Genomic DNA, 128,843 nt, shown 5'->3' with positions numbered 1-128,843 from the left:
TCAAAGCTCCACATATTCACTTAGCAGAAAAATAAATGAGGTTCAGGTTTATTTATCCTCTCAAGGTGCTTTATTCTGTAAAATAACAAACAAAGCACAGGCTAAAACATGCACAGTGGGAAGTGGAAGAGAAGTCCCCAGTGCATGATGGGAAGTCCCCTAGCAACCTGAATCCACAGGAAAGAAACCTCTTTTGGGATAATATGGCACTTGCAGGTCTTTAATTGGGGCCTAATCATTCAGGACTTCGTATGCGAGGAGGAGAAGTACGATTTTTGGGGTGTTAACAAGGAGCCAATGAAGAGAAGTTAATCAGAGAGAAATGTGATGTTTTTTTCTACCACTGAAAGCTTTTCAGCCATTAGAACAATGTCAGTGTTCAGCCAGAGGTAACGAGTGCATGGACTCGTTTCTTCAGCATCACTCTGAGAAAGGAAGTTTTCTATTTTGAGACTGTTATGCAGATAAACGATACATCCTGGTCAAAGTGACTTCAAGCTGTACCCGAGGCCAAGGTGTTACCTGCACCATGTTTCTCAAGAATTTAATCTGAATTTAGAAACAGGCCTATGAGTCATACCTGTAACTCTTTGTCTCAATTTTATTGATAGATATTATGAATAATATAATAGAGAATCATCTGCTGTTTGGCAGTGTACATGTCTGAAGTGTTGTTTTATTGTGTGGAAGTGTGTGTGCTGTTGGCTGAATTGTTAATCGAGGCAGGTTTTTTACTTGATTTATGGGCCGGCTGAGGTCAGTTTCCAAACTGAATTATTGCTTTTTTATTATTTATAGGTAGATAATACCTAAAGCAACACTTGCCTTTTCCTGCCCGAGATTCTGTTGACTCACAATCTACCTGTTATGTAACATCAAACACAGGTTTGCCCTCACTAACCGACAACTGTAATAACAGCAGGAGAGAAATGAATAATAACATGCAGCACCAGGGATTTCTTTTAAGAGTATTTTGCATTTACATAACTTTATGCATTCAGTATTTTTCAGATTCTAAGGTGGCTTTGAAATGTTTTCACATCATGGCTCTGTGAGTCTGTTCAGAGCTTTAAGTGACCACCACGGGAAGTTAGTGATGGGATTTCCGGCTCTTTTTAGAGAACCGGTTCTTTCGGCTAGTGAGCCGGCTCTTTCGTATCCAAACCAGCTCTTCAGGTTGTTTTGTTGCTTTAATTAATTTATTATTAACAATTATATGAAATTATGCACAAAAGGAATTACTAATGTAAAAAAAAGTGGTTTTATTTATATATGTTTATATATAAATATATACGGTGGCCCCTAGAGACAAAACACATACAAACTCCAAAGCACATTTCTAGCGTTAACTGAACTTCCAAAACAGAGCTACCTAGATCATTTAAATTACACATTTGAAAGCATGTGTGTATTGTTTGTGTATTTATACACAAGCACTCATATATATTCAAATAATTTTTAAAAAAAAGTTCATTTACCTGTTACTACCACACACCAAATCCGGTTGTTGGTACTTGCTGGCTTGTGTAGCCACTAGGTAACAAAAGCTCAACACTGCGCCTAGCATCCTGGAGCACTTCTGTTGTCTTTTGTACGTGTTTTGGAGTTTGCACGTGCTTTGTCTGTAGGGGCCACCGTAAATATACTTTTATTTATTTACTCCACATAAAATGTAATATATAAATCATATAATACAAAAACCAACTAGTTACAGTTCAGCTTTTAACTATTTAAATTTTCAGCTTTTTCCTTTTAAACACATTTAAAGTGAAACAACACAAAACACTGCAAACCACAACACAATTAAATATAAATTAAAATATGAAAACAAAAAGAAGATGCACATTCTCTGTCATATGGACCTGCATGAATAAACTTTCTGAATCCTTTATCATCTGCAACTGAAAATAGTTGTGGATGGTTACTATACCTTTCTAATGTGACGTTGTTGTCCCTGGCTCTCTTTCTCTCGCTCTCCCTCCTGCTCTGTTCCTGTGCTACTGCCAGTGTAACTACCGCCCCAACCCCCTCTTCCCAGCGCAAAGCACAAGGCTCGCATGCGGAGTGAAGTGGGGAAAAAGTGCGAGAGAGGGTGAGAGAAGGGGGAAAAAAAAACCCACGGCTCGCAATAAGGAGCCGGCTCGCATCGTTCACGTCAAAGACCCGGCTCTAAGAGCCATTTTGTTCGTGACTGACACATCACTAACAGGAAGACAGTTCAGAGCAAAGATGTCTGACTCATTTATATGAACATTTGGGCACAGAGTCAACAGCAGGAGGGGAAACTTTGAACATGAACCTACTCGAGCCAGAAAAATGATCCTATAAAGGTGTGGCATATACTGTGTGATCCCTATAGGATAATGTGAAGTATCACACTGCATGTAGACTACATGGAGGGCTGCGTGCTTAAAGCCAAAGCTCTTGAGATTTGATCACATGAACTATATCACAGCTCAAAAACATACATAATGTATTTTTTTTTTTTAATTTTTAATAATCAGCTCTGTTAAAAAGCAATTTCTAAGCAATCTACAATTTACCTCTGCTTGAACAAATATTTACAACATGTTGTTGGTGTCTTTTCCCTTTCCACGGCAGAGAAAGAACAACACTCATACATCCTTTTACCTGGCTATGAAATATATTTTTAAGATATTAAAAATACACTAAATCACCCATGTTTTTATGTTACAGTGTAAGTAATGTAGCCATCTTTGTGAATAGAGTTAAAAGTTGTAAATGCTGATACCTTTAATAGTCCTATACTTTGGAATGTTGGGAGTGTTGTTTATTGTATGAAAATGTAAAACCACACAGAAATTGAAATGTTTAGGTTGAATAGATTCATTTGATAATTTTCAATTAAAATATTGTAAATGTCAATTTTTTGTTGTGTTTAGACTTTGATTGTTGTGGACATGTCACGTGGTTTCCAGCGTTGGTGAGAACAGTGATAAACCTTTGATGTCAGAACCATGAAATCATTGAAAATTCAAAAAAAAAAATTGAAAATAAAGTGGGTTCTTTTTTCCTTTAACATTTTTTAAATGAAATAAATAGTAATTTCCATATATGAGTTTTAATTTTCATCATAAATGTAATTGTGCATTTTAGTTACATTTTCAGTGGGGATCACACTGTTGATGCAGAAGTCCCAAAACCTTACAAAAACTCACATATCAAATATGATCTATTAATCATTACGCGATTAATTCAATTAAATTGTATTTATATAATGCCAAATCACAACAAGAGTCATCTCAGGGCACCTAATATCATAAAGACTTGCAATGATGAGAAACTGCAACAATTTTCTTTTTTAAATCAAACTGAAATTAATTAGTGAATATGAAGAAAAAAAAATCTGAAATACACAGAAAAGTTACGTAGTTTAAGGTTTTGCTAGTTTGGTAAAAAATGTATTGTAGCTTGTGTGATGAGGCATTGATGGACGTATCTATTGAGACTCTGGAGGTGTAAAAGACTGAGCCAACTGCTTTCAGTGTTTTTATTGTAATACCTATATGCCTCTGACACGTCCTACCTAAAATAATAATAATTAAAAAAAAAAAAAGACTAAAACTGAACACTGAAACTAATAAAAATTAAACATTTTGAGAAGATTAAAAACTAAACAGAAACAAGAAAATCCGCACTGTATGCCAACTGAAACTAAACTAAAAAAAATTAAAGTCAAGACAAAATAAAAATTAAAAAACTAATTAGAAAATGCAAAACTGCAATAACTCTGGAATACACCAGCACACCTATAAAGGTCGGTTACAAGTAGACAAATGAAAATTGTGGAAAAGGTGACGTCTTGTCACAGTTGATGAAGAGAGCAAATTGAATTTAGGCTACAAATACAGAAAAATGTAAATATTTTGTACAGCTTTTTTTTTTTTTTTTTTTTTTTTTAAATTCTAGGTATTCCCATAAATTTTGATGTAAAGATGTATCATCCTTTAAAACTTCACATCAAGGAAGTTTTAGAGTTTGAAAAATGATAACTCTTTGATGGGCAATGAGCATACCCTACCCTTCACATTTAGACCACATTAAACCAATGGCCTCTTTACACTGACAGTTCTGCTCTGGGAGTGTAAGGAAGTTTCTGTGTGTCTGCAAGTTGCTCTCATCTACATTTCTTTTATCATAGCTTATGCACCGCTCATAAAATGAATCCTCACAGTATAAAACACCAAGTCAGGTCAACTTCATGGATATCAGTGCATCCAGATAGGAAGCATAAACCAATCTGAATGCAGTTCACCTGCTTCGGTGCAAAACAAAAGTGATGACAGTAGTGTGACATGGTGCAGTGTGTAGCAGGTTTCTTGTTTGAACCCTAGGTGGAGATTTATGGAGTTTGCATGTCCTTGCTGAGAGTGCGTGGTTCCTCCAGGTGCTCCTGCTTTCGACCCCCCAAAAACGCATGTTAGGTCGTGGTGGTGATCGAAATGAGCCTGGCAGTGTATAGAATAAAACACTGTATGAACATGTGGCTAAAATGTTGCTGTGAGTGTTCATTGAGACTACAGATATATATAAATGCAGGTGTGTTACTGATGCACTAGTTAGGCAACAGCAAGACAACAGAATGACTTTACAGGTGGCGCCGGGAGATCTTTGCTCTCCATGGTCTGATTGAGACTTCTGCACATAACATGACGATAGTTCAGCTCTCATGATGCATTGAGTGTTTCTTCCTGTTAAAGGGGAGTCTTTTTCTTCCCATTGTCACCATTTGGTCAAATGGGCTTACTGATGTTGTCAGTTGGCGCTATATAATTGAAACGGACTTGAACTTGTATCACTTGGTACACAAGTGATACACGTTGCTCAAATTATGTGGCAAGTAAAACAAATGTCTTCAGATTATTTATTGTAAATAAAAAGAACTAATCTCCTACGGGCTTTAAGATTTCAGAAAAAGCTCAAACAGCACATTATTCCACAGTGAAGTTACCATATTTTATTTCTTTAAGTGCCATTCATGCATATTGGGGAAGGGGGTGGGGGTGGGCGGTGGTATCGACAATTCTAATAACACTTGAGTTATTTTACAGCACTAAACGAATACAAAGAGTAGCTGTGTCACCTCATCGGACAACAAAAGTAATAAACCGTGCAATAAACAAAAACGAAGACAAATATAGGAGGGAAAAAAATTACAAGAAATGACAGAGACAAAATCAAAAAAACGGAAAAATAAAAACACAAACCAAATATATATTATCAACACTGAAACACTGAATGTAGAACCATAGTACAAGTAAAAGGTAGTGTCACACAAAAAGCCAACGCATTTTTTTTTATCACATATATACAATATAGATATATACATACTGTCACCCTCTGATTGGACAATAACAAAATACTCTATTCTTCTCCCTTCCTCATTCATGGATAAGACCCACCCTCTGCCTTGATACCCCACCCCCAAGAGGGGGGGAAAAAAATAAAAATAAAAAAAAAAATAAAAAAGGGAAGGGAGGGATGATTGAAGACATATATGTACAAGCACAACAACACCAGCACTGAATAAAACAGGCCCCAATCAGCAGTAGATGTTGACAGTTCTCTCCCATTTTGTAACAAGACTTTTTTTCCCCATTATCTTTCCCCCCCCCCAATAATAATAATAATAATAATCTCTCTGGCAGGTACATGTCCAGCGGTATTTAAAAACTTAAATCATCATCTTGGGAAAAAAAAAAAAAAATAGAACTTAAACTCCCACAAGCGAACACACTCACTCAGACATAATGTAAAACTGATTGTGATCCAGTCATTGTCAACACCGTTTTCTTTTCCCTTTCATCCGCTCGATCAAATCTTCTGCTTTTCCTGTCGGATGATGTGCTTTTATAGTACTATACGTGTTCACCGTCTTCACCCGGAAGAAACGAAACACTCCATTTTCACTCCAACCAACGGCTCGCTGGATGTTCTCCATTTCAGGTCCTTAAGATCATCGAAGAACAAACACGATTCTCCTTTTTTGTTTTCATTTTGTTGCTGCTGTCTTCGGTTGCAGTCCTTTGGCCCACACTCACCCAAAAGAGTCATGAACTGGTTAACTCAGGTGGCTTAAGCGTCCTGTCTGAGTCCTAATTTTGAAAATTCCCGGCAGTTGAATAAAGCGATCCTCCACAATCAGCAGACATTTGATAAACAAAGGGAGAAAAGGAACATGGCAAGAATGATGCAAAAGTATACAGGTGTGTGACTGGCAGGGGGAAAAAACAAAACAAAACAAAATAAAAGCTGAAATTAAAAAACAACAACAACAACAATTTAAAAATAAAAATAAAAATGAATGGCAGTATTATTAGTTCAAAGAAAAGAACTCAAGTTCTTCTGCACAGTGCAGCTCTGGTCAGTTTAATAGAAGGTCTACAGTATAAAACCAGGCTGGTAATAGATCCAAAAAACAAAACAAAAACACACCTATGTATTCAGAAGCATGGCTTTCCACCATCCAATTTGGGGGGGGAAAAAAAAAAAAAAAAAAAAAAAAAAAGAGACTTGAAAGTGCCTTTTTACACAATAAAAAAAAACATTTTGCAATATCATAAAATCATAAAAAAGAATCCATGATTGTCTTCCAAGTATAAAATCAAAACTATGCCTACTGCTGCAGTCTTTCTTGCTTAACTGTCTTGAAGAAATCGTTTGAAATTCTGGGATAGTTTGACATCTCTTCCACTTTCTAGCTGGGTTTGATGAGAATATTACGCGTCCATATGGTAAATATGATGCCAGAGTGCAGGATTTATACGGTGGCCCTGAGAGGTCAAACACACTTGCAACTTAAGAAAACCAGCACAAAGAAAAATCTTGAAATCTCAAAACACAGCGCAAACGCTTTTAGGGAGAAAATAATGTGAAGGATCAGCTGCAGAAGTGACAGAAACCAAAACAGGCCGAATGCACCGAGACGTGTTTAAAAGCGGAGGATTCATCGGTGTTGTGAGGGAGAAAAGGATGCAACTAATGTGTCATGTGACTCATTATAGGATTCTCTTCCACAGGCCTTTTGTGTCAGAAGGCCTTCCTCCTTGAGCCTGGTTCAGCTGGAGGTTACTTCCTGTTAAAAGGGAGTTTTGCCTTCCCAATGTTCCCAAGTCATTGGTCATTGAGGGGGTTGTATGATTGTTGGGGTCTTAATCTATATTATTGTAGGGTCTGTACCTTACAATATAAAGCACCTTAAGGCGACTGTTGTTGTGTGGCGCTATATATATATATATATATATATATATATATATATATATATATATATATATATATATATATATATATATATATATATAAAAAACTGATGTGAATTCAATTAATATCGTAGATACACGTTTACTCTTAGCAGTCTACTGTCAGCTTGTCACTGCTGCAGCTGTTCCGTCACATTACTATGTCCCAAAAACACTTCCACTGCGTTTTTTTGGTAATCTTTTGTGGCATTTTTCTATTATAGTTGTGTTTTGTGTGCTTTAGCAGCGTTTTTCTATTTGCTGGCATTTCTAAAATTGCAGTGCCTTTGACCACAGCAAGCTACGAAAAAAAAAGTAGTGCAACAAATCTTTCATTAGCAATGAATGAAGTCGCAAAACCCAGAAGGAGACAGAAAGTTGTGAAACGTTTCTAAAAAAGATGTTGGACAAGAAGTAACAAAATTTCTTTTGGTGCAAAACAACTGTAATAATTATCTGAACTCCATAAACTGGGAATATGTACAAAAATGCAAAAATATTGTGTTAACTACCAGCATTTCTGTGTCTCGGTAGCTTCATATTTACCATATTTAATTAAGGTTGGTATCAATTTCAACTTCCCAAAATATAGTGTCATAGATGTACAGAGGACAAAAATAATCCTGTTCATTGTTTCTAGATGTCAGGAAGACTAAAAGTGAAATGATGGATAGGTGAATGAATGACTGAACTAATAAGAATGATTACTCGATCCACACGGTTCTTTGCAGCTTCAATCAGATGAGTAAACAAAAAGTGTGCAAAGGACTTGAGAAAAAACAAAAACAAAAAAAACATAGTGTCTCTAAAGTTCAGCGCCTGTCTGATTAAGGAGCCACTTGTTACAGGACACAGTGGACAGGTTTCCAGAACCACCGATTTCCCTGTTCTGTGCTTCAGAAACCCTTTTCCAAGAAAAAGTCTAAGTCAAATCTAGTCTTTAAGCACTGTGTGCATCTGCTTTGTGCTCATAGATAGCATAGAGATGATTGCAGTAATCAATCATAGCCCTAAAATTACAATAAAACCAAACATACACACACACACACACACACACTGTACGTCCTGTATGAGTCACATTTCTCATTCGGTTAGGATTGTATAGTAGCAAAATCTCTATTAAAAAAAACCTGTGGGCAGTTTAAAGAAAAAAATTAATATCCTCCCAAAAAATTTAAACATCAGAAGTGACAATGAAGAAGGAAAAAAAGAAAACGCCATGTCTGCTCTGCTGATCAGATTTGTTTCTCTTTGAGAAGGCAGTGTTACGTTTCAATTGTTTGTTTTTCAAAATACAATTTACTTTAATAACCTGTTTCAAGTCAGCAAGAATTGAAACTGTTACTATTTGGATTCTCTACAGTTTACTTGTTACTACAGCAAAACATTTAATCTATGGTTTGGACTAATTCTTTAATTTAGGAAATATGCTTATTGCCAGAATTAGACTCTCATGTGTGTGCAGTAAATATGAGCACACTTCCAGCAGCTTAAGATTAAGGTGCCAGTTACACAAGCTTACAGACCAGTTAACAACCCCATAGAAACCACTGGTCACTATGGAAAAAATGTGCATTCCACAACCAGTTGGTGAGTAATTTCTCGAGGTTGTTGGCTGTCGCCTGGTGAAACCAGTTGCAAAGAGGGTGCTCCGCCAAAAACCACCAAAAAGCATTGCTGTGGTTGTTATCAGATTGCCGTGGTCACCCGTAGTTTGCATGGAAGACGCCAACAAACAAGTTGAGAGCCTTTGCGGTATCTGTGAACACTCAGAAATTGTGCCTTACAGGCCCAACAAACATATTTCAAAAGACTTTTACTATGAAAGCAAATGGTCTTCATTTCTGGTTTCCATCGCACACTTAGTGAGTACTTGGCGTCTTTCGTGCAAACAGCAGGCGATCACGGCTGATGATAAAAGCAATCACAAGCAGGTTTTCTGCACAGCACAGCACTCATATTTGTGGCTGATTTCCCCTAGCAAAAATGTATTTTTCCTTAGTGACTGGTGGTTACCAGGGAGTTTCCGACCGGTCTTTAGGCTTGTGCGACTGCAGCCCAGCTCTCTCCAAAAGAAAAAAAAGACTGATCTGCCAGTCGCTCATTATCAGGTCATAACCCTCGATCACAACCTGCTAAGAGAAAAAAAACTCACACTCAATCTGAGCAAATAGCAAAAATTTCAAGGTAATAAAGTGATGATGATAGCGCGACCGATTTAGTACCTTTGAAACTGGACTAATATTTTCATTGTATTCCCTTACATTAAGGTAACAATGCACTCAATTAACTCTCAGGAAGAAAATTAACAATTAAATCCTCCACAGTAGAAGTGTTTCGTTTAAAGACTTCAGCTTATGTCTTGTTTACAAAATATAAGCAATGGACATTTCATTCCCCCCCCCTCTATGTTTTTTTTTAACTGAACAGGACACTTTAGAGTTCACACATCTTAAACATTACTGTATGCAGCTCCTTGTTTGACCAACATGCAAATATTGTTACCGTTAATGTTCAGTAATAAGTTGGCCTGAAAGCTGCTGTTCAAACTTTAAGCCTAAAACTTGTTTAATGAGAATGGAAGAGCCAAATATGAACAAACATGATGCAAACGGAGAACTTAAATCAACTCTGGGCTGAATGAATTTTAAAATGACTAATATCTGACTTCTCTCTGCTATCATCTTCCACTCATTCATTCATCTTGAAGTGCTTGGGACAGAAATAAAGAAAGACAGTTGCTGTACTCCCATAACTCGTCTAATGCAGTGAGACTGATCACATTGGCTGGCTTTAAAAAACAAAACAAACAAACAAAAACATTAAAAAAAGAAAATAAAATCACGACACTTTCCGTGATCTCCCTCTTGTTTTCTATTCTGGTTTGTTTAACATCAAGCCTGGTTACACATTTTAAACCCTGTGTTTGTTTTTTGTAAACCTATCTTTAACCACTGATTCAGCCACAGCGGGACAACTTTCTTCGAAAAGTGACCAACAAACACCATGACATCACTCACAGCGACGGCTTGTGTTTCATTTTAAAAAAACAGGAGAAGAAGAAAATAACAATTTAAAAAGAAAAAATAAAGAGAGAAACTCATCCAAGAGGCAGCTGAGGCCAAGGTCAACACGAGAAGAATTACAAGCTGAACACGCCGCTCAAATCACATAACGGTTACGGAGCAGGAGGCTGGAGGAGGGGAGGAGGGAGGGGGGAGGGGGCTCGGACTTTGGAAGGCCGCTCGCTAGGGACGGGGAGAGGGCTGGCTGAGGAGCACGTGGTTCAGACGTGAATGTGTTCAACTTGCTTCTACACAAGTTTGTAAGCAATCACTTTAAAATGTCAGACTAAATATGATTGTCTTCAAAGTAACATTTTCTAGTTATGTTTTGCTTTTATTTTTTTGTTTTTGTTTTTGTTTTAAACTGTCAGGACTCTGAAGTCTGAATTCTGCGTCTCTCCACCAAAGCTTCTCAAATGTTCTTCTGCAGTCCACCCACATTGGCCTCCTCCACCTGCGGCCTTTTCAGCTCAGCCTGGCTTCCATCTCCTCCCTTCGCTCCTGTGTATTTGCGAGAAGCAGTTTTAGCAGCTAGACAATGGAGTCCCAATCAAAATCATCCTGGATATCGTCAGCTTGCATGCGATGCATCTGGAAGTTTCTGGCAGGTATCATGTGCTGCTGGTTCATCTGTGCATGGTGTCCTGGAGAGCAAGAGCAAAGGAAGTGTTCGTTTGTGCTTAAAAAACAAAAAAGAAACAAACAAAACCCAAAACATTCAAACTGAGGTAAGAAAACTGTTATGAAGAATAATTTCATCCATGCTTCTGCTGTGGCTATATGTCACCTGTCATAGTGGGTCCTGCACTGCTCATGGGGGGCATGTGGGGATATGCTGGAGGAACCATCATGGACATACTTTGTCTGGAGTCCATGTACAGGTTTCCTGCTGAGAAAAATGAAAACTTTATTTAAAAGATCTTTTAAACCAGATGGAAAACACCTTTGCTGACAAATAACCTTTGTTTTATCTTCTTATCTGTTCAGGCCACTAAAATTAGTCATATAAAATAAGGAGAGAATGAACACTGAGTGGACACAGGCACCAAAATGTGCATGTTTGCCACTCTGGACCTATTATTTTGAAAATCCTCAGTAGCCACTTTCAAAATGTTCCAGTTTGGCCACCATTTCCGTTTTAGGAAACAGTCGTTTTACCACAAAATTTAAATTGTGGGTAAATTTCAGGAACTTTGACAATAAATAATTAAAATTTACAACTTAAAACTTTATCAGAGCTTCTTTGTTTCAAGTAAAACTACATTTTAAACTACACAGCATTGTGCAGGTAGGTTGAGGAATTACTGTTTTACTCCTCTGATAGCACAATGAGGAACACAAATCAAGCTTACACACATGTTCAATAAAGAAGATCTGTATTCACTCATCTGCCTGATTTTCCTGAGTGTTTCCTACTCTATTCTTTAGGTAATTTCCTCCTTCCCAATACTCCAATCATTTTCTTTTCTGCGCTCTGAACCAATCAGTTGGTTCAAAATTCATTCAGTTTTTTTTTTTAATAGAGTGCCTAAAGGCACTTTATATTGTAAGGTAAAGTCCATACAATAAAAGACCAAAAGCCCAAACAATTGAAGGACCCCCTTTGAGCAAGCACTTGACGATAGTGGGAAGAAAGAACTCCCATTTAACAGGAAGAAACAGGGAAAGACAGCCATCTGCTGCCATCGACCAGTTAAATCTCAGTGTTCATCTGTCATTCTTCCTTTCAGACTCTCTTTCATGATACCCGCCTCAGCCTGGTCATTCAAAGCCCCATCCAAGCCTCCCATCCCAGTTTCTATCCATGCTGGGACTCAGTTCTGCTCATCGGAGTCTAATCGCCAAATAGCTTATTAATCAAAATGTATATATCTCAATAAATCATCTTCAATTCTTCCAGACAATCTGTCCTTATTGAACTAGGTCTAGACATTTAGGATTGATCCAGTGCCAATTTATTCCATGCATGAAGACTTCTTCACCCCTGGCTAACCTCGCTCATCCTGGCACAGTGTCTTTTTTTAACAGGCTAACACGGGGAAACATAACCATTTATCATTAGCCACTTTAAAATCACCAATTAAACTGACAAGCGTGTCCTCTGACAGGTTCAAACACAGAACCTTCTTACTGTGAGACATCTGATGCACCACTGTGCAGCCAAGCTGCTTGCTATTATTATTATTATTGCTATTATTATCATCGTTATTATTATAACTCATGCAACTAAATGTAACCACACTATAAAGTTCATAAGGTTGGGTAGTGTTCGCACTCTCCTAGTTTAGTGCCAGTGTTGGTACTTTTATCCATTTGTGAATTATTTCCTCTCTAAGGTCAAGTTATATTTATTATTGGTGTAGAAACCAGTGCTTCATAGCTAACAAATCTATATTTGTCCTTAAAGACAGGCAAACTGTTTGTGAGATTGACTTGGAAGGAGGAAAAATCTTCCAGATAAACAATTGTTAATGTGCAACGGCAAAAAGACTTCCTCATGAAAGCTGATGTTTAAGCAATTAAGCATTCATATACTGTATAATGAAATACAAACTAAACTAATCAAGGAAAAGGGTCAAAATATAATTGGATGAATCTTTCATTACACAGATTACTGGATTTCCAAACAAAGGAAACATACAGATTACTCTTTTTGAGTCGATAGTCATTTCAGACCCACAAACATGCACATCTACACGGCAACAATGATCTCTGATTAGGGCTGAAAGGTTAAGAATCAGCTGTTTAACCTGCGTTGAGGTGCTGGCTGGGTTTGTTGGTGTGCATGGAGCCATGGCAAACGGGAGGCTGCACTTCCCCCTGTGGCTGGATCACACCAGTGCGGGCAAAAAACTGGTTGATGGATGAGCAGAGGTCTGCGATTTGGGTGGGTTCCAGAGACCAGTTGTTCAACTCTGCTTGTCTCATGCTCTCTCTCAGTCCTTGGGAAGATAAAACATACATTTTAGCACACGAGAAGCAGGTGGTGCTGGACTTAACTGACTTAAAATAAAATTTTGTGACAATGAAATGTGTGAAACCGCTCCAGTTGACTTTCCACAGAATATAAATTTTAGTAAATGACAAACTAATTTACAAACAAGTAGCAAAAACTTTGCTGCAATATATATTCATTATGTCAGTAACCTTCAGTGGGTGATATTTAAAAACATCCTACCTTGCAATCCTAGACTGTAATTGGATAAACTGACCTGCTGAGCTTGGTGTTTTGGTAATTAAACTTGAAGGCAGTGTTATTTAATTGAAGAGCTCAGTTTAATTAAACTGGTAATCAACTCCACAGAGTCAACATTTGAGCACTCAATCAAAAGCTGGGGCATTACTGTACTGTCAGCTTCTAGCTTTAAATCTTCTGACTGCATACATGTTAGACAGGAGGTAAATCTGACAGCAAAAGGTTTTTATAAATTCTTCACTTATCAAATTTAATAACTGCAAATGGATTGAGATCTACTTGTAGTGACCAAACCGCACCTTGGTAAGGTGAAAGGTCGACATCAGCCCAGTTATAGCTGCTAGCAATACGACAGCTTTCTTTCAGTGCATCCAGATTTGGGTACCAGTCAGACAGTAAACCTGCAACACACACAGCATACTATGTGTAACATTACAAGGTAAGAGATCAAAGTCATGTGATTTTGGTTCCAATGCCAAGTTCACGCCAGGGACAAATACAGTTTCAGTCATAATTGTAGAAGCACTTGCTCTGGCAGAACGTGTCTGCCTCCCCTTCTGGTTCAAATGGAGTTTCCCCCTCACCGAGTAGGGCCAGTTGCAACCCATTTAATATGGACCCATGTGGTATGAGGACTGAAATCTCTGTCTGTACATGACACATTTTAGTGCTCATCTGTTGTAGTTTTATCCAGTTAAGAGGAATTTAAACCTCAAATGTGAGGTAACAGTTACAACTGTACATTTTGGGGACTGAGCCGTTTTCACACATGAACTCTGGACAGTATCGGAAGAACGAGATTTGAGCAGCTGTCCGAGTACACATAAGGAGAGTCTCATTGTTTGGTTTAGGACAGGGTGTGGCCTGGGTAAAGGCTACAGTGAGGGAGCACACATGATGACCCTCTTGCTCAGGATTTTCAGGATAACTACTCCCTCCGGGCTCACAGCGATATTGTAATAAAGAGATAGCAGGTTAAAGACTATTTAATGTCTGGGGTGTAGGTTAAGCTCACAGAGTTGAGCATGTGACCAGTTTGCTAAAAGGTTAATGCAGAAGCCCAGGTTTGAATCTGCCCCGTAGCCATTTGTTGCCTTTCTCCCAGTTTTCCTGTTTTCTCTCCACTACACTCCAAAAATACATACAAAAAAGATCATTTAATGTCTGATCAGACTGCATTGGACATTTGCAGTCTTAAAAGGAGCTCTGTTGGGTAATGTCGAAAAAAGGTTGAAGGGTGCATTGTGTGAAAACAGCTTTTGTCTGGCGATGGCAAGCCATTATTTCCTGACAACAACAATAATGTCTACACATAAAGGTCAGGTCATTTTAGTCACATTTTTGGTTTTGCTGGCAGTCTTTTTCTGAAAAATGAATAAGAAGTCAATGCCAAATATAAAACCCCTTTTTTTGGGCTGTTAAACAGTTCAGTGCTGTGGTGTGGCCACTAGGAGGTGCCAGGTGACTGGACAGGCTGCAGAAATCAGCGGCTTCAGCACTGCTTTGTTCTCAACAGCACAGATAATAAATCAGGAGATGATTTTAGTCTTCAGCATCTAAAACAATTTCTCAGTGCTTTATTACAAAAAAAAGAACTGATATGAAATCCAATTCAGCTGTGAGCACGGCGTCTTTGCTTTACATGTGGTTTGCGTGATGGACAGGATGAAGAGTGAACAACACGAGGCGACGCTGGGTCCACAGACAAGTGACAGACAGAGGGCCTTACCTGTGTTGCAGGCCATTTGTTGCTGGGTAGGATGGGGCTGGTGGGAGAGGCTCTGGTGCTGCTGTCCATGTTGAGAAGGGTGCTGGCTGTGCTGTGTGTGTTGAGAGGGGTGTGGCGTGTGTTGCTGTGGGTGCTGGCTGTGGGACTGGTGCTGCGATGGATGCTGCCCGTGCTGGGAGTGCGCAGCATGCTGAGGATGCTGGGAGTGCTGTTGGTGCTGTGGGTGCTGACTGTGTTGGCTGTGCTGGGCGTGTTGGCTGTGTTGGTTGTGAGGGCCCCCGTGCTGCGAGAGGTGCTGCGCATGGGGCGAGCCGTGGCCAGGGTGGGCTTGGGCAGGATGGGACAGGGGAACCTGACCACTGTTGGTGGAGTGGCTGTTAGGGTGGCTGTTAGACTGGTTGTTTGAGAGGCTGTTCTGAGAGCTAATGGTGCCACTGGGGGAGTGCTGATAGGAGCAGGAGGTGTGGGTCTGCTGGGAGGAATCTGCCGGTATGCCCATCAGACCTGAAAAATAAAACATCAATAAAGTAAAGAATTATTAACACAATTAATTTTTAATTGTATTTACAATAAAACAAAGACAATCAGTGCAGGAACAAGGAAAATTATGAAAAATTATTCAACAATTAACTCAATATAATTTGACTTTTTACTTAGGTACTTGTTTCAGCTTCTCACTTTTGAGGATGTGTTGCTTTTATATGTTTCTCATCACCACGTTTAGATTTTGCACCATTTTCTATTACAGCAAAAAGCAATTTGTAGACATTACCCTGGCCCCTGGGAATCACTAAATCTAAAAATAATGGAAAATTAATTTATAATGAAACTATATTTAGCCGTAGCTCCAGCTGCTACAAATTTTCCAAACAAATGCACTCGCATGGTTGCAGGATCGAATGCATTTAAGGCACTTAAGCAGAAACACAAATAAGAGTCGGGAGCCAACACATGTTTAAACATCTACTTCAGGTCATCAGTCTTAGCATCTGACAGTAATGGGACAGGGGCCTCCTGTATTTAAGTAGTGAGACAGGCCAGCTGCCATTTTATCGTGTCAGGGAATGACTCAGCACCAGTTTTGATTCTAAGGTTCGCTGTCTCGAGTTGCCGTCGACACTCTTCTCCAGCTATGCCGTCTTTGACAGATTCATCGTGCCGCTGCGCAGACATGACTGGAGCATGAACATCTGCACACCCAACTGCAATCATCTGAGTGCCGGGGAGTGGTCGTAAGAGGCACTGTCCTTCACAGCTTTGGCACAGTAAACCTATTTCACTGGAGTGCTTTTAGAGCTGACTCCAGCCCTGCACCTCCACAATCGGCACGTAACACTCACTGCAGGGGTGACAAAGGTGCATCTCTTATCGGCACAGAAAGCCCATTGTCCAACGAGGGAAATACAGAAAGCAATTAACGCGGCACCAGAATAATAATGCGAGCTCATTACCTATTATCAAAGCCAGTGAATTAGCTCACTGTCTACAGCGGCAGAGTGTGAAATCCTCTAGCTCGATTATTTACGCTTTTTAATTGCTAGAGCTTGTCTGACTAAGAGATTTCACTTTTATGCACATAAAAAAAGGTTACAACTTTCAACTAATGAAACATAGATGATAGATTAAAGGAGAGGAACTCTTTGAAAACATTAGCATGAAATGCATTTGATTTGTGAAAGTAGGTTATACACAGAAAGCTCAGTCGACTTTGCTCATAACTCGCTTGTCAAGTGCTCCATGTTTATCAGTCAATCAGATTACAAGCAAAACTGCTTTTTGTTCTGCAGGGACTCACAGCCCTTTGGAAAGCTGTGCTTTATCCAACACCGTGTATTATGTGATACAAATTCCCCATCATTATGACAAATGAACCTCAAATCCAACAGATTTACTGAGGCCTTAAGCTGCCTGCAACCTCTTCCACTCATCTGATGAAACATACCCTACGTGAAAAACTTGACATGTGACAAGATGCAGACAGCATTTGTCTAACGTGAAGAAACGTGTGGAGAATTAAGCCTGCGTCGGTTAATGAAATACACAGACTCTCAGACTCTGCTTTTGTATATTAAATGAGGTGGTTTTTACATTTTCTCTGGCAGAAGATCGTGAAAATACTCAGTATAGATTTCCACTATAGGCTCGTCAGCCTGTTTGAAAACCTGCTCAATTCTTTGTAAACCTCATTAGTGCCTAAAGACTCTCTATAGCCCCAGCTGTTAAGAACAAACCCGCATTAGGAAAATCGTTCTGAGAATCATCCTGTTCCTTGATGATTGAAGCTTAGGCCCTCTATTAGGTTTCCACTTGATGCTCCCGTGAGCCCACTTACCTTGTTGGCTGAAGGACTGCTCAAAAACAGACTTGTAAAGGCTGCGGAAGGAGGCACTGAGATCTTCAAATTCTGAGAACAAGAGCTGCTTGTCCCTGTCTGGCATGTTATACTGGGACTGGGGAGGCTGCTGGAGGCTCATAGACTGGGACACAGGCTCTGGGTGACTGGTCACCTGGACAAATGAAGAGAGTAACGACAGCAAAGAGTTACAAAAGTGCCCAACACTTTGTTTGATGTTTCACTGGTTAAGGTATAAGCTACAGGGATTACTGTAGAGGAGCACCTGTACTTTTCAAAGATACCCACACCATGATCACCTTATCAAGGAAGCGCATCAAATATAAAGCAGTTCTCAAACACATGCATGGTTTAATTGTTCTGAGGAGTGACGGCTACAATGTCTATTTCCGCCTGAAAGGGTCATGTTACATATAAAGAACAATTACGCGAAGCACAACAATCTAGGTCAGTGCTTACCGCCTTGGCTCACACAACATTAAGAGAGCAACTCGAATGGACACAAAGCCAATACTCAGGTGGCTAAGCAAAATGTATTTAAAACAAAATCAATAGCAATACCTTGTACAAATAAGCAGCCATTTTATCCATGTATTTGTGTGGGCAGTCAATGTTATGCACTGCCCCTGGGTGTGAGACGGCAAGCAGCGTCCCCTCCAGCTAAGAATTTATCTATGAGATTCACCACAGCAAGTGCAGCAACACAAAACCATGGTTATTTCACAAAGTAGGACCTGACCTGTTACCACTGTGGGCTAGCACTACAAGAGAGTTCACGTCCAATTTTTGATCATAACATCTTCCTCTTCCAATATGTGGGCACGCTGCTGAAGCGCATGGCTCACAGACTGGCAAGGCTAAGAGTGAAGAGGTGATAATAAAGCCGGAGTGTTTACTGCGAGCTGCTGCTTTGGCTGTGTGTGAGAGTGAGAGAGAGACAGAGAAGAGAGAGCGAGCACATCCATCAGGCTGAGCCGATCGATGCCCAGCGCCTGGAGCACGGAGCGCTCTAGGATGCAGGAGGACCACACCAAAGAGGGGGCATCTCTGGTGGGAGGACATCAGAGGAAGCACTTCTCTTTGTCTGGGTTCCAGGAGTGTGCACATTTTTCTCTGTTTCCCTTAACCCCCTTCCTGATGTTGTACTCCAGCTCATGTCCACCCTGAACCTCGGTCTATTACCGTCTACGGCTGGCTCCTCTGAAGAAAGACTCCAGGGACTTTCTGAGCAGATAAAATATGGGATACAGTACACTTTCTAAGCCTGGCAGTGTTTCATTTTCATTCATTTAGCGACTGTGGCTCTCCTACGGCTTGGAAAAATATGAACACAATGACAATTTATCATTTGGCTGTAAGTGCTTAGTGCTCAAAAAACAACAATTACACCAAATTTATATAAATATCCTGTTACAAATATTCAGTAAGAGCCAGAAACAAACAAAAAAAAAATCCCACTGTTCTACACTATTGACTCTTTGCAGAACAGCAGGAACAACCTGCCCTGGCACCTTTATTGTTTTTTCTTTGTTCCCATGAACGATGCAGATTAATTGCTGCAAATAAACCTGAGGTCTTTATGGCACCGCTTAGGTCAACCTCAATAAGACGCGGCCCACGTCAAATCTGTATCAAGCCTGACTGGCTCAGGGAGCAACCCATTCTTTTGTTGCAGGTGTTTGGTGATCAGAAGAAAAATGCATTTCCTGAGACTGTACAGTGCAGGGAATAAAACTGCTGCTGTATTTTTCCAAAGCTCTTTTTTTTTTTTTTTTTTTTTTTTTTTTTTTTAAAATACACTGCTGCAGGTGAGGGTGTTTCCTCTTGTTTTATGGCTGTTTGAATCAACCAACCCAGGTCTCATTAACTTTTGATGTTTCAAGTTTTTTGTTGGGGGTTTTTAGGAGGGGAGGTAGAGCTTGTCTATCTTTAGTGCCTTTCTAAATTAGTCAATGTGAAAGTTAAACTTTGCAATCAAGAGAACATTTAAGATTATGTTTAGAGTGCTGAATCCATAAAAATGACTACAATTCTCTCAACAACATTCATCCTAGTTCTTACCGGTGTATAGCTGTGCACACTGCCCACGCTGTTGAGATTGACGGAGGCCAGACTCTGATCAGACAGGCTGTTGTTAAGGCTGCTTCTTGGACTATCACTCCCTTCCTGGTCTGTGTTGTACAACGCCACCTGAAACGCATACACATGTGCATTAGCCTTGATGTCTTAAAAAAAAAAAAAAAAAAAGGGAAAAAAACCCAACCACACAAATAAATGCACTCTTACATCAGCATTCCTGGAAGAAAATTGGTGTTACAGGTAATGTTGGTGTGCAGTTTAATGATATTAGAAGTGGGAATGTGAAGCCAGGAGATGTGTGTGTGCTGCATGCAACAGCATGTCATAATTGCAGAATAGTTTTTCGCTTTACTGCGTGCACGTGTGTGTGTGAGTGAGAGTGAGTGAGAGTGAGAGAGAGTGAGAGACCCCTCCGCACCCTCCGCAGTCACTAAGGGGTTCCATCTGAATGTGTTAAGGGGTCTGGAGACAGCTGAGACATTCCCATCACTAAAGGTCATGCTACTGGCGATGTCAGCCACATCTGCTCACCAAGCGCAAATCCGTTTGGGACAGCTAACAAAGGATTTCAGTGCAGCCGAGACACTGACCTTTCAATGTAGGAGCGAAACTAGCCGAGGCACTTCAGGACGACAATCTTAATTATTGTCTAACAAGGTTTAGTCCTCCCGCCATTCCCCAAATAAAGTGTGCCGTCAGACAATTAAGACAGTAGTAAGAAGAATAATCCAGATAATGAATATAATGACACCCACAGAGACCATCCCATGTGCTGAGTTTTGTTTGGTGAGAAAAGAATGGCAGTAATGCGCTGGTGGTGTTGCAGTGGAAGAAGGCATGGCATTCTCAGATTTGTGTGTGCCTGTCCATGTGTGAGTGCAGCATGGTGGCTTCTGCTCATCACTGCTGCTCAACAGAGTGGGCTCTGTGCTGAGCACAATGAAACAGCAGTTGTAGTAGCCTTCAGGCAGGCAGATTGGCCCGGCTTGTCCAGCACCCTGCCTCTCAGTAGCAGCAGCAATGGACTGAAGCCTCTTGTCTTTCTGTTGAGCCACAGCGTGGCACCACAGCGGCCCCAAGGAGGTGAGGAAATTCAGGCAGCCCTGACCAGTCTTCTCTTCTCTGACTGATTGGCCCGCTGACTAATATGTTGGTGCGAATCCAGAGCACAGAGCAAGAGCTTCAGATCATATTAAGCCTTTAATATGGAGCTTGGCTTCTGCACTGATAGAATGAGATAGAAATAGTGCAATTTAAAAAAAAAAAAAAACAACACAACTGAACAGCGCAAATGCTGAATCCAGAGAACACTGTTTGAGGAAGAGGGGTGATGCAGAGGAAGAGGACAACAGGGGGGTGGTAAAAGAAGCTCATTAGGCAACTCTAGCCTTCTTCCACTCAGTGTGGGCCTGGCTCCAGCGTTCATTAGCGCAAAAGGGAACTCAATGAGCAGCTAAGACTGAAGGCTTAAGCACGTCTACAAACTCAGCCCTACAATGCTAATCAAAAACAGCGTGCCACAGATATATAAATGTTATGTGTAATGAAGTCATAAAACAAGCTTTTAGCCTTAAGTCTCTCACCACAATCTATTTTTACACCATTCAACCATAAAGTGTGATGATTTCAAAAACCTCAGTGCTCTGTGGTTTACCCAGAACCCCCATCCCCACCCAACACCAAGTCCTCTGAGTGAAGACGCCTACTCAAACACGCACCGTCGCAGGCTAACACCCAGTCGCGTCTCACCCACATACATAGAAGCATGTAACATATAATAGACATACATTGCTACAGCAACGGACGTGCACAAAGGTAGAACAACACACATAAACACACAGAGGTCGAGACAAGCGTGTTCATACAGGCAGGAGCAGCTCCACAGTAAAAACTGTGTACGGCTAGCAGGCAAGCGAGTCAGAGTTCTATTCTTAGCAGTGAATTAAGTAAAAAGCCAGAGGTGTCTTTTACATGGGGGCCTAATCTGGTGCATGAGACATGGATTATGAAATCAAAGCCCAGGTGTCTCCAACAATGCCAGCCAATGTTCGGCACAATCCCCACATGCATGATCGCACAGACACAAGGTGACAGCGGAAGAGACACAAAAAGGGTATGAGATGCATGAAGGAGATGAGAGGAGAAGAACAACTATTCATTAGCAAGCATATTTCCAACAATCTGTCCCTGCCCCCTCTCGATCATCCACACATTAGCGCCAAAGTTTTGTCACTTTAATGCCAGTGTTTAGGATAATCTCAGAACATAATTTTTGGTGGGGGGCAAAGAAAAGTCTGAGTCTGCGTGAGAAAGACACCAAAGTGAGAGGAGAGGGAGTACAATCGTGTGAGGAATGCTAGACAGAAGATTCTTGCTGGTTCAGTAGTCGTCCTGCCAGCTTCTCCCATTGGTCTATGCGAGAAGGCGGGAATATGAGGGAGAGAGACTAGAATAGAAAGAGAGAGAGGAGAAAAAAAAAAAACAGAGAGGGAATTCCTGTGGCTTGGCATGCAGCACCGAAAGAGGCGTGGCCTGTTGTGTGTTTACAGTGTAAGACAGTGAGAAACAAGCTCTCTCTGAGGACATCAGACCTCAGATCTGTTGCTATTCCACTTTGTCTTCTGCTCGCTTTACTGCCATAACACTTTTTGTCACAATCAAATGAACAAAAGAAGACAAAACTGGCTTGAAATTGCTCAGCTGATGGGGTTTTTTGGGTGTCATTTTTATGCATGTCGGTTATTACTCGTCTAAGTTATTTGGCTGGAGGTATTCAATGGCAGGGATCCAGACTTAACTGTCAGCTCTTAACATTAAGGCCTTATTATGCAGCGGCTGGTGGTGGAGATCGGTGGAAAGTGCTTGTCTGTAGTACTCAAACAGGAAAAGGGTCATCTGTCTCCACACTTTGGCCAATGAATCTGTCTGCTACAGAAACAGCCCCTAGGTAGTTGTCACCGACATGCTCCTCAAAACAAACAGAAACGCTTTGTAACATAAATGTGCATGCATAAAAATTACAACACACGCAGAAATATGCTCAGACTTTTGCTTTTAACTTGAAACGCAAGAGCCTCTGTCATACAAGCACTAACTCATCTTTTCTGTGAACACCCCTGTTCATGTTAAACCATACTTTTTTGTAATGCTTGCAGGAAATGAATAAGCGACTCTTGTAGGCTTTTTAAAAGTACTCCTGAGAGCTGCCCCCACTGGGCTCAGAGGATGAGAGCTTAAGGTTAAAAAGCCTATTTAAATTTCAGAGTGAGCAGCACACTCAGAGCTAACAGCTAGCAGTCCCTGTAGCTTTGCGCTATGATGTACAAGTGTTTCCATGTTTTCACGGATGCTTAAAAAAAAAAAAAAAAAAAAAAAAAGAAAGAAAGAAAGAAAGAAAGAAAGAAAGAAAAGAAAAGAAAAAGAAAAGCCACGGAGAGCAGACAGAGCCAGCAGCCGGGGTGGTCACCTGTAGAGTGGTCACTCGGTGAGAAAACAACTTTTCAGGCGTCAACCTGCACTACAGGTGTGAATACAGAAACCCCAAATAGCATGTGGAGTATTCTGTTTCCAAATGTGCACAAGACTGTGTGCAGTCTATCAGGTTGCAAAGGCAAGCACCAGTGTGAGCATCATATTTCCGCACTAAAGATAACAAGAGCCTGCTGCCTGTTGTTGTAGAGGAAAAAGGTACAGCAGGGCACATAGTTGTGTATTTTGGTGTGGGTTGTGATGAAGAGAAGCTTTAGGCACATGAGCATATGCTCGTGTGAAAGTGTGTGTGTGCGCGCCTGCATCTCCCCTTCACAAAAGTGCTCCTGTCTCTGTGGGGAATAGTGCTGTAGGTGGTTGGAGAAGTGGGTGGGGTCAGGGTGCAGCCGTGTAGCCAGGTGTGTGTTGGAGCTGGAGGCTGGATTGCTGGCTGTAGTACCTTGTTAGTCACAGTGTTGATTGCCAGCGTTGGAGAGGCACTTCCAGAGATCATACACTCCATCCCCAAAGACTCTGACTCTAGGCTGTACGGCGTGGAAGCCTGTGGGGGTTGGGGGCAGGGAGTGGAGGCAGAACAAAAAAGAAGTCAACGTAATCCAATTATTAAACACACGAGATCCCACTACTGCAGGAGCAACCTGTATTAAAGCTGGTAACAAATTTCATGCTGCTATCACATTCATATCCATCTGCAAGATCTGAAAACAAAAAAAAAAAAACAAACAGAGCTGCTTCTATGATACATCAGAGACGCAACTTGATTTAGGACTTTAAAAAAAAAAAAAAAAAACTAAAAAGAAAATAGGTCTGAAACCCCAAACCCCGCCGCCATCTCCCACCCAAACACATACCATATTGATGCACATGTGCAACCCCTTGTCTTGCAGTATAGGTACACTGTTGTGAGAGATAACTCTACTGTGGCTGTCTCCCAAAACTGCTTACTGTAAGAGGAATGGCTACAAATTCATGCTAAACATAAATGAGATTTCACAAACTCTCAATTTCACTGTGTGAGACCCTTCAAGGAAGCCTTTGTAGACAGGCAGGGTCGGGGGGGGGGGCAGTAAACGTGTCCTACAGAAAACAGAGTCCTCTTCGCCTTGTGCGTGCTTTTGTGTCACACTCAAAAAACAAAGGTACTAAAAACACTAAAAACAAGGCACGCTTTGTGTATCTAAGATCACACACCTGCAATACCACAGTTTGTTGAATGAATCTGATAGTATTTGGATGCCGTGAGGCAACTACATAAACAGCATTTTAAGATTAATGGAGTCTATGTGTTTGTGTCTGGTAGAGACAACAGTGTGTGTGTGTGTGTGTGTGTGTGTGTGTGTGTGTGTGTGTGTGTGTGTGTGTGTGTGTGGCGTGTGCATATGAGTCTCCCTCGCCAGCTTGGGGAATTTCTCTTCATCGTAGCCTCTGGTCAGCCACATTGTGGAGAAGGAAGAGACGAGGGCCCCCTGTGTTGGGATGCCCAAGGGCCAGGTCAATCTGAGCAGCTCAGTAAAAACCTGTACAGCCGTACGTTAACGGGCGGATGAAGCTCATGCATAATTAAAGACAAAAGCTCCCGCTCAGAATAGCCGCTGCACACAGTTCTGCATTAATTGATGTTTGTTAAAAAAAGTGAGTGCAAAATGTAATGTATGTAATGGTTGCCTGAGGCATAGTTTATTAATAAGGAGCCCACTTCATGACAGGCTAGCGAAGCAGCATGAAGAGGTAGTTACATAAAGTCTGGATATGAACTCCTACTGAGTCTAAGTGTGTGTGTGTGTGTGTGTGTGTGTGTGTGTGTGTGTGTGTGTGTGTGTGTGTGTGTGTGTGTGTGTGCGTCTGCAAGTGCTAGAGAAAGAGTGAAGGGAAAGTGGGAGAGAAAGAAGGGCAAAAGGAAAACAACACTGAGGCAGATGCAAGGTAAAGACACAAAAAAAATATACTGAACCACACAGATATTAACGCTTTAACAAGAATGAAGGAGGAGAAGGGTGTATATGTGTGTGTGTGTGTGTGTGTGTGTGTGTGTGTGTGTGTGTGTGTGTGTGTGTGTGTGTGTGTGTATCTATCTAAATAAATGCATATTCTAACAGAGAATGTTAAGTTTCTCCTATCAGACTCACCCGCTCTCCAGACCGCGGCCTCTTCTTTGGCCGTGTAGGCAAAGCATCCTCTTTTGGGTTGGTGTCGATGGCCCAGTAAGAGCCCTGCAGACAAAAGAAAAGCCTGTGAGATGATAAAACAGACTGCTTTCTCACATGATACCCCAGAAATTCCCCTGCATTCATTGCTGAATGGTTACAGAGCATACAACTTTGATGGTTTGAGTATGGCTTGGGACTCTTCATCACCCCAGAATTTCATGTCATTCCCATCTTTACAACCCGCCTCTTAAAATGTCAAATATCCATTAAAGTCAGGAAAAAAGTCAAATTAAAAACGGGAAAAAAGGAAAACAAACAAACGAAAGAAAAAACAAATCAGGATTAAGACATTTGCTCTGATATCACAAACATTTTTGGCACTGAAATATACCTGCATATTCAGAACTCTTGGGCCTCATACGCTCTGTTAAAATCTGTCCTATCAGCCCGAGCCTTTATTTGAGTTGATAGCTATGTGTTAAGAGTTTGAGTGGTGTGTGGGTGGGCTTTGTTAGCAAGAAAGCCTTGGCTTTTCCTCCTCTGAGGCTGCTCCTCAATGAGAGGCTGGTGAGGGCAGCTGGTGGTGGTGAAATGCTAAGCCTTTCCTGAAGCTGTACTTCCTCAGCCTCAGGTAGTGAAGTCAGAGCGCTGCTGCCAAGGATGAAGGATCCTGCCTCAGCCCGGGAATGGAGGCAGCGCTAGCCCTGCCGTGTTGCTTTCTTCTAAGGTCTACAAAAGGCTAATCGAGGAGAGAACAGTTGGGGCTGGCTCTGGGGCTGCAGCTCGTAATTCCACAACCAGGCTGCATTATTTATCTTTGCATTCGCCCCATTTAATTTATTTTTCAATGGTGTGCCTCCTCGAAGCCAACAGCAACGCTGCTTGCAGTTGTTAAAAATGAGATTTTTACCCTAAGGCCCCGCGAGTTCTGAATTTGTTTTTAATATTTCATATGACCCCCGATAAAATCTCAATTGTCAAGAGAAAGTGAGATCAGGACCTTTAAAATTACTTCCTTAGCAGAGAGAATAATTGATATTTCTATAAGAAATTCTCTAAACAACAGGAGAGGCCATGGAACAACTGTATTTCAAGTATCTATACAATAATGCAGCATACACAATAGCCTGCTCTTGTTAAATTTAGCAAATCTGCCATTTTTGCATAAATCACTGCTGCGACTGTTAAAATAAAAATCCAGGCTTGGTCTATATTCATCAGGGGTTAAAATTATAACTCTTCATATGAGTGTGAGGCTTTGGGGTCAATTAGTATTTTCCTGGGGGGGATTCACAGCACAATCAGCACAAGATACAGGCTGCTTTAAAAAACAAAAAACAAAAAAACAAAACCCTTGTTATATGCAAAGATGAGAGAGTCTCTAAACGTAACTGCTCTCTTTCTGAGAGCTGAAATGGGCAGGTACAGATGTTTCAAAATTAAGTGTCACACAAAGAAAGCAAAGCTCTGTGGCGTTTCTCTTAATTAGGGGGGGGAACAACACTTTAAGTTAACCCTCATGGGAGGGGAGTTTTTGCATTTTCCAACACCCACCCCCAGAGACTTGGCAGCAAAAAAGAAAAAAGCATATAAAGAGTCATTAAATTATTCACAAATATACAGCACAAAAAAAAAAAAAAAAAAAAAAGAAAGAAAGAAAGAAAGAAAAAGGAAAAATGTAGCAATGCCAAGTGAAGTGTATCCTTGGAGTCTGGGGCAACAACAGAGGAAAGCCACACTATTTCTGCAGCAATAAAACAAAGGCAGCTGTAAAGATTTTTTTCAAGATCCTGATAACACAGGTACACTACCTGTTCTCTTCCCCTCAATGACGCAGCTTATTTTCATACATCACCATAAATTATGTCACCTGCTTCCCCTTTCATACAGGAAAGACAAACAAAGAAAGTACAGCGGCGATCCTTGCAACTCCAGGCCGAGACATAAGACCAATTAAAAGGAAGACTACTAACAGCAGCCTTCACAGGCTACATTTCTACCTCTGAGGTAGACACAGTGTGTGTGTATGTGCGCGCGCATGTGTGTGCACATGTACAACAACAACAACTGTCATCTCTTACACCATCTCAGAGACAGACACAGAGCGACATGACTCTCCTATCTCATCCAACCAGCAGTTCTCATATTCCTGCCACATTACAATATTGATGCAACATATCAAGAGCGGCTAGCGCCCCTTTGAAGTTGTCTTCGGGGGGGAAGGGAGTGAGGAAAATTCCAAATTAAACATTAAGGATGCGAGCATGTTGGCCATGCATTTGGAATGGGATCCATACAGCAATAGATTATTTTGTATTTAGTGGAGCAGCTCCCAGGAGTGTCAATATCAGAGGATTACAGCAAAACATGAAATTAGCATTCAGTCCCCATCCTCTACACAGCTAGGCGTAGCTCTTCGTGTGTGTGTGTGTGTGTGTGTGTGTGTGTGTGTGTGTGTGTGTGTGTGATTGTGTGGTTCTTTAAGCATATGTACCGCACGCTCTGACATTTCCAGGATGATCTAGGTTATACCACATATGGCTACACCTATGCTCACCATCACATACATTTTGGCCTAAAGGCTCGCTATTCATGAACAACAAAGTTTATCAGCAATTGCTTCATATCAGGTTGATGTTGCGAGAGATAGATTGTGAAGAGAAGGAAGTTGAAAGTGCGGGTGGTCCTTTTATAAATAAAATGTCAGATTAACCTGGAATAAATCTTGCAGAAAACAAAAGTGAAAGGCAGAGGCCTGATTTAGTTCTTGTTTTTTCTCTCAGTAGGTTCAGCTTCACTTGGAGTAAATACTTGATGGATGGCAGATTCTGGGAATGACCTAACTTGTACCCTGTTATGGCCCCATCTCTACCAGTCTGGCTTCTTCTCCTCACCCACATCTGTTGTCTGTGCCAGCACACAAAAAAAGAAGAAGTAGGGAAAAAAAAAGAAAAGAAAAAACTAGCCTCCCCTTATATTTGAAATGCAGTTATGTGGGGGTGGGAGGTTCATAATAGATTACGAGCATTCCATGCATTTCCAGACTGTCAAGAGTCCTGGCAGGAATTCAAAGGTAATATTTTTCTGCCAGAGATAGCACGATACACAACAGAAAAATGCTGTAATAGTGAGTTCTGCGAACTTAGAGTACTTGCTTAAAATTTTAAATATTGCATTTATTTGGCTTGCAATTACATGCAACCATAGGTGTCTGCAATTACCAGTTGATGTTTTTAAGTCTCACCTTTCCTGGGTCATCTTTGGAGCGAGGCACTTTGAGAAAACACTTGTTCAATGACAGATTGTGCCGTATTGAGTTCTGTGGGGGGAAGCAGAGAGAGAGAAAAAAATGTGAGGCGAGTTAACATATCAAAAATAAAGAAATAAAAAATACAAATAGAAATCAGATCACATTAACAAGTCTGAAATATCTAAATGTGAGCAATATCACTTGTAGCGGCAAAAAGCAACTTGTTGTTATGAACCATTTAGGTTTAGTCACCGCTCCTGCTGCTGTTTCAAAGCCATCAGATCTGGCTCACAACCATGTCTGGATTCATGTGCAGGAGATCAAATTTATGTACAATACCACCAGGACATACTATCTTTCATCACTGTCCAACAAACTGCATTATGGTTGCACAACATATCAAATTCCACCGGCGCCAAAAATAGGAGCCAGAAGGAATCCCACACTGGGATGGTTGCTGATAGCGGTGCCTGATATTAATTAATGCTTCAGCGGGCTCCTGTGGGGGCAGGAAATAAATTATGTAGATCATTCTGAAAGTTAACTCATTACAGTGTTACAAGCTACTCCACAGTGGTGAAGAGGGAGGTTCATCCAGCTGCCTGATAGGGGAGGCGAGGTGGGCTGAAGTAGCCACAAGGGCTAGAGAGCGATGCTCCAGGCCTGGGTTAACCACCAGCAGTAAGGCCCTCACATCCAGCTGGAGCCAAACCAGCTGAGGGCTTATAAGAGCCAATGGATGCACACGTTTCTCCACTCCACTTTATGGAGTGGTATTGACAGATGGTCACACTAAAAAGCTGTAGGATTCTCTGATGAGTTTAGTGGATGCAGGAGATAAGCTGAGAGAGGGGCACAGGCAGAGAGAGAGTGAAAGACCCCTAAATGCAAAAGATAGGAGCTGCTTGTTCAACACCAAAGGCAATTATACCACAGGAGGGATGATAATGGCAGGCTGGTCGTAATGCTGCCAATCCTGCTCGTTAAATAATCCTGAAATGCCCGTAGAATTCAGGAGAAGATTAATGCTTTTTTTTTTTGTTTGTTTCCTCCAAAATAAAATATACATGGGAAACTGTCAGTGGAGTGAAAATAATTCTGCCCTTGTGTCATCCACAGGCGATGTCCGGACCTAGCCCTTAGGCCAAGAAAAGCTCCTTTACGACTCTGAGCCATGGTCAAACTGTAAACTCTGAGCTGAGCTCTGCTCCCTTTGCACCACTGGCTGGTCCAATATGCCAAGGACCCTGTGGTTAAACATCCCCTAGCCATAGTCAAGGCTCAACACTTTTCTGACCCTACACTGGAGGAATAAATTTCCCACTTAAGTCGGGACAGCAGAGTCAAAGCCCTTACTGTGCCACAGGCTAAATGAGAACTTTCCAGATTACATCTTGACACTTAAAGTTATGACTTCTTTCTTTTCTTTTCTTTTTTTTTTTTTAAGTGCTTGTGCTGTAGCACTACACACTGCACTTCAAATTTATGAGGACATACAAATCTTCTGTATTTACAATAAATCTCATTGGACAAATGTGCAGGGTACTCTCTTAACACAACAGTATTATGATCCTCTTCTCTGCTCCACCTCTGGTCATACAGCGTATTCCAAGCAGTCCTGGATTCACTAAAATATGCCCAAAAGACTGCTTCGTGTACCCATACTGCTTTTTCTAAAAACGGGGAAGAAAAAGTCTCACTGACAGTATTTGACTGTAACAAACGGAGCATGAGGATGGTCAGGAGAAAATACGATTGCACTGAAGCTATTCTGACACATATTGTCTTTCGGTTCAATACAGCTGAGACAAATTCAAGATGGTGTTCATCTTTGCGAAGAGAAGAGCAATCCTGTAGGACAGTGTGTGAAATATGAGTGAGGGTGGAGTATCACCCAAATACCTGAAGGAAAACTGAAACTCTCGAGACAAAAAGCAACAGTACAGAACATAATGGTAATAAGAGACACACATCATTCACAGGAAGGCTGTCCCACACTTGCACGCAACACTGTTGACTGAAAAATTCGAAACAAGAGACTATCAAGTGTAAAAACTGTGTTCTCCCTCCCAAAACAGGCACACAAAAAATAACCATCTAAATCATGAACCTCAGAACCCAAAAACACTCACTGCAGAAACATATAAAACAGAGAAATCATGAACTGTATACAATGGAATCAGAATATTTGACAAATTTATGGTTTATTAAAATCACTCCATGCCAAAAACTTAAATTTACAACATTTTTACTACAGGAAACAAAAGACAATCATTCTGTTCTGCTCTCACACACCAGAATAAATTAATGAAAACCTCTCAAACCGCAGCATCTTGTGGTCACGCCATTATCAGGTTTTCAAAACTACTTGCAGAAGCATTCAGGGTTTCACTGTGATCAGACCCATTATGTGGTCTGAGTGAAATCCAGTTGCATGCTACACAAACGTGCACTGATATGATGCTTGAAAAACTAATCTTAAGAATCAGATCTAAAAAGTCACATAGACTTGACCAACTTGCCACGTACGCTGAGCAGTAGTGAGAGCAGCCTGACGGCCAGCAGAGGTTTTACTGAATGACTGTTTTTCCTCTCAGGTGCTCATCGCAGCCCAGCTTGTCTGCACAGCCTCTAAGCAACAGCACCGTTATAGAAGGCCTTGCCCTTTTGGTTGCAATTTGTCACTTGCCTTTTCATATTTCGACTTTGGTCAGGATGAATAAAACAATGCGCATGCATAGTGGATGGTGACAAACACATAAGAAGTTCCCCACTTAGCCAGCCCATGCCACTTTAAAACCCCGAGACATGTCCAACAGGGGAGAGTGTGAGCCGGGACGTGTGTGATGCAAGCTCTACAACGCCATACACCCTTAAGTACCTAAAACCATTTTTCCTTCACAGCTTCTGTGTTTGCGTGTGTCACTTTGATGCCAAGGAGCCAGAAGCAGTCTGACTCGCACAGAAAGTTGGCTTTATCCATTAAGGACCTTCTACTGGGCCTAAATCATTGATACAGTCAAGTGTTCAAAGCCTGCTGTTACATCAGAAGTTTAATTTTTAATGAACTGCTTTAGACACATTTGTCTAAAGCAGAAACCACCAGACTGCGGGTCATACGCAGGTGAGGGGGTATTGGAACAAAAGGGGGGATGTTATAATATTACAACAGCACAAGAAGAAAAAGCTAAACAAAAAACACAGAAAAGACAAAAGTCACTGTATTTGATAGATCATAGCTTCTTTGCTAATGGGAAGAGAGAGTGGGAAGGAAGACAACAACAGGCTGATGAAAAATTACTGCCAATTACCACTAACTATATAACAGTATGTCACTGTTTGAGCTGCGGATACTGAGATCTACCATTCAGGTCTTTACTTTTAGACAGTGGGCTATAAGTTGGTATAAAGACATAAGTGGCTCAACAGCAGAGGGAAATAAAGTAGGTGGAAGAGGTCAGAGGGTGTTAACAGTTGTACACAAAGTGAGTCAGACAGAGCTCACTGCAGGGGTCCTGCCCAAGTGCTGCCCAGCATCTACCTGCAGCCCCCACAGAGCACTTCATATCCAACCTCAGTACAAACCTGTGTCTGTGTGTGTGTCCATGCATGTGGGATGCCTCCTACACACCTAAGAAAGAAAGAAAGAAAAAAAAAAAAACAACACACACACACACACACACACACACACACACACACACACACACACACACACACACACACACACACACACAGAGGAACGTGTCTCCTAACAAATGGCGGTGATTTAACACACCAGGACAGCAGTGGAGGCGTAAGCAGCGCCGCCCTCGCTGTCCCCCCTGCTGAGGAGCGCTGCAGCTCAGCAGAAAGGACCGCCAGGGGAAAGTAGGTCAGGCTGACCTCTGCGCTCGGCGTGTCAAACGTTCAAAGTGAGCTAAAGGGACAGGCCATGTCAGAGCCCTGCTCCTCACAGCTGGGGAGGAGGAGCCACCCCGCGCACATGGTCAGGGACCCAAGGGAGCGGACTCGGCATGCTGGGACAGACATGCGTATGCACACATACCAGTTATGACACAGGGACGAACACAGAGGGAGAGGGAGAGTCACACTGTGCTCCAGCATCAATAAATCAATGCCACTGTATGGGCCTTACTAGTTTCAAACCATCTTTCTATAACTTGAGCTTTTAGACAAAAAAACAAAAGTGGAGGGGGGAGGAAAAAAAGGGAAAAATGAATTGTATGTGGGCTCTAACCAACCAACACTCTGTCCATTCTTCTGTTTCCCACAACTAACAACAAAGACATATTAGCCCATTTCTAAGTTTATCCGAAGCATTCCAGAGACCAAGTGAGAGCTGAGATGACCTGGAGGTGCTCTTAAAGTGTTTCGATTAAACTCCATCGGAGAGAAACTTAAATGCTGCTGGATTTGCTGCCTTTGTGATCAAAGTGTTCTCTGTAGCATTGCAGTTTGTGGGAAAATAAGCGGGGGTAAACGTTGTCAGGAGCCAGTGGTTAAACATTACAGTGACCTTCATCACAGTGGCTGCTCATAAAGGCAAACATTCCCAATAAAAAATAAAAAAAATCATTCCAGAGTTCAATTTACATTTTTACAAAAGAGCAGGTCTTCAGAGAAAACGTAAAAGCAGGCAGTTTCAAGCTGAATGTAAGGAGAGGTTAGTTCAGGTGACACTGCCTACGCATTCCCAGCATCCTTCCAGTTTTAAGTTTATCCCATTTTGTATGAAATCAACATGTCTTTTCACATTAACAATGAAAAAGAAGACAGAATGTACCACAGGGCTTTTAGAGTAGGAAAAAAAACAGCCATGTAAAAATACTATTCAGGCCTATTGCCACATTTAATATCTTGTATGAAGCATCTGTACAGAAGAGGGAGAGGAGAACGACAAATCAGACAAACTAAAGCAAACACCCTTGCAAATACTATCACTAAAAAGATGGGACCTCAACCTCTGACTGACCTGTTGCCAAGTCTGAATGACGAACCAATACAAAAGACTTGAGCTATTGCTGAGATGGATGCTTCAGATCTGTTCAGAAATAGAGAAATACGATCTCTTGGGTGAATGAATTGTAAGAGGGAGGGAAATAGCTGGTTATTGAGTGGATGAGTGAGTAAAACAAATGGAAAGAAGTAGGGCTGCACGATTAATCGTTAGAAAATCGCGATCTCGATTCATACTTATGTGCGATCTCATTTCCAAATGACAACGATTAAAAAAAAAAAAAAAAAAAAAAAAAAAGACAACGACCACGATTGTACCGCATTTTGATCCGGGACGTAATCTGCATGAAAACAAGCGCTCACTCTTCCTGCTCAACAAATGACAAGGGCGGAGCCTTATACCACGTGATACAGAAGCTGTGCCGTGTGATGCTAAAATTAGCAGGGAAAAAAAAACAACGGAGAGCATGTCAGGGATGACGAGAAAGTGACAGGAGAAAATCCGTCCCGGTCAACCACCCAAACATCAATAACGGGAACCTTATACAGCGCCTCCCCATAACCGTCGAACTCCCGCAGGCACAAAGAAATTAAGGAGGCTATCACTTATCACCTGACCAAAGATATGGCTCCCATCAACACTGTGCAAAACGAGGGATTTAGGAAAACGATCAACAACCTAGACAAACGCTACACAGTGCTGTCCCGCAACTATTTTTCTATTGTTGCACTACCTGCTCTATACACGCAGTGTCGAGCAACGGTGGAGACGGAATTTCAAGCAGTACAACATTTTGCGGCAACAACAAAACGTGAGACATTTGTTGTTTTTATGTTTATTTATTGTTTTTATGTTCAGTCTCAACTGTTACGAAGTTGATGTGCAGTTAAAAAGTGCAATAAATATTTATACTGGAAAAGAAAATGGTGAGAGAATCGTGATCTCAATTCTAAGCCAAAAAAATCGTGATTCTCATTTTATGCAAAATCGTGCAGCCCTAGAAAGAAGAGACTTAAAGATAGACCATATAGCTGAGCACAGGTTGGTGTACAGCTGAATTAACCAGAGCTTTTGCTGAAAAGAAGGGCCAATGTCATATTAGACAGTAGCAAAACGGCACAATTTAATAACCATGTAGGCCTATATAATATTCAATGTGGATCTGAACAATAAAGCATTTCTTTCTTCAAGCATTTGCTACGTGACCACAATCTTGATGTCTGCACTCAATACCACGTCAGTAAAATGACTGGCAAAATAAAAAACTCCAATTCTGCTGAAAATGAAAAGGAATTAAAAAATACATGATATTTAAAAAAAAAAAAAATAAAATAATAGAAAATTCATCAACAATTGCAAAGCATATTAGAACCTGAGTTTCCAACAAAGAGGACAAAATGAGTACTGAAATTATTTGCCAACCAATAAAAAAACAAATATTGAAAAAAAAAAAAAAATGTTTTTAATGATAAAAAGGAAGATTTCTCAAATGGGGTTGGTAGCATTGCAAAATATATGGTAACCTGACTCTTTTTATTTTTAATATAAACTTTTTTAATATAATTTAATGAGCATTCTCATCATTTGCAAACACGTAGTGAAAGAAAACAAACAAAAATAATCGGCATGTTTATTGATAATTAACCTAAACCCAGTTTATCGCTGCAATAAATACCATTGTGTTACATAAAGGGTGTGTAACCTGCTGCTCTGGAGCCACATGTGTTTTTTTCTCCACCACCTCCACTGACTCCCTGTGACATCCATTTAAAAAAAACAAATAGTGATTATGTCAATGAACAATGGTTTACTTTTTTTTTAAGCACCCTCCATTTTTTCTATCATTACTTCAAATAATTATTTACATTCTCCAACTGTAAAAACATGTAGCCTATAGACTGACTTTTTTTTTGTAATGTTTCATCATATTTTCTGAACCTCAGTGGCAGTGTTTAGCAAGCATAGAAATGCTGCAACTTGCCTTAAGTATGGAGTTCATGTTCAAAAAAAGAAAAAATATGGAGTAAAACAGAGAAATAAAGAATAGTGCAATCACTGCCAATGCTTCCTGGTATTCTCGATGTGTAATCAGACTTTTGCCAAAATTAAATTAATACTGCCCACCCCTCACTTTTACTATTTTAAAGCTATTAGGATAATAACTGTTTCATTTATTATCAAGTACAGATTGCACTTGCTTGGCTACTTTTAATTTGATTCATTTTCACAAACGCAGGCAAGACTGATAGTGACCTGCATAGCTTTATATCTGTTTCAAAGTAGGCCTGTACGTGCCAATTTTAGTGACCCTATTGATTTTCTTCCTCCACGTTACAGTTGTTCTTTTTTGTAGTAAACATAACATAAAAAGGCAAACTATTTTCATTGTTTTATAATATTCTAAATGGAAAAAACAGAACATTGTAAACTAGCTGTAGTTAAACAGACCGTGTCACCTCCATCCTAAGGCTGAAATGTGAAATAATTTTTTTTTCTGGTCAAAAATTGCTCAAAACTGGCTCTACTGATGTTGCTTAAGCCTATATAAAACAAATATAAGAACACAATAATACTTCACATTGTAGTACTACTGGTGTTGAAGCAATTTCCACATTTGCCTAACAAGCAGAAGATCCCCGGTTCGATCCTAGGAGGAAACAAAACCATTTGCCGTCACAACAGGAAGCGCATCCACATGTAAAAATCTACCAAATCAACTACGCAGAGCTACCTGCTGCGATGCCCCTTGTGACAAGGTAAGACCCAAAAGTAGCTTTTATTATATAAACTTTTAATTCTATTTGAGTCACAAACCTAATATACATAGTATTTTTCAAAAAATACAATATGCATGCATTTAAGATATGCTGTGGCAGATTTTACTACTAGTACTACTACAGCATGAGGAGTGAATGGGAAGGAAGGAAGGAAGGAAAAAAGAAAGAAAATGGGTGACAATAAAGAGCAGTAAGAAGTGATAACACAGCTCAAAAAGAAGGAAATGGGAAGTGAATCTGTACAGAAACAGTAACACACACACACACACCATCATGTACGCACACAGGTAGATTACTGTATTTTTAGGCCTTTGTTATTTCATATGGACCCTGTGACATGCCCACCAACACAGAACATACTCCTCAGCCTCGGGGATCTGCACCGAGGCCACGAATGTAGCACCTTCGCTGTCTATTTGTAGTGGGTGTGGGAAGGCATGTGGGATGCCACAGCATTTGCTCAGCTAGGCACTGCTAAAAAAATGCTTAAAAAACATCCTCGGACACACATACACAGGTAGAAGAAGGTAGGTTCGTCCAGGTGCACCAGATGAATCAGCTAGCTACAGTAGGAGAGCTGTAGCCTTAAGGATGTTGAAACAAGGTTCTTGTGATTGATTTGATGAAAATCCGCTATGTGATGACAAAGGAGCTGTATTCTTCACTTTCAGCGTTCTGAACATTAAAACCGCCACCCCCCTCCCCCTCCTGTTTTACCCCAGACCCTCAAAGAAGTGAGACAAAGATTTGCTTTGCTAGTGGCTGTGAAGTTGAGTCTTTGGCTTCAGTGACACAAGTATTTTCATTAAGCACCTATTACAGACACATCTAATTCTATTTAGCTCTACCTAAAGCCTTGCTGAGTACAATGACCCCTCCCTTGCTGACACTATACTGTCAGACTCAAGAAGACTGCCAACACAAGCCGCCCAACACACTGCGAAGCTCTCTTACATCTACCACAGCTACCAAGAGACCTAAAGCCCACACTCAAATACCAATAAAGTCAACTATAACGATTTTCAACTCATTTTTTTAAAAACCATCTTCAAAGGAATTTGATCTGCCTCCCTTGGCATCTAGTAGTAATGTGTTGGCATGCTGGGCTTTAAATCCCTTAGTCTCTGATCTTTACTCACTTGTATGTACTTTTAATAAAACATGAAGAGTGTGCTTGCTTGCCACAGAAAAAAAATACATGCCAAGGTGAAATCTGTCATAAATATAATAACCTGTTATATAGTGGTAGGAGATCGTTGTAAGTCTATGTCCATAACGCAGAGGAAAGAAAAAAAAAAAAACAAAAGAAAAAGGCACACAAGAACAATCTAAATGATGACTAACTTTTGCTATCTATACTCAGGTCATCTAGTGTGGCACACTGAGGTATTATAGTAATTAAAACTCAACAGCCACTTCTGCAGAATGAGATGACACTATGGGGAAATTGTATTTTTCTCCCTCCCCTCCATAACAGTGAGCATTTGGCTAAATTAAACTCATTTTTCATTGGCAGACTCATAATGAGGGCAATACATGCAAGAAAGAAATTAGCTTGATAAGCAATTACACGTGTGGAATCAAAAAGGACATGCTATCGCGAGTGGTGAGAACAATGACAGCCAAGGGGAGAGAGTGTGGAGAAAAAAAGTCCTTCACAAGATTTTGTTACAAAAGATGCTTGGACTTTAGCTGGATTTGAAACACAATTAATGAAGGTAACAATAAAAACAAAGAAAGAGGGGTAGAAAAAAAAAAAGTGAAGGCTGTTAAAGTCCAGCACGCCTATCTACAACAACATTAGCCTGTGCCAGGCCACACTGGACCCAGCTGTCTGCATATTAACCACACATTAACCAACGAAATGAGCACACAGAAGAAGCTTTAGCTTACCTGCTTATTCTGATAGCTTGGCTTCATCTACAACACCAAGGAAGCAAAAGCAATCCAACTTTATCTGCCAAGTAATTTTGCTGAATGTAATCCAAGGATACTGCATCCTATAGAGCTCAGACAATAGGCTGAGCCAACACAAAACCCCCATAGTTCTCCAGTGGCATATAAGAAGTTTATGAATGCTGCACCAAGGATGTTCGCTTTTCAACAGACGCAGAGGGGTTAGAGACCAAAAGCTCCAATATAAATGTTCTGAACTCAATCTCACTCAGGCACTTGCACCCACATTCCCTTTTCTGACTCTGTATGTGTGTGTGTTTGTTCCCTTTAAGGCCAACCTTGGAATGGACCTACAGAAATTAAAGGAAAAAAAACAACAACTTCTGCATTATTTTCTAGGTGCACTCGAGGTTACAGGCCTGGCTTGAATGCTGCGTTTGAAATTCGAGCATTCCCCTTATAAATTGGGAGGCGGTCACTGCAGATTTGAAAAGCTGTGGGGGAAATTTTCACTTAATGCAACACTGAATGGCAGGTCACACTACAACAAAAGCCCTGAGCCACTCATATGAGGCCTATTTGATCACAGTCCCTCAGAGAGCTATCTGTCTTTGTCTCACTTTCTTTTTTCCTGCCGATATTTGTACCTCTCCTGCTCTGTGTCTCTCTCTCACCTCTTTATCTTTCCGTCTCTCTCTCTCTCTCTCTCTCTCTAGCATGCTCAAAACCAACCGCACACTGTCAAAACGCTTTGCACAACCTCTAGTGTTGCTGCACTTGCCACACTACTGCAGGGTGCAGAAATGTAGCATGATTCCATTAAGTGGATTATTTGAGAACATCTCTGACCTTCGACAGGGGTTGTCATTGGCAATGAACCAGGAAGAATTATGAAAAAATGATGATGGGTCTGACCTCTTTGGAAATTGGCAGGACTGAGTGATAGTAAACAGAGTTCAGCAGCAAACCAGTCGACACAACACAGAGGCTCGAAAAAGAAAGTTTGAGACATGACAAGAGTAAAAGCATGCCAAGAAAATAAAGGTTACGCAAAAATATCTACAGAATCAGGAATCTGGAACCTGGACTGTCTAAGGCTACGTTCACACTGCAGGCGAAAGCGCATCAAATCCGATTTTTTTTTACCCTATGCGACCCATATACGATCATGGTATGACAGTGTGAACGGCACAAATCCGATATTTTCAAATCTGATCTGGGTCACTTTCGTATGTGGTACTGAATCTAATACATATCCGATGTTTTAGAAAGCGACTGCTGTTTGAATGGTCATGTCGCATTAAATCCGTCTTTTACGTCACTGACACAAGACAGACGCCAATTATCAGCGCCGGAGAAGCGCCCGATAAGACATCGCGAACGCTTCCTGGCCATCCAGTGTACACGTTAGTGAAACTGTTGGGAAGACAACGTTGGAGAAACGTGAACATTTTATTTGTACTGTATAATCTGCAGATTCTGACAGAAATTTCCAACTATCCTTTGAAGCACCGCTCGTCTCTAAAACAGCAATAAGGATAATTATTAGGCCATATGTAAGTAACAGAATAACTTTATAACTTAAAGCAAAATTGGGAAACGTAAAGTCCGAAACAAGTCTTAATATTAAGGGCCATCAGTCAAACAATACTGTTTGGTCTGGGTCTAAACAGAGCGCGTTGTGTGTGACCTCTTCTTTTGCGCATGCGGGCCGCTTTGAGAGTTCACACTAGAGCGCGTTTGCTTTTACATTTTATTTGTAGTGTGAACAAGCAGACGACAAAAAAAAAAAAAAAAAAAAAAATCTGATTTAATCAAAAAATCAGAATTGAGCATTAAGACCTGCAGTGTGAACGTAGCCTAAGAGGCAATCAAATGGGTTCATTAGTTTTATGGCAGTGTCACTGTACCCTGGATAAAAATATTATTAAAGTGATAAAAAAATTTAATAAAAGAATGGTATTAGACATGCTCTAACATGGTGTACTTATTTTGTATTTTATTACAGTGATCAAAGAGAAATCGAATAAAAATGATGACCACTCTGGTTAACCGAGGCTTAAATCTGATAAATATTCTAATCATTTAATTTTAAATAAGTAATGCACATCTGAAAAAAAAAAAAATCAGACCAATTAAATGCAGCTTATACTTGAGTATTATAGGTATTTTACTTTAATTCTTACAATGACCCATTCAAATGTGAAATTATATTTAATGGTATTTCCTTTACAGCAGTCCAAGTATGCTTACTGCTTAAAGGTTACAACTGATAATTAAAGATAAAGATATTAGATAAATCTAATCCCAGTCTCTGCTCTAGCAGGTAACAGATGGACAGTTTGATTTCCTACCAAGGCAATTTCGTGAATTAAAATGATAAAAATTTAAAATAAGTGCGAGAAGACGTCGGGAAGTTTTAGTGAAGGGTCATTTTAAAAATCACTGTTACCATATGGCTCAAACCTCGTCTGTCTACTGACTCTCACACTTTATGTCTGAAGTCATCACAAATTATGCCCAGCCTTAAGGAAACAAAAATAATTGACAGATTCTCAAATGGAGAAAAAGATGTAACGCATAACTGTAAGCGTGGTCACTCGAGACAAAAATGGGAAACTGGTACAGTACAGCCTGACATATCAGCAAAGACAGCCGCCTTGCTCGCTGCTGTAAATTGAGTGTAGTTTTCTGAGCGACAATGGCTCGCGCTTTTCTCCTGTGCTACACAGGGCGCTCTCACCCCCCCTCTTCCTCCACCACTGCAGAGGCAGCACAAGGCCATGAAAGATTGGAGGCAAAGTGACGTCCTCTGGTTTATCCTCCCTGAAAGCCTTCGCATGCTCTCAGTTCCACATGAGGGATCTGATGAAAGCCGTTTGTCAGTACGCCACTTAATTATCAGCCAGAAGAGGAGCCTCTGATGCTATCCTCTGACAATGGCTCACAGCAGCCTGCTGACTACAGTGCCCACTAACAATGAAGAACTGACTGCAGCTACTAATGGTGACGGGGTAGTGCCAACTGTCCTCTTAAGAGTTAGACAAATTAAGTAACAGCACAGAAAGCCTTTTCTGCGCCGTTACTTCAGCGCATATTATTTTCTTCACAGGCCGATGTAGAAAGCAGCAGATTTTTCCCATCTGCAAATATAGGCTGCAAAATGTGATGCTTGGAAGATAAAATGAAAAACAGAAGTCCTACTTAAAAACACATTATATCATGCTGAGGAAAAAAACCAAGACATTTTGACCTTTTAGTGTTCCTGCATGTCTACACAAACATTATGCAGCTCATGCAGCTGTTCAATATGCAAGATTCCATCAGACTACAAAATAAAGTCTCTTAACTGTATCTCTTAACTCATATTCTTTGACTTGCCAACAAAAAGGGACTTTAAGCACTGCTAATTCAAATGCAGCCATCCAGTGACTTATGGTACGGTTAAAAAGGCATGCAAGGAAGAAAATGGGTGGTGCAGTGGTTAGCGCCATTGCTTCACAACCAGAAGGTTCCTGGTGTGGAGTGTGCATGTTCTTCCTGGGTTTTTATTACACACTGATACTGAAGTGTGTGACTGTGTGTCTGCTTTTGTTGGCCCTGTGATAGACTTGTGACCTGCTCAGGGTGTACCCTGCACCTCACCCTATGACATCTCTGACCTCAAGTTGGATAAGCAGTAAGGAAACTGCTTAAGAACTTATCAAACATGCTCACGTTGAATGACTCTATTAGTTTGATATTGCAGTGTTTACATGCCAAGTGGCTAGGCCGTTTATTTCATCCTCCAATGCTTACATTTTCTTATACGGTATGTCACACAACTTAATGTTACATTTGCTTAAATTGCCCTCAAGTATTTGAGTACACTTGTACTGTTGTGCAGTAGCCTTCTGGTCAAGTACCATTCACTGTCATCCATGTGATGAGATTCTTAGTTTTTTGTTGGTTGTTTTTTTTTTTTTTTTTTTGGGGGGGGGGGGGGGTTCTGCAGTGACGAAATCCACAAGGGAATGGCAAAAAGCAAGCCTCATTTTAAACGGCCATTCTCGCTAACAAACTCTGGGAGGGGAAAAAACAGAAGAAGAAAAAAGGCCTAAGAAAAGACTTTCCTCTGCAATATGTATCAGATTTGATTTCCTTCTGAAAGGGAATCACAGACCCACCCTACAGTCCATTAGCCAAGTTAATGCAGAGCTGCCAGACTTGCTGACCCATTAATAATACATTGCAGTGGTCAAAAGAGGCCAGACACCTCCGTGCACCCCTTCATCCCTCTACACGGCCACATTAATGGACTAATTCAGATGCAATTAACTGGTGGGGAGAGGCTGTGGCCTTGCAGCTGGTGGAGCACAAGCTGAAGGGCTTAGAGCCAGGGCTTGGATTATAATCACTGTGAGCACACACATGAACACACACATTTACAAAACAATTTTGAAAGAAGCCAACACAATTAGCAGTAAAAAGACAGTGTAGCTTTTCCTATTGAATATCCAAAGTGAAGCCACCCCTTTTATATAGGATGATCCGATCATAATACAGAAATATTTTGGCCACACCAGCAGGGCTTATATTCTGCGAGGTCCTTCCCTATAGCACATCTGCATGAGACGACAAAGCGTGAATTGCTTACGCCGCCCTGTGTTGTGTGTCGTTTCACTGCTTTCCTTTGTACGTTTGTCCATTACAGCAAGTTTCATTCAATAACGCGGCTGCGGAAACTTGCTCTTTCAGATGTGACGTTGACAAATGAGCAATTACAGGAGCGATATTCACGTGTCCCATTTGTGGCCGGCATGACCCGCGATTAGCCTTGCTGATACTGAATGGTAGATGCAAGAGCTGTGCCTGTCAATACAGGCGCCTGTGAAGGCGGCACGGCTCATTCTGGCATGTCATCCATCACCGGTTCCACTCGGCTGCCACAGCTGTGTCACCGTCCCCCTCTCGCAGACCGCTGACCCGACTGAGGACGCACCAGCAGGATGATCAAATATCGCTGCGGGATAAGAGACAGCCATCCAGCTTCACTGACAAGGCAGAGGACAAAAAACTCCACCTTTTCTATACATTCTATGCGCCACAGTGACATCTTTATCAATAAACAGCTGTTAATACCAGGCAGCAGAGACACGTAAAGACACGTGGCCACTTCCCTTTCATTCTACAAAACCAGGGACTGAAGAGCAGAGTGAAGCCATTAGCTGCAGGAGACTGGCACAGAAGGTGACAAGGGTTAAATAATTGCCAAAGAAGACAGAGGGTGGATGAAAGCAAATATGAAACGGAGCAACACTGGCCAGACGTATTCCCATGATAATTACTTGCCATGGCGATTTTATCAACATGCCAATCATCCTGGCCGGTCTACTCTTTTAAAATTCCTATCAGATGTGAATGACCTACAGTCTGGGTGTAAGACAGTGCAGCTGAGCTCCTAGTCGCTCTAAATGGATGTTCAGTGGAGGGCTTACCCCAGTCAGGCTACAGACCTTTGACCATATCAGCAGTCTCAGGTTGCTTTAGACATTTTAAAAAGGTTCCTTCTCCAGCCTGTGCTAATTACTCCTGCAGCCTCCTTCCCTTTCATTTCCAAAAAGGAAATGTGGTGTGGAGGCTACTGTACAGTGCAGGCAGACAAATTAGCTGCGAGCTTAACAGGAGGAAACCATTCTTTAGGGAGAGCAGGCTACCTTAATTATGAATTAATTACATTTTTAAAAGGCAAGTAAAAAAAAAAAAAAAAAACTTAAAAAAAAAAAAACCAAAGCAAAACTCAATCACCCTCACACACATAATTGGTAAAATATTGTTTGCTTGTAAGAATTGTGAAGATTGTGGGACTAAAACTATTTTAACCTAGTTACTTTATGCTATTTATTTATGATGAAAGGATAAAAAGAGCCTCCAAGCCAACCAGCGTGCAAGTGCACATTTTCACATGACAGACATTATCCTAAAACAGACTAGTTAGCCTACAGTCTTTAGATGATGTTTGCAAAGTTTACACTGAACACTTTTTTAGAGTAAATACTCAACAAAAGTAAACTTTTAATAAATTAGCAGTTTCCGCTATGCAGGAAGAGCTCAAAGATGTGAAAAATGGGGTATTTTCATAGGCCGTCTGCTGCTCCCGCTGCCAAGAATAATGGATTAATCCTGAAAGTCTACTGATGTATTGCAACTGTCTGACCAATGAGAATTTGGTTGGAGACAATATGAGCCAACCAATCGACCAGTTGAGCTGGAGACTAGAGCCACAGAAAACTGGATTATATAATATATCCTGTATCCAGATGGAGCCAGTGAAAGCAGTGGCCGCTCCAACCCAGCTTCGATTAATTTAACAGGGCATATACAGCGTTAAAGGCAGATTCCATGGGCCGCTTTCTATTTATAGCATGCAAAAATAGTCAGCTTACCGCTCTCCTTTCTCGATGTCAGGGGGGGGGGGGGGAAACGACCACAAAACAACAACAAAAAACAACAACAAAAAACTGTGTGCATACATGAGACTGTTAAAAGCCACCATCTGCAATCCAAATGTAAACAAAAGGTAGCCGGATATTCTGTGAGTAGCCTCTATGCTACGATGTCATTATTTAGTGAACGTCAATTAGCCGTTTTCTGGAGGGGAGGATTTGATTTCACCCTAATCAATCACTATACTAAGCATTCCAGCTAATACATACAGTTAGTAAACTATAAAGGTTGGGCACTGGATACTGAGAATACTAATTGAGCAGAGACGAAAAAGACTAATAACTAAATTATTGCAAATAATAGAACATAGCAGAGAGGTACTCTTGCTGCTATAATATGGACAATTATTACAGAAAGAAAGCTTTTAATATCTTAAGACACTGAGGAAATTTATCGAAGACTTGCATCTATTGCACCTTTTAGCAACCTGAGGAGTAGCAGTGATTGAACTGTTAAGCTGAATTATTTTCAAATTATTCCAGTTAGTTTGTCTTTGGAACAGCTTGGTAATGACAACACCACCAGACCCACTCATAAGTCGTATTAGTGACTTTGTTTCACAGTTGTAAGAGAAAAGAAAAAAAAGTAAGACTTTTTCACCTTTCCAGCATAATCAGATGAAGACGTTAAATTCAAAAGAATTTTTAAACTTTGTTTGTTCAAACTTGAACTCCACACCAAGTTGAATACATAAATAAAAATCAACAGCAAAAAAATAAATTAATTAATAAATTAATAAAAGAAAGGAAAAAGTGGATTTAAAAAAAAAAAAACAAAAACTGACTACCCTCTCATCTTCTGAAAAATACACGAAGCCACTGGAAATAATAACTGGCAATAACTTTTCACCAATATCATGCTTTTATTGTGCATACTCTGCATCACACAAACGCTACAGCCAGCCGAGTCAAAAAAATGATAGAGGTAAACTGAAGTCAAAATACCTAAGAAAACATTAGTGCCATTTTTGTTCAAATCTTTGTAGGGTGGCAAAAGATCCTCTAAGCACTGGCAACTCCCTTTTATCTCCTCCTCTGAAATCCCTAAGAACTAACTGCTGATTTTTTTTCCCCAGTTATGAGTAGTTGTGAAACGTGCTTCAAATTTCTCAAAATTCATAACTGAGGGTGATTTTCTAGTCAACCTGCTCAAGATCCTGTTCTCAATCACAACATAAATAGACACATGTGAAAAAGACACAGAAATACCAATCCTAACCCCTTTCACGGTTATTAAAAAGTCAAGCCTCATTGACGCCAGCCAGCCGAATTTATAATAAAAACTACCGTTCAGGAGCATTATAATCAAAAGACGACTGTTATCTCCACCTGCAGTAATTTATAATTGGGTGTGTGGCTCTGTACTTGGACCTCAGTCTTTCTATGCACATGCATGTAGAACAAAAGCAAAACACCCAATAAAAACAGAACAGACATCAATAACAACAGACAGGAGAGACAGCATTGAAAGGTGGAGCTGGGATGGAGGTAAGCTGCAAAGTGGCAAGTAGTGTGCAACTGTAGGCTGATTAAGGTTGCTAAACACCGCACCCTTTGAGATTTACTAAATGGCTGTGGTAATGGTAAAGGAACTGGCTCCCATATAGATCTTTTCTGCACGTTTTGTAATTCACACAGATACTTTTTCTAGAGATAACATTGAAAAACACACTCTTACTCCAATTGACAGTATATTGGCCAAGGATACTGTGGCATAGCAGGGATTGAACCACCAACCTTCTGATTAGTAGATGACATGTTCTACCTCCTGAGCTACAGCTACCACAAACAGCAATGACGCAAAAGCCATCAACCACTAAGATCTACAGAAACCGCAGCTGAACTGGACTTTGGGGCCTGCCTGAACTAATGCTACACTTGATTTCTCATATCACATACAACTACAAACCATCGCTCGGGAAGCGACAGTACCAAAGAAAGGTCACAGATCAGTAAAGTTGTGGAATTGGTTTGGATTACTTCATTCAGACCAATCAAAGAAAGTCAGTTCGCAAGATGTACAAAAAAAAATGAGTAGGTAAATCATTACTGCAGCTAGTAATGCAGACATGGCTTGCTTCCCCCCCAAATAACTGCACCCAGGTAAGGGTGCAATTGTTTGGAAAATTTGTTTGATTAGATAATTCTCTACCTTGTACTTTAAGATTTTTAAGAAAATAAGAAGAGATTGCAGCCAGTACTGTAGACTTGATTTGCACTGTTTATGCTTCTACTTAAACATATCTGCATAGTTAAAAAGTACAGCACATCGTTTTTGTACATTGTTATATTGCTAAAAAGAACAAAACTGTATTGACCTGCAGTGATCCTTCTCCCCAAGAGGTCAAGTGGACGCACAGTGCGCCAGCAAAATGTTAACAATACTCAATGACCAGGAATCCTTCAGCCCTTCAGATTCTTCAGGCTTTGGCCTTTCACATAGTCAGGTTCATATATATTTTGATGGTCATACAATTCTCCTAATTTTGCCTCCATACACTACCACAATAGATCTGAAATGAAGCAATCAAGACATGATTGAAGTACATACTTTCAGCGTATTAAGGATAAACAAAAATTTAGTAGAAACCAGTTATAGCCATGTATTACAAAGTGCCCTTATTTTCATGAGCCCAAGAGGAAGTGGACAAACTAAAATATCTTAATGCATGCTCAATCATCCAGGTAACTACATCCCAAAAAGTTGATTTTGTTCAAAGAGACTGGACAAGTAATTTGGATGAGAGACTAAATGTTTTTCCCCACTAAAAAGGCAACGTCTAGATAAACAGAATCAACTTTATGGGACTAACATAATGATAAGGATTCATTTTAATTCATTAGGTGGTGGTTGTGGGCCTTTCTGTCCTCATTTTTCTTCTTCCTAAGTAAAAGCAAGCTCAGAAGGGTCAAGGTTTAGGTTGATGACTCGGTCACTTTAAGAACACTAAGTTTTTTTGAGCTCTTGGGCAGCTTTTTCCTGTGACCCAGACTCATATTTTTTTTTCTTTTTAATTGTGTGATTTGGCGGATATAGATTATATTTCATGGTTGTGTGATATGGCTCTGTCAGTGCAAATCAAGTTGAAGGAGGATTATAAATGGCCTTGATTGTGTGGAAATTGCTCATAACATGCCAATAAAAATTTTATGTGAAGAAGGTGAGTTGCTACTCTACAGTGTCAGAGATGCTGTTCCTCTGCTCTACAGGAGGATCGGCCCAAGCCCAGCTATTCTACCACAGACTGCAATGGAGAAGAGGCCGCAGAGAGACCACGGACCACTGCTGTCGAGTATAATACCATGCAACACTGTCACTGAGAAGCAAAATGGAGGCGTTTACAGAGACTTTGCTTCATAGGAGTTGGAGGATTTCTTACTCATTCAACAGGGCAAAATCGAGGGGGCAGCATTTTGTTCGTCAGTGACAGCTGGTGCAGACAGTACACCGTGAGAGAGCCTGTATGCAGCACTGAACTGCTGCTCCGGTCCCTGGGACCTTTTTATCTGCCAAGGGGAGTTTGGGAACAATATAATCCGTATGTGGTGTTTTTTCTCTTAGTAGTAATGCAGTAAGAGCTGCTGATCAAATAGCAGAATGTTCAACAACTGCAGTGGATAGAAGGCATACTTACAAATAAATGTTATGGGTTACATATGAGAGCGTTTTAGTTAAATGTTTGGAAAATACACACAAAAAAGAAATCTGATAAGCCAAAGCTCCCCTGTCAAATTACAATTGTACTATAGGCCACTTAATTCCACTTTTCAATATGTTTTTGTTAACTGAAGTAATCCACAGACGAAAACACAGTGACTGTATGGCTGAGAAATAACATATAGACACTTCAGCATACTTTGAGAACTGACGATGATGCTTTCACAATAACAGACTATACGCAACTTTAGTGGAGTTACCAAAACACACATCACCATACATGTCAGGCAACAGTAGGCCTTTTATAAATAAGATGGTTCACTGCTAAACAGAAAAATGAAAAAGAAAAACAAAACAAACAAAAAACAGTGAGTTTATAGAGCTGACTTATTTTGTTTCAGTGGGCTTTTAAACACTTCGAGACTTACACAATAAGCACCAACCAATATGAAAATAAACACAAAGCACCATGTCACTAAGAATGATTTGCTAAAAGGCAATAAACCGAATAAGCTCCATACAACGATCCAACCAAACTGGAGACCATTTCAAATCCAGATCTGGACATTTTAGACATTTATAAGGAATATTCCAGCTCAGATGGCACCTCTGGTCCTCTCTTAAAGTTCTGTGCAGCATTGCTCACCCCATTATAGTGCCCTATTTTCCAGCACTGTGGACTCACACTGCCCTCTGGGAACACAAATTGTCATTATTCCAGTTCCAAAGAAACCTTGTCCAGCTGAATGACTATAGACATGTGGCTCTGACTTACATTGTGATGAAATACTTAAAAAAAAACTTAAAAAAAAAAATAAAAAAAAAAAACTGTGCCTGTACTCAAGGAAAAGGTCAATTCTGTACTGGCTCTATTCTAATTTGCCTACAGGGAAGGGTGGGGCACATGATGCAGCCAACAGTGCTATCTGTTTGACTATTAGGCACCTGGAAAAACCCAAGACTTTTTGCACGTCTCCTTTTCGTTGACTGCAGCTCTCACATTTGCTTATTTCAAAACTGAAACAGATAAATATCATTTTATGTTATAAAGAGGCATGTTTCCGTTTTGACCAACTGAATCTAGTATGTCTGGGTGATCAGTACCCCTTTCAGAATCAAGATCAATCAGCATCCTACCGCCTGAGGTTTGTGTCAGCTCTCCATCTCTTAAGCTTATATTCAGTATTCTTACATTTTTAAATCCTTACATGACTTCTGCTGCCATCCTGCTCAGTTTTTGACTGAACTGGAAAGTTCTGATCTGTGGTGTGATGACAACAGGCTCCTTTTAAATGTAAGAAAAAAAGAGATTAGATATGTGATGCAGACACAAGGTGCAAAGAGTGGACCAGAGGATTCTCTCACCCCCCCACCCCTTTTTCTTTCTTTCTTTTTTTTTTTTTTTTTTTTTTTTACTACATAGTGTACTCAAGTGTGGGAGTTCAGCATGGTATGCATCCTTAACGTACAGTTAAAATCTAAGCTTGTTTGTCTGGTACAAATGCCATGGGGGTTATTTGGAAGAGTGAACACGAGTCCTTCCAGTGAAATATGTGAACAGAGTTTGCAGACATGCACAAAAAAAACAACAACAACAAAAAAAAAAAAAAAAAAAGCTCTTGTATGAACTATCCCATAGTCTCCAGCTATGGTAGAAGACAAAGCACCACAATGAGCCTACCTCAAATGAAAAAGAACCATGCAGACATGGCTATATGGCATTTTCATATACTGTTGCTGGTTGTGTAATATGTGCAGTGTGTTTCATTTGTGGTTGTGATTTGCCACAAATGTGTTGTCTGTTTCTGTTTTTTTTCCCCTCCTAATACTATGGAGGTGGTAAGTGTGCAGTATTTGAGACCAAAATAAATTCTGCCAAAGGGATGATATAAAATCTTTTGTATCACATTATAACAAAAGTAGATTGAAATGCCGTTCTACCAGTCCAGCAGCATTAAGAGTGAATCAGAGCTACGAGCACAGCTCTAAATATTTCAGATTTCATTCTGCAACTTTGATCATCAACTAGGTAGTCACTTCAACAGGCTATTTTGCATGTTTTAACCGGTAACTATCATGAAATTCAGCTTGGTTGATCTGGCACAATCTTGGTGAAATTGCAGATGGTCAGCAGGGGATTTCCAGCAAGCAACCAAAAGTGGTTGAAGTGCTAAAAGTGCTGCAACATTTTTAAATTGAGGCAAATCTTATTCAATGGGATAGTGGCCAAATTTAAAACTAATTTTTGTTTTTGCTTATAGATCATACCTTAAGATGTCTCCTTATTTGTAGACTTTGACAAAAATATAAATCCGATGATTTTTAGCTAAATGTCGTGAAAAGGTTATCTGACTGTTCTTGGATCCCCTTCGGTGATGCTGAGCTCGCCAATGCAATCCTCAACAATGCACTACACAGTTGTTTGGCTTTGCCTAAAGTTTCTATTATCTCTGCATGACAGATCTGTTTTTTTGTTTGTTTCTTTTAAACATAGGAATGGCCTGCCTCATTTGCACAGACATATCTGTGACCACATACCGAGAAACCACTGACCTGACACGTCAGTTGGTTTGCAGGAAGCAAAGAGTGCCAAAGAAGACAGAACAAGTAAGAGTCTGAGGAGCTCTGAAGCTAGAATGCAGTCAGCTCTGCTACTTATGGAGCTATTGGAGATTATTTTTACTTTCTTGGTCTGGACACCAAGAACGTTCCCAGGGTTGCATCTTATTGGACGATATTTCATCACAGGTTGCTGATTTGTACAAACAGTTTGTTTCATCAACACTTTAAAACAACTCAAGAAATTGTATTGCAAAGCACTAATGAGGAAACAGGCAACATGAAACTGCAATCTGTCCAATAACATTCTAGTCTGCAAAAAAATAAAAGGAAAGTGGGGTAAAAAATGCAATGTGTAAATTGTTCATTATAGTTTATGCAATAACGTTAAACAAATCATTTCTTTGCTTTTACTTCATAAACAGTAACAGTAAATAACAGTAAATTAATAGTAAATAATATATAATATTAATAATACATACTTAACATTATTATTATTTTATTATATTCAAAGGGCAAAGTTGTGAACAATTCTTGTCTGAATCAACAGTACTCAGTGTTCTTCTTTTCTGCATCATAAATCAATCTTAGAGGGGGGAATAAGCTGCAAAACAAATGGTTTGTCCTCATCTGTGCGTCAGATATCGACTTCATTATCACAGAGGAGGAAGTTCACTGGATCAATTGATGACCACGGTCAACAGCTTTTGCAACTAGCTGTTGTATCACATCTTGAGCAGAAAAAGCAGATGGGAGGGAGCTACTAAGGGTTAATGACTGGGTAAAATGATAACAGAAGTCATGTATATCATGGATGAACTGTGAGACCATGGCAGAGACTGTCAAAAAGACAGCAACAGTTTCCAAAAAAAAAATAAATATTGAAGCCAACATAGCGGTACACAGGCCTGCAGGCCACAAGAGGAAGAGATAGAAGCCTCAGGCCTTTTATGTTCTGCACTGCAGTCAGCACTTCACTCAGTGGAGTGTGGGGACAGCAGCTCCTGCCAAAATGTATCCATGCCAAGGCCTGCCAGCTTGCTCTCCCCGCCCACTCTAAGGGCCAGAGCGTGAGCGGTGGGGCGCCGGTAGGCGGGTGCAAGGTGAGGCTGGTGGGCGGGTGGCCAGGCTGGAGCTTCCTGACACGGGAACCCGCCTCACAGCAGGATCAAACTGGCTGCCGAGTGAATCACTACCCCTCCCACAGCCTGAAAAAGTCAGCGCCGGGCCAGCATGCAGCCACTTTTCCTGTCTCTACAATTAACAAGAAATCCAGTATAAGGCAAAACGCTAAAAATACTGCTGCACAAACTCATCATGTATCACACTGCATGGAAGCCAAGGTGAACGTGAGACCGCAGTAGAAAAGATACATTTCTGAAGAAAGAAAAAGTAACTTTGGAATTGAGAGCGTGTATGTTACAAAAGAAACAGTATCACTTTAAATATGTATTCATACTGCTGAAAATTTAGTAAATAGCAGAGTCCTTAAAATGTAAATGCTTGCTTTACACTGTAATGATGAAAGTAGACGAAAGTATCAGAGACTCTAGCACCGAAGCAATTTTCCACTTTGAGATTTCAGGCCCTGTAAACCTAAGCTTGAGGTGAGAGATACGGGCAGGAGGCACGAATGCTCATACCTGACCGATCTTATTTAAATAAGCAACAGGAGCAAGGATTTTCTGAGCTGTGGCTAGTCACTAGTCAGAAGCAGGAATATTATCTCCAGAGTAAATAATGTCCTGGAGGACCAGTGGCTACCCAAATCGCTTCTTTAAAAAATAGTAAACTGCTCCAGGCTGCTATTATTAAGCCTCAGATCCAATGGGAAGTTGAACCTTTGATCTGTTTAGGGTACTGTGTATTTGCATTTTATAATGAGATCAAAGCAAGGTCCAGGGCCCCTGCAGAAGGCAGTTCCATGCCCCATCTCTGCACACTCAACGATTTACAGACCAAAGCTATATTTCCCTGTTAACAAGATCATGTAAGAGCTATGGACCTCAGTGAAAATGCAGTGGGAGATTCAATGTTTGTTAGGCAATCAAAGCAGCTTCCGTTCTCTTCCAACTAATTTTCTTTTCCTGTACACAGGTGTAGAAGAGAAAAATAAAATAAAAATCATGCCAGTAGCAACAATCTCTTCTTCAGTTAAAGTTCAAGAGCGAACATTTCAAGCGTTTTTTAAAACTGGTTGAGAATTGCTCCCGAATTTCTCTGGCATTTTTCACCTGGAAGAAATGCAGAGGGGAATTTACACACTTTGCCTGAAGTGAGCCTACAACGAGCCGGGAGAAGGTTTGAGATGAACATGGAGGTCAACATTTCAGCTTTTTTTTTTTTTTTTTTTTTTTTTTGTTAAAAGAAAAAATAGACCCAAAAAGGAAATCAAACATACTGTCACTCTGTCTATGGCTGAGCTGAGCTGAGATATTTTCAGACAATCAAAGTGGACATTAAAGTAAGAGTCAGATTAGCCAACAAGATCGACTGTTGTTACAAAACGTAATGAAATAATCCTGAATTTGTAAATAAAAACTACAACCATATTTTCATATACATATGCAATTCTAATTTTGTACTATTAGGGACTTTTAAAATCCTCTGAGTTTAATTCATATACAGTAATACAGTTACAAACATGCTTTATCATGAGTAATTTATTTTTAAACAATTTTTGTATAAAAACAAAAGAAATATCTTAATATCTACGATTAAATCTAGTCATTTTTTATTGTCAACTAGATAAAGAGTATAACTTCTCAAACTGCTTTTTTATGAAACAATATGACAAAGCAAACTCATTTAAATCAAACTCAGAAATGACTGTAAAGACAAACTACTCTAGTGGTCTTCTAAAATACTGTCCATCTACAAAGTTGATTAGGGGAATACCCTCCTCTGTCACGCAGCAGTCTCTTTCAGGTGTCTTGAAGCCACACGTCTGCAAATCATTTATGCAACATTTGCCCCACAAACAGTCGTAGTGAAAGTGAGAGAACCATGATTTGCCTTTCGTGACACGCAAGAGAGCATCTGTGCAGAGAAAGGGCTGATTCGGGCACTTGTGACACACTTGTTAATTTCATTCAAATGCTAACCTCAACCTTTGAAAAAAACAAAGACTTTAACTTGTGACTTGGTAGTGCATGTTCTAAAACACTGAATAAGACCACTAGGTAAATCCCAAGTCTCATCTTCGCTAAGCGGCACTGACGGAGAGACAAGCATCATCTTCTGACCTTGTGGCTGAGGAATATTCCCATTTATGTTTTAATCTCAGGAGTTATCGGACCAGCTGACGTCACAGAGATTAAGCAGCACATATTTGTTATGACAAAGAAGACAAAACATAAGAGAAAAGAACTTTTTAGATACATCTTTTGAATATAGCTTTCAGTAAACCTAAATGTCTTCAAGCAATATAATGGATCTTCTTTGCATGGAACAGAAGGCTGCAGAAGCTAAAGTATATGAGCTGAATCATGCACACGACTGCTTAGACAAACCTGCAAAACATGAATCAAAAATGCCTCAGAGAGCCAGAGAGGGTGTTAAGAAAATCACCAACTAATTGCTTGCTCATAGATGCCGAGCACATATTCGGCACTCTCAAGGCAGCGCTTACTTTTTTATTTTAGTTTTTATTTATTTTTTTATTTTTTTATTTTATTTTTTTATTGACCTTGATGAATTATCTGTTTTTATTGACAGCACTTATTGATATTTCTTAAAAGTGCAGGCTAATGGAGTTTTATTGAGATGATTAAATGAGCTGCTGGTGCCCAGATTAGCCAGGTCTCATCTCTCAGACACAGCTTGCATTATCATACAGAACAGACGCATGCGTGCGTTGAGTCCCAAATTCCTGCGACTGACATCTCCAGGGGAACAGAGGAGCGATGACTACATCCGACCTACATTCACCCCACCCCAGCATGCTTGCTTCCAACTAATTACACACACAAACATACTCAGTCACACTATAGGTGGATTCATATCATAACGGTCACAGTGCAGGGAGAATTGCAAGCATATTACAGAATTATACAATTTCAATTAGCCGTTTTGATACTTCCAAATCTTTTGAGTATCTGCTTGGATTTTAAAGGGAGAAAAAAAAAAAAAAAAACCTTTACAAGCGTAAAAGCTACAAGTGACCTCCTGGTGATTGGGAGAGGAACCTTTCCCAAGGCTTTTGCACAGGCTTGGATGAAAATATCATTTGTGTGATGGGATGTGAAAATTCTCCAAGCACAAAAACATTAGAAACAAACCTAAGGCTACTGGAGCTTGTTCAAATGCCCCGGGCACGGAAACAGTTATATTGGATTTCATTCAAATGTCTTATGCAATGAGAGATTTATACATATTCCATGTGCATTATTCTTGTTGTTTAGATTCTCAGAAAATCTATGACAGGGAAAACACCTTATTAACAAGAACTGAGGAAAAAAAAAAAAAAAAATTGTGACGCAGGCTCCAGCCTATGAGCACATCTTAAAACCGCTTTTTCAGTGTTTCCTGCGCTGTACAGCATCCTGGTTAGAGTGATGTGGTTTTTCACACTTTTAAATGTGAGGGGTATTTCTACAGTTGCAGCCCACATTTAGGCCAGAATCTGTCGATCTATGCAAACCTTTACTAAACTAGAAAGCGCCTGAAGAGCGTCAATCGTCACCAGCGCTGACTAATTCAGTAACTTGCTCTCATATCGAAGACATCATTGCAGTTACGTCAAATCTATTTTAAACCCGACTCTGAAAGAAGCACTTTTCATTCCAACAACTTCAAGATAGCACACTGTGGTTTTGAGTATATTAAAAAAAGAAGCTAAAATCCAACAAGTGCCCTCATATTTTTGAAAATCTAAACGTAGTAACTGAGACATAAAAATGCGAAATACTAGTCAAAAGTGAAGAGTCTTCTGAAATTTATGATTTATACACTTTTGTTTCAAATTCAAAATTCATTTTTTTAAATTACACAATACTCATGTAGCATATGAACATTTACAAATTCTACTTTTTTTGTGCACTAAAATTGCCTTTCCTAACATAAGCACAATCACTCCCACAAAGGACAATTTTGAATATAAGGTCGACTGTTTGAAGTTGCATGTTTGCTTCCCATTATCGAAATTGCATTTGGTCAGCTCATCTCATGGAGAACTGAATAAATTCACTCCCAAATTGGTAATAAACCGGCACTTGCAGCTAGGGATGGGTATCGTTTAGGTTTTATCCAATACCAGTACCAAACCGGTACTTTTGAAACTGTGCCAGTGCTTAAATGGTGCTCGAACCGGTGCTTAAAGAATGGAGAACACACACTTTGTCCAAAAACCTCTCATGTTTAGCTGTTTTTTTGTAAAAAGAAAACAATGTTAGCCTTTTCTGCAGCTATAGAGCATATATGGTATCACTCTTGGCTGGAAGCAGTGCTTAATCAATGGAAAAAACACTCTTGTCCAAAAACTTCTCATGTTTAGCTGTTTCCCACTTTTTCTTTGGTCATTTTAGCCTTTTTGGCCAGGGTGAAGGGAGTCTGCCATCAACAAGAAGACAGCCGCATGTAACTACGACGGTGTTTGCTAGTTCACCTTAAGTGCATTAATGTAATAACGTGGTTAGCCTACTCAACGTAAATTACACACGAACAACATTAAGCTACTCGCCCAGAGAAGAATGGCTGCTGCTGCCATCATCATCCGTCATCATTTCTGCTACACTGGCAGGGCTAGGGGCCAGGACTCTCCTCTTCGGGTTCTTGGGGGATGTTGCTAACTCCGGGTCCGATAACAGGCACCACTCCCGCAGTAGATGTGCACAGTGTGAGGTCTCACAGCAAGCTATGAAATACTGTGCATTTCTCGGCTTTTAAAAAAACGCTATGCGTCGCCAGGTGTTTCATCAGATTTGAGGTGTTACCTCCTTTGCACAGTATCACAGTATCAGCTTAAAGCACTTGTTGCAGGCTGCTGAGTTTGCATTTTTGCTGTGAAGTACAGCCAGACTTTTTATTCTGTAGCTCTGCTCTAAAAGAACGTACGTACCTGGGCCCGCCTACTATCCTCGGAAAGGTAAAATGATTGGCTAGAATCCAAAGTGTATGACGTCTCAGGAAAAAAAGCACCGAAATGTGCGCTGCTTTTCGGTCTGGTTACTACAGTTTATGTCAGAACCAAAACCGGTACCCATCCCTACTTGCAGCAAGAAAAAGCAAAAGTCCAGAAACACTGTTGCATGAGATCAGCTGCGTGTTATCGCTCAGTCACATTGGAGTAAAAATAAAATGTTAACCTTAGCGTACAGGGTTTGAATTGTTTTCACATTATGCGACTAACTGCAAGTAGTTGCGACAACCGACTAGCTGTCCTTAACTGAGCAACACACTCATCATCTAGGCAACCACTTTGGATCACATAGTGATTGCACTGGTTGCCTGCTGCCTGGCAACTGGTCTCCAAACAATTGTGGTCTTACTCATATCGACTGCAATTACTGTTTCTGAATTTCTCTATGAGGTACTGGCTCAACTCTGAATGCAAGCAACAGACTGTGTGTATACAACAGACTTGCAAGATGGTTAAACTGCATACGATTGCCATCTTTACTACATTCAATCGAAAACTGGCAATAGACCGATTACAGATGACTCGGTCTTATTACCATTTGTTTGCATCTTGAGGCATTGAAGTAGTTTTAAAGACTGCAACTGACTGCAAGTACGACCAGGTCCCCATCTTGAAAGCAACCATTTCAAAGGGAATGAGATCGCATTGCACACGGTTGCAGTATTTTTAGGTTTGCTGCAGTCTCCAACCACCGTTTGTCCTAGTGTGACTCTAGCGTTATGATTTAGATTTCTGTGGTGAATCTTTGTAGAGCTTACAACGTAACCCACTTAAGCATCCGGCACTGTTACCAGCATTCATACTTTTGCACAGTGTTTTATATTTTAATTGACTTGGGGTTGTCTCCTGGTGCTTTATATGCAGAGCTAGCCACGATAGAAACTAAATGCTGGGGCTTTTTTCCCCCCTCCTGGGTCCCCAACTCTTTGTTGCGGTCCATTTTTTCCCCTCCTTGGAGGTAAGCATAATTGTCCACTTCTTTGTACATTCTCTCACATCCATTCTGATGGTGTTGTCAATCTCCCTCCAGGAATTTGCTGAAATCTATGAGTCCTTATATTGGGGCTATGATTATTATTTCTTATACTGAGGTGATGATGGTTATTCTCTCACTGACAAATTCAAATTTTGCAACAGAAAAGTAGCCAGAAATGCACAGAAGGCATCAACAGTCTTGAAAAGGCCAATCTGAATAGTGAATTGTGGTTCCTTTTACAAGGAGGTGCTAGTTGGGTTAGAGCGTACGGTTTCAGAGGGATTTGAGGTTAAGATATACCCAAGATGTAGATTTAACACAGAAGAATAAATCTTCCGTTTGGCATGTTGAATTTGTACCCTTTAAAAAAAAAAAAAAAAAAAAATAGTTATCAATACACTGATGCCAATTCATTACATTTTAATAGAAAATGCATTAAACAGATCCTCAAATTATTTAAGCAGGGTCACTACTCTATGACTGTTTATGGCAGCGGTTATGAAATGAATGAGGGTAAAGTGAAGGCAAAAACACCCAACTTGAAGAGAAGAAGATGAAAATCAGAGGGGTGTAATTTTTGACCACTGGTGAAACCAAATCAGAGTTAATCATATTTGTTGCCAGATTAGTGTGATTAGATAATAACAATACACATGCTGACACCACGCTGCAACAAATAAACACCTAAAGACCACACGTAGGGATATTTTTTCTTTAAAAATTAAAGCAATGGTGGGTGCTTGCCTTGTACTGTATTGCAGAGTGTCTGCATCGTGATAAGCATCATCATAGCAGACAGCATATCACGACAGCGTCATTACAAGTTTCCACTATACCCTTCATCTAAACCATTAATATGATACACAGTTTGAAGTTTTGAAATAAATTAAACATTGGTATCAGCTACAAATGAAGCCACATACACATCCTTAATGCTACTTCTACTTATTTAGAGTGTAGGCTTTTTGCAACAAGTTTACATAACGTCCTGTTCTTACTGACTGTTGGAAAAAGCCACGCTTCACAACATAAGAACCAAAAGACACATTAGCAGCAAAACACTTGGGTAATTTAATATAATTTCTTCTTTTCTGCTGTAACTACAGTGGAACTGTAACTCAGTGGGAAGACCAAAGCGTCAACCCTGCCAGCAGCATCAGTTTGATTCCCACTGAGGCCACCCACTCTAAAATGTATAAAAAGTGTGTGTATTCACAGTGCTTGGGATAAGTGTCAACGACATGCTATGTCTTATCTACAGTTATTTTAGTTGGGCTAGTCTGTCACACCCTCACATTTCTGAGCAGTAAAGTCTGTGGATATGTAGGAGTTCACCAAGTCCACTACAACCCACCTAAATTATCATCTACTCATGGCTGCTCTGAATAAGAAAGCAGCATTTAAAGTATCTCAGTAGGTACAGTCTATCCAATGATTGCAACATGTTCTGCAACTGGATTTCCTCAGAATCCAAAAACAAAGGCGGTGAAAAATGCTCCTCTAGCCTTATACCAGCGTCTGGCAAAAAATCATTTGGCAATGAATTTAACATTTCATTGCACACGGAGGTAGGTGGTATACAAAATGCAGAGCTGGAAATGCCTGTAACTCAATGCAGGAACACATGCAGTCTGACGGCACATATGCTGCTGTGTTACTGACAACTAAATAAGGGATGATGAAGGTAAAAGAGGAAACAAAGGCTGCAAAATAAAACAATTCATTTCCTTACAAAAGGGGCCTTGCCACAAAAGCTAAAATCAATCCATTTATAATAACACATGCTTTCTCATCTCCCCCTCACACACACACCTCAGTGCAGCCTGTACACATGCCAGATCTTGTCGCCCCAGGAAATGGGCTTCATACATCTTGTCTGACTGCAATAAAGCAGTGCCTAAGATTCTATTTCCAATAAACGTCGACTGATTGGAAAACTCATTCTAATATCAATTTCCATCTGGGCCCTTTAAAAGGCAATCAGCATAGCTTCATCTCGGTATATCATGGGCTCCTTGAGATGATGACACAGCACTGGCTCTCTCCTTCTGCATAATGGCCTTCTCCTATCAAGGCATCTGCAATGAATAATACCACCCATGAATGGGCTATTTAGTCTGTGTTCGCACAGATAGGGGCCACTTCCCTGAATATTAATCCAGGGTTTTACACTTCATATGGTTCTCTCAGGGCTGCACCATTTTTCATTCGGAGGACTGAGGCACTTAGTGTGATTTGGCACACTCATAGTTTCTCTCCAAGCTTTCTCAGAAGTGACAATGGTGATTACCAACAGAATCTCACTTTGTTTAAGACATCCAGATCCCACCAAACTACAATTTAAGTCAAAGAATTTCTTCGACGAATGTTGTCAGCAGCTCATCTCAAAAACGTAAGGTCAAAGGAGAATCTAACCAAACGCACAGCCAAATGAATTTTAAAAGAGCAACAACGATAATATTCAATATTCTGGATATCAGATGTCTGTTAAAGGATAACCTTGGTGGTTTTTCTAAATGTAATAATGTACAGGTCTGAACAACTCGTTTTGCCTTAGCATTTGCTTTTCAAAAAAATAGAAAACAAATAAAACATGGCAGTCAAAGCATGAAAAGCCCAACTAAATGCAAAATTATTATTGCATTTCCTCATCTCCATAGAATTAATAGTCAAGATTTCTTTTTCCTCACCTTCCAGCCACTGCCCGCCTCCCTGTAGTAGGGAAAGTTATCACAGATCCACTGGTAGATCTCGCTCAGTGTCATCTTCTTCTTTGGCGAGCTGTTGATAGCAAACGTGATAAGGCTGGCGTAGCTGTAGGGCGGCTTGCCATCCTTGTGCTGCTGCACCTCCTCCTGGTCCAGCGTGGTGTTGGGATCGAGCAGGGCGCTCTTCTTTCCCATGCCGGGCCCGTGGGCATTCTGGGCATCAGCCTTGCGAATGGCCGCCTGCATGGTTAGCTGAGGGAGCCAATCCATGGAGGTCAGGCTGCTTTCCAGCTCCGACGTCATGGTGACGACCGGCTGGACAAAAGGGGGTGGGGAAAATGTGAAGGTGTTGGTGGTAGCTGTTGGTGTTGGTGACTGATGGAGAGCAGACCAGGTGTGGAATAACAAAGGCGAGTGGGGAATGAAGTTAAGGCTCCCTCAGCTCAGGACATCAGCATACCATCTTCTGGAGATCAGCTGTAGAGAAACAGCAAAGAGACATGCTTAAATAAGTCAACCAGCCTGTGTGATAAGGAGAAATTAAACGTTGGGAATGTAGAGAAGGAAACAGCTCCAATATCAAAAACCAGGCGTGTTTGTAAAGCATGCTTATATTTGCTGTGCAGTAGATCACAAGCCAACCACTTTCTCCACCACTTGCTGCTCTGAAAGCTGACTCATAGCTGGGACTCCATCTGCACAGAGAGAGTAAATGCCAGGCAATTGTTTTCACAACTGCCAGCCAAATGGGGGAACGGCTCAGGAGGAATTCCGACTCTCTTGAGGGTAGTAAACCCCCTCTCTGTTCTTCCCTGCCTGCTTCCTTCCCCACCACCCCTTCCTCCCCAAATCGAGCCTCTGCTGTAAACAAGCCAGCTAGTGTCATCTTGCAAACTGTCCTCGGCACCGCGCGTGTTTCGCCGCCCGTAACAGCCTGTCTCGCTGTCCCTCTCGGCACACTGCCCTCTGCGTCTTAAAATAGGGGGGCAGAGTTGAAAAGCCTAAAGTTACCAAGATAAGTTAAAGGACGTACGTGTGTGTGTGTGTGTGTGTGTGTGTGTGTGTGTGTGTGTGTGTGTGTGTGTGTGTGTGTGTGTGTGTGTGTGTGAGAGAGAGAATGAAAATGCAATCAGGCTGAGGGGAAAAGCAGTCTGGAGAATGAGGACTCCTCACCAAGTTGTGGGATTTTTCTCTTGACTAAGCACGCTCACACAAGTGTGTTTGTTAGTGTGAGAGAGCATGTGAGAGTTTGAGTGCATGTCAGGCTGGAAATAACAGTCTTGACAACACTTAACAGGTCAAATATCTTTCAAAAATAGTGTTTTGTGTACCCTTGTGATGCCACTGAACCAGATTTTTCAAACTTTTTAAGCACATTTGAGAATAATGAGTATTTTTGCTAAATACAACTAATAAATTTTACTTGTTATACTAATAATTATTTTTATTAAAACATGCTACAAAAAAAGGAACCTCGGTTTGTCTGAATGCAGTTTTACAAGTATTAAAAATATCTACTCCATTACTGACATCGAACTTTTAAAATCTCAGATTTGTTTTATATCCGTTTACTTAATGAGCAAGTCAAAAAACATGGCAAGACAGACACAAAAAACATAATTTATATGCTGCTCTGCTTACCATCTGAAATGCATCAGGAAGAGTACGAAATTCCCAAATTGGCCGGCAGTTTGTGAGAAGCAGTATATGGCTGTCCCTTTCAATTGATCTCTCACAGTAGGGGTTAGCTAGTGCCCAGCAGCCAATTCAATATCTGCTATCAGTGCAGACAGGCAGAGCAGATGATGAAGGCATTTCCACACATCCAAACAGAATTCGGAGAAAGGAAAAACCAAAACCGGCTGCGGGAGATCATTAATGGATTGGCGCAGTGGTCTTAAATCTTCCCTTAGTATAATCAGGGTCAGGTTTCATCAGCCGCTGTTAAGTTTCTAATCCAAGTTTTTCTGAACAAAATGCATTAAAATATTTTATTCATTCCATTTCTTGCCTGCTATTAAACTGATATAATTCCTATAAAGGATGCTCCAAGTATCAAAAACTCCCATTTTCAGGGCTAAGAAAGATGGATCTGACAGAGAAAAGTAGCTATGGTTACCTTGAATTTATGCCAGAATGTTTCAAAAACTACTTTTATGTTTGAGCCCCCCCCATACACACGGTATGTGTACCCAAACTCTGGACGTTTGTAACATATAGAGCATGAAGAAAAACATAGAAACACTTTCTGCTGGAAAATGAAAAGTTTAGAAAGATGTTTTGATACTTGATTCCCCCCTTGATATTGTTACCTCGAGAATCTGTGGTAATGGATCAAAATCAAGCTGTTCAGACAAGCCTTATGAAACTCAAACATATTTTGAATCTGTTGTTTTTATTCTTCATTAGCACTTACATCATGGCTGTTCACGGACAACACAGGAGAACTGAAACTTCTCCCCCATCCTCTGCAGTCATGAGCAGACTGATAAATGAAGAGGCTTGCTGACTGACTATACTGACAGGTGAGTCAGACTAATGGTGAATAACTCTTCCTCATCATACAAATAAATACAAGGCATCTCCACCCTGTAACTGAACTGAAGGTGACTCACAGGGCTGCTGACAGTAATTTTCCCTCTATGAGTAGAAGCCCACTGAAATACAAAACTAATTAGATTTTAAAATTAATCTACACATTATACACCGTACGGGCCTCCGGTACAGATTTTACATCAGTGTCGTGCAGTCTCTGAAAGTGCAGCCAGTACAGCGTCCATTTTGAGATACTATGTGGTACTCTTAAACTGATCTCAGTTCAGTCAATAGCCCATTTAATTGATGTTCACACTGTTAAGTAGGGTTGCAACTATTATTTTAATCAATCAATCTGCGGAGCATTTCCTCGACTGATTAACTGCTGGGCCAGCACACTTAGCTTTAATCTTGTGTCATGCTTTTGTCCTATCACAGATGTTCTGAAAAAGGCACAAAGCACACATGAATGACAAGGTATAACTATAATATCCGACAATTTGTCTTATAAAAATTTTTTTAAGTAATTAATTTCTCACTGTTTTATTGTTGATCCACTATTTGACTAACTGTTTAGAGCTTGTTCAACACAAATAATCAAGATTTAATATGAAATACTTTGCCTACATTAAAAGAAACTAACCCCAGGTTACAGTCTGTCACTTAGTTTAGACTGTCAGAACATGCCCAAGCGACAGTATTGTTTGGCCTTTGATTTGAGTCTGTTGCTATGCAACATGCTGACGTCACAATACGTCACTGAAAGTTTTGTTGGTTTCAACTTGTTGTTACTGATGTGAAATTACGATACAATGCTGTCATAAGGTCCTGTAGGTGCATAAATGCTACAAATAGGTCCTTTTAGCCCATTTCTAAGTAGTTGCAAGATAACATGACCATGTCTTAATATTCAATATAGATAAGAACCTTCAGGGGATCAAGACAGAGTAAAACACACACTGAAGTCAACTACAAAATAAAAGTTGACAAAATGTCAGGCAATAAGCCATGCTTATACATCAGTGTTTTTGTACAAGTATTTCTACAAGTCTGCCCCTCCTGCATTATTAAATACAGCATGTTGCCATCAGAAAAGCAGAAGAGAGTTAAAAGAAAAGAGAAAAAAAGAGAGAGACTTATGTGTAACTGATAAACTTGCAGCATGATGCATCATTGCAATGAAAATGTTTTCACAAAATACTGAGCATAAAGGGGGCATGCAAGGAGGAAGCAGGCTGAGCCTTCTGTTGGCCAGCAGAGGTGAGGTGACTGAGACAAGGGTTGATGAAAAGTGCTCCGCCCGATACATGGAGACACATGCCATTTGACCCTCCACGCTAATGATCCAGCTGCTACATAATCTGCAGGGCCAAGATGGTGACTTAATTAGAAAACCTTGTGCTGTGGCAGGAATGATGAAGCGCAACACAAGGAGGCAGTAAGACGGCCTCCCAGCTGCCTTCATTATCCAAGCAGTGGGACAGTCAATGCGGGGATGTGCCCGAGCCCACTGCTGCATCACAGAGGGCTGTCTGATTACATACACCAACAGATTTGGGGGTGGGCAGAGGAGGCGGGGAAGACGAGAAAAGCCAGAGGACATGGAACGGTGGGGGTGGGCTTGAAGGGCACAACCTAGATGACATCAGGCCTGGTACAGAGCAGAAAGTGGAAATGGTCTGCATCCAAGGGGTCTTTGAGTTCAGGCTGTATCATTAGGAGCCAAAGGGAAAAGGCTGCAATGCCACACACATGGAGACACTTTGATCTAGCTGTAGGAAAATGAGGTTCCGTCACTGTCATCGCCAACAAAAAAAAAGAAAAAAGAAAAAAAGAAAAACATCTTTCTCCCTCTCTCCACTTTAATTTGTTTTTAGAATGGAGTGCCAAGAGTATTTTTTGAGTGCTGAGAGGGAGAAATGGACAGTCAAATCTATTCTCTATTCAAGACTCAACATTTCTTTATCCTCCAGGGATTAATGGCAGATTTAGTTCTGAATGAAAAAACGAAGGCGTATTTGAAACATCTTAATTTACCAACTTCTTGACAGGACTTCTCAACAGTCCTGCTGCCAGCAGAGCACTGACAGCAATTCAGTGATTGTGTTTGGTGTCTCAGCTACTAAGTTTGAAGTGGCTCAATCAAAACTGACAGCATGGCTATAATACATATGCCAAGATATCTTTTATTCAAGAATCCCCAACGAGGCAACAAGCTGAGTAACGACCGGGGATTACTCAACGTAACACAGCAGATTACGTCAACTCGTGTTAGGCAAGCATGTACCGAGCCACCAGTCAGCAACTGCGTCATAAAATCAGTGCTGTACTCCCGTCACCACTATTGCAAAATTCATGCCTGCACTTAGCAAGCACTTAAAATTTTAGTACCCCCACAATGCATGGCCCAGAGAGAAATTAATATTTCAGCTGTGATATTAATACTGTGTATGACACTTAAATGACTTCAAACATTTTTTACAGTGACAGTAAGCATGTCTTTAATCGCAATTTAGAAAGCGAGGAGGGTTGATGAATGGGTGAACGTCTGCATGAAGTATACTAACATCATTACAAGCGTGTACGTACAGAGTGTTTCCTGGGACGGCTAAACAATGTCTGTAACCTTCTTCTGTGACATCGGATGTAGGGATACACTGTATCTTTCCAAAATAGACAGTTTCATACTTAACCACGTTATGCAGCAAATGGTCAGATGCGAGGACGTGAGGGTATGAAAATATGCAATCTTTGAACTCTGAACCACAATCACATCTCACTGCAGCCTTCTGAAAAACTTCCAAACAGCAGTGTTTAAGATGTGGTATGACCCAATCGGCGTAGATTATTACTGGATCGTGAAGAATAAAACCTCCAAATGTTCGGGTGTGTTTCCAGGTCACTCTTTACTTTGGCACTTACACAGCTGCTTTTAACTAGGTATTAATTACCATAGCTCCTTATGGATAATTAGCATAAGCTACACGAGCACATGGCTAATTTGCATCAGATAACATAAACATTACGAGAGCCATTTCAAAACAGCCATTCCTGAACCTATACTTACACAAAAGCATTTACAACCACCACAAAATGAGCGCTCCCTTTAAAAAAAAAAAAAAAAAAAAACTTAACTGTGCATTACAGCTCAGAGCTTGGCTAACTACACAATAAGCTTCAGTGAAACGACAAAACTAAATCTTGGTCATTTTATTGCATTTATATTTATGCTTTACACAGTGCCTCGTCTCTAATATGTTATTTATTAATAATGCAATGGGAGGTCATAGCAGTAGCAACAGGCTTGGGTTGTGGGGTATCAGCAGTGGAAATCTGCATGGCAGCTTTGGCTTGTCCAATTTCATCCAACAACTCTTAACCAGCCTATTAAATAGTCTTACTTACATAAAGCTAATAATTATATTCAAACAATATGTCAATACATACGACACAAGAGGGGACCTTGAGCAACCATCTCTATGTGACAATTCTGCTTAACATTTGTGACCTATACTCTAGTTTAACAGTTCTGAACCTGGGACTGCATGCACAATACAAAAGTTCAATCTGTGTCCAGTATCCAGCTTTAATAGCAATTACAGCCTCAGTTTCAAACAACTGGCAAACATATACTAATGATTCCTGAAAGACGAGCATGGAATTCAAACTGTTGCAATATACTGTAAAGTCTTTCCCTCATAAAATAAATTCTCGAGCTCACCACTGTTGTGATTTGGCACTATATAAATACGACTGAAGTAATGTTTTGAGAAAAACTACCCACAAAATAGCCTATAAAAAGGTCACTCTGCTCTTGTCACACATTGCCTCAGTGCCAATGAATGAAACTAACAGGCAGGACATTCACCAAAAAGGGAACTAGTAACTGAAGCAGAAGTGCTGCATGCACACGAAAGGGAAGTAGGCAGAACAAAACGTGAATTAAATAGGTTTTACTATTTGAATTACAGGGTTTTTTTTTCCTGTCCAGAGAGAAAAGCAAAAAACAAAAAACAAAAAACAAACAAACAAAAAAAAAAAAAAAACAGGCTATTGTGGATTTGCAGTAGGAAGCAGCACTTAAACTGACATGCACCCCATAGCCAATGCAAATCAAAAATAACTACACTAACTGAAACAGCAAGCAGGTTTGTCATCCGTCATTTCTCTCTTTTTTTTTCCTTCTTTTTTTTTTTTTTTTTTTTTTTTTTTAAATGCAAGGTCAATGAATCAGAAAAAATAAAACCGTTATTATGCTTGTCTAAAGAAATGCATTTGTGTTAACCTGCATCTCGAGTATCTGTGTATCAAAAAACAGCGCCTGTCACTGTGTCTGTGCTCACTACAGGAACTACTGAGGACAATGCAAAAGCTGTCATTTTAACTCGGCATGAGTAAAAACATGTTTATACGTGACTCTATACTAGGGCTGGGCGATATATCGTTTTTTTTAAAAAAAAAAATCGATATATTTTTATATGAGATATAAGATGTGACGATATCCTTTATATCGATATAGTCTATGTTACGTTATAATTATAGTTGTGGAGCCTCTCTTTCGTCCACTTTTGTCTTTACGCAACGTTACTCGGCCTCACCTCTCCTTCACTGAACACAACTCCCCCTCCTTCCCCATCGCTTCACCTGCAGGCAGCGACAAGATGGACACGGCAAATCTCTGTTAACGACTTACTGCGCATCGCCCCGTGCGTGGGGCTGGACGGCGTCAACGTGTTAACGACCTAACCACGCAAACAAGCTAACCACGCTAACGGCATGCACGGCCTGAAATCCTTTCATTTTCTCAAAAGTTGACAGCGCGCCTTATGTATGAATTCTGGTTGTGCTTGACCGCGAACCGATTTAATGTGGTACACAGCGCTCAGCAATCTGTCAAAAAATGTTTTAGTACGACTTTGGTATGCTACGGAGCTGCACCGCTTGATGGATTGTCGGAGCATTACAGCTACCGAGGAGCCTCGCGTAGTAATACGTACTGTGCTTCAACGTAATATTACCGTCTTGTGTGTGTATAAGGACCATAAATGGCACCTGTTAAGAGACATGGTTACGAAGCGGATTTCAAACTCCAGGCTGTCAGTCACGCAGTAGAACTTTTGGGAACAGAGCTGCTGTGAAATCTGTCTTTGTTATTATGCTCAGCGTCTTTTAGTTTACATTTTGACTGCACAATTGTGAGCTCTTTGTTATGCACAAAAACAACAGTTTTCTTTTATTTATGGAGCATTATTATTTAATAAATGCTGATAATTTATTTTTGAGTAGTTTTTTTCATGTACATCTATGCTGTATGTTAATAAAAGTGCCTGTGTGACATCTGGGACACAGCTTTGACTAAGAACTCTCTTTTTGTTCTTACTTTATGGCTTTAAAAAAAAAAAAAATATCGAGATATATATCTTATATCGCCATCCAGCTAAAAAATATCGAGATATGAATTTTGGGTCATATCGCCCAGCCCTACTCTATACTATAACACAAGGTGAACACGGTATACAAATTCTCTACAATTAAAGCTTACAAAAACGTTTGCTCAATATGACTCTAATTATTATGGGTGTTTATACCAATCAGCGATTAATCAGCGATTAATCAGCGATTAATCAGCGATTAATCAGCGATTAATCAGCGATTAAGTGGGGGGTGCAAAGTGACCACTCTAAAGCCCATTAATAAATATGTTGACTGGAGTGTGGGATGAACTGAAGGGGTTACATTTCAAAATCCTTAGTCAATTCCCTTCAGACCCTTTAGGTGCATCTAAAATACAACCCCTTTCAGATGCATAACTCTCTCATTGCCTTTATCTAAAGGCTCCTCCCAGTTTCATCCAAACATTTCAATGGCTCTGACAGACAGAAGAAGCCACAGTACTAGTGTTATATCATGTCCTATGTGTTAACAGTACATCAGAGATTTATAATGCATTATGTCAGAGTTCGCTATATTTTGATATTATTTTTGATAACTGAAGCCATGTAATCCAAGTAGCCACGCTTTAATAAACTTCAGTAAACAGATGAAACAAGTGTTAAACTGTAGCTTGCAAACCACACTTCGCTGGCCTGAAGTGCGGATCACAATGTAATTTGCTGTTAGATTCTGATCAATTCCATCTCTGTGTCAGGGATAATTTATCATACATAATTAATGAGGTTACTGCTGTTGTGCCACACGTCTAAATGGGCAGAACTCTTTGGATTTGGAGAGGCTTACGGATGACTTGTGATGCAGTTTGGCACTGCAAGTGTGTAATAAACTCAGAAGAAAGGCTTCCAGAAACAGCTGGAAGCAACAGACGAACTTCAGCTCCCGTTAGCATTTTGTCAGAACTCTGATTACAGTCATTAACGGGGAATCTCATTAGCCTGGCTCCTCAACGCGGTTAGGACTTAACCATAAATGACGTGAAATTGTAGATCAAAGTGAAGGAACACTCAAAATGCAACATACGTGAAAGGTGTTTGGCATTTCTGGAGAGTTCTGTATACACCTTCAATAACTGAAGGCATGCAAACGGAGCGTCCTGCACTCTGATGTTTATGGATCAGTGTAGAAATGTGTTGCTCTCTGTCCATTGTGCAACAAAAAGTCTGTTTGTTAACATTGTTATTTGCAAATATTGCTATCCCAGCTGTATAACAAGAATAAACGTATTTAGGATAATGCAGCATCACCTCATAATAGATCCTACTCAAAGTATAACATAGACGTCTATGGATTTTCAGGACACTGTGTGCAGCAGCGTGTTTGAGGAAGGGTTACTAAAATATCTTAAATGCGTTCATTTTTTAAACATTTAGAATTGAGAATTTTGTTCAACACAAGTCAACAAAAGTTAGAATGACTTAAATTACTTTCAATATGTTTTTTTAAAGATTACTGATAGTTGACCTCACTTCCTAAGTGAGTTACCAGCAAGAGTCTATGTGAAGACATCTCGGGCGGGCGACCGTGGCTCAGGGGGTCGGGAATCGCATCTGTAACCGGAAGGTCGCCGGTTCGATCCCTGGGCTCTCTGTCCTGGTCGTTGTGTCCTTGGGCAAGACACTTTACCCTACCGCCTACTGGTGTTGGCCAGAGGGGCCAATGGCGCGATATGGCCTCGCTTCTGTCAGTCTGCCCCAGGGCAGCTGTGGCTACAACTGTAGCTGCCTCCACCAGTGTATGAATGTGAGAGTGAATGAATAGTGGTATTGTACAGCGCTTTGGGTGCCTTGAAAAGCGCTATATAAATCCAATCCATCATCATCATCATCATTATCATTATTATTATTATTATTATTATTATTATTATTATTATTATTATCTCTTTTTGTAGCCTCCTAGGACCTGGCGTCCATATATGTGGGTGGACATCACATTTTCGGTTATTTAGACCAAAATACTCAATTTTGCTCTACAAAGGCCTGATGTCCACTTAGGAGGACATTATACTGTTACTGTTCTATTGAAATCTTAAACGAATATCCTCATATGTGGCTCTCATTTTTTCTTAGAAACAAAAATCAGGTAAAAAAAAAAAAAAAAAAATCTGGTAATTCTTTGTTTTTACATTCATCGGGCCCCAATATGCCCAAATATCAAAGAGAAATCAAAAATGCATGCCATGTAAGAGTTCAGGTCTTAGGTGGTTAAGGCTCTTTGATTAAGTTGTAAAGCAAGGCAGGACTAGTTTACTGTGCAACCTAAACTTTTTTTATTTATTTTTTATTTTCACCAATCTCAATTTATTCAGTCATTGGCTAGCATTAGAAATATGTAAATATATATACACACATTAGTTATACAAAATAGGTCATCAGCTGCATTAATCCATTAAAATATTTAACTTCTTTTGCAGGCTGTGCGTTGCCATTATGAGTTTTCAGTTTGCCATTTCCTCTCAAGTTTCTATAGAATGACAAATGCTTGCTGTAATAGGAAAAAATTATTTTTATTGTATAATAAGGCTATACCACAGTCAACCCATTTTATTTCGTACCTAGAACACAGAGTTGCCTACCGAGAACTACTTCCCCTCAAATACCTGTGCATCACTGTCATCATTTCCTCTCTGAGAAAAGAGTAGGCTATTCTGCTCACATTCTGACTCCCACTTGCAGACAGAAGACTGTTGATAGGCACCAGACCAGCGCTCTCCTGCACTTATCTGCAATTTCCGCGATTAATCCCCTTTTACTGCAGTCATGCATCCGTCACGGCTAACACTCCAGCAGCATGTGTCTGCTCAGCTACAGACACAACCATTAAGGCCCTTGATGACTGTGCTGCTGCATGTGCTACCTTAGAACTGCAGAGGTGATGAATGCAGCATTAAAAACAATGTCACTAGGATTCAAACAAACCACAATAAATATTTACACCAATGATTGTTAAATGCTGACCTGACTTTGGCGTGTTTGGAGAGAGAGACAGGGAGAGCACGAGATGGAGAGAGACACAACAAGGGAAAGTGAAAGAGCGAGAGAGAGAGAGCTCATTATGACAAGAATCTTCCCGTAGTGTGATGGTAACTTGGCAAAAGGGAGGGGAATCGCTAAGTGTGCTCCCTCTGTTATGCCTGAAGATTTGGCACTTGCACTCACAACAACAACAGTGATGTAACCTGGTAACAAGACTTTGGCATGTGTACTCTCGACCGAAACCCGGGTCATACCTTCCATATCAACGGCTTTATATACAGCGTGGGAGAAGCTCGTGTTTTCCTAGCGATTGCAGGGGGTGGGGGGGGGGGGGGGGGGGGATAAACAGGGAGGGGTGGGAACTCTGCTCACCTGCCCTTCAGTCAAAGGAGAGACTCCTCACTTTTTCCACCCCTGGAGTCAAAAGGACTTATGGGGTTATTTTAAGGATCTTTCAAACTAAAATAGCCGTGCGTCTGAGTATTGTGATTGCACGTGAGCTCTAATCATGTAGCGAACCACCCTAAGCCTCATCTTCATTAAAAAACTAAAAAGTAGGTACCAGCAATGCCAAGGCAACAGCTTTTAACGTCAGTCTTCCTTCTCAATTAAAGGCTTAATGGTTCCGCTGAAACCACCCCCAGGAAGAAAGCATTAATAACCCAGTCCTTACTTGCATTTTTAGGATGTGTCAATTATCGCTTCACTGCTCACACGGCTGAGCACATTGTTCAGCTTATTGCAGCCTACAGCAGAGCCAGTCGCCAACGGAGGTCTCTGAACGCTGTGCACAAGCGTGCGTGTTTTACAGTGTAATCTACGTGTCAGTTATATTAGTAGGTTACATTTTGTTCGAGTTGGTTTTTAAGATGCAGGCAAGCAGACCTCTCTGCTGCGCTCTTAAAAAAGAAAAATGGTATACATGCTCTTTCAGCTCCCCTACTCCCTCAATCCCACTTCGCCTGTGGTTGAACAAATCAAGTCCATAATTATTCTGCCAATCAATGGGGAGCGCAACTGTGGCTGTGGGGCAGTTTAACGCTGAGGAGAGAGGGAGAGAGAGTTGTCAACAAAGCAAAGCTAAACCTCAACATCCTTTAAACCCGCCAAACCTTAAAAAGGCAAGAGAGATACCTTTGTCTTATTAGCTGGTGCCAAATAAAGGGAGGAATTCTAAATATGTGATAAAGAGAAAGGGCGCCCAGCTGCTGCAAACAGACAGAGAGAAAGACATGCAAGTCGGGCAGAGGGACAGAGGATCACAGTAGTCAAAGATCTGGGAGTTGTCTGGGGGATCAAGAGAGCTGCTTCAGGCTGTCTGGATAGGCCACAAAGCAAGCAATAGGGATCATAATCCCCAAATCAAGACACAGCCAAAGCAAGAGAAAAATGTGAATGGATGTACCAGTGGAAGACTTTAGCGATTAGGGACATGTCCTCAGCTTCTCAGCAGTCAACCATGTTCCATGTTAATATTGGTTTGCAGGACTGGATTGATTTATATTCGAACCCAACATATATTTGCCATTTACAGAGCTAAAACATTCCAATATTGACCAAGGTTGTTTATATGTTTAAATGTACATATATCTATGATGTATTAGGAGCTACCCAGAAGGGAAAATGAAGGGAACATCATTTATAAGCTATACATTTCACAGAAGACTGGAGTTGGAGCTGCTCTGCTGGACAAACTGTTTGATGACACCATTTCCAAATTTCCCCAAGGTTATTTTTGTATGCGTGATGCGATATGTTCTGTTGAAAGGGAGAGAGACCGGAAAAGTTGTCATATCAGACAACATATGCACCCATTCCAATTTATCAGTTACGAGCTGATATCAGATAGCTGACACATGGTTGTGGTCATGCACAGATAGACATGTAGACAAAAAGACAGATAAAAGGATGGAGAGCTTTAGACAGATAAAGGGAAGACACACAAGCACAAGGCTCCCAGTTAATTTCTGTAACTGCAGGTCAATACAAAAAACATAAAATGTTCCAGTAATTGAATAAGACCATCCAGTGAATCAGAGCAGTGATCAGGAGGGGTTTGTCTCTCCATCCCTAACAGCTTGCCTGGGAGGTGGCCTTTATTTTGGAGGTGGCAGGGGTGCCTTGACACTGACCATGCGGGCCCAATTACCCCAGTCCCACGGCCTGGGGGCCCATATTAACACAGCCCCCCCGGGAGGTTGACTCTATGCCAGCCTGGCAGCCAGCAAGACTCTGCTACTGAATCACAAATAGACCACTTAAGGTGCTGGCAGCCCGAGTGTTTGGTGGCAATCTTGAGGGCCTATCATCCTCAGTATTGGCTACATCCAGGTCTATGCTGATGAACCAGTGTCTGAGGTGAGCAGCGAGCTCTGTCTGCATGGGATCAGAACACGATATGCTGTCCACAAAAAAAAAAAAAGAAAAGAAAAGAAAAAAAAAAATCTGCACCATCTGGGTAAAGTTATTCTCTTTAGGAGTTAAAACAGTAAAAGAAATGCAGTAATATCAAGGACGAGTCAGTTCAGTTTTATTTATATTGCCTAGGGCTGGGCGATATATCGAGTTTTTTAAAAATATCGATATATTTTTATATGAGATATAACATGTGACAATATCCTTTATATCGATATAGTCTATGTTACGTTATAATTATAGTTGTGGAGCCTCTCTTTCGTCCACTTTTGTCTTTACGCAACGTTACTCGGCCTCGCCTCTCCTTCACTGAACACAACTCCCCCTCCTTCCCCATCGCTTCACCTGCAGGCAGCGACAAGATGGACACGGCAAATCTCCGTTAACGAGTTACTGCGCATCGCCCCGTGCGTGGGGCTGGACGGCGTCAACGTGCTAACGAGCTAACCACGCTAACACCATGCACGGCCTGAAATCCTTTCATTTTCTCAAAAGTACCGAGGAGCCTCGCGTAGTAATACGTACTGTGCTTCAACGTAATATTACCGTCTTGTGTGTGTATAAGGACCATAAATGGCACCTGTTAAGAGACATGGTTACGAAGCGGATTTCAAACTCCAGGCTGTCAGTCACGCAGTAGAACTTTTGGGAACAGAGCTGCTGTGAAATCTGTCTTTGTTATTATGCTCAGCGTCTTTTAGTTTACATTTTGACTGCACAATTGTGAGCTCTTTGTTATGCACAAAAACAACAGTTTTCTTTTATTTATGGAGCATTATTATTTAATAAATGCTGATAATTTATTTTTGAGTAGTTCTTTTCATGTACATCTATGCTGTATGTTAATAAAAGTGCCTGTGTGACATCTGGGACACAGCTTTGACTAAGAACTCTCTTTTTGTTCTTACTTTATGGCTTTAAAAAAAATATCGAGATATATATCTTATATCGCCATCCAGCTAAAAAATATCGAGATATGAATTTTGGGTCATATCGCCCAGCCCTAATATTGCTCAAATGATAACAATGGCTGCCTAAGGATGCTTTATGCTCTAAGACCCTACTGAAATACAGAGAAAACCCCAGCAATCAGACAACTTGCTTTGAGCAAGCACTTTGTGACAGCGGGAATGAAAAACTCCCTTTTAACAGGAAGACACCTCTGGCAGAATCAGGTACCCACCAGCCATCTCCCGTGACTAGCTCGTGGGTGGGAGGAGGGAGACGGAACAAAAGATGTAGACCTATGTGGGGTACAAAAACATAGGTTGATGACTTTTATCGATTTAATAATCAATTCATCATTCTCTTTTCTAGCAATTTTTTTTTTTTTTTTAAATTACTGATTCCAGCTTCTTAATTCTTAACTGATTGTGAAGCACTGTGGTCAACTCTGTTTTGAAATGTGCTATACAAATAAATGTTAAATTGAATTGAATTAATGGTGAGGAAACACCACTTCTCTTTACCTTACATGACAGTGAATTGTGCAGACAGTTTTACAAGTCAGTCTATTAGATTATCTTAAATTGGGCTAAAACTGCTGGTTTAATTTATAATGACAAACTGCCACATTAATCAATAATAGAAATTAACACTGAGCAACATGCATGGTCAAGTAATTCCAATATGATGAGAATTACAAAAGATTATTAGGTCTAAATGACCAGCACATATTCAGTTGTCTGTCAAGTACACAGTGACAGCTCGAACATATATCATAGATAAATGTGAAAAATGTGGAGGAGACACAATGAAGAAATGTTAAAAAGAAAGGATGCCAGAATAACCCAAGCATGATTTAAAGGAATTACCTGTGTGGGCAATGCGTGTTCTGAGTACACAACAAAGAGCCGCAATCGGGTCATGAATTTCAAATTCAAAACACAGTGGATGAGCATTGGCAGCTCTAAAGCGGGAGCAGACTGAAGGAGCTGTAACATTAGTTAGACTGAGACAGAATTTTCTTTCAAACTCCAAGTACAAAGAAAAAAAAATTAAAGTTGAAATAGCTTGCGGTTTTGGTTGATCTGTTAGATGTTCCTCTCACGTAAAGCCAAAAATCGTCTTCATTTATAATGGCACTAGAACTGGGGTTATAATTAAAACCATTTTGCTTTTTAATCAATATTCAATCTCTCAGAAATAATTAACAGCATATTAAAGAGTTTACTGCCTGACAGAGCTGGATGCCTCTACATCATTAAGCTGTTGAAGCGCTGCTCTTTGACTCCTCATGTCCCATTTCAGTGGTTTACTGCGCCTCTGTACAGGCTCTTTAAAATGCTCCCGGAGTCGTACTATACCTGCAGATAATAATACGGTCCGCTGATAACATATAGCATATATACTTTCGTGCTCACACCGAGACATGGCTTTTTAGCATGTAAACACTTACATGAGTGAATGTGCGTGTTACAAATACAAGGCTTACGCAAGTGCAGCTTCACGGGAAATGAAAGCAAACTACGTTCAAGGTTTGCAGGGCATATTGCTGAGAGTCAGCCACCTGCCATAAATCTGTGCCCTTTCCCCTGAGTGATAATGCACACTGCATTGGAAGTTGCACAACAACACGGCACACAACATATTAGCAGGCTGGGAAGTCATGGGTCAATAGTTACACATTTTCTTCACTCTCCATTCTTCAGCATTACCAAGGCATTTAAGCCACCGAGATACTGGAGGTTTCTGTTCTGCAGACTCTCTGTCAAATACATAATACACAGGTCACACACACATTAGCCCCCCCCCCCCCACACACACACACACCCCCTACCCCACATGCAGTCCAGTTAAACCATGATCATAATTATCATATATGTCTACAAGAGAGACATTTAGCCACTGTAGCAGAATACAGTATGAAAGCACTGTAATCAGCTGTCGAATTAAACAACGCTGTCTTGCGTCACCAGGAATTGTTTGTGTTTATACAAGCCAATAAATTCCTTGGGCATTCTCCAGATGACTTCCATGATAATTTGGACGCAGCTCAGTTCTACTGCTGATTAAGGAGAGAGCGGCCGAGTAAAAACATGAAACCGAGACTGTCTGCAGCCAGGCCAGGAATGAGTGGACCAGGAATTTGTTTTCATGTGGAACAGACAGCTGTCGATGTCTATACCTGTTCTCTTCACGCTGCTACGTTCCAGACAATTTCAATTAATTTGGTTTCCTGGAGACCATGTTGCTATTTATATGGGTGTGGATAACGTGGGGAAGGTAACAGCAATCGTTGTTGGTTTAAGCTCTGCAGTCAAAACACCTAGTGGCAAAGAAATGGATGTGAGGTTACTGCCTTACGAGAGGCACAATAGGTCATCACAAAAGGAGTGGATTTACCATAATAAAAAGCAGACACGTGAGTTAGGCCTAAAGTCAAAACTTCTTGGCTTCCACTTCTAACCTGACAAGAGAGGATTTGATGGTAACTCAGATATATTGGCACTCAGCCTCTGGTGCTTTTGAATAAAAGCTTTTACGCAAATACTGGATTTGCTACTTGCATTGTTTGGGCATAACTAAGCTAACAGCACATCTTGGCAGTCTGATACAACACAGAAACCAAAATAAAGATGTGACTCATCCAAGGTACATTATGACAATTGATAGCCTTAAAATAGACCTCTATTATGTGGTTTGTTTAAATTTACTTAAACATTTCTTCTATATATAGATGAAAGGCAATCAAAACTAATCGCCATAATTTAATATAGTTAAGAGATTGCGGTTGCGGGAAAAGTGCTCGAGGAGCAACTGGAAAAGGAAAAATAAGACGACGACATAACCGAGTTGAACAGTTTAACAGAGGATAAATCTAAATGACAAATTTTAACACTTATCCCACTCTTGCAGGATTCAGCCAGGAAGCTGTATGAGCACTTAGACTGTTGTATGAGTAGAAGTTGTGTTTGCATTAAGGAAAGTGGTCCACTGTAAACTCTACTGACATTTACTCTTCAAAGGTATGTTATGATCCCCTGAGTAACAGTCCATAAGATGGCATGAAACTTAAATAGTTCTATTCATCCACTGATTAACATAGCCATCATAAAGTAACTACTCAGACCGGATGTTGTTAAGCAGCTGACTCAACACTGCAGTATGAACACAAGGACATTTCTCACAGGCAGATGAATGCCCCATATCATCAGACTTTTGAGATCCAGTGCGCCTGGTTGCAATATACAAGACACTATTGAAGCCCCTGAATATCATTACACAAGTTGCAACTCTGCGTCACACATCAGCTTGAGCCCAAATACCCATGTTGCTACATTTTTTTTCACTTAACCAGTTAAACTACAGGAGCAGCAACGGTGCTCCTGGTAAATCATCCAGCGACACAAACACAGGCCACAGCTGTCTCAAACACCCTTAAGAACTCCAATTGTGTCCCCACCCAACACTCCCGCAGACAGCCCAACCCCCTGCAACACAGGAACTCCCTCCAGTGTGAAGAAGCCGTCAGACGGCAATTTGAGAGTGTTGTCAGACAGGAGAGCCACGAGCAGAAGGAGTTGCTCTTCTACTATTGTGAAATTGACTGTGGTGTTTCCAATGAGAAACTCTTCATTTTAGAGGAAGGTGTAGTGGGGGGGGGGGACTTCTTTCCACACCAATATAATACATCAAATACCTCAAAAACAAGAGTTTATCAGCACTACTGATCAGCGAACTGTGCCCAGTCTGTCTATTGATTCTGTGTGTCATTTTTAACATACAATAAAAAAAAACACTTAATCCCACAGATGCAAGGCCTTCGAGCTGCAGCATTTCTTGAAGAATCGAGGTGCAAATTAACTGCAGTAAACAGTGATGTTCCCACAGAATCTGTTTTCCCAAAGTGCTGCTTTCCAGCGGGCAAACAACTTAACACCTGGAGTTCAGAAGCAGCACTGACAGATCAGCAAATGCTTGGTAGTAGTAAAACAAAAGCCTCAGAAAAATATAGTAATTCTGACTACAATCAGAATTTTCTGGCTGAATCTGTAAGATTATTAGATAGTCAATGTGTTCGTAATTTTTAAACAACAATTATCTGCATGGGACTGACTTTTGACCACAGTTTTTAAAAAGATGAGCCAAAGAGAATAAGTGAGAGAAATACAACTGAAACTTACACTTACTCATTGTTTCCACACACTGACTATACTTGGGTGGCCCATCAAGAGATACTGACTGCATTGTGATCAATTCCCTTGTTCTTGTTTTGAAAGGCCACTCGCTGTTAACCCGCTAACTTCAATCTTTCCTGGTCCACTGTTCCCCTACAGGCAGGCTGCTGCTTGGCCCACAAAACTCCACCATCTTGGACTGCATCTTGTGATAGATGCTTGTTTTGCTCCTGCTACCCACTCTGAGCTAGGGGTGGGCGGTATAACCGTATACAGTAGAAACAATATAAATTTGGCCAACGGTAGAGATTTTGACTATACCGCTCTACCGCGATAGCGCATGTTGATGGTATCATCAAGCTGCGCCTGTTTTGGTTGAAAGCATTGCAGCGGCTGCAAACAACATCTGCAAATTATGCCGGGTAACAGTAATAACAAAGGGACAAAGCCCTTTTGGAATATGGGAAAAGCCAAAAACTGTGCTTCCTCCACTTCCGTAACATTGATTCATTAATGCTGAATTCTCTCGCAGCTGCCCTATTCCCATGTTGGTGCAGTATATTAATGACTAACCTCGTATTGTGGATGGATTATCTCAGTTGTTCTCCTAACTGAAGTTTGGTCCGTTTATAGCATCCTTCCATGCGATTGCATTTGTCCCTGACCACCAGAAACCTGCACTTTAACTTTTATCGAGTGGAAAAAAGTTAGCGTTCATCCTTCAGCTTCACTGTGCTAATGTTATGCTAACATAGCTGTTTTGCTCGCGATCACGTAGGACAACATTATATACCAGGTAGTCCAACTTCAGTAACCCTACAAAAGTCACTGCTGTTTAGTTTTCTGTCTTCATTTATGTTGGGAGTGATAGCAGAGCTGTACGTTTTAATTTTTTCAGAAATATCTCAGTCAGAACATGGTATATGGTGTTTAGGTGAAAACTAGCGAGCTAACTTCCTGCTAACTTCTAACTCCATTAAATTTAATAACTCTATTTTCATGGATGCCTGGATGTTAAACTTAATTGTTACACCTGGTAAAGCAGCAACGCTGATCATTTTATTAAAGATGAAAGAATTTAGACAGTTTTTAACTCTCCATGATGCCGCAGTGTTTGTTTGACTTTGGGACCTGAAGCAGACGGAGTTTTGGACCCAGATTACTCCGCATGGCTCCTGACTACGGCAGCCGTAATGCTCCGGCAATCCATCAAGCGGTGTGCATTCATAGCTTACCAAAGTCACACTAAAACATTTGACAGATTTCTATGCACCATGTACTACATAACATCAGTTCGAGGTCAGTAAGCACAACCAGAATTCATACATAAGGCGCACTGTCGATTTTTGAGAAAATGAAAGGATTTTAAGTGCGCTTTCAAGTGTGTAAAATACATACAGAAGAAAAGAATATATCGCAATACATATCGTTACCGCACATGCTTCAAATTATACCGTGATATGGATTTTAGGCCATATCGCCCAGCCCTACTCTGAGCTTAACTTGAAGCAGGTGGAGACCTGGTTCAGCTACTCTAACCTCATGATGACTGCAGAGCAGAAGGAGGAGCTGCAGTCCAAGACAGTGGAGTTCAAGTTCACTGACAGGAGGAAGAAATTATTGGTAGGGGAGCTGATTATTGCGTTTTCGGTCACAAAGAGCACAAATGTATTTTCTGTCCGCGTTTGTGCAAGAGTGTGACACAAATATAATCCAGTTCTGTAGGAAACTATGCATACTGGCAACTTGTCTCAACACAATATAATAATCAAATTATACTTTCCAAAAAAAACAAAACAAAAAAACGAAAGGCAAAAAAAGCCTTGTTTTTCATGGCTCTCTCTTCCTGAGTGTGCACATCATCTTTCCAACATGTCATACAGTCATGCATTACAAGGAACACCACCGCCACACTGTCGTCTCAGACAAAGCCTTAATCTACTATCTGTCTAATTTGCCTAATCTTCATGTTTCTTCAAACATTGAGTCTTTTATTTCCTAGGTTAGTTTCTAACTTTAAGATCCTGGAATTTGTAGTTCCTAGGTCTATTTGGATACAAAAGCCAGAAGGAGTCATATAGATTTAAGGACTCTATGGCATACAGTAGGCCTCAGCTTATGTGAAGTGCCTGTTAACCTCTGATTGATCTGCAGAGCTCATCAAAGGTCTTGAGTGCTTTACATTACTGGGTGGAGACAAGCCAAAGCACCCCAACACTGACCAGAGATTTACTTCTTTATGATTGAATAAAATTACATTCAAGGAGCTATTGGACAGACTAATGAGGTTTATGATGCACTTTACAGACTGCAGTGAGGACGGCAGCTGAAATATTCCTAATGCACATCAGTCAACAGCATTGTATTTTACTTAATAAATCATTAGATGAAGCATCCAGTTTGTGGATGTTTAAAGAATCTACAGAGGGTAAAGTGCTTTGTCCAATCATGTGATTTTATCTTGAAGCTATTCTTCTAATCACAAGATACTCCTCACTCGAAATGGCTGTTGTGTTTCGTTAAAATGTTTATCTCTTTTTTAGTAAATTGTAAATCCCCGGAAATTTGGAAACCAGAAGATCGCATCTACAACAAGCACTGTAGGATGCTAAACTTTAAGCAGAGTCTATACAAAAGCCTCATTACATTTGCTAATGGTGGTGATGATGAAGCAGGGTTTTGTTTTTTTTTATTTCACACCATGTCTTGCTGGTGTAAAAGATAAGGCTAATTAACATGGCACCATTTGCATCTTTACCTCTGTGTTTCAACACCAAAGGGAAGAGTGCAGCCACAGCAGGCTAATGAATGTTTGATTTGAGCGGGAAGACTCTCTGTCACTTCCAACGCTCCAGACATTACTCTGTTCGAAACCCCCCCCCCCCCCCCCAAATTCTCATGTTCTCCTAGCTGGCAGAGCTGTCTGCGGTTCACCTTTTCCCTCCACCTTCCCTTTCTCCAGCTTAAATTCCTGAGTTCATCCCCCTTTTCCTCGCCCCCCACTTCTACCACCACCACACAGGCTGCGCTCATTACAGCGGATTTGCATGTCTGCTCCAGAGCAGTATGAGAAGAGATGAAACAGAACTCCCAGTGGCTGCCTCTGCAGTGCTTCACTCATCTGACAGAAAGAGCTCCAGTTTGGGCCCCAGACACAGTCAGCAAACAAATGCAGGCTTCTTAAAGGGGCCATACGCACGCATATATGCAAACAAACTCAGAGATACTCCCCCAGAAAGAATTTACATTGCACAGTATTCAGTTTAAATACATCTGCATGCAGGAAATATTGACAGAATTGGAAAAAAATTAAATAAATCTACCTCAAGGCTGCTAAAACTTGGAAGGAAGAGTTGCGTTGTTGTGCAGCCAGTCTCGATTCCCACATCTAAGAACGATGGAGTGTTTCCCCACACAGACTTTACTGGGGCAGGCCTAACTGCTATACATCTGGCAAGTCATTGTAGTATTTTGATTTTAATCCCCTCAGAGAAAACAACACCCTCTGTCCTTAAAAAAAAAAAAAAAAAAAAAAAAAAATTAAAAAACTATCCCTGCTCCTTCCAGTCTCATGCTTGGCACACTATCTTGGCTGCTAGAATAACATAACTGCCTCTCCGGTGAGCGTCTCGTCCCGCAGTCGGACGGCCTGTAGCATTTTGGGCTGCAGCTGGTGACAGGAGTCTTTGTCCTGCTCTGCTCTCCAAGCTGGAGGGCCACTCTAAGCAGAAATGGTTGTGCTCACTGAGGCTGCAGAGCACAACAGGGACTACCATCGCCAGCAGCAATCCAACACTCTGGAAATGAAGTCCATCCATGGGATGAGAATCTCACTGGAGAGACAGCCACTTCTAATAATCTGTTACTTGTAGTTAAAGTACCTGAAGAGAAGCATAATGTAATGTAATCTAATATTAGATTACCCTTACAAATGGGTAAGTTAAAAATATATATATTGTTTTATATACTGCAATTGGTGCAGGTTTGAATATTTTCCAATATCTGGAAAATAAAATAATTATTGGAATACTGATTGTGTCCATGTGCTCCTTGTTGAACTGTTAGGCCTTAAGAGGGCTACAACATTTTTCTTGCTAATACATTTCTAAGTTTTAGACTCTAAAACTGTAAAACTGGAACATTTCTGATTAGCCATTTGATGTTGGCAAAGAACGTTTCAATGGAGCAATGGCAGAAAACACACTGTGATACTACCGCACAGTGACTATTGCTACAAATTATGCAGTATCACATAAAGTATGCAAAGTGAGCAAATGTTACATACTTTGCTTTAAAACAAATAAAAAAAGAAAAGCCAAGTATGTAGCAAAGAAAGGTCCGTCTTTTGTTTCTGGTCCCCTTAAAATTAGGCGCTTTTGTTCAGGATGACTCACTGGCGAAAGTGGTGAATCATGTGCCATGCAACGTGAGTCAGTGTGAAAGAAGGGCAGACAGTCTTATACCATGCAGGCTCCAGATCTGACCTGCACGGTTCCCCACCAACCCAAGAAGTTAGTGTTCTAAAGAAAAAAGAAAAAAAATGTTTAGCCTTGGTGGAAATGCAAAATCTATGAAGAAGAAAAAAAATGGTTTTGGGTCGTCAAGCTCACTTTCATGTTTCACTTGAAACGTATTTAACTAAAGCTAACAAACTGTCTAATTTTGTAGTTTCCGAGTGACAGGGTGAAGGAAAATCCTACTCAGTCTGCTCTGACTCATAGGTATATGATGGCTTACTAAGCATATAAATAAAATAAGGAGAATTAAAAATGAGAACTTGGAAATTATTTTGTGTTTCAAGACTTTCATATCCATTTTCTTATTTGGGCAAAAATAGATGCCCTTTGAAAATACAACAATATAAACTGCCAGTAGTTAAATGTGTGAAATGTTGGCTAAACATGGATTAAAAGCACTGATTGGTGGCCCTACCATAACAAAGTATTACCATATCCCTCTATATTCAATTAATTTTTTATTAGTTTTAACAGAGTCTTACGACACACAGTTGTGCAAAAGAATAAAGAAGGGTGCACTTATTACAATATTTAATATATGAATTAACAGAAGTGACGCTTTTTAAACAGCAGGGTGATTTGACTGTGTAACCACAATCTGTCGAGCAGAAAATGAATGACAGATCACACAAGACAAATCAGTGTTTCACTTTGAGAGCGTTTACTGCAATGTTTGTACTGTCACAGGGCGACAATGGTGGCGTCATAAGCGCCCCGATGTAACCACGGCAACAACAAAAAATAAGCAACAAAATATCTCAACAACCTAAAATTGAATTAAAAAATAAATCAATTTTAAAAAGAGAAAAAAAAGAAGAAAAGAAAAGAACGTTAAAAATCCTTATTAGCTACACATATGTATCAACCTTTATAACAAGATAATCAGTATAATATACATAGTTAAGTAGACCTTTCATGCTAACATTATTATTATTCATATTTTCAATCTTTGGGCTATGCTAGACTAGTTCTGTATGACTCACAGTACAATAATCCTTATTTATCTTGTACTGGGCTTTTTAATAAGCCAGAACTGTATACATGAGGTTTGGAAAAAAGAAAAAAAAAAAGACTAAGGGGAAAAAAGTTGTCCAAAATGTGGCAGAACCAAAATAAGAAAATGCATGTTAGGTCCCTTCAAGTCTCTAAATTATTAAACCTGGATTGCTTGTGGCTGATTAGGCCAAACTGTTAACTGCTGTCATGCACATTGAGCAGGCAAGGTTGCACCAAAAATGTTCAATGGTCCCTTCTAGACATTTGATGACTTCTCTGCCACATGTGACATTCTCTGTATTACCACATCCGCTATGCTGCTCATTTACCACCATCATGTTATCTCAGTAGCCAGAGATAGATAAAAATAAAGTGTACAATAGAAACTAACTGATATTTAAGTTCTAAAACATCCTCTCTGAATACGTCTCTAAAGCCTGAAATAAACCTTTGTTTACTTAGAAACTAAATGACCAAAGTGAAGAAGTGATAAAATTAGCCAAAGCCAAAAATTTGTCATTTCAAGTAGTTTTATTTTATTTTTTCTTTGAGAGGAAACACTGGTCACCTAAGGTTGCTATTGGCCTTCATTCTGCAGAAATGATAGCCTGCTAAACACTCGTGAATTCATCCTGTCACCTGACAACCTGGCTGGTGACAATGCATTTAATGCACATAAGCACGATTGATCTACATATAGTTAAAGGCAACCAGGCTGCCTTACTTAGAAGTCTCGTGTTATTTTGTTATTTGTTATTGACGCCCGATTTTGAAAACTTTAAGATTAATATATTCCTTATTCTGATACTCTTTGAGGAATTTGTGTGTGGAGGAAAACCCCTGAACATCAACCCCCCAAAATATGGATAAAGAAATCTTCCTTAGTCTGTAGAAAGTTGTTTCATTTATCTTCTATGTTCATATCACTGTGACAGCAAAAATATGATTAATTAGTCAGCATTGTGTCATCTAGATTTTGTAGGTCATGATGAGATTTTATGTAGAAAATGGTAACAGAAGAAAAAACAAAACTAGCTGGCACCAGTGCAAGGGGTGAGACAAAATATTGATACTGCAATGCAATTATCAGGAGGCTGGTGCCAAATATTGAGCCAAAACGTGCAGCCGCTCTGATTCTCCCACTAATTTGACTTACCAGAGTTACTATTTAGCCATCTTTAAGGGAAGGAACTAACGGGGGGAAATGGCAGACACAGAGGTGAGCTAATTACAGAGCTAAAACTCTGCCATTATAACTTATTAACACACACACCACTTTGTTAGGTACATGTGTTCAACAGTTTGTTGGTGCAAACATCTAATCAGCCAATCGCATGGCACCAACTCAATGAATTTGGGCATGAAGACATAATGATGATGATGATCTGCTGAACTTCACACCAAACATCAGAACAGAGATAGGAACTGACAGAAAGGCAATAGTAGCTCAAATTACCACTTGTTACAAGGGAGGTCTGCAGAAGAGCATCTGTGAACACACAGCACATCGAAACTTGAAGCAGATGGGCTACAGGAGCAAACCACACCAGGTCACACTTCTGTTAGCTAAGAAGAGGAAAGCCAGCATACAACTTGCACATGCTCACCAATATTTGACAATGGAAGACAGCATTTAGCGTAAAAAACATAAAAGCTTGGGTCCATCCCGCTTTGTAACAATAGTTCAGGTTGCTACTGAACTTATTTTCACATTGTGGGTTACACCCACCCCTAACGAGTACCACTAGTGTAGATTCGAAGCCATGCTTTTTGGTTTGTTAGCAATATTCTAGCGAACCACACAACCAGCAAATTCAAGGTCACGCTTTTGTAGCAGGCTGATTATATACTGGAGTAAATGGGTAACAATGTAGGTGTGCCACTAAAAGGCGCCTGGAGGATTTCACTGAGAGCAAAATGTTTGATAAAGCAAAGAAGAGAATCAAAATGCTCGACTGATGGTCAAAGTGGTTCACCACTGGGACCTCAAAAAAAGAAGAAAACACGTGACAAAATTCATTGGAGAAAAGAAATGATAAAAATAAAAGAGGTTTCAAAAAGGCAGCCATTTCAGATGACTAAATAGGGATTATCAGGCATAAACTCAAGCAGCAATCTGCATTAACCAAAGACTTCATAATTTGTTCCCCTCCAATTATAGTCACTTTTGTCAGAGCATCATTTTGACTTTCTGTGAATGGACTCGCACAAAAAGGCATAAATCAGAGCAATGTGAGCTGCCTGCAAAACTTAGCACAAGTGTGGCCGGGGCCACACAGCACACATTAAGTCATTGAAGTCCCCATGCCTACAGTCCCTCCCTGACCCCCCACTGTACACACCAGTAACTCCCCAGCACTAAGCCTTTCAGACCAAACACTGCTCTGCCTTCTGCATCCTAATAAGAGGAGGGAAACTAGAAGGGAAGTGAAGGCATGGCAGTCTTTTAGAGGAAGCCGAATAAATGACTGAACACACACCCTGGGGCGGGCATGCTGGGGGGTTTCCAGGAGGTCGGAGCAAGCGGGGCCAATCGTGTCAAGACGAAGGCGGCAGACTAACACAAAACTGACATATCAAAGAAGCCAAGCCTTGTAGAAGGGAAAAAGAGCAGCCAAGACAGCACATTCAACTGCACAGCTTGTTTCTGCATCAATGAGAGACAACACGACCAAAAAACGGCAATTAGCGATTAAAGTGGAAATTCCATCTGGTGCAAAGCGGCATATTTTTCCAATCAAAAACCAGCTCAAGCCATCTCAGTGATCCTATGGCTTTTGATCCCATCCCTGTTTTCTTTTCAGAGGTGGGCAAACTATAAACCAGGCATTTGAAAGATTGCATGTATACCCAAACTTTTTATCTCCTGACTAATCAGTGGCATACATAAAAGCAACTGTTCAAACTTCACCTTAACAGTACAGCCAGAACTCCATCATTGGAGAAAGAAAAGCCGACTAGGCCTTGAGAATCAGCAAAAGCCGACTAGGCAGCTTTCACTGATTCTGTTTAAATGCTTTCAAACCATAATCTCTGACAACCTGGATAAACTGGGAATGAGCAATATAAACGTACAGAGATATAGCAGGATTATGAGATTGCTTAAATGAGTTATATTTTTAAATTGGCTTGATGAGAGCCAGTGTGGCCTTAAACTCAGTTTGCATCTAATGAGATATCAAAGCTCGCCTGTTTACTACGTTTCTTTTTTGCTTGTAATAATGAAAGGAATTCTCTGAGGTGGCTGCCATGCTGACACAGCCTTTAGGTGCTTAAATCCAAAAATGGGTGCATTAAGTGCATTTTAATTGACTTATATTTACCCAGTGTATCGTCTTGCAAATAAGAAAGATCTTCTGGCACTCCTAGAAGACAAAAAAAAAAAAAAGTAGGTCACTCAGTCTCCTGTGAGTCATAGGTTCTGGCAGGGGACCAAGCAGAGCAGGTATGGGGAAAGACAGAGCAAGAGCCAGGAGAGGCCTGATACTGTTTCATCAGCTTTATACAGATAATCAAAATTGTTTTCAGTTCTGTGCATTTTGTGACGCAAAGTGAAATTAAGCCAAATTGAAAGCATACGTTTAGGAAATTAAAACCAGTGTTAGACACTTAACTGCATGTGAAATTCACACCAAAAAATAAATAAATAAATAAAAAAACTTTAATCTATTTTTTAAACATTTATCCCAAAGTCAGGCCTCCTGAGAAACACTGAAGCATAGTAACTGCATGCAAACTCATCTACAGTCTTCTCATTCTGCCATATAAATTTCCTTCAGTAGACCAGAGACATTTCTCAAATTGCAGGTGCTGTCTTGTTTCTCCCTAGAGCTGAGGCTCTGGGCTCCTCTCCCAGGGCCACAGCACCTTGGCAGAGAGGCTGACTTACGGGGTCAGAGCCTGAGATTTCCAAACAGTTACTTTTTGAAGGCAGTGACTCACCCTGGTCAAAGCTGTCAGTCACGTAGCCACCTTGGAACAACCACATCTGTGAGGCAGCGCTGATCTAGGCAGCTCATGGCCTGTGACCAATGCACTGATAACTTCTTAATTACATTGGGCAACTGGCACAGACCATGTTGCTTCAGCCACCGAGCCCCTCCTCCAGCTAACCTCTCCGCCCTCTCATTCATCCACCCTGAGGGAGAGGCATGCAAACCAGAGGAAGTATGACTCATCTAGTAACAAGATGCATTCTTCTGAATTCTCTGCAGACGTGTTGTTTGCTAAGTGAAGAGCACAGGAGAGTATGGCGGAGAGAGAGAAAAAGAAGGGAAGAGACAATGTGAAACCATAATCAAGACACTGGCTACGTGTGAGAGCAAGGACGGAACGATGGGGCAAGAGCAAGTCACCACGTGTGGGTTTCCTGGTCCACACACAGATCAACATTTCCTCCAACTCCACAGAGAGAATCCTTGGCTTCTGTTAGGGGTTTTCTGAATCACAGATGGAGACTCCAAGTACTAAGGCTAATCCATCAGGTTTCACACACACAAAAAAAAAAAAAAGAGCAACAAATGACGATAGCAGAGAGGTTTTTGACGGGTGCTTCTTCTGAGCACTACAGATGATAATGAGGCACAAGCAAGGGGTATGAAAAAGAAGTGTTAAATCATCGAGTCTAAGAGATCCACTGCAGTTCCTTCCCAACTAACACCACATCTGCAGAACTTGGCACTGGTCCTTACAGATCATGAGCCTCACACATCACATCATACAGACTCTAACTGCTGCATTAAGCTATTTCTGGACAGGCTCACTTTAACATTGTCAGAAATCACAACATAGAGAAAAGAAGCAGCTAAACGCAACCTTCAGTTGTGATCAAAAAAAAAAAATTTAAAAAAAAATGCTCAAACAGGTTCTATCTTGTGATATCATGATGAATGGTCTATCAGCCACCAGCTTACTGTTGGCAGAGTATTCAGTAGGGCTGCCACAATTAGTCGACTAGTCACGATTACATCGACTATCAAAATCGTCGACGCATCGTTTGAAGCTTTGTAAGATCACAAAAGACGCAGGAATAAGTAGTAGGATTTAAGAGTGTAATAATGGACAAACAGAAGATGGCAGCACCGCATGTACAAGGATGCCAGCTGCCGTTAAACCCCGAAGAAAAAAGTAGCTCTGTCCCAGAATTCATAGCGCAGCCCAGCTCAGTTTCCAATAATGGCGGCAGCTAGTTAGTTTTAATATTACTCTTATTATTCTTTCTGGGTCACAAAATAAACGTTTAACATATTTTCAGGCGAGAATGTAGCTGTATAAACCTCAAATATCTGCTCAGTTTATCAAGACACCACATATTTTCAAAAGCGCTCCGACGTTTTCGGAGACGTCTGAGACATTTCGGCAAGGCTCACTAGAGCCCGTGAGAACACCAGACTCCCGGCAAATCGTTTTCAAACCCACCGCCGTCTTTCGCTACTCAGGTTAAACATATATAAGTCACTTAGATAACTTAAAAATGTTATTGTTTGGCTTTTTTTAGTATTTTATTTGTTCCTGAGTAAATCGGTTTTGCTGAGATTAAAATTATAGTTTTTACACAGCTGAATAAACGTCAAGCAGACAGCTGATTATCAGAAGTGTGAGATGCTCGAAAATATACTCCGGTGTCCTGTTATATTTTAAGATAGCAAGGAGTTTATTAAACTTCACCAAAACAATGTGCAAATTTCATTGAAATTTAATAAACTATCATCTTGTCTTTATTTTTAGTTAGCACATACCTTAAACACTTAAAGCTGTAAGCTAATGATAGTTATATAAGAGCAGATGCATGCTGGTGCAATAAGCTGTACGTCCAATGGATGCATGATCTGATTAGTCGACTAATCGCAAAAATAATCGGTGACTAGTCGACTATCAAAATAATCGTTTGTGGCAGCCCTAGTATGAACCAAAGTGATGTGGCAAGCCCTCACCATTCAGCCTTAGGATTGTGGACCAAAATTAAAACTGACCTTCTCCGACTTTGCCTTTTGGATTCTGCAGACTGATGTTCAACCAAATGACAATTCTTTTTTTCCCCTACCGTAACTACATTGCAACAGCATTAACACAATCATGCTATAAAGGCAATAAACCTAGGAGGGCAGACAGAATTGCAACTTGCAGTGCATGCTTCCTTTTCAGACACTAATTCCGCTGTAGTAGACAAGCAAGTGGCATCCACACGAGAGATTATCCAACCGCACACTGCTGACCTTTTTTTTTTTAGCAAGTGAATTCACCTTGGCTGTAAATTTGTACATCTTAAGTGGTTTATGTATGCTTGTACCTGTGAACCAGCTGCTGCATCTCACAGCACAGAGATTATCATATTCAATCAAGTCTGGTTTATGTTACGCTCTCCATGTATTATTGCTATGCTATCACCTATAAATTGCCATGTCATGCATGCAGTCCACAGGCGGGAGCTGGACGTAACATCTGGGAATATCGTGTTATTAAAGTGTCATTTCATGAAGAGACCTTAGTGCAGCAGTTATTGCCGCCATTCGTATGATATGTCATAAATGAAAGTTCTGTGGCGACTGGTATGCAGGAAAAGCTGCATTGTTTAGTCAGCTGTAAGTGCTACCGTATTAAGTTTAAAAATTTCCCTGTTCTCTAGGAATGCTGCCTAAAAATTGGATTTTATTTCTGCCACGCGAACCAAAGTAATGATTAAAACAGATACCAAATACTAGGATGAAAGCTCCACTCTTATTACTTAAGCTGCGTCGGCTTAGCGAGCTCTCCTTCCTGCACAAAGCGCGAAGGTCTCCTAAGAGTGTGAATCATATATCAACTCCTTCTACTAAGCAACCAGCCAAAAGGAAAAAAAAGAAAAAGAAAAAAAAAAAGCCTACACTGATACCGAGGGCCTATTAAAACTCAAGGACAAAGCAAACAATATGATGAATTATTAAATCCGTCAAGGAACTGAAAACTGAGGCCCATTTTATTCGTTTAGGATTTGGGTCTTCATTAGCACTCATGTAAGTAAAATCTTACATGACACAGCTACTGCACACACACAACGTGCATTTACTCAGAAATACTTTTGTTTTCAAGTCATTATGACTTGCAGGGCCCGATTTCCTTTGCACATCTACTACAGTAAAACCATCTAACCATCATTTTCGTAACACTTTTGGTCACGCACCTCTGCTTAAACCCAATGCAAAGATAAGATCAAGTTACACATTTATAGTAAAATTGCCACAAAATTTAAAAAAAAAATATATATCCTTCTTGCTACCACAAGGCTGTAATGACTCACCGAAACCGCCATGCAATACAAGAGCCGCCAAACCCCCCTCCTCTCCCCTCCGCCCCTACCCCACCCATTTCTTCTCCACTTTCTAAACTTACCCGGCAAGCTCTAGTGTGGGTAGTTACTGTAGTTCCCCTTGCAAAGAGACCGTCCCTGATTAGTCAGACAGACATAAATCGATACACACTTTTAGATAAAACATGCATCTGAGCAAATGTACTGATAATATGAGCAAAAGAGCCAGCTGAATTAAATATCCCATGACTCCCTCACCAATTCACATCTACGCCCAACTCCAATCCAGGACGTGAATTGGCGCATACAAGACTAGTTCACTGACAAATTCAATTCAATAGATGAGGAGGAGGTAGGATGAGGAGAACTAGACAGTGGATTGCTGGATGAATAAAAAATGAAAAGTGTAGTGCTTCAGCAAATTCATTCTCTCCATCCCGTGAGGAGGGTGGGGGTGACGGAGGAGGAGGAGAGGCTCGTTTGAAAACCGAACCAGCGCTGCATTCCCACATCCACCCATATCCAGCGAGGGGCTCTTTAAAAATTCATTAATTTACAGCAAAAATAGATTAAAGCACCCAGCTGAGCAAAACCCAAAATTTGGCTCCTGAATAACATTAATGATAAAACATTTCCCTCAAGCCCAGGGGGTTTTGCCTGAAGAAACATTGCTGGCTTTTTTCACCTTACAGCACCTTGAGAATAATTTATTTTCAATCATTACTAAAATAATGCATTTCTAATTGTCATTTTTAATTATGCTTTTCTTCAAATGGAGGAAAAAAAAGAAAAGAAAAGCGCTGAGCAAAAACCTGCAAAAACTAATTAAAATCCATCCAAGGATATGCCATTCCCATGATGGCATGGCAATGCCATTCTATTCACCATTTGATATCTCAGCTACAGAGACTCAATGACAGCTGCTCCAGGCCCCAAAAATGCCTAGAACTGCAGTTACTGTAATTGCTCTGGCCAGCACTAAATGAGGTTCACTTAAGTGCAATTATCCCCCTCTGATCTCTCACATAAAGAGACTTCTTTAACATGGAGAAGTGGGCTCACACAATGTGACTGCAAACAAGATTCAAATTGGAATCAGGGAGGCATTTCCAGCAGATGAATGGCTTCATAGCTCATCGGCATTCTAGTGATGCACGGCTTTGCTAATGAAGACTGAGCCAGTCTCTTCTCACCAAACACGGCTTCCATGAGAGCGAAACATCCAACGCCGGATATAAGCAGGGTACAGGGAGAATTTTTCAAACAAAAAAAAAACAAAAACCAAAAACTGTCCAGTCAGTGTGCCTGAGCCTGGCCTCCATGCAGAGCAAACAGCTGTTGAAATGAGAAGGAAGATCCTGTTTTTTCACTCATCCAAGAAGAAAAACACGCTGAAGGACAAGATGATGGGCGATGAAGTGAGGAGGGAAGAAAAAAAAAAAAAAAAAAGACCTAAAATAACTTCACATTCCAGAGCAGAGAGCGAAAGACTGAAACAAGCCCACTTTGGATTCAGACCAAAACTAAGTCATTGTAAAAAATACTAAACAGAGCCCTCTGACCCAAAGCATCAGCAGTCCTCATGAATAAATTGCCATCTGCCAATCGCATAACACAAAAGGTTTTCAGCCTAAGGGGGAAGATGTGACCGTCTAATAGGGGTTGCAACAGAGGGTACCTGTTGGGTGCTGTCCAACTACACAGGGCGGTGGGGGGGCTGTGATGGGCCTTCATGTTGCCACAGGCTCAACTAGCACCAGGAGTCTGATAACTGCACCTCACGGATGGCCATTTGAATAATCACTTCAACAAGGGGAGAAATTAAAAAGCCTCTCAGTGAGACCGGCTAGGCACAGGGCCACATACTGAATACCAAATGAGCTCATATTCAAAAAAGTAAAAAGCTGTTCTGAATTCACAGTACAATACTGGCTTTCTGACCCCTGACATACATCAAAATTATCCCAATATCATGTCATTATTCTATTTAGTCTATTAAATTATACACCTCCAAGCATAACAGTACCTGTGATGCAATATTTTACATTTATGTTCCTTGTCTTCTGCACATGCCAACAAATTAATTTTTCTTCAGAGATGGTAGATAAATGTTATTGTCATCTCTCTCTCACACACACACACACACACACACACACAACATTTGAACACCTTGATGATGTAGGTGTTTGGGGGGGGGGGGGGGGGGGTTTAACCATTAAGCAGGATACTTCAAAAACCACAGTAGGTCAAAACTACAGATGAACCTGAATCTCATCCTCCCATGCACATTTAAAAATGGTTACGTGTGTAATGTGCTTTGCACTTTCTTCTCAAATAGTCAATCAATTTATCAAAGATGAACAACTGTTTTCTTTCTTTTTACTATGACAAATAAAATCCCAAACCAGGCTCTGTTTGATATCAAATTGTAAACTAAGTCCACTCACTAAGCCATAATACACATGAAGGAACCTCCAAGTCTGAGCCTGCCCAGCATTTTCAGCTTTAAACAGAAATGAACAAGAGCATTGCTTACAGACTAAAATGAATTAAATGGATGTTACAGCAGTGCTTTAGGTAGAGACTTTTAGGTGTGTGTGTGTGTGTGTGTGTGTGTGTGTGTGTGTGTGTGTGTGTGTGTGTGTGTGTGTGTGTGTGTGTGTGTGTGTGTGTGCGTGCGTGTTGTAATGTATACTTTTGCAGCAGCCTTTAAAAAGCATGCATTAGCCGTACTTCAAGTCAGATAAGAACTACAAATACTACCAGTGTCACACAGCCCGGTGACAGATCTTGCTTATAAAAACAGCAGTGTTTATTAAAAAGGCGACTTGAGTGAATTGCATCAAGCACCAAAAAACACATAGCAAACTTAAGACTTTTCACACATCTTGTTTGGTGTCACTTCTTGAAACTCGAATGATAAAAATGACGGGGTAAGCATGCATGCTCATTTCCCCACAATACGCCTAATGGAACCACTGTGGCTCTAGTGACCTGGATGGAACAACTTCAAACACCATGCACACTTAAACACCATGTGTCTTCTACAGCTGCACGCACAGATAGCCTCGATCCAGACAGCTCTGTGGGCCTGCTATTTAAAGGATGGGTGATTAAGAAGCAAACCAGGTCTGACCTTTGATTGTGGGTGCTGACTAACGCTATGGGCATTTTGTTAGTTGAAGCATAAGGTCTGGCATGGTTGGGATGTTAGGGGGGGATTTATTACGCTTGGATTTAGTCATAAATTTAACCTTTTTTCGCCGGCTTTATGGCAAATTTAATTGAGAGTATATGATGATTAGCTCGTTGCAAGCCCATCTCTGCAATAGCACACTGAATCCGTTGATAAAGCCTGCACGAGTTGACAGCAGGGCAAATTAAGAGTTCAGTCATCCATCTTTTAATAAAGGAAGTCGGGATAAAAAGGGAAGAGCGCCGTTTTTGTACACAACTGCATGCAAATGTCGCAGCTGTTTTGTTTTGTGTGTGTGTGTGTGTGTGTGTGTGTGTGTGTGTGTGTGTGTGTGTGTGTGTGTGTGTGTGTGTGTGTGTGTCATTCTGAACGATCACAAACTCACTACTAGAAAAAAAAACATAAGAGATAAGAAAAAGCATGCCCCGAGAAATCTTGCACAAATGACCAAAGAGTTAACCGCAATACCCGCCTGTGCCGTCTCAGGACAATGCACAGCGGCACAGAGGCAGACTGGAGATCAAAATCAGCGGCGTAAAATGCACCTGAAACACGCTTTGCACTTGTTGATTGCCCAGCCTCATGACAATCCTTCGCCCTTCTCACACAGGTCGACTAGATTTTTGAGGGGGTCCCCCCCATCTTTTTCATGCTAGGATCATTATTTTTCCTGCAGGAATTTATAACCTCGCCCGAGAAGCAGACGATTGACAGACGAGAAAACACACTGCAACAGCTGTGAGTCAAATACCGTCAGAGCACGCAGGAAAGCCAAATGACACTGGGCTCATGCACACACTCACTCCATGCTGGACACACATCGTCTCACATACCAAACAGCTAGCTTAACGATAGCTGTGGAGGGCTGGGGTAGGTCATTATACAGCCACCTAAAGCGAGGAAAAGCACAAGCATACACACAAACACACCTAGCCCTGGCCCTGGAGAAAGCGCCCACAACACTCTGCTAAAGTTAGCTGGCTACCAAAACTGGCTAGCTAGCTGTCAAAGTTGCCCTGTCAGTTGTCACCGGTTGCACGGCGGTGTTAGCAGGCTAACGCAAGAGCTGTCAACTTGGAGAGTTGCAGCAGCACGGCCGGGGTGTACTAACACTGACCACGGGGGAAACACTGACTGGCTCCCTGAGCAGAAGAAGAAGGGGAAAAAAAACAGGAGTCCCCCCTCACGCCTCAGCACAGCGAGTGGAGAACCGTGTGTCAGGGCCTGTTCACTGGGCGCAATCCCCACAACTTCAGTGCAGCTCACTTCCCCGTTAAAGTCGTCCATTTCGTGGGCCTTAGTTCAACTTCCATGCCCGTGTAGCTCACTTACTCAGGGTGAAAGCTGCTGTGACGGTGGCTCTCTGTAATCCTCACGGTAGTTTTCAGAGTAACTGTCTCCCCCTTCCTTCACCTCCTCTTCTTCGGATAGCGGGTTGCCCTCCCCCCTCGGGGATGTCCTGCGCTCCTGACGCTATCGTCCTGTGTGAAGAGCCGCTGTGACCGTGGCTTCGCCGGTGTGCCTGCGGTGCCGTGGCGTCCCTCTTCAGCTTCTCTCCGCCTTCACCCGTTCGCCTTTCTTTCGGCGGCCGAGCCAACATCCGGGACTCTCCCCTCTTTGGGTTAAGTGCCCGGAACTACTTTCACATAGACAGCTCACATGAAGGTTTCTTTTCTCTCTCTCTCTCTGTCTTTCACCACCCCTGCCGCCACAGAAACTAGCGCGCGGTTAAATGCACACGCCCGCAGTGGAAAAAGCACCCGCACACACGAAAGCACTTCAATCAATAAAAATGATCCGTGATATCTGCTTTATTTATTGCGCACTGGGTGTAAATGTAGCTCAAAGTGCGCAGAAAAATAGAGGCAACATCACAGAATAAAAGCAGGAGGCGCGGGGGGGTAGTTGAATACAGTCCACATGGTCTGATAAGTCACCTTTTTTTTAATAAAAGGTGTGTAAGTTTTAACCAGTGGCTTTATTTATACTTATTCAAAGGTTAAATCATTTAGTAAAACTGTAGCCTACTTACAAGCTCTAACAGGTTTCCAGGTCTATTAAATGGGTGTATGCTGCTTTCATTGTAATAAGTGGGTTATAAATTGTGGCAGCCATCAAGTCTGCAGATACTTCACACGTTAATAAGATGTTAATAAAGGGTAAAATCCCTAGAAAATAATTAAAAAATATCTCTAAATCAATACAAACCTCACGCAGCATGCATTTTTTTCTTTAAGTTGCTCTGATTATTGATTATTAACTGCTGAAACTGCAATAAGTTACTACTTGCAAAAACTTGTATGAAGCATGCCTTTTTAGGAAGTGATACCCACAGGAAATGTAGATCAAAGATCGGATGAAAGAGTTTAATTAAAATGTACATCTTTTAAGGAGTAGGTGTTTCAGAGAAATGAAATAGACAGTGATAAAAGACAAGCATTAGTGTTTTGAAACAGCACGATACAGGATCATCTCCATACAAAGGTGCACAGTTTTAGCTCAGTTACCACAGTTGGGGGAAAAAAGACCTAAAAATAACAGGCTGGTGTTTCTAAACTTAACCCTGTACTGAATCAACCTTTACTGCAGGAGCATGTGCAGACATGTAAGTGGTCCGAGCCTATGTAAATATAGCGAGCTTAAAAACTATTTAAAATGTCCATTGCACAATGTAAACTGCACCATAAATTCACAGAGCAAAAAAAAAAAAAATTGCCAGCAATAACATGACACTAATGGGCTCAGTGACCTCAATGCCCGCAATCACTTCAAAGCAGTTGTAAGCAGTATTATAACAACGGAAGGAAAAGTTTACCGTGGCATCGCCTTAATTTTCATTCATGCTTCTTCTGGGCTTTTTATATGGGATAATTTAAGAAACTGCAAGTGTGTGATAGAGGTGTGGTTGTATGTGGGGAATTTGGTTGCCTTTTTTGAATTGTTCTGTCAGTTCTTCTGCCAAAGTGTTGCAATCATTTAATTAGTGTGAAGGTTTTATGCTCACTAATATCTGGATGTCCTTTAACTCCCCTCATAAAGCTCGACCTTCAACGCGGAGGCTTGCAGAGGCCATCAAAAGAGAAATATCAGCATGGCATCTTTAGTGCAAAACAGTGATCCTGAAAAAATACAAGCAATCACTACATCGATTTATGTTTTTTCCAGCTATTTTTATTATTAATACTTTATTTAGAATTTTCCATGTCACTTATTTTCACCTAAGCTACAACATATATTTTTATTACTTAGTTATTATCATTATTATAATTAATAGTTATTTTATTAGTTATGCAAACAGATATCATATTGTTCTGATATCTAGTAAAAAAAAAAAGTTATTTAGCTTTTACAAATGTGCATCGCATGCGCTTAAACTGGAAGGGAAAACAATGCAATTAAGTACGCACGTGAAGGTAGCAGCCGAAGTGGTGTAACTGTCCTTCCAACGGTGCAGCAGCGTCACCTGCCGGTCGATTGCGGAACTGCCGCCAATAAATCCTAAAAATATGGAACAAGACAATTGATAAACGATTAAAGTCTTAAAATAAAAGGTTTGTAGGTATACTGGCTCAGCCTGCCCTCCTCTAGCTTATGATGTGCCACTTTAGGCTGAAATAAAAAGTTTATGGTGAATAAAACTTATATATCCCAAAATAGTTTTCACACTGACCAAGCAGTTGATTTTTGTGAGTTGTTATTGGTTAGTTTCTCAGATGATTTCTTTAGTTTTTGAAAATCACAAATCCTGAAAATGGACTTTCCTTAGCTACATCTTTTTGTATATATGTATATATTTTTTATATATTTTGTGTGTGTGCGTATATATATATATATATATATATATATATATATATATATATATATATATATATATATATATATATATAGAGAGAGAGAGAGAGAGAGAGAGAGAGAGACTTTATTGAAACTACAACTGAAATTGTTGTGTTACAGCAGCATGATAAAGAAAAAAAATAGTACAGTCCACGATAAACAACAAATAAGCAACACAGATTTTAAAAAGTGCCACAGGCACCTGGTAAGGGCCTTACACTATGAGATGGTGTCATAACAGTAACAACAACAACAAAGAAAAAAGGAGATCAGATAATAACAAAATTGTTAACTTAATTAAAAATAAGAATTTATACAACTCTCCTGTCACGTTTACATAAACTATTACATAAAAACTGTGCATTACACCTTTAACCCTTACATACTGTTCAGATCAAATTTGGATAGCAGTAAAAATAAAAATTTGAAATGAAAGTGACACAAACAATAAACCACAAAAATATTGAAATACTGTCTGTGTTCCCATCACAATTGCTCCAATTCCCACAGAGACAGACTGTCGAGTCTTTGAAACAGTGAAATAGGACGCACTTAAGGAGCAGAGTTTAGAGGACACAAGATCTGCACAGTCAGCTGGAATGCAATGAAACAATCTAAACCTAAACTAATTATAACACATTTATTCTAAGATAAATGAGATTAAACTAGTTCTAAGCTAAGAGATTGAAAGAGGGCTTGAAAGGATCATATTGTAATGCACTTACATTTCTATAGGTCTGTTCTAGTTTTACTAGCTGCTCAGTAAGTGCTTTATTTATTAAAAAAATGAAATGCGTTCACAAAAGCAGACTTTTCCCTTAAACTATAAAAACATGACTTTTGCTTAAAATTAAAAATAACAATAAAAATGTTCAGATTGTCATATTTCTAATCCACTTGTTTTTGGTTTGGATTATTATTAATATTCATCTTAATCTCAGATTTAAACACAAATGACATGTACAAGACACATATATGAAATAAAACATATATTTTGTACATATACATATATATATATATATTGAATTTCAAATAAACGCATTTTTCTCCTCCCCGAAAAGCTTGTATTTAAATCTTTTTCAAAACTTACCAGAAATTAGATGTACAAACGCGCACCAACATCCAAAGAAAAGGAGCTTTCAATGATGCTGTTGCTTGTCAAACTAGTCGCACACAAAGTTCAATTCAACATTTTGTCTTTGCTCGTCGACTGTTTCTGCTGATTCAGTGGGACAGTCCAGTGAAAAAAGATCCCCTTTTTGAGAGAAATTCCCCTTGTCCTCTCCGTTGATGCTCGGGTTTTATAAAGTTTGACACTTCAAGCAGGAGGGAAAAATAATTGACGCACTGCTGACTCAAAAGCAGACTACCATTTCTTTGTTTAATACCGCAAATGGCCGCTAGGGGAGCTGGAGGCGTTGTGCTGTATTTATAAAAACCAAAGAGTTGGCCTTCAGGAAGTGCACAAGTTGTTTGGAGGTATCCGAATACCAAAGTGGGGTGTTTTGAAGTTTTGTCTGTGAGTCTGAGACGTCGTTTACGTTTTATATAAGGTATTACCGCAGTTGCAAGTAACCTACAAACATCATGTAGCGCTATGTCGTGTCGTCTTTCTTATTACTGAACATTAAGTAGCCAAAGAAAGTGTCCACCTTCTACTTTGACAGCGTGTTTACTGTCGCGTGTCATTTAACCGCAAACAGGCGTGTATCACGTCAGTGTTGTGCTGTGAAGTTCACCCATACGTAATGATGATGCGAGAATATGCATTAATGTAAACTTAGCCTGTTATTCGACCTATAAACGGATCAGTGAACAAAGCGAGGATTTTCAGGGAGGCGTGGGTTTATTTCTTCATTTTCTTCTTCTCATTAGTCAGCTGTAACATTTGGAAACCACAGGCTATGGGACAAACAGCTATAGATACAAACATAGGTAAGACATAATATCAGAAATACCACGATATAAAAACAGACTGTAAAAAAGTGGACAGTTTAAGTTATTGCACCTATATGTTTAAACACTTTTGGCACTTTGCTAGAGAAACTAAGCAGAGCTCTTTGAGGGACAGAGGCCTATACAGTCAGGACAAGTAGATGATTAGTGTTCGTTGAACCTGTATAAATGTTAAATGACGACAACATTTTAAGATCTAGCCCCCCTGGTGACCTTGAATTTGATAAGCAGAAGGGGGTGGATGGATGCATGGGCCTAATAAAGTACCTAATAAAGTGTGAATTCAGTTTACTTTATGCTTATGTATTGCACGTTTTGGGTTTTTTTCTTAAATTTTATGTAAATGTACAACGATCATAGCCATCCAGCACACCATTAATTCTTGTTACCGTCAGGTAGACGTTACAGGAGGATGGCTGCACGTACATTTACAGTGCTTAATAAATTCAGCAGATCATCACCCAGAGTAATGCTTATGCTACACTGGCCTAAATTTAAAGTATTGGCAATTGCCACAATTATTTTTTATCTTTCTGTAATGATTAACCCACCAGTATGCACAAGTCCTTTAATCAAAATGATATTTATAATACTATAATACAATTATTATTTTTATCCATGAATTTTCAAATGCGCTGTTTTACAAAAAAAGAGAAAAAAATAGTGAAGCACAGAATTAACAGTCTTCATTAACTGTCATTTTCTAAATACTGAACGGGAAAATGTAGTTTTTGTGGTTAAATGTCACGCTTTGGGTGTAAAATTATCAGCGTTATTTTAATATTGTTCCAGTCAGCTTTATTAAAGTAGGCCCAGTGTGATTTATAACTGTACATCCATAAATTTGTGACCTGCAGAAACCAACAGCGAGGTAATCTGATACTGAAATGTCCCACTTTGAAAACAGACCTGTCACTGGAGACTGTTGAATCACATTAGGCATCACTTAAAGATGCCTCCTTCTTCTCTCTTGTCAGGTGATGGCTGAACCCAGAATATCATCTATTGATGGGAAGTTAGCAGAAGAATTTGCTGTTCCCTCCCATGTGGAGGAGGTCAAAGAGAAGATGGTTGCTTTTGCCAGCTTTCATGCAGAAGCAGGCCGAAAGGTGGTTCTCATCACTTCAGGAGGCACCAAGGTTCCCCTGGAGTCCCGCACTGTTCGCTTCCTCGATAACTTCAGCAGCGGCAGGCGAGGAGCCTCCTCTGCAGAGTATTTCATAGACTCTGGTTATGCAGTCATTTTCCTACACAGGCATCGCTCACTCTACCCCTACACACGGATGTTTTTAACCATCAACATGCTGGACGCTCTGGAGTTTCAAGGTGGAGGAGCGCCTGGTAATACTGGTGAAGTGGTGGTTAATCAGCAGGTGCTGCCGAACATTGCCAAAGTACTGAAGAGATACGAGGAGGTGAAAAAAAGCAGACTTCTTCTGCCTATCGAGTTCAGCACTCTGTCAGAGTATCTGCACCTACTCAAAGCAGCAGCGCAGGCTCTCAGCAAAATAGGTAACAGCAGGTTAAAGGCCTGAGCTGTGGCTTTGTCTAACATAAGTTCAAAACATCTTCACAAGTGTTTGTTCTGCCCTTAGGATCAAAGGCTATGTTTTACTTGGCTGCAGCAGTGTCTGATTTCTACATCCCAGCATCTGAGATGCCTGAACACAAAATCCAGTCTTCCAACGGACCTCTTCAGGTGAGGGTGGGGGGAAATGGTGTTATTGGTCTGCTTTTTATTCACCACTTCAGTTCGGAGGTGTGTAAAAGGAAGCATGAGATGTGAGTACGAAGGTGGTTCACTTCTTACGGGGGAATATTGCCATGGTAACATATGCTGCTAACCTAATGATAATTAGAGAGTCATCGTTCCTGGAAGATCCCCAGACCTCTGTGCACGGATACCACAGTGTCTTTGTGTCTGATGAGCATCAGTAAGAAATACAGATACTTGGATGAAGCTTTATTTTTTCCTGTTGGTTGCAAATAATTTTACTTTTATTGTTATATAAGCATCAATATATGGTCCTAAAACAGAGCACTAATTTATACTTACAGCTAGGGAATAAACTCCAGGCTGTGAACCCTTAAGCTTGCGGTCCCCAACCCCCGGGGCATGGTCCGTGAGTCGTTTGGTACCGGGCCCCGAGAGTCGAAGCTTGGATGTGAAATTTGTAGTTTCCCTGGGTTTTTCTTTTACCGTGTTGTAGTTGTGTCTTATTTTGAAAGAAATATTTATACATTACCATAGCGACCAGAGAGCATTAAAGGGCAGAGAGGAAGATCTTACTCTTAATGTTGTTGGAGCATTTCAGGAGGACGCTGCTAATAAAGTTCCACAATTACAGTTAATTTGGGTTTATTATATTTAGAAAATACCACAGTTTTTGTCTTGGTCATATAATTTTATTTTGTTGTATTTATCCGCGACACCTTAAAGGCCGGTCTGTGAAAACATGGTCTGACATTAAACCGGTCCGTGGAGCAAAACAGGTTGGGAACTGCTGCGTTAAACAGCTGCACATACTTTCAATTCAGCAGTTGTTATTGTTGCTCTTCTCAGTTGCTGAATTACATCTTCCTGTGCGTATGCCTCTTTAGTCTTGCCAGTAATTACAATATTTCTTCTGCCCTTCAGCTGAGCATGAAAATGGTCCCCAAGATATTGTCCCCACTGGTGAAAGAATGGGCACCTCAGGCATTTGTCATATCCTTCAAACTCGAGACTGATGCGTCGATCATGCTGGACAAGGCTCGACGAGCTCTGGATACCTACAGGCACCAAGCAGTGGTGGCCAACGTACTGGACTCTAGGCGGGGTTATGTGGTGGTGGTGACCCTTGAGACTCAGGCTGAGCTAATCCTAACTGAGGAGGATGTGAAGAATGAGGTGGAGATAGAAGAGAGGATAGTCAGCAACTTGACGTCGGCACATGACAACTTCATAACTCAACAAGTGGCTTGATAGAACGTATCTGCATGTCTGAGCAGCTTTAAGTTGTGTCTGTATTCTTACGTGCTCCACATTTGGCTGCAATTCATACCTGCCTGTTCTGCTGGCAAGTTGCTGTATATTCAGTATGCTCTACTGTTGCAAAACCTTAGCGACAACTGTAAGTCACATCTTCCTTGTTTGTTGTGTGTGTTCTAAGAATGAACCTTGAAGCATTAAACGCAGTCTGCGTAGAGGGACAATATCCAGGTTTTAAAATGTTTATTCACACTTTCTAGTAATCAGAAAAGCAGTTTCAAGTTTTAAAACGATGACAATATTTTCTTTCCTGCAAGGTTCTCCAATAATAAACATTTAAAATCACAGTCCACTGGTACTGGTTCAATCTCATTGCCACACTTTGCAGCATATTCTGGACTCGGTTACTTGAGTTTGACACTCTTCTTGACACCAGCATGAATACCAGACAGCTCTCCGCTGTATCTCGTCTCTTCGTGACGAACCTCTCGGACCTGGCGAAACGATAAGCAGCAATTTTAAAATGCATCGCAGAAATGTGTGTCACAATCCAGCACATCCTCTTTAAGAGTCTTCAGACAATCCCTGAAATCTTTGAATACAGACCTGTCCCTTTCTGCGGATTTTAGCCCGTCTGAACTTCTCTCTGTGCTTGACTCTGGGATTACGGTCAATTTTCTTCCTTTTCGGCGTGAGCCCCTTGTTCTTGGCCATCTGTGGAATTGTTAGACAAACATAATTAATACAATTCAGAAATCAGTGTCACACACTGGATCTAGAAAACTTGAAGGAGGAGAATCCAGAGATGTAAACAAGCAGTGCTGTGGAGAACACTTTAAAGCTTGCACTTACGTACTTTTAAAGGATAATTAAGCTGAATTTTGCAAACACGCTCTCTGAAGCTGTAGCAAAACAACTCTATATGCACACTACAATCCATTTTCTTGAACTAGAGCTAGATAAAATCTTTAGTGTACTACTGCGAGTGCCCAGCAGATGGCACTCAATCACGTTTATTAACACCAGTACTTCCAAAAGTGTAGTTTAGACTCCATTCTCCAACAACAGTAATGGCAAATAAATGACTACTTCAAGAAGTTAAGTTGTTCATTTTTAACATTTTCAGTTATTTAATTGGGTCGAAATTATTAATCTGTTATCCAACTACAATCCTTTGTATATTTATCAATTATATACAATATAGACATGATTTTTTTTTAATATAAATATCTAGAGGTCAAAATGAGTCAGCATACAAAGACATATGCTTGTGTAACACTAAAAAAATGTATCCATAGTTATAAAATGTAATGCTTGAATAATTATTAAACAAGCTGTACATATGCTACAGTTATCAGTGGGCTCCATCCATTCAATTTCTGCTGTAAGTACTCATGTTTCGTGCAAATACATGAGTGTGTGGATCACTCAGTACCTGGTAAGTGATTCCTCTCTTTGCATTTGGATCCAATTCTTCCTCCTCTTCATTCTCCTCCATCCTGTAACACAAAGATTTTCTTAATGTTTTACTCTCCTGGTTGATTTTACCTTATATAAATTTGATTCAGTACTACCAAAACATCCAATATGGCTCGTTTGGTGAATACTCTACCAGAGGCACAGTGTCATTTTGGCAACTGAACACCAGTCTGTCCTGTAACTGCTCTCTACATGTTTAGAGCCAAGCCACACATATTTCAGCTCCCCAATAATACTGGTGTTTAAATAGAACTGAACCACTCAGAGGGATGTAAGACTTTAGAGTGAGCAGAGCAGTTGGCAGTGTTTCCGGCTTCTGAAAAATTTCAGTGTATTTCCCAATACTATAGTATATCAAATGTGCTACATCGTGACATCTATTGCAACATGCAAGTCAGCACGGATTCCTGTTATTCTGACCCCAAATCCTCTGCATATCAAAGACACATCCCATGAGTACACTTCCTGTACTTTTACTGCAAGTTAAAAAGTGCATACTTACATTTCATCTTCTGGATTATTGCCCTTCCTCTTTAATTTTAACCGTTCCTCTGCCTCTTTGTAGAAGCGTAGAGCTTCTTCCTCATCCAGGTCAGAGTCTGACTCCTCCTCAGGCACAGCTTCTCCAGATTCCTGTATCCAGTGGGTGCGTGCACACATACACACACATTCGCAATCAATATAAAAGTTAAACGTCGGCACTAGGGGTCATCTGAGGATGCTCTTCATGTATATCAATGTTGTCGAAGAGTGTCCTCAGATAACCCCTGGTGCAGACGTAATATAGTAGTATATTAATGTTGTTCTCTTACCTTTTCCTTCCTGTTTGAAACTTTAGACTTCTTGCCTTCGGCTTGCTTGCTTCCTGCCTTATTTTTCTCTCCACCAGCTAGTAGCTGGCGAAACTCTGGAGCGAGCCGAGCATCTACTGCGCCTAGTTCATTGATGAGCTGCAGGCAGGCATCAGAGACTCAGTAAGACATTTTGCATTTTGTGGATTTTTGTGATCAGCTTTCTAGGATGTGTGCCAGAAGATATTTCATAATTGTGTGTCTCATGGTGCTGGTTTGGAGTGTTAATACAGTGAAATCACAAATAAAAGATGCCGACCAAAGTAACAAACGCACAGTAAAAGATTTTGGTTTTTAGTTGCAACAAACAGCTACTATTTTAACCCCCTGTGAACCTGACCTGCTGAGCCTGAAGTATCTCTCTGATGCTGTTTATTTAATTCAGATCAAAGTCCATATAAGCGTGGATTACCTGCACATATTTACATGAAGAGAGCTCCACTGATGATTCCCAACACAACACAGCATTTCAAAGTTAATTCAAAGTTCAGGGTTTGTTCTGAGTTTGCTAAACCTGCCTTTTGGGTTAAGCTCTAGGGCTCATAATCACACATCCTGCAACAATCCTCTTGGACTCATAACAGAGCCTACAAATGTTGAGCTTTCGCGTGCTTTTTTTTTTTTTTTTTTTTTTTTTTTTTAAAGTACCAAATCTAGGAGAAACTGCTCACCTTTTTTTGAGCATGGTCTAAACATCAGTGTGTGGACTTACATTTCTGTAGGTGAGCAGTCTTTCAATCACAGGGTGGTTGTGAGCAGGTATCCGCTTTGCTTTCAGCACCAAGTAGAAGCTGATGTTTGTGCAGTAACTGTGGCAGGAGAGAAACATCATTCAGTGACAGAGCGTGACAGTTTGTCGTGTGAGTCTACAATCCAATCACAACTTACTTGAGATAAAGTTGCTGCTTTGTCTTCAGGTAATTGGCACCCTTTAGGTAAAAAAAAAAAACAAAACAAACAAAGAAAAAGAATAGGATGAAAGATGTTCAGATTCACATTGTTGATTTTCATGATATTGATGACATGTTCATGTATACTCAAACACGTCTACACCAACTGTTTTGCATATACACAAGCAAAAAGCTGGTGGTTTGATTCCAGCCAGAGATGTGGATTTGCATGTGGACGCATATCCGAGCAGCTGAAAGTAGCTTACTTACGAATAAGGCTGTAAGCAGTGCACCACAAGTATGAGTATCTTCTTCTTTCATCATGATTAAAGGTGGGAAAACACAGAGGAACTTACAATACAATCACAATTTGTTTCCCTAGATAATGGTGCAGATACAAGAAAGACACAGGCGTCGTCCATCATTATTCATTAAATTCTGGCCACCTGATAAAGAAAGCCCAATGATAGTAGAATTAAACTCAGTTTTGATCTCTACTGGTCCCTTGAATGACTGCATGCTTCATTCATACAGTGTGTCTGCTTTCTGGGGCAGAGGGAGTAATGTACGCAGCTTTTTGTGTGTTTTATCACAGGAAACGCCTGCGTGTAGTGGCTGAAAGCAAGACCATGAGAAAAATGTAGCCAAGTGTGCTCACCTTTCCTGCAGGGATCTTTCCCTCCTTAACCATTTGCATGAGAGGCTGAAGCTCATTCTTGAGCTCGTTAAGCTGTACAAAGAAACAGGAATAAGTCACATCTATTGCACGTCACTTGAAAATTTAAAGGCTCTTTAAGTCTGAAGTTGTGTCCTTCCTATTTGTCTCTTACCTTTGCCTTGAAGTCCTGAATAAGCTCAAGCAGCTCTGGTGACTCTTTCTTCAAAAGCTTCATTTTTTCCTTCTGAGACATCTGCTTCAGGTCTTTCACAATCCTCTCTTCTTTTTCCACAGGCTTGCTTTCATCCTTCTCCACAGCAAATTCCTTCATTTAGGCAAAGACGTACAATTAGAATTAGACGTTTCTGTCAGCATGTCATTAGGCCTACAAGAGAGTGTTAAATACCTGAAAAAAGTTCAAATCATAATCCTCCTCGCTCAGATTTGCAGCTAAACGTTTTTGGATGTTTTTAGCCTCTTCTTCTTCTTCTTGTTCCTCAGCCTCCAATTCTTCTTGTGATTTCCCTTCTGTAATAACAGTGATCGAAATGTTGCATAATAAAAGATAATACAATCATCACACAATGCAATAATACGGCTTGAGATAAAAGGTTCTTACTTGAGGTCACATAATCTGAATCGTAGAACATTTTTTTCTTTCTGCCCCAGGCCATTTCATTAGGGAGCTCTGCAGCAGACAATGTAAACACAGTGAGACAGGCTCAAAATGAAAAACATACACACACACACACACACACACACACACACACACACAAAGTCAATTTACCGTCCTCATTTCTCCCTTCTAAATCACTCTCCATATCTGTCCCCTCTTCCTCATTTTCTTCTTCCTCCCCTTCATCATCTTCCGACTCAGAAAGATCCAGGGGCATCACCTCCTCCTGTGAAATTCCGATAATCTCAGGTTTCTTCTCGGCTGTTCCTCTACATTTTTCACCTGCAGTTACTTTTAAACAAACACGTACGACATTACCTCATCGTCCACTTCCTCCCGGTCGCTCTCCATTTGAACACCTCGGGCGAGAAGTTTCTGCGGCAAAGACACCGGAGCACGAAGAAAGGTTACAGAACACAACTGTTGCACTGCACACCTACCGTAGAACAAATAAAGAACTTACTGCAATCTTCTCATCATGAAACTCATCAATCTTGTCTTTTGTGTATGTTGAGGATTTCTGAAAGAGAAAACACCTTCGAGAATGAAAACAGTTGTATCAAGTCACCATATGAGATCACGCTGGTCTTTATTTAGTTTATTCTTCACAGGTCATCAAGGTTTGGCTCAACGTAGATATTACCGCTTTGTTGGTTACAGAAAGCAACAGTTTAATCATACGATCAGGCAAGATTTCAGATCTTGTTTTTATTATTTGAAAGCTATAATTTGACCTCTCTTCTTTTCAAAATAATATTTTGTCCCCCTTAAAGTCACACCAACTACCCTCTAGTTTAGAAATCAGAGGACAATACCGACTTGGGTAAAGTAAGCAAAGGGCCACACACTGAGTAACTGTAACATAATGTAACATAATGTGAAATCATGCTAAACTCCAAAGAAATCATTAAAACCTTATCCCCCACATCCATGCAAACTTCTGACCACAGCTGTATAAAACACTGCGTGTTTTACCTTATCAGGGACAGGCATGTCGTTGTAGGCTTCAGGGTCGTCTTCATCATAGACCTCATCCTTGTTTGGCCGCTGCGCGTGTTTTCCCCTGAACAGCAAAAGACAAATAAAGACTCAAAACTTCTGGTTAAATACCAGATTTAATTTTCCCGGATCACTCCACACTTCACTAGCGCCAGCTCCCATCACAGCAGTGGAGTATAAATCATGCACCCGTATGCTTGTAAATTAAGACTAACAACTTATCGTTGTTTCTACAACACGAAACCCCAGAAAAACAGAGCAGAGACGCTATAAAGACAAGCTAACACATAGATACATCTTAGCCAAACTTACCGTTTTGCTCGAACCATGATGAACCAGCTTCACACACAGCGGACAATAAACCACGTCTGTGTGCGTATAAATGCAGATTAAAACTGAATATATCCACTTCAGTTAACTGCACACATCTGTTTTACTCACTGGATACCATGTGCCACAAGAAACGTCCCCTTCTTCTTCAGCTCAAACGGCAATCAGAGAGGAAACTTACCGCCCCCTGCTGTCCTGGAGGATTTCTACAAACTGTGCGGAGAGTTATCTGACCATTCATCTCTATATGTGTGTATTTATTCTTTGAAAAATTGGTCCCCAACATCGCATAATAAAATAATTTTAGCTGTTTTACAACTTTTTTTTAAACTTTACAAGCTTTATGAATTAAGATGAAGTAACTGAGCATGTATTTTTATACTTACAGCCACTTTCTGTTAATCTTACAGTAATGCATGTGAAGAAAAATGAAGTGATATGATTTATATGCGTCTTATTTGTTCTCAGAAAATTAAAATATACTTTCAAGAACACAATATCAACTTTTCTTGTGTCCTCTAACATAACTGTGGAAACATAATGAGCCTGTTTTATATGTATTTTCAACCACTGTGCCATTGTTTTCTACTCTCTCTTATTTACCATTAACCTCCTAAGACCCGAACTCTTCCACGGCATGCATTTTTTATTTCTATTTGATATTTGGGCTGATTGGGTCCTGATGAATGTAACAACAAAGATTTACAAGATTTTTTTTTTTTTTTACCTAATTTTTGTTTCTGAGAAAAATGAGAGCCTACCACCATAGATAGATAGATAGGCACACGCGCACGCACACACACACACACACACAAAATAAATCTTCACCTAACAGAACTGAGATACACTCCTGCTTACACTGGACACTAAATTGGGTAAGAGGAAAAAAAATGGATGGATGTGCATGTTTATGGCCAGAGGGGCCGATGGCGCGATATGGCAGCCTCGCTTCTGTCAGTCTGCCCCAGGGCAGCTGTGGCTACAACTGTAGCTTGCCTCCACCAGTGTGTGAATGTGAGAGTGAATGAATAGTGGCATTGTAAAGCGCTTTGGGTGCCTTGAAAAGCGCTATATAAATCCAATCCATTATTATTATTATTATTATTTTCTCTCCTTGCTAGAATAACTGAAAGATCTGAAAATGTACTTTACAACAGTAGAGGTAGAAGTTGAAGGCCAGTATAAGCAGTATGACAGTTAAACTGGATATTTTTTGGTAACATCATTTGTAGATGAGGAGGCCCAGATTACACAAAACAGGTTTAGTCTGCCAAGTTGGCATTGTTAAAATATGAAAAGTGATAAAACAGAATTTAATTTCACATTCTAACTGTGATTTTCATCATAGAATTAACAGTAACTTCAAATAGTAAAACAGTAAAGCGTCTGAGGAATGTTTCCAGCACCTTGTTGAATCTGTGTCTTGAAGAATTGAGGCAGTTCTGGAGGTAAAGGTACCAGCAAAGTGTAACTAATGAAGTCATTATCAGTTCATCATCAAAGATCTAAACCCCCCAAGGGGCTCAGTGAAGTCACTTCTATGAACATTTTAATCAAAAAAGATGTTTAACAAATAACAGAGTTGATATTTTTCCTGGTGAGCAGCAACAATATGACTATTTTACATGTAAGTCACCGTACATGTAAAACATCGTATCCATAATGCCTGTTATCCATGTGCCTGTTACTAATGCTTTTCATTACAGTCTCTGCCTGCTTTGGCTTATACTTTAAGTAGTTAACACTGCAGATGTCGTAAAATATCCACTGCCAGCCGGTTTCTTTGCTTTGTGACAGAACGTGTTCACAGTATATCACTCATGGTTTTCTCCCGCTCCTCCTTTCTTCCTTCCCGAGTCCACACCGAGAAAAGTGTAACTGCGAGGCCTCTCTGTGGGCATTAATGTGGACCTCGCTTTGTCGTTCCTCTTTTCCATCAGGGTAAGACCAGGTGTTATGTAAGATGGCTCATACTGTCAGGGAAACGGAAAAAGAGTATCAGATATTGGGACTATGGCACTATAGTTATCTTCTCACATATGAGTGAATTTAAAGTTAATGCTACCTTTGCTTTTCAACCTGAGGGTAATTACAGAGATAAAACAGACTACTTAGTTTCTTTTTCTTTTTTTTACTCTAAAACAGTAGAAATGATTCTTGTCGCTTCTAAAATATTTGAAAAATAAATTACATGTGATTTCACTCATTCAGACAATAACTTTTTTTTTTTTATTTGATTGTAGTTTTTAGGGGTCACCAGCCAAAAAGGCAGAAAACCCTTTGCTAATTTGTACTTTCTACACGTATGTTTATCTTTTGTTTGCAATGATTCAAACACATGGATTTTACTAAAAGGAAATTTCACTAAAAATAATTGTTTTCCTTTTTTTGGCTTCTTATTACTTACTTCAGAGTTCTAAGATGATAACTTTTAATACTGAGGAGAAGAGATATTTGCAAAAGGCCACTTTTATGTTTTTGTGGAGTGACAACTGACTTAATTTCAGGTTTATTTCTATAGTGCCAAATCACAATAACAAGGTTCTTTATATTGTGAGCTAAATGCACTGCAGTGTAAGTAAAACCCCAAACTTTCAATTTATCTCCGATGAGCAGCACTAGGAGGATTCTTCCTTTTAACAGGAAGTAACTCCCGGCCAATCCAGGCGCAGGGAGAGGCAGCAATGTGACATAACCCCTCACAGGGATTAAGGGGGAAGAAAAAAGGAGAGGACAGAGAGAAAAGGGAGAGCCTCATTAAATATCTTTCTAAGTCTCTAAGTCCTTTAGTTAGTTAGTTAGTTAGTTAGTTAGTTGAATCTGCACACTTACAGTGGGCCTGGTATATCTCGGCACTGAGACTCCTTTCTTTTCATGACTTGTAGCTGCGTCTTCCTTGCTCAGATCCCACATGGACTGGGTATGTATACTCTTTGATTCTCTCTTAAGCAGTCCTGAACTGGTATGTGGAATTTTCCTCATGATGTCGCTCAGAGCGCTGAAGTTCTCCTCCCTGTGCATGCTCAAGATTATCGGCTTCTGACAGGAGAGAAATACATCTTAGCTTTTCTAGGAGCTCCATATCAAGATGAGATTGAGTGTTTTGAAAGAAAAAGCAGGTTACTTACTCTAGAAGATGGCTTGTTCACCATTTTTTTTGCAAAATCATCTGTTTTACTCTCCTCTTCTTTAATAGAGTACCTTCTTGCCTGAAAAGAGTAACGCCTGTATGTTTCCTCGTTTGCTTTGTCATCATATCTAGATGTATTTCTGGTATATAAAGTCGTGCTCCTCTCTGATGGGTGGTGCCTGGAAGTGTCTCTCTCCATGCTGCACTCCATCCAGTAGGAATAAAAAGTGACAAACTTTATTTTAGACATTTTAGAGCATTTGAAAATGAAACAACTCTGAATAAATACGCAAAAGGAAAGCTAAGGAAAGCTCAATTATAACCGCCGGGCTTTATCCTTTAAAAAAAAAAAGTTTTCCTTGTGTGAACATGTCATTTGAATATAAAAGGATAGAAAAGTAATTAAAAAAAACAATCATACCAACACACACACACATACACACAGAAGAAAAATCTGGCATTATTTTAAAGTAGGTACAGTTAAAATGCTTATGACCAGCTTTTCTCAATAAGCCACAAATGTGCTGGATACAATAGAGTACGGTACAATATAATCTACAAAATACACAATTTGGACATTAAATTATTATTTATACAATTATTTCAATAACTTATTTTGGTGCCAGATATTTGGACATGACATCTTACCTTTTTGTTCTTTCTAAAGGAGCTAGCTGTGCTGATGAGGACTCCCTGCTCCTAAATCAAGACCAAGATCAAGATCATGGAAAAAACAGAGACAACTAATTGTCTTAATCATAGCATAGCTAATAATAGGACTTACTTGAAAAGTAATTTTTCTATGACATCAGTTGACTCTGGAGGCAGATTGTCGTTGACCCTATCAAATACAAATATCTGTAAAAACATCCTACAAACATATACAAATAGATATATTTGGACAAGAAATTGCCAAAGAAAAAACTTGTATCTTGTTGATCTCACCTTTTTCTTCTGTCTGAAGTATCCGGCTGAGTTGATAAAGACTCTCTGCTCCTAATAAATAATCAAGATCTTAAATGTTTGCGCAAACGAGCTAATAGTCTTAATAATAGCATAGCTCATAATAACACTCACTTGAAAACGGCTGATTTTTCCATGTCAGTTGCAACAGGAGACACGCTTTCAGATAACCTGTCAAATACAAAAATCTGTAAGAACGTCCTCAAAATATAGATATATTTGGACGTGACATTTTAAAATTAATAATTATTTTTCCATATATCATGTTGATCTTACTTTTTTACTCTGTCTGAAGTAGCTGGCTGAGTTGATACAGGCTCTCTGTTCCTGTGAAAACAAATAAGATCCCAAATATCCTCAGCCTGGAAAAAACAGACCCCTAATAAACTCAGTCATACCACAGCTAAAAACAAGACTCACCTGAAAGTTGATTTTTCTATGACATCAGTTGCCACCGGAGAGATTTTGTCTTTGACCCTGTCAAACACAAAAATCTGTAAAAACATCCTAAAATATTTACAAATAGATAAATTTGGACAATAATTTTTAAAAAAAACTAAGTTGTATCTTGTTGATCTTACCTTTTTGTTCTGTCTGAAGTATCCGGCTGGGTTGATAAGGACTCTCTGCGCCTATGAAAATAGTCAAGATCCCAAAGGTTTGTGTAAAACATCGACATGGAAAAAAAAATTTAATAGTTTGAATCATTACATAGTGTTTACTAAGACTCACTGGAAAGTGGATTTCTCCATGTCAGTTGCCACTGGAGAAAGGCTGTCTGTGATCCTGTCGAATTAAAAAATCTTCAATAACATGGTGAAAATATACATATATTTGAAAATGACAGTCTAAAAGTAATTCTTTTTTTTTGGTGTCTTATTGATTTCACCTTTTCGTTGTCTCTGAAGTAGCTGGCTCTGCTGTCAAAGGCTCTCTGTTCCTATGAGCATAACCAAGATCCCTAATGTTTGTGTAAATCATCGACATGGAAAAAACATAGAGAGCTAGTAGTTCAAATCATAACATAGCTTTTAATAAGACTCACTTGAAAGTTGAGTTTTTAACAACTTCAGTTTCCACTGGAGAGAAGTTTTCTTTGAATCTGTCAGACACAAAAATCTGAAAAAAACATCCTGCAGCACAAAATATTGAAAATATCCAGTTTGCTATTCTGGAAATTACTCAGAGAATAATACAAAAGGGATGGCAGGTTAAAGCAAGAAGCAAGAAGCAAGAAGATCAGCTACAGGTTTGGTTAAAGGACAGAATAAATTCTGGCCATGAGAATTTTAAATATGTCTGCTGTACTCTGACATATTTATTCAAGGACTGATGATGATGTGGAGACTAATTCAGATACACTACCTTCTTTTATCCTCAAGATGGTTTTGGTTGTTAGTAAATCCATCCATTAAAAGTGTGTTTTTGTCTAACTGCATGCTGTTCTGTAGCGCCATCTCCAGCTTCACCACCTCTGTATCTTCAGTCCTCTGAAGATACAGAGGACTGGTTGGCAAGCTGCTTTCTTCTGAAAAAACTCCCATCTTATCCCAGTCCAGAGGGGAAACAGCACGTGGGGAGGGAGGGTCGGTGATATCGGGATCAACAGAGATCCTTTTCAGAAGTCTGACAGCTGAAATGTCTTTAAGCTGATGGTTTTGGTTCACATGGGTTGCAGTGGAAAGAACTGGGAGTGAACTAGCATACAAAATCCTGAACTCCCGGTCAAATGCATCAACAGCCGGTCCCCTCAGGACGGTGATCAGCTGCCGGTGCAGGTGGGTATCCGTCCAGGTGAAGCTGCAGAATTCAGCAACAATGTTTTGAGTCACTTTCAAGCATTTACGCCTCACATGCAAAGACAAGCAGGTGGAAGCCAAATCTGTTTACCTGTAGCTGCCGTGGATCACTGTGTCTAAATCCACCAGAATGAATTTCTCATTCATTTCCCCAACCAGCTTTCTTCCATCCCTCAAACCAAAACTTCTCCCACCAAGAGCTCGGACCCGTATGTTCTGTCAAAACACAAGGTTTAAACTCAGCATTGCATTACACTAAAACCTGTGACAGTGCCAAAAGCTGAATCATCACATTGGTGTGTAACGCTGTAAGTACTGTAGGTACAAACAAGACCATGATCTTGATATGATTAAGTGGTACTTTAGGTTTCAAGGTGATATAATCAATGCAAAGGAGTGTAGGCTTGATCCGCTGAGGACACAAGAAAGAATGTCTAAAAGTGTGTGTAACAGGTACGACTGTGTTTACACTTGGATTTCAATTGATTTTGTGGAAAGGATTGGATATAAGTGTAAACAGGGTTTTAATTCAGCATTCTATCCAAGTATGGCTGAATTCTGCCCTGATTTTACCTTCTGTTCATCTATTTCATCAGCAGCTCTAATGAGAATGCTGTCTTTGCTTGAAAGCAATACCAACTCCATTGAATGCTGTGCAACCAGTTTAGCTGTGTGGCCGATTCTCTGCTACATTCCTACCATCAGCTTGTCAAAGCAAAAAGACAAGACTTGCAGTTTGAGTTCCAACATATGTGCACAGAGTCAAGTAACTCAAACTGAACTAAAACAATAAAACTACATTTGAAAAACATTTTTAACTAAAATAAATACAAAAACTAGACTTTGGGAACAAATCTGTGCTTATAGATGTCACTACAGTAGCATGGGACATATGGGAAGTGTTTTTAGTTTCATTCTTTTTCAGCTTAAACAAATTTGCCACCACATTGAGCACAACGAGACTTTGTTGCACATGTTAAGACCAGGATAGCAAATGAAAATATCCCATTCCACAATGCGCTGCTGTGTCCAACTAAAATCTTTGTTTTATTTACTGCCATGTGTGAAGGATGGCTGCTAGGTGTGTGCTGATTTGTATGTGTTGACTCACTGGATGCCAGAGCCTGTTGGACGAGAACTTCTCCTGAATGGACCTTTGGTTCAGGATGATGTAGACAGGGACGCCCCGAGAGGCAGCACTGTGTAAATCTCCAATTATTGCACTATCTGTCAGTCTGTCTATCACGATGGCAATTACCTGAATGACGTGAAAATATGCATGTATATAATTTAGCCTGCATTTTTAACTAAAGCCCACTTCTTTCAGTGTTCAGGCCTATCATAAGAATACAATCATAACAAAAAGAAATGATGAAATCATAATGGCTTAAAGTTAAAATTTGATGGTTAATTATCAGAGAAATGCCTAACAGCAAAAAGAGTTCTTTAGAGGAAGTGCTGCCTCTAAGGCTTTCTCTACGGGAAATCTTCAGGAGTGCAAAAAACCCCCAACAACATAAAAATATTTAACTCTAGGAGAAATTTAGCAAGCAAAACAAACACAGGCGTCTTCATCAGGGTCTAAGCATATAACTAATTTCCTTTTAGATATCCTGACTTTATGTACTTCATATGAAAACATAAGCTGTTTCTATTCGTGAAAATAATGAATCCAGCAGAAATTTGCGTACCTGTCTGGCTCTTTGTAACTGCCGTCTGATCACCTCTCTGACTGAAGGTTCCCCTTCTGCAGGAGGGCTGGTGTGGACTTTGATACTTGCCGTTACCGACCAGGGGGTTTTATGAGGCCAGCCCAACTCCAGGCCCGGGACTGGCACGTCCGAGTGGCAGGGAAAGTAACTGGAACAGAAGTCCTCCATCTCTGCCATGCTCTCTGCTCCATTCTCATGTTGTAGCCGCGGATCGTTGAAAGAGTAGCTCTGAACCCAGCTTTTAAACTGGCTGACCTCTTCAGAGGATAAGAAGCAGTCGGGGAGCTCTTTGACGACTGAGTAGAAAGCCTCTGGTCCAGCGCTCAGCAGCTTCTCCACTGCTTCTCTCTCCCTCTCACTATAGATGAACTCCGGGGAGGACTCATCCACCGGCAGGAAAACTGTATCCTCATCCAGACTCTCCTCGTTGTTTGACATGACTGTAGTCTTTCCCGGCAATAAGCGTTTACTTTTTTAAAGTAATGAAACTCAACTCATGTCGCTCTCCAATCAAGAAAAACTGAGATTTTCATTCACTCCTCCAGAAAAAAAACAACTCACTATTTCCATTTATGGCAGTTCAGAGATATCTTGTCCTCGCTTGCAGTCAGACTCTATGATTTTGTCCCCTAAAACAACCAAAAAAATGAAATAGGTTGAACTGTTTGATGACTAAATCAGCACTTTGTGAAACTCACCTCCTGGGCAGTTTGATCTCTTTGGCTCAAGTGTGATACGATACGTAAGCTGAGAGCAGCTGTGATTCTTCTGTGTGTGTCACCTCACCTACCTGTTATCTAATTTCATTAAAGGCTTCCACTCCTTGTTGATGACACCATTCCCAGATTCCAGACGTACTGCGGAGCTGACGGATCGCTTCAGATCACAGACGCCCTGGCATGACTCTACTTTATCCCCTCTGTCTTCACAGCATATTTTGCCGGTTTCCGATTGTAAAGAAGATGCATATACCTGTGTGTGAGGCGTGTAGTGGATTATAGTGCCATGCATGCTTTATCTGAGAAGCTGTCGTGCGCCACGCAGTGTTTTTTTTCTGGGACCGGTCCAGCCTGACGGGTAAGTTTATGGGTAACGTGTAATACTGTATCTAGCTCTGCATCAAACGGTGATAGGTGCAATCTGTAAGCTGTTTCATTTTGATTTCTTTGGAAGTGCTTTAACGAAGCTGTTTGTGTTTCTAAAGCACGCGGGAGTTATCACTGATTTTTTTCTCCCTCTTCTGTTCTGCTGTTCCGTTGAAAATGTCCTGAGGTTGCTTTGAAAAGATAAACAGCGAATGCCACAAATTGGTGAGCGATTGAATGACAAAGAGGGAGCAACATTTTTGCAGCCACAGTGTTATGTCGTTAGATTAAACCTCCTCTGCTTTACAAAGCACTTACTGAGAAACAAAGGAAAGCCCACACAGACTGAACCCTTTAAAACACAGGAATGCTCTTTAGCCCAGCTCTGAATGCATGACCTTTTAATGAGTGCATTTTCTCATTGCATAAAAAAATATATATAAACATTAAACACAGAAATTTATACATATATTTGCTCACTCAATTATTCTGTAGTAACTTTGAATTCCCTGGAAGCAGGAATAAGAAAACTGAGCTGTGGCATTGAAAGATGCATTTCATTCTCAGTCATCTTATTTCCTCATCATGTGTGCTTACTCTTAACTGGAGGGACAGAAAGAGAGAGAGAGACAGATAAGGTCTCTGAATAAGGTGCCTTCGCTTCAGCTTCTTGTTGGCTCACTGCTTCTTGCGCAGGTGGATGTACAGGACTCCACTCACGAGAAGCAAGGGGACGCACAGCCACGCCAGGATGAAACAGTAGCCAAAGTGTCCTTTGTTCAAGACTCTTGAGTCATCAAAAATCTCCTTTCTGTGGAAGGTGGAGATGAGGCAAGCGGCAAAGTCCGCGAAACCTGCAAACGTTTTAAAATAAACAAACAACAACAACAAAAAAATAAATAATCGTATTTTAAAACCACATTAGAGAGTGAGTGACATTGCTTAATTTTACAGTCATCGGGTGAGGTGATGAACCTGATACATTGGTTCACACTAACACCTGTCTGTTATTGTTACACTTATGCGTTTTGTTCTTTACGTTTATTTACAGTACTGTGAGCAGAATTCCTCAGGATTTTGAGCCCTAAACGCTCAGCGAGGCTGGTGGGGGGGGGGGGGGGGTGAGGCAGTCAGAAGAGAGAGGAGCATTTATTGTCACTTTAATACACATCTATGATGACTCCCTAAAATATAAGTACAATCGTTTTTAAATATCAATGGTCATATACAGTTTTCTCTTTTATTAAGAGAAGAGGAGCCATGTTATTTGACATATCAGTGCTTTCCAACCTCCAAGAGCTGTCTGTCATGCTCTACCGCACTGGTTTCTAAAGATGCAGCATATATATCCCTAAAAAACAAAAAGATTGTCGGTTGGTCTGTTCTGATTGGCTGCCTGTCCCAAAACCGAAAGTTCTAACTGCAGGTGGGAGGGGCTTCTGTGCCTCAGATGACCATCTTTGGAATATATGGTCTCGCTGAGCGATTATCTGAACATCTACTAACCGAGGCTTACAGGAATTACTTGTACATACTTTTGCCTCATTATCTGAAACGTAGGTCTTGAGCATGCACCAATGTATCAGCAAAAAAATAAGGAAAAACACAATAAACTGACTTTGAAGGTTAAAAACACTTTTTTTTTTTAAGTTTTAAGCAAGTGGTAATAAGACAGGAGCTAATACTGAATTTGTTGAGGACTTTATACAGCTGTGGTTTAACACACGGTGGTGCTCTAGTGAGCCACAGTTTAAAGGTGTGAATCGTGCAATTACTTTGATTATAATCACAACCATCAGGCTACACAAACTGTTGTCAGACCAGTTTATTGATGTTTTGAAGTGCAGATGAGATAAGAAAACTGTTTGATGACAAGAAAATTAACATCTTTGTCAAACTTCAACCATATAGAAGAAAAGCATGATTCAAAAAGTTTGGAAAAATAAGAAAGCAACTGTTTTTAAAATTAAATCAATGTAATGGAAGTGTCCAGTCCAATTAATACAAAATTAGCTACTAATTTACTAAAATTAGTAAATTAGTTACTCTTTGCAAAGAAAGAAGAAGTCATTAAATACCTGCAAAGGCCTGACAGAGGCCTGTGATGTAGAACAGGCTTCCTCTGGACATGGTGAACAGCTGACCCAGAAAAACCAGGAAGGAGATTGAGGAGAAGACCACAGAGAAGACCATGAGGGCCTGGATAGACTGCAGCCAGTCTGGAAGAACAAGTTAAAGGAAGAGCATGGCTCACTATGGAGCTTTGAACTGTTATGCAATAGCCAGTGATGCAGAAATGAAATTAGAGATATGAAGTATGAAGTTAGAAATACTTTCTTACCACTTTGATTGACAGCAGAACACAACCAGGCTTCTGTGGCATTGTCATACATGCAGTAATGCCAGAGGTTGGAGACTTCTGATTCTGTCCAAACCCACCAGGTCTAAAGAAAGAAAGAAATTCAAAGTATGCTCACTCACACATTAAGACAAATATGCAGAAAGGCACATGGCACAAATCTACAGCTGGTATGTTGAGAAGCACCATTCTTTTGCTCAGTGCTCTTCATGTGAAATACAGAGTAACAGCGACATCTGTTGATAGAAGAGGGTAAATTATTTAACACAATTTCCCACGTCTCACCTTCTCAAGGGTGGCAATGACAAGCATGGCCAAGGAGAGCAAATGCAGCACCACTAAGGAGATGAGTAGGAAGACCATGGCTATTCTGAGATTTGAGGACGAGCCTAGAATCGGGTGTGCAAATGACCCTGTGAAGTATGTGAGAAAGTAAAATGATTAATTATTAAAAAGATTTTATAATTAGTCAGTGAACACTCCTCTTTGTTTTCTTCTTTTATGCTATTTAAAGTGGCCCACAGATTTCCGTGGCCTGACACACTGGACTCTTTGTCTGCTTCTGGGCAGTTTCACTGACAATCTCTGCTCATTTATCAAGGCACAGGCACGCCACACAGAAGGAAGTGGATGCAAGGGAGTTGCTCCATCTCTTTAGACTCTATCCACTCTCTGAGGAGCACATGAAAACATCTGCACCCTGTAACATCTGTAAACAAACATGTAGTATGAAACCCTTATGCTCATGATCGAACACTGTGGCTTCTACTTTTTAAAATCTGGATATAAACCTCCAGCGTTTAAATGCACAAAGCATGAAAATCATATTAACGAATAAAAAGTTTTTAACGCTTTGTCAAATGATTTTTTTGTAAACAGGCCTCTGAGTCAAAACAAAACAAAACAAGTAAAACTATTTAAATCTTTTGATAAGTCAGCAAATTTACTAAAACTTAAATCAAATGTTTCCTCTGTGTGACTAATAACTGTCACTGCAGTAACAGAAGAGAGGAAAATAAACACTTTCCTGAACATTTGGGAAGCTCAAAGGGGAAATTACATAGTTAAGTAACAGTCTTCAGTTTCAGTAACACATCTGGATACAATTATTAAATGATTTTTTTTTTATAAAGCCTGCACACTACATTAGAAATTCTCCTTTTAAGTGATGTTTTTTGTCTACTTTTTCAAATTAGAAATGGATAAAATGAAATTTTGAATTTGATGTCACCTTATGAGTCTGTAAATCGCACGTCTGTTTACATTGGCACACTTCACTGTGTCGTTACCCTGCCAGGAGTTTGCATTGGTCTGGCATTACAGGGAAATGTTGCTCTTAAATCTCAGATGATCCAGAAAGACAGCGCTAAGGTATACTGTACAAAACTCCAGCATATCTCAAGATTAACACAGAAAGTGTAACTTCATAAAAGCTCAGAGAAGTATTTTGTTAGTCTCTTTATAATCCTCCCTAACAAGTGTTTCTGTGAGTAAACTTCTTACCTGTTTCAAAGCGTTGGAGTCGAGAGCTCGAGAGAGATCCTCAGATACTTTTCCCTAGTGACTCCTATCCACTATCTCTGCTTTTTCGTTCCTTGCAAAGGTTTTTGCTTGAAAACTTGGAGAGAAGGGCACCGAGGAGGAATGCAGAGTTAGACATAGGAGGAGTTCTCTACAGCCATTTCCTCCAAACTTTCCCTGCCCTCCCCCCAAATCTGTGGTCGGGACCAGCCCGACACCAAAAAAATAACATTCCTGTGGACCTGCGTGAACACAGAACATATTCTTTGCAGTTTCCTGCACACATCCCATCTGTACCGAAAATATGGGTCATAATAATAACAACACTGTGCTCATTAGGGGGTGTGTTGGAAAAATGAAAAGGATCCCACAGCATTTGTCATGATACTGCTAGATGTGTGGGCAGCACATGATTAAATTGCTACAGACAGATTTATGTGCCAATGCTGCATTCCTGCTCATGCTGTTCATTGAGCCTTGCAGCTTGGCATGAACACCACTACATCACTTCCTACGTGAGGCGACGGAAGGACAGGAAATAAGGGCTGATTCCTGCCCACTTTTGATTGTAAATGTAGAAGAAATCTCAGACCACCCAGAATAAAACACACACCGTTTCATCCTAAATTAAATCCCAAGAGACGATAATGACTTGTCTTTAAACTCAACTTCATCAAGTGACGTCATTCACGGTAAAGGTTTACTTAATTGTCCTGCCAGGTAGTAGACTTTGTCTCACTAATGAGAGACTGTCTTCTGTGTACCTGAAGTAGTGTCAAGATTAAAAAATATCAAATACAGAAAATAGGAAGAGGCTGGATTATTTTTACTGTTGTATTCATGTTTAGGAAGCACTTTGGTTCATTGAATTGCTGCTTATTATGCGGTTTCATTACAGCGCCACCTTAATACACATGAACTTATTAAAGACATCATAGCCCGTGAAAGTAAAATTGTAGTTTTAAAAGTACAGTACTGGGCTTGAGATTGCATTTTGCTAGGAAAATGGGATATAAGTGCCAGCATTTATTGGAATATGTGCACACATACATAGAAGTACAGCATATAAAACAAAAACAGAGTTTATACAATTCTAACAAGTTTCGTAGACAATGTTTGTTATGACCACCTTTATGCTCTCATGCAGCAGGCTTGGTTGTGGTTCCTAGGATCTCTAGAAGTAGAATTTGAGGCAGAGCCTTCAGCTCTCAGACCCCTCTACTATGGAGCCAAATCCCAGTTTGCATCCTGGAGACAGACACCCTTACTAAATTTAAGGTTAGCCTAAGCCCTAAGACAGCTGGGATAGGCTCCAGAGACCCCCCGCGACCCTGAAAAGGAAAAAGGAGAAGTGGATGGATGGATGACTTAGTTATGGTGCTATAGGCTCAGATTTCATGGAAGGTACTGAGCACTTCTTGTCCATTCACCTCTTTTCACTCCTCAGGTGTTTATATCCCACTGCAGCATGTCCTTAAATCCTTGTGTTCTCTTTCCTTCCTCTCTTTTCTATTCTTCTCTTTCCCCTTCATCCCCAATCGGTCACAGCAGATGGCTGCCCCTCCCTGAGCTTGGTTCTGCCAGAGGTTTCTTCCTATTTAAAGGGGTTTTTCCTTCACACTGTTGCTGAGATTTTGCTCATAGAGGATCATTTGATTTCCCTCCAAATATTGTAAGGTCTTTAACATACAGTATAAATTGCTTTGAGGCAACTTTAGGTGTAATTTGGCACTACCTAACTAAACCTGCACTGAACGGAGTTCACTGAGGCAACTTTTCTTGTCATTTGTTTTAAGTCATCGTCAGGAATAGTTCTCCACACATTTTAAAGGACATTTACCTTTTTTTCCATATCCAGATGATCCCGCACTGCTTCAGTGAGCTGAGGTCCAGGCACTGGGGAGGTTAACCCTTGATTGTGGTTTTTCCCTCTATCCAGGTAGGGTTTTACTGAATTGACAGGTTGTTTGGGATCATTGTCATGCTTGAAAACCAAACTGATATTTTTATCAAGATCTCCAGCACCAGTGGTGGAAATACAGACCCAAACCATGACAAAGCCTCCACTGTGTTTCACGGATGGCTGTTGACGCTCACTGTTGCACCTCTCTCCTCAACTCTGTTGATACTTACAATGATTGGAACCAAAGATTTAAACTTCCATAAGACCTGCTGCCACGGTTTTTCCAGTCCAGTTGTGTATAATATGGTACCTCATCATTTTCTCCATTTCCCTTCCATAACAATGGCTTCTTGACAGCCAACCTTCACTGCGATAGTTTCTGGTGAAGGTTTAGCGAAAATCAACTAAAAGGCCATCAAGTTTCAAGTTTGTTTTTATTTGTTTGGTTTTTTTTTTTAAAGGACAGACAGCACACCATGCTGAAATATTCCACTTTGACTAATAGCACTTTGTTTGCAACAATAAAGTCATTCCCAAAAACAAATCTCTCTTCCACAACAAATAACAGTCACTACAGTAACATGAGGGAAAATAAACATTAATCCTTTCGTAATCTGAAGCATCCAGGAAGCTCAAACGGGTTAGTGACATAAAGTAATACTCTTCAGTTTCAGTTCACTAATACAGCAGGAAAATATGAGTAAACTGATTATTATTATGAAACAGATTTAACAAAAAAAAAAAAAAAAAAAAAAAAAAAAAAAAGAAGAAGAAGAAAGCAGACGCGACACGTAACTATACTTTATAGCTCTGTACATTAATGTAACAGTGCACATTTTAATTGTCAGGAATTTTTATTGGTTGTATTGGAAATCTTCCCTCCAAAATTTTTGGGGAAAAAAAAAAAAAAAAAAAAAAAAACCCTGGGAAATTGATGTTGTACTTCTTTGTCAGACTATTCCGAAAGAAAGCAGTAAAATTTAAAATCAAAGTCTTCTAGGGCATGGGGGTTATTAGTTCTTTATTTATCCAGGTAAATATCTCATTGAGATTAATCATCTAATTTACCACATAACTACAAAACTACTTAAAAACCAAATACAATATTCTGTACAAACATGTAAAAATATACAACGATGATTTAGAGGAATATTTAAAAACCAACCACACCAACTAAGAATCATTCTCCACTTTAAGATAGACTTAAAGTTCCAAGGAAATCAATGTTAGATGCAAACGACATTTAAAAAAAAAAAAAAAAAAAAAAAAAGTGCCTTTATGAAAGTGTGTGAAAGGGTGGATGAGATAAAGTATAAAGTGCTTCGAATGCCCAAGTGCAGTAGAAAAGCAAACATTTATTTTCATAAATGTTCTGTATTTTGTTAGTATTTGAGCACATCGTCAAAGACCAATGCTGTAACATTTAACCAGGGCTGTGCAGGGGCAGGTGCTCAAAATTTAAAAAAGGAGTGCATAGAACCAGGCTGAATAATAACAACCCACATTCATCAAGAATCTAAAATAATATAGAATTGCATCATACTATCACTCATCAGGCTGGGGACAATGCAAAGCAACCATAGCCTATATTTTACCTGATGGGGTACAATGTTACTGCTGCTGATAGTGCTGGAGGGCAGGGCTGTGTTGATCTGAGACTGTAGACATCAAGTCCAGAGGAGAAATGCTAGCTGATTAAAGTAGTGTTTTGAAATAATACAACGCAAAGATTGGTGACAGCTCTTGGAACCATAGGGCAACAGATTTAAAAACTGGGAAATAAACTGAAACTGTAGAGATCCGTAGAGATACAAGTTTGCTGCAGAGAAAAAAAAAACAACAAAACCCCAAAACAACAAAACACACAAAAGGGCATTGTCATATTTGAAATATAAAACGAATGCAATCTGTTTCTTAATGCATTCTTGAAAATACAGTGCGTTTTTGACTATCATTATAAAAACGCATAATTATGTGGATATACAATCTCTTTAGTAAAATATAAATGAACAATTGCTCATGACCACTAAACCAGAGCAGAATAAATTAAATCGTATCCTTGTAATTGACAATGAGTTTATTAAACTGAATTAGCTTAATCTCACAATTTCAAAATATTAAAGGAAAATAATGAAAATTATCAGTGTTCTCCAATAAACTACTCATGTTGGTAAAGTTCTCTCCCGATGCCTTCAGGGTCACACGGACAAATTACAATCAGTTGTTACAGGGATTAATTACCAACCACCGCCTCTTAGTGTGGCGGCGTGAAGGAGGAAATCCGGTAAAAGTAACTAAATGGTACTGATAACGCCACCTGCATGGTGTTTGTGAACGCAGCATGAACATTCACCCCTCCCTTAGCTCTTTAATCGGAGGCTGGTTATAAGGAGCAGCTGTGGCCTACTCCTCACACCCCAGAAGAGATTACATTAGCCAAGTTTTAAAAGCCTACAAAAGGCACGCAGGCTCCTTATTAACAAGGAAGAGGCGTGGTAAACAATGTCATAAAACAAAATGTATTAAACAAAATAACTGCAAATATAGAGCTGCAGAAAAGAAAACTGCAAATTAAGAAGCAAGACGTACAATACAAAACCTTTAATTAACACACTTTATTAACAAACATTACTTAAAACAGCAAGGTTCGCTGCCACTATGTTGCCCTAGTTAAAAATAGCAGCTCAATAAAATAGTTAATCAAATATGGTGGAGACAGGCTAATTGGGGAGGCAACTTAATGGCACACGCAGCAAGATTAAAACATAATAAAAAGTTAATACTAAAACACCAAAAAACACAAATAACCAATAGATGCCAGTCAACACGACAGCAACAACAAAAAAGCAGTAGCAGTTGGCCGGGGTCCACCCTACTATAAACCAAATTGCAGAGAACCTATGAGGATCCTACTCACCACCCTTCAACAGTTACACAGCTTAAACAGTTGCTAGGGGAAATGAATCCGAGCTGCAATGCTTAAAGACAACCTGTGATTATCGCCACCTACAACAGGAAAGAGAGAGTGCCAAGTGTCAGGGGGAGTCAGGAGTAGGCCACAGCTGCTCCTTATAACCAGCCTCCGATTCAAGAGCTAAGGGAGGGGTGAATGTTCATGCTGCGTTCACAAACACCATGCATGAACAAAACATCTCCTACAAAATATTACCCACAACATTAGAGTAGCTTGAGAAGGTGATATCGGCCTGCGCATCCAATTAGCATTCGCCCACGTTATGTTTTACCCGTGTAAAAGACAATGAAAATTTTTAGCGTCAGATTTTTAAATCCCAGAGTTTGTCCGAGGGCCCTCCTCCGTCGTCGCAGGACTGTACCGTTACAACGACGGGAAGAAAACAACGCGCTCACGGTGTTCGGTGTTCGGATTTTCAAAGGCAGTTTGAGACAATTGCGGCCAAAAGAAAGAAAGAAAGAGTGGTATGAGACCGCAGTTAAATGAGCCGCGGTCAAGCCATCCGCCTCTTATCCGCCACATAAAGTTTCTTGCGCTTCTACACTTGCCTTTGCGGCAGCGCCTGTTCCCCTTCACACATACGCGCGCACACATATTGCATTGGGATAGCCTGGTTCCCCTTACTGTACCTCTGGGCCAAGTTTAATCACTATCAATTGCAATATTCCACAAAAATGAAAGGACAGTTATGCTCATGCTCATGTTCAATACAGTTAATGCAAAACAATCACATCACATTCACAAATTCATTAAAAATCATTCTTGACGTCATACTTTAAACGCATTCCTCCTCTGAGCTACCTATTGTGTCTCTGGACCAAGTTTCATCTGAAACTGCTTTTATACTCCCAAGAAATAAAAGGACAAGTCTGCTCAAATGTAAAAACTTTAAAGGAATGCGATAACGTAATGTTAAAATGTATTCAAAATCATTTGTTATAGTTGACACAAATTTCTCCTCTTCTTGGACACCCACACTATTCGTGTGCATGGTTTCGTCTCAATCCACTGCATAATTCTGCCGAAATTAAATGGGTTTTCTGGACAAATTCAACATGCTCAATCAATTATAACATCACATTAAAAAAATTGATTAAAAATCATCTGTGATTGTTGACATGAAATTGTCAATTGAATACCCCTCTCAGTTACCTTCTCTACACACAAAAAATGCTGGGTTAAAAATAACCCAATTTGTAACCCGGTGCTGGGTCAAATATGGACCGAGCCAACCCTGGGTTGTTTCAACTTAACAGGGTTGGGTTATTGGTTTGACCCAGCACACTGGGTTAGGATAACTATCCAAAAATTAGGTTAAACTGACCAATGTTTAAAGTTGCGGTTATTAAAAAGTGGGTCGAAACTCAGAACCCATTACAAGGGTTATATTACCATTAGCATTTTGGTTAAGAGTTCTACTTACTATAAAATTCAGAATATAAAAACTAGATTCAGAACAGATTTCCTCAAACTATTCTCAATTGTTTTTATTGCCATATGATACATAGAACATAGACAGAAAAATCATATAAAATATATCA

The 128,843-nt window shown here is 40.2% G+C and overlaps 5 protein-coding genes across 13 annotated transcripts; 1 reads left to right on the top strand and 4 right to left on the bottom strand.

Annotated features, from left to right (window-relative positions):
* Nucleotides 1–8,104: 8,104 nt before the first annotated feature.
* foxj3 (forkhead box J3) lies at nt 8,105–96,875 on the bottom strand. 3 transcript variants are annotated; one of them, XM_040000866.1, is made up of 13 exons: nt 96,545–96,875; nt 88,055–88,096; nt 60,705–61,199; nt 28,562–28,636; nt 25,297–25,380; nt 23,610–23,711; nt 19,664–19,792; nt 17,582–17,756; nt 15,250–15,753; nt 13,820–13,921; nt 13,075–13,266; nt 11,112–11,213; nt 8,105–10,968 (listed from the first exon to the last, which is right to left on the bottom strand). In XM_040000866.1, exons 3-13 carry the CDS (start codon nt 61,023–61,025, stop codon nt 10,856–10,858), a joined length of 1,899 nt encoding a protein of 632 aa, XP_039856800.1. In that variant the 5' UTR covers nt 61,026–61,199; nt 88,055–88,096; nt 96,545–96,875; the 3' UTR covers nt 8,105–10,855. The 3 variants fall into 3 exon arrangements, with proteins under 3 accessions (XP_039856800.1, XP_039856793.1, XP_039856809.1); XM_040000859.1 differs by lacking the exon at nt 88,055–88,096 and having other exon boundaries at nt 96,545–96,873; XM_040000875.1 differs by lacking the exon at nt 88,055–88,096 and having other exon boundaries at nt 11,112–11,210; nt 96,545–96,873.
* A 3,597-nt stretch (nt 96,876–100,472) lies between these two features.
* On the top strand, nt 100,473–104,320 carry ppcs (phosphopantothenoylcysteine synthetase). Of its 3 annotated transcripts, none has more exons than XM_040000908.1 (4): nt 100,473–100,599; nt 101,980–102,514; nt 102,598–102,701; nt 103,641–104,320. In XM_040000908.1, the coding sequence occupies exons 2-4, from the start codon at nt 101,983–101,985 to the stop codon at nt 103,965–103,967; spliced, it is 963 nt and encodes a 320-aa protein (XP_039856842.1). In that variant the 5' UTR covers nt 100,473–100,599; nt 101,980–101,982; the 3' UTR covers nt 103,968–104,320. The 3 variants fall into 3 exon arrangements, with proteins under 3 accessions (XP_039856842.1, XP_039856853.1, XP_039856860.1); XM_040000919.1 differs by having other exon boundaries at nt 100,492–100,565; XM_040000926.1 differs by lacking the exon at nt 100,473–100,599 and adding an exon at nt 100,642–100,981.
* On the bottom strand, nt 104,202–110,010 carry utp3 (UTP3 small subunit processome component). 2 transcript variants are annotated; one of them, XM_040000891.1, is made up of 16 exons: nt 109,839–110,010; nt 109,503–109,590; nt 108,991–109,063; nt 108,846–108,902; nt 108,639–108,753; nt 108,471–108,539; nt 108,258–108,379; nt 108,024–108,176; nt 107,852–107,923; nt 107,192–107,232; nt 107,016–107,112; nt 106,265–106,402; nt 105,955–106,085; nt 105,409–105,472; nt 104,580–104,687; nt 104,202–104,467 (listed from the first exon to the last, which is right to left on the bottom strand). In XM_040000891.1, exons 2-16 carry the CDS (start codon nt 109,559–109,561, stop codon nt 104,378–104,380), a joined length of 1,389 nt encoding a protein of 462 aa, XP_039856825.1. In that variant the 5' UTR covers nt 109,562–109,590; nt 109,839–110,010; the 3' UTR covers nt 104,202–104,377. The 2 variants fall into 2 exon arrangements, with proteins under 2 accessions (XP_039856825.1, XP_039856821.1); XM_040000887.1 differs by having other exon boundaries at nt 108,991–109,047; nt 109,839–110,008.
* Nucleotides 110,011–111,388: 1,378 nt separating this feature from the next.
* On the bottom strand, nt 111,389–118,882 carry fam83e (family with sequence similarity 83 member E). 4 transcript variants are annotated; one of them, XM_040000788.1, is made up of 18 exons: nt 118,251–118,882; nt 117,440–118,089; nt 116,860–117,006; nt 115,840–115,964; nt 115,315–115,749; nt 114,995–115,051; nt 114,839–114,910; nt 114,682–114,735; nt 114,531–114,581; nt 114,370–114,426; nt 114,226–114,276; nt 114,064–114,120; nt 113,932–113,982; nt 113,771–113,827; nt 113,635–113,685; nt 112,985–113,186; nt 112,689–112,895; nt 111,389–111,829 (listed from the first exon to the last, which is right to left on the bottom strand). In XM_040000788.1, the coding sequence occupies exons 2-18, from the start codon at nt 117,896–117,898 to the stop codon at nt 111,671–111,673; spliced, it is 2,292 nt and encodes a 763-aa protein (XP_039856722.1). In that variant the 5' UTR covers nt 117,899–118,089; nt 118,251–118,882; the 3' UTR covers nt 111,389–111,670. The 4 variants fall into 4 exon arrangements, with proteins under 4 accessions (XP_039856722.1, XP_039856729.1, XP_039856736.1 ...); XM_040000795.1 differs by having other exon boundaries at nt 114,839–114,889; nt 118,251–118,836; XM_040000802.1 differs by lacking the exons at nt 113,771–113,827; nt 113,932–113,982.
* A 47-nt stretch (nt 118,883–118,929) lies between these two features.
* Nucleotides 118,930–122,612, bottom strand: emp3a (epithelial membrane protein 3a). Its single transcript, XM_040000820.1, has 5 exons — nt 122,408–122,612; nt 121,190–121,317; nt 120,887–120,989; nt 120,624–120,764; nt 118,930–119,399 (listed from the first exon to the last, which is right to left on the bottom strand). Exons 2-5 carry the CDS (start codon nt 121,265–121,267, stop codon nt 119,224–119,226), a joined length of 498 nt encoding a protein of 165 aa, XP_039856754.1. The 5' UTR covers nt 121,268–121,317; nt 122,408–122,612; the 3' UTR covers nt 118,930–119,223.
* Nucleotides 122,613–128,843: the final 6,231 nt, after the last annotated feature.

The sequence above is a fragment of the Simochromis diagramma genome, unplaced genomic scaffold (genome assembly GCF_900408965.1).
Source record: "Simochromis diagramma unplaced genomic scaffold, fSimDia1.1 OVJJ01000320.1, whole genome shotgun sequence".
Taxonomy (NCBI): Eukaryota; Metazoa; Chordata; class Actinopteri; order Cichliformes; family Cichlidae; genus Simochromis; species Simochromis diagramma.
The sequence above is the reverse complement of the archived record's forward strand: the minus strand, read 5'-3'. Positions and strand labels throughout refer to the sequence as shown.

Coding starts and splice junctions, on each gene's coding strand:
- foxj3 (XM_040000866.1), bottom strand. CDS start 61,025: ATGACGTCGGAGCTGGAAAGCAGCCTGACCTCCATGGATTGGCTCCCT. Junction 23,712..25,296: donor GGCCGCGGTCTGGAGAGCGG/GTGAGTCTGATA, acceptor CAACCCCCACAG/GCTTCCACGCCGTACAGCCT. Junction 17,757..19,663: donor GTGTGCACAGCTATACACCG/GTAAGAACTAGG, acceptor TCATTTGTCCAG/GTGACCAGTCACCCAGAGCC.
- ppcs (XM_040000908.1), top strand. CDS start 101,983: ATGGCTGAACCCAGAATATCATCTATTGATGGGAAGTTAGCAGAAGAA. Junction 102,515..102,597: donor GCAGGCTCTCAGCAAAATAG/GTAACAGCAGGT, acceptor TTCTGCCCTTAG/GATCAAAGGCTATGTTTTAC. Junction 102,702..103,640: donor CTTCCAACGGACCTCTTCAG/GTGAGGGTGGGG, acceptor TCTGCCCTTCAG/CTGAGCATGAAAATGGTCCC.
- utp3 (XM_040000887.1), bottom strand. Junction 108,177..108,257: donor ATGATTTGAACTTTTTTCAG/GTATTTAACACT, acceptor GCCTAAATGAAG/GAATTTGCTGTGGAGAAGGA. Junction 107,233..107,851: donor GAAAGATCCCTGCAGGAAAG/GTGAGCACACTT, acceptor TTTTACCTAAAG/GGTGCCAATTACCTGAAGAC.
- fam83e (XM_040000788.1), bottom strand. CDS start 117,898: ATGTCAAACAACGAGGAGAGTCTGGATGAGGATACAGTTTTCCTGCCG. Junction 114,911..114,994: donor GTTAAAAACTCAACTTTCAA/GTGAGTCTTATT, acceptor CACAAACATTAG/GGATCTTGGTTATGCTCATA. Junction 112,896..112,984: donor TGAACAAGCCATCTTCTAGA/GTAAGTAACCTG, acceptor CTCTCCTGTCAG/AAGCCGATAATCTTGAGCAT.
- emp3a (XM_040000820.1), bottom strand. CDS start 121,267: ATGGTCTTCCTACTCATCTCCTTAGTGGTGCTGCATTTGCTCTCCTTG. Junction 120,765..120,886: donor TTCTGCTGTCAATCAAAGTG/GTAAGAAAGTAT, acceptor TTGTTCTTCCAG/ACTGGCTGCAGTCTATCCAG. Junction 119,400..120,623: donor CCTCTGTCAGGCCTTTGCAG/GTATTTAATGAC, acceptor AAACGTTTGCAG/GTTTCGCGGACTTTGCCGCT.